General features: G+C 43.4%; 1 protein-coding gene and 1 pseudogene across 2 annotated transcripts; both read right to left on the bottom strand.

Annotated features, from left to right (window-relative positions):
- Positions 1-19,556: 19,556 nt before the first annotated feature.
- LOC126355197 (probable pyruvate dehydrogenase E1 component subunit alpha, mitochondrial) lies at positions 19,557-120,616 on the bottom strand. Of its 2 annotated transcripts, XM_050005425.1 has the most exons (8): positions 120,395-120,616; positions 114,667-114,816; positions 67,408-67,470; positions 61,448-61,621; positions 54,842-55,060; positions 38,403-38,651; positions 33,991-34,239; positions 19,557-20,000 (listed from the first exon to the last, which is right to left on the bottom strand). In XM_050005425.1, exons 2-8 carry the CDS (start codon positions 114,706-114,708, stop codon positions 19,812-19,814), a joined length of 1,185 nt encoding a protein of 394 aa, XP_049861382.1. In that variant the 5' UTR covers positions 114,709-114,816; positions 120,395-120,616; the 3' UTR covers positions 19,557-19,811. The 2 variants fall into 2 exon arrangements, with proteins under 2 accessions (XP_049861382.1, XP_049861383.1); XM_050005426.1 differs by lacking the exons at positions 114,667-114,816; positions 120,395-120,616 and adding an exon at positions 114,469-114,643.
- Positions 107,256-107,373, bottom strand: LOC126356660 (5S ribosomal RNA; annotated as a pseudogene).
- Positions 120,617-121,437: the final 821 nt, after the last annotated feature.

Raw genomic sequence — 121,437 nt, 5'->3', positions numbered from 1 at the left:
TTTGCATTAAAGGTACTGTCGCTTGCATGTTACCATCGCACTATATTTGCAATAGTTTTGCCCTGCTTAGTAGCATCATTTCGTGGTCCGTAGAATCATTTCATTGTTCCTTCGGCGTAGAATACGGTAGCTATTGTTGCACTGCGGCGTAGAATTAGAGCTTATAGCTATCGCTAAGCCGCACCCCAGCTGCAAACAAATTTTCATGTGTTGTGTTAACGTTACCTTGTTACTCGGCCAGTTAGATAATTCATTGTTGTATATAGAAATTTTCGTTAGTTATTTAGGTTAGATCGAAGGAGGGTTCCATCTCTAGGCATAGTTGTTTGTGAAATGATCAAAACGGATAAATTCGCAAACATGGATTCTGTACAAGAAAACTTTCCGGTAATAATTCAACTTTCTATTATACACTCCTGGAAATTTATTTATTTATTTATTTATTTATTTATTTATTTAACCTGGCAAGATTAGGGCCATCAGGCCCTCTCTTACATCTAACCAGGCATTCTACTTATTTTACAGTCATATGTTTCAGTAGGCATGTTAAACTACATCTAATACAAAAAGTGAGATAAACAATTAGAAAGGTACACCTCGAAAAATACATTATTGAAGAGAAAGATTTAAGATAGGAGTGCTGGCAGCAGGGAGTATGAGGGAGACTCATGGTGAAGCGAGGAGAAGAATAGAGAGACATGATGAAACATAATTAAGGAAAATATAAAGGAAAAGGAGACTGCATGTCTAATAGAGATAGATGAAGAGGAAGGCATCTCAGGAGCAAGATAGGAGACACTAGCTTTGCTATTTGACAGATGAGAGGATTTGCCTTGCACATTAATTTTGTGGAGAATTTTATGCGGATGATAGTAGGAAATGCTTCAACTTCTTCTTAAAAGCAACAGGAGATTGAATTTTCCTCAAGGTAAGGGGCAGTTTGTTCCAGAGGCGGACAGCGGCAACTGAGAAGGAGTTTGCAAAAGTTTTTGTTTTGTGAGCGGGCACAGTTAGGATACCAGATAAGAGTGACCTCGTGTTTCGATTATGATGGTATGACAGGATTTTAATCTCTGAAGCTAGGTACTGGGGTGCTTGCGCGATGAGGAGTCGGTGAAGTAGACATAGAGTGTGGTAGTCACGCAGTTTGTCCGGCCGCAGCCACCCTAGCTCGGAGTATGAAGCACTAACATGATCATATCGGCGAATGTTGCAGGTGTAACGCACACAGGCATTCATGGTTAGCTCTAGCCGTCTTTTGTTTTCACTACTCATGCCTTGTTGAATCACATCACAATAGTGGAGGTTCGGTAGAACGAGTGCTTGCACGAGCTGGCGTTTCAAGTCCTGTGGGAATATGTTCCGAAACTTTTTGAGAGCATAGAGACAAGCAGACGTTTTTCGGCACACTGCGACTGTATTCTCCGCCCAGTTGAGATGCTCGTCCAAAGTTACACCCAAGTTCTTCACTGTTTTCTGATATGGTATTGGAGTACCTTCGAGCAGAATAGGAGGTAGCCGTTCGCGGAAATCTGAACTTATTAATTTCTGATGGGCTATTAAGATTACTTGCGTCTTTTTTGCATTTAATTTAAGCCCCAGGTTTTTCGCCCATGTCACTACTGAAGACAGATCATCATTCATCAGAGCGATTGCAGTGTTTACGTCTTCAGGTCTGACGCTGAGATAGAGCTGGAGGTCGTCGGCATAGAAATGATGTTTACAGGAGGACAAAACCGACGAAATATCGTTGACATATAAAGAAAACAAAAGTGGTCCTAAGACTGATCCTTGTGGCACTCCCGAAGAAACATGTTTCCAGGAAGATTTTTCATTTGCGCAGACAACACATTGCTGTCTGTCTTTTAAGTAGCTTTCAAACCATCTCATTGCACTATCAGAGAAATTAAGCTGTTGCATTTTTCTGAGTAATATGTCAAAGTTAACAGTGTCAAAAGCTTTGCTGAAGTCCAGTAGCGTCAATATTGTTGCCTTTCGATTGTCGATGGCATATTTCAGGTCATCAGTTACTTTAATTAGAGCAGTGTTTGTGCTGTGATGTTTACGGAAACCAGATTGAAATTTGTCATATAGACTGAATTCATGCAAGTGTTCAGTGATTTGGTCATGAACAATATATTCCAGTGCTTTGGAAACAGCAGGCAGTATGCTAATTGGTCGGTAATCACTAGGCAGTTGCGGGTTTTCGACCTTAGGGATGGGTCGAATTATGCTTCTTTTCCATGCAGTGGGGTATATTCCGTTCACGAGGGAAAAATTAAATATGTCAGTTAAGACAGGTACTAATATATCGGCAACATTCTTAATCATGGTTATACCGATACTGTCGTTGCCTATTGCATCAGAAGAGATTCTCATTATTGCTTTTCTTGCCGTATTTGTTGTTACATGTTTTAGATGAAAGGTATCGTTGTTAGTTATCCTGTTTGGGGATTCTTGTGGACGGAAATCATCAGCCGTGCTGGTATTCAGAGGTGCAGAGAAGAATTCATTTAATTCGTTAGCTGACACATGAAAAGTAGTTTCCGATTTTGCCTTTCCGACCCCCAAGCTACGGAGATTCTTCCATAGAGTCGTGGGTGTCAAATCGCTGCATACGAGGGAGCGAGCGTGCCTGATTTTGGCATTGCGAATGCATTGTTTCACTCTGTTCCGTAGCTTTCTATATTCTTCAAAACGTTCGGGTTTCGGATCTGCCTTGAAACGCCTGTGGGCAGCATCCCTATTAGTCATCATTTGACGTAATTCAGCTGTCAGCCATGGAGCAGGAGATTTTCTTACACGGACTGTGCGCACAGGTGCATGTTTGTCATAGAGGGCAGTGAGTTTATCACCAAGTTCATTAATTTTGCCGTCGATTGTAGGTTCTCTGATTATTTGATGCCATGAGATTTCTGAGCAATCGGCTGTTAGAGCGTCAAGGTCAATACGTTTCATGTTCCTACAAGTTATGTAACGCGATTTGATCCTTGGGGGCTGCACAGAGTAGGCCAGGAATATTACATCATGTGCTGAGAGGCCAGGGGCCGATGATTGACCAACATCTCTTACTTTGTCAGTCTGTTTCGTTGCGATCACGTCTATAAGAGTATGACTGTGCGCCGTATGGTGTGTAGGTTGTAATGGAAGAATGTTCATGCTATTGCAACTAAACAATCTTCTTAGGTTTATTGCGGAGGGAGTGTCTCTTAGCAGGTCTATGTTCAAGTCACCCATTACGATGACATGTTCGTATTGACACTGAAGTGAATGTAATTCCGACTGGAAGGAACTCATTGAGCTTATTTTTGGCGGCTTGTACACGACGCCAGTCAAGAATTTCCGACTTTGTATATTTATTTCAATGAACATGAATTCAGCCTCTTTTTCTTCAGCAGGATTTGACGTACATAAGACTTTCGCTTTGAGATCTGTTCGTATATATGCGCCGACCCCGCCACCTCGCTTTTTTGATCTGTCTGCCCTAAGAAATGTGTACCCTGGGAGATGAATAGATGCAGAGGATATGTGTGGTTTCAACCACGTTTCGGATAAGAGGATTACGTGGTAGTTTAGTTGGTGGAAGAGGAGGCTAAGTTCTTCGTAATGCGCAGGTAAAGACTGAATGTTGCAGTGAGCTGCTAAAAGCTCGGACGCGTTCCGCTGAGCAGCCTGGAGTAGGGTGGCAGACTGGTTTGTCCCTTTGTTAGGCACTACCTGCCGCGAGGGGCACTGACCGGTGTTTCCGCCAAGTGACATATTCCAGGGGTGTCCGAGATTTTGCGCGCCCTGTTTGTGACTCCGCGAGAGCCGAAAGAAAAGCGACTGCAAGAGATTTCCTGAGGTTGCGGGAGTATAGAAAATGGATTAGTGGTATTCGGTGCAGGGAGAATATGACCAAAATGGTGACAGCTGTGTGTCACTGAGTATCCTATGTCGTAAGAGGAAAAGTGTAATTAGAGTATTTGAAACAGCTTAGGGTGGAAATAAGGGAAAGAGGAGTGATTTAAGAGGCCAATGCTGCCAGCAGAGAGAAGAAAGCTTAATATTTAATAGAGTATCGTAGGAAGCTAGAATTAAATTGAAATTTGCTAAAGTGATACTGATAGTAATTTTTGTTATGCACAATTTAAACCGAAGAGATGGTTGACTAATGAACTAAAGGAGAGACAAATAATTGCAATAGAACTATTACAGAATGGAAGAGAATAAACTGAGAAAATGAAAAAAGTATTAGCAGTAACTAAAACTAAGCAATGGCTACAGCTAAAGACACAAAAATAGTAAAAAGTTAATACAGTTACAAAAACAATTAGTTGAAGGTACAAATAATTGAAAAGTTAATAAGTTACAAAAACAATTAGTTGAAGGTACAAATAATTAAAAAGTTAATACAATTACAAGACTATATCTGAGTATAGGACTGTTAAAATTTGAAAATGGTGTTAAGTTTGACTTTTGGCTCGAGTAGGTTCACTTAATACTATTTAGTTCTGTCATGTTTGTGACTGTCTTCTTTCCAGCTGCAGTCTTAATGATTACTCTGCCATCCTGAGTCCACACATTCTGAAGACCGAAATGGGATATGGCACTGTTTAAAATCTTTAGCCGCTCGTGTGTCAGATCTTCCCTTATTGTAATCCCTGTCCTTGCTAACTTCTTCTTCTGGGTAAAGATCTCAGCCCTTTTTCGGTACGACACAAATTTAATAATTATTGGACGAGGTTTGGTAGCACCTGGTAGTTTTCGTCCCACCCGGTGGCTCCTGTCAATGTCTGCCTTGGTCACTTCGACGCCTAATTTTTCACGCGCAACCTGTATAAGCAGGTTGTCCGTGTCTTCTTCTTTATTTTCTGCTACTCCAAACAGTCGTAGACTATTTCGCCTTTGGTACTGTTCTAGCTCGTCTGTGGCGGCAGATAGTTTCACTTCCAACTCTCGTGCCTTTTTCTCGTATTCAGACACAGACTTTTTTAGTGCTGTAATTTCGGCAGTATTGGCCTCAACAGTTTCACGCATTTTGGCCAATACTGCTGCCGTTACAGTATCTGATATGGTGCCTGCTATCAGATCGAGATTGTTTTTATCGCGAAGCGCAGCGTTTACCTCCGAGCGAACCAACTCCGCTATACCGGGAGCCGCGGCCGCACCTTCCGCCAGGAGCAGGCCCGCCGCACCTGCTGCTTCCCCGCTGCTGGACGCGCTGCTGTTGATTCTTCTGTTTACCATTTTCTCGCAGATATTGGCGGAGCACAGAAAAAAATATCACTACTGCACAGAACACTGTTGTTTACATGATTTCCACTTGTACTAGACAACACCACCTGCGAGAACACCTTCGAATTCGACTAAATTTCGCGAGCCGAACTTAACACGTGTTACACTGCAGCCGCCATGAGCAAATTGAAATAAGAACACCGTGAATTCATTGTCCCAGGAAGGAGAAACTTTATTGACACATTCCTGGGGTCAGATACATCACATGATCACACTGACAGAACCACAGGCACATAGACACAGGCAACAGAGCATGCACAATGTCGGCACTAGTACAGTGTATATCCACCTTTCGCAGCAATGCAGGCTGCTATTCTCCCATGGAGACGATCGTAGAGATGCTGGATGTAGTCCTGTGGAACGGCTTGCAATGCCATTTCCACCTGGCGCCTCAGTTGGACCAGCGTTCGTGCTGGACGTGCAGACCGCGTGAGACGACGCTTCATCCAGTCCCAAACATGCTCAATGGGGGACAGATCCGGAGATCTTATTGGCCAGGGTAGTTGACTTACACCTTCTAGAGCACGTTGGGTGGCACGGGATACATGCGGACGTGCATTGTCCTGTTGGAACAGCAAGTTCCCTTGCCGGTCTAGGAATGGTAGAACGATGGGTTCGATGACGGTTTGGATGTACCGTGCACTATTCAGTGTCCCCTCGACGATCACCAGAGGTGTACGGCCAGTGTAGGAGATCGCTCCCCACACCATGATGCCGGGTGTTGGCCCTGTGTGCCTCGGTCGTATGCAGTCCTGATTGTGGCGCTCACCTGCACGGCGCCAAACACGCATACGACCATCATTGGCACCAAGGCAGAAGCGACTCTCATCGCTGAAGACGACACGTCTCCATTCGTCCCTCCATTCACGCCTGTCGCGACACCACTGGAGGGGGGCTGCACGATGTTGGGGCGTGAGCGGAAGACGGCCTAACGGTGTGCGGGACCGTAGCCCAGCTTCATGGAGACGGTTGCGAATGGTCCTCGCCGATACCCCAGGAGCAACAGCGTCCCTAATTTGCTGGGAAGTGGCGGTGCGGTCCCCTACGGCACTGCGTAGGATCCTACGGTCTTGGCGTGCATCCGTGCGTCGCTGCGGTCCGGTCCCAGGTCGACGGGCACGTGCACCTTCCGCCGACCACTGGCGACAACATCGATGTACTGTGGACACCTCACGCCCCACTTGTTGAGCAATTCGGCGGTACGTTCACCCGGCCTCCCGCATGCCCACTATACGCCCTCGCTCAAAGTCCGTCAACTGCACATACGGTTCACGTCCACGCTGTCGCGGCATGCTACCAGTGTTAAAGACTGCGATGGAGCTCCGTATGCCACGGCAAACTGGCTGACACTGACGGCGGCGGTGCACAAATGCTGCGCAGCTAGCGCCATTCGACGGCCAACACCGCGGTTCCTGGTGTGTCCGCTGTGCCGTGCGTGTGATCATTGCTTGTACAGCCCTCTCGCAGTGTCCGGAGCAAGTATGGTGGGTCTGACACACCGGTGTCAATGTGTTCTTTTTTCCATTTCCAGGAGTGTATTTGGAAAGTAGAAGAGGAACTGGCAGATACGTAGCTGTGTGGGCGAGCCGAGGATCACCTCTGGATACACAGCAGGTAAGAGCACTGGCCGCTGAAGTTCGAATCTTGCTCAAGCACACACTTTTAATTTACTGTTCAGAAACCCCTCTAACTACAAAAGTGAAGTACTCAGAAGACATAATGGAATATAAACACAGGTTCGTACACTGACACACCACAAGCGGGTGAAAGATTATTAGAGTAGCAATTCTCTGTGACAGACAGAACGGCTACCAGGCTGCATTAATGTTTTACGTGTATAATGTTGTTACCAGATCTACTAGGTTATAGAAGGGGTGTGAGAAGGCTCAGATATTCAGCGCTCATTGGGAAGGAGACGGGGATGCCACGTAATCGTGTGGGACAGAGTTATCAGTGCCTGACTGACTTTGGAAACGACCTCAGTTGTCAGTCTCCGTTTGACCGGCTGCTCTAATCAAGCAATATCCAAATCTGTGAGGTATTCAGATAAGACAGAGGCCAGGTGTTGGACTATATGTGAACATGAGAGGAGGCATACTCAAGGTTCCAGGCGAATATGTCTGGCCACCACAAGGCAGGATTGTCGTACTGTCGACCAGGTACATCGTAACCCGTTCACATCTGCGCCTGCTGTGTCTGGAGGCGTGCTATGACCAGGAAGCGTGCACTATTGATCGATAGTATCCCACTGTGTTCGGCGACGAATCGCTGTTCTGCCAAACCCGGGTGGCCATCGATGACCAATATGGCGACGAACTGGGGGAGATGATATATTCTTTTATAATTATGGAGAGGCACAGCGTTGTTACTTCTGGAGTGTGACTGAGATCACGGCTGGTAATATTGTTGAAACTCTGACGGCAAAACGGTGTAAACAGCAACATCCTGTGCCCTCATGTATTGCCACTCACGTGATAGCATGGCGATGCCATTTGTCAACATGAGAGTGCTCGTCCACACACGACGTGTGTTTCTTCGAACTGTCTGCGTAATGTTGACGAACTCCTGTGGCCAGAAGATCCACAAATATGTCCCCAGAAGAACATGTGTGGGACCAGCTGTAACAACGAAAACGCAGGATGCATGGCACCTGCTACCAATGTATTTTTTTGCTGAATTGTATGTAAATACACTACTGGCAATTAAAATTGCTACAACGCGAAGATGGCGTGCTACAGACGCGAAATTTAACCGACTGGAAGAAGATGTTGTGATATGCAAATGATTAGCTTTTCAGAGCATTCGCACAAGGTTGGCGTCAGTGGCGACACCTTCAACGTGGTGACATGAGGAAAGTTTCCAACCGATTTCTCATACACAAACAGCAGTTGACCGGCGTTGCCTGGTGAAACGTTTATTTTTATGCCTCGTGTAAGAAGGAGAAATGCGTACCCTCACGTTTCCGACTCTGATAAAGGTCGGAAGGTAGCCCATCGCAATTGCGGTTTATCGTATCGCGACATTGCTGCTCGCGTTGGTCGAGATCCAATGACTGTTAACAGAATATGGAATCGGTGGGTTCAGGAGGGTAATACGGAACGCCGTGCTGGGTCCCAACGGCCTCGTATCACTAGCAGTCGAGATGACAGGCATCTTATCCGCATGGCTGTAACGGATCGTGCAGCCACGTGTCGATCCCTGAGTCAACAGATGGGGACGTTTGCAAGACAACAACCATCTGCACGAACAGTTCGATGACGTTTGCAGCAGCATGGACTCTCGGCTCGGAGACCATGGCTGCGGTTACCCTTGACGCTGCACCACAGACAGGAGCTCCTGTGATGGTGTACTCAACGACGAATGGCAATACGTTATTTTTTCGGATGAATCCAGGTTCTGTTTACAGCACCATGATGGTCGCATCCGTTTTTGGCGACATCGAGGTGAACACACATTGGAAGCGTACATTCGTCATCACCCGGCGTGTTGGTAAGGGGTGCCATTGGTTACACGTCTCGGTCACCTCTTGTTCGCATTGACGGCACTTTGAACAGTGGACGTTACATTTCAGATGTGTTACGACCCGTGGCTCTACCATTCATTCGATCCCTACGATACGCTACATTTTAGGACGATAATGCACGACCGCATGTTGCAGGTCCTGTACGGCCTTTCTGGATACAGAAAATGTTCGATTGCTGCCCTGGCCAGTACATTCTCCACATCTCTCACCAACTGAAAACGTCTGGTCAATGGTGGCTGAGCAACTGGTTCGTCACAATATGCCAATCACTACTCTTGATGAACTGTAGTATCGTGTTGAAGCTGCATGGACAGCTGTACCTATACACGCCATTCAAGCTCTGTTTGACTCAATGCCTAGGCGTATCAAGGCCGTTATTACGGTCTGAGGTTGTTGTTCTGGGTATTGATTTCTCAGGGTCTACGCACCCAAATTGCAAGAAAATGTGATCACATGTCAGTTATAGTATAATATATTTGTCCAATGAATATCCGTTTATCATCTGCATTTCTTCTTGGTGTAGCAATTGTAATGGACAGTAGTGTATCTGTAATTTAAATGCTTTTTTAATGAGTAACAATATTGGTTCATTGTATATGTAAATTTAGGTAGAAGTCTGTTGACATTTTGTTGTATTTATATATGTATTACTGTCAAACTTATAAGCTCAGAGGAAACGTCTGGACAATTGTTATTTGCATCGACTAGCAACGATAAAAACAGTGCTTGTGCGTTGTAAAATCTTTGGGTAGGGAGTTGTTGCGTGGAGAGAGATCCAGTTCTTGAAGTGTGCAGAAGTGTGATGTTAACGCTCTCGCAGTAGTGTACCATTCTGGTGGCATTATGCACACGCACCGGCCAGATGTTTAATAGCAGGAGTAAGGACAGTGGACTGTCGGAAGAGGCTGTATTAATTACGATTGCTCGTTCCTGTTATTAGCCGTGCTCCGCAACATGCTACCGTCTTCAACAACTGCAGCAGTTCCAGCAACACAGATTCGTCGTCGGCTCCGAGTTTTGTCGTATGCACAGCACTGAAGTATGGCTGTTCATTGGTAGAAACTATTAAGGGCTAACCCAGCAGCACAACTGAATGTGATTTGATTCACAAAATTTATTTACATAATAATCAGACAAACTCAAGGCGACTGTGTCCTAACTGTCCCCAGGCATTGTTACCAAGCAGGGTCCTTGTACCTTTTTTTTCCTTATATGCTAACTGACTGTCATAAGAAAACAATTGAATAGTTACAGCCAGTTTATGAATGAATAATTTCAATTTTAAGAATTTTAGCCTCAGTATACTTCTGATTGGATTGGATTGGATTGTTTGGGGGAGGAGACCAAACAGCGAGGTCATCGGTCTCATCGGATTAGGGAAGGACGGGGAGTGAAGTCGGCTGTGCCCTTCCAAAGGAACCATCCCGGCATGTGCCTGGAGCGAGTTAGGGAAATCACAGATAACCTAAATCAGGATGGGCGGATGCAGGATTGAACCGTCATCCTCCCGAATGCGAGTCCAGTGTGCTAACCACTGCGCCACCTCGCTCGGTCAGTCTACTTTCAAGTATAGCAGTAATGTAAAGCAATTTCAGTTTTCAAATTTGAGAATCAATCACTGGAAAAAAATCCAAATCTAAAGAAATGCACAAATTAAGAGTGCGGAAGTTTTATTTATTTTACATATAGCTTGAAGCACATTGGTGTTTGGTTTGGTACGTATTGTATTATTTATTTCTGTTCAAGTCACTAAAAAGGCTCAGCTGTTAAGACATTAGATATCCAATTTGCAAAATAACTAACTGAAAAGTAAAAAAAAATGTTTCAAATGGCTCTGGTCCGCAGCTTGTGGGGTCAGGGATTTTCTCAGCCTCGTGATGACTGGGTGTTGTGTGATGTCCTTAGGTTAGTTAGGTTTAAGTAATTCTAAGTTCTAGGGGACTGATGACCATAGATGTTAAGTCCCATAGTGCTCAGAGCCATTTGAACCAAATGGCTCTGAGCACTATGCGACTTAACTTCTGAGGTCATCAGTCGCCTAGAACTTACAACTACTTAAACCTAACTAACCTAAGGACATCACACACATCCATGCCCGAGGCTGGATTCGAACCTGCGACCGTAACGGTCGCATGGTTCCAGACTGTAGCGCCTAGCACCGCTCGGCCACTTTCGCCGGCTTTTATTATTAGTGGACTTTTCCATCAGAAGGGTCTGTTGTAGACTCTCCTCCTACTTACCGGCATTATTTCTTGAGGAAAGATAACCTTATCCAATTAGTAAAAATCCATTAGGCATACATGCGAGCCACGGTCATATTTTGTATCAGAAGCAGAATAGGCCGATCAGTAAGGGGGAGGTTACACAGCTCCCACGTCAACTCTGTCCCAGGGCCAGTAATCAAGGACCAGTTACAAAAGCTGTTTGTCTGCTAGCTTCATGAGAGGGCACAACAGCTTTACCAACCAAATCCCTGCATGAAATCAGGGCAATGGGTGCGCAACGTCATTTTGATTATCTTATAATAAAACTTTTCCTGAGACATGTCTCATCTTTTTCCATGATAATGATGGAAGCTGAAGAAATGATCTAAAATTTGTACCATGGTCAGGATTCGAATCAGGAGTCGTTGCTTACTAGGCAGCAATACTAACCAGTAAATCACCACAGCACTATGGTCAGCACGGCTACAGCGATTACTCAAATCCAGTGTCCTCCCCAACACAAACCTCAACTCGTATCTTGAGCTTATTTTACCCCAAATCGCCTTTATTGGCGAGACTCAACGGCATTCGAATAACGCCCCAGTGCGGGACGTCCTTTACCTCAGGTAATTATTTAATTTATATGATATAGTTTAATTATATGATCTATAAGATCACCTGAGTTACGGGACTTCCCCCTTACGTCCAACGCTGTGGTGCTATTCAAACCAAATCACTGCATAAAATCAGGGAAATGGGTGCCCAACGTCATTCGACTTAGGGGGAAATAAGCTGAAGATATGAATTGAGGTTCGTTGCGTAGGACACTGGACTAGGCTAGTCCATGCAGCAGCAGCAGCCCATAGTACTGTGTTGGTATAATGGCCAGCATCCTTGTGTTATAAGCAGGGACAACTGAATTCGAGTCCTGGCCGTGGCACAAGTTATAATTCATTTCTTCAGCTTCCATCATTATCATTTTGATAAGTCATAGAATAGAGTGGGGTAAGACTGCGCGGCGGGTAAGACTGGGCAAGGCTTGTATCTCAGTTTTATTAATGCAGCAGTTGGCTACTCTACAGGGCACGAAATAGCCTCTGTGGCTGACCCTTTATTGCCGTAGTTTGATTGTTGTCCTGGTGTTAACGGCTGCGCAATGCGGTAAGAACTGCTTTACGTTATTTTCATATAACATTTCATGTTCCGGAAATAAGCTATAACTCAGGCAATAATTGGATTATCAATTTTAACTTCATTCCATTGTGTACTACAATGCATTGTCAGTCTTGTAGTGTATTAACACATATGTATTCGTACAAAGCGTTTCCATGTGCAGTCAAAAGCTGCAGTGTCGTAGTGCGGGGCAAGTTTACTCGTTGCAGGTGTGGCAAACCTGCGCAGTGCGTAATCTTACCCCGTGCGTTATAATTATCAGCTTTTTCATAGACCTAGAAATATTTATGAACTTTGAGGTGGATATTATACACCGACAGTCGTCCTCAAAGAACCCTTTTTTATGTTTTAGCGTCGACAAAAGAAAAACCGGACGGAAGCCATGCATTCCAGAAATGCTGGAAGCTGCAAAAGAGGGCTTGAAAAATGGCAAGTCTAAACGACAAATAGAGAGGGAGCTTGGAATAAGTGATGCTGCGCTCAGAAATCGCCTTAAAGAGGTACGAGGCCCTTGCGAGTATACTTTTATCTCTATATTTTTTATTTTGGAAACTTTTGCCTACGTAGGTATAAGCTCAAAATTAATACTCTCACCCCCAGTTTTTTCAGGGTTTTGGGGTAAACAAACCGGGAAGATTTCGAAGAACTATTAATGATAAACAGGAACTGGAATTCTCCGAACAGTGCAGATCTTTGGACAAATGTTATTATGGTATGACTCTGAAATATTCCAGAAGATTAGTTCATGACTACTCTGAGAGGAGTAACATAAAAACAAAATTTGAGAAAAACACTAAGATGGCCGGAAAGGACTGGGCTTATTATTTCTTGTAGAGACGAAATCTTAGCCTTCGGATCCCACAGAAAACTAGTCTCGGACGTGTGATGGGATTCATCAAACAGCAAACGAGCATCTTCTTTGATAATCTTTCGTCGCCGATGCAGAGATATAAATTTGAACCTCATCGCATATATAACATAGATGAGTCAGGAATTATAACTGTTGCTAACAAAGTCCCGAAAGTGATTGCAACAGCGGCAGGAAGCACATACGTAAAATAGCATCTGCAGAAAGAGGTCAGCTGATAACGGTTATATGCTGTATGGGAGCTGGGGGAGTTACATCCCTCGAGGAACAATATTTCCTCGGAAAAGGATGAAGGATAGTTTGAAGAACGGTACCCCTCCTGGGTCACTAATTATGTGTTCGGACACTGGATACATCAACTCAGATTTTTATCTCACATGGCTCCAAAATTTTGAAAAACACACACAACCAACAGAAGATAATCCAGTCTTGTTAATTTTGGACAGTCACTCATCACATTTGAGTCTGAACGCTGTTCTATACTGCAGAGACCATAACATTCAAGTGGTTACCGTTCCTCCACACAGCAGCCACAAACTCGCTGCTTTTTCAAGCCACTGAAGGACTTTTATTCACAGGAATGCGACCAGTGGCTTATTAACCACCCTGGATACGTAATTACGGAAGAATGTATCGCTGAATTGTTTGGAAACGCTTATCAAAGGACGTTCACAACGACGAAGGCAACAAAGGCGTTCAAGATATGTGGCATTTATCCTATCGATCGTCACATATTCACCGACGAAGATTTCCTGCCTTCGACTGTTGCAAACCAAAGTGACATATTTAATGATGCCTCCACAGTTGAAACTGGATCTCTCCAGAGCCAAAGGTCAGTGACATCTACAAATCAGTTACAACCAGGACCAAGTACCTACGTTTCCCCAAAAGAAATAATTCCTTTGCCAAGAAGAAAAGATTGTCAAAAAAGACAGAAGAAAGGAAAGAAGTCAGAAATAGTATCTGGGACCCCATTCAAGAAGCAACTGGAATCCCAATAAACAGTACAAGAAATAAAGAAACCAAAGCGGAAACTGTTTGATTCTGATCAAGAAAACAAAAAGAAAGCAAAGCAAAACTTAAATACGTTTAGGGAAAATTCACAAACTTTTCACTGTCGAGGTTGTACTGAAAAATACAATAATCCACCAACAGAAGACTGGACTCAATGTCTCAAGTGCTAGGAGTGGTGGCATGAATCCTGCACTTGATATGAAAGTTCTGGACACTTCATTTGTGATCTCTGTTAAAAAGATTTTCGTCCGACAAGAATATTTTTGCATGTTTTTGATGACAGGCCCAGATTTGTTCATTATGTCAAATATTGTATCAACAGTAACTGTTCTATGCTGAGAAACGAGGTATATTATCCCACGTTCGGGTCAGACTGCGCATTTGCATTACTTTTTTTTTACTAAGTGCGAATTACAATTTAAATTGTTTCTATGACTTTCGGGCTCTGTCATATAACAGGCGAAATTCAGATGAAATGCCAGTTAAAATATAATTGTAATTTGTGACGTTTCCTTCAGTATATCGCTATTTAAACCTTAAAGTGCGCAATCTTGCCCCACTTTACTCTACTGGATTTGGTAAGCATTGAAATAACATTACGTAGCGTCTCAACCCATGAAATTTAGTTTTCCCCTCCCCGTCTAGATGCTACATCTACATCTACATCTACATGACTACTCTGCAATTCACATTTAAGTGCTTGGCAGAGGGTTCATCGAACCACAATCATACTATCTCTCTACTATTCCACTCCCGAACAGCGAGCGGGAAAAACGAACACCTAAACCTTTCTGTTCGAGCTCTGATTTCTCTTATTTTATTTTGATGATCATTCCTACCTATGTAGGTTGGGCTCAACAAAATATTTTCGCATTCGGAAGAGAAAGTTGGTGACTGAAATTTCGTAAAAAGGTCTCGCCGCGATGAAAAACGTCTATGCTGTAATGACTTCCATCCCAACTCGTGTATCATATCTGCCACACTCTCTCCCCTATAACGCGATAATACAAAACGAGCTGCCCTTCTTTGCATCCTCTCGATGTCCTCCGTCAATCCCACCTGGTAAGGATCCCACACCGCGCAGCAATATTCTAACAGAGGACGAACGAGTGTAGTGTAAGCTGTCTCTTTAGTGGACTTGTTGCATCTTCTAAGTGTCCTGCCAATGAAACGCAACCTTTGGCTCGCCTTCCCGACAATATTATCTATGTGGTCCTTCCAACTGAAGTTGTTTGTAATTTTAACACCCAGGTACTTAGTTGAATTGACAGCCTTGAGAATTGTACTATTTATCGAGTAATCGAATTCCAACGGATTTCTTTTGGAACTCATGTGGATCATCTCACACTTTTCGTTATTTAGCGTCAACTGCCACCTGACACACCATACAGCAATCTTTTCTAAATCGCTTTGCAGCTGATACTGGTCTTCGGATGACCTTACTAGACGGTAAATTACAGCATCATCTGCGAACAACCTAAGAGAACTGCTCAGATTGTCACCCAGGTCATTTATATAGATCAGGAACAGTAGAGGTCCCAGGACGCTTCCCTGGGGAACACCTGATATCACTTCAGTTTTACTCGATGATTTGCCGTCTATTACTACGAACTGCGACCTTCCTGACAGGAAATCACGAATCCAGTCGCACAACTGAGACGATACCCCATAGCTCCGCAGCTTGATTAGAAGTCGCTTGTGAGGAACGGTGTCAAAAGCTTTCCGGAAATCTAGAAATACGGAATCAACCTGAGATCCCCTGTCGATAGCGGCCATTACTTCGTGCGAATAAAGAGCTAGCTGCGTTGCACAAGAGCGATGTTTTCTGAAGCCATGTTGATTACGTGTCAATAGATCGTTCCCTTCGAGGTGATTCATAATGTTTGAATACAGTATATGCTCCAAAACCCTACTGCAAACCGACGTCAATGATATAGGTCTGTAGTTAAATGGATTACTCCTACTACCCTTCTTGAACACTGGTGCGACCTGCGCAATTTTCCAATCTTTAGGTACAGATCTATCGGTGAGCGAGCGGTTGTATATGAGTGCTAAGTAGGGAGCTATAGTATCAGCGTAATCTGAAAGGAACCTAATCGGTATACAATCTGGACCTGAAGACTTGCCTGTATCAAGCGATTTGAGTTGCTTCGCAACCCCTAAGGTATCTACTTCTAAGAAACTCATGCTAGCAGATGTTCGTGTTTCAAATTCTGGAATATTCCATTCGTCTTCCCTGGTGAAGGAATTTCGGAAAACTGCGTTCAATAACTCCGCTTTAGCGGCGCAGTCGTCGATAACAGTACCATCGGCACTGCGCAGCGAAGGTATTGACTGCGTCTTGCCGCTTGTGTACTTTACATACGACCAGAATTTCTTCGGATTTTCTACCAAATTTCGAGACAATGTTTCGTTGTGGAACCTATTAAAGGCATCTCGCATCGAAGTACGTGCCAAATTTCGCGCGTCTGTAAATTTTAGCCCATCTTCAGGATTTCGCGTTCTTCTGAACTTCGCATGCTTTTTCCGTTGCCTCTGCAACAGCGTTCGGACCTTTTTTGTGTACCACGGGGGATCCGTTCCATCTCTTACCAATTTATGAGGTATGAATATCTCAATTGCTGTTGCTACTATATCTTTGAATTTGAGCCACATCTCGTCTACATTCGCATAGTCAGTTCGGAAGGAATGGAAATTGTCTTTTAGGAAGGCTTCTAGTGGTACTTTATCCGCTTTTTTAAATAAAATTATTTTGCGTTTGTTTCTGATGGATTTGGAAGAAATGGTATTGAGCCTAGCTACAATGACCTTGTGATCACTAATCCCTGTATCAGTCATGATGCTCTCTATCAGCTCTGGATTGTTTGTGGCCAAGAGGTCAAGTGTGTTTTCGCAACCATTTACAATTCGCGTGGGTTCCTGGACTAACTGCTCTAAATAATTTTCGGAGAATGCATTTAGGACAATCTCGGAAGACGTTTTGTGCCTACCACCGGTTTTGAACAAGTATTTTTGCCAACATACCGAGGGTAGGTTGAAGTCCCCACCAACTATAACCGTATGAGTGGGGTATTTATTTGTTACGAGACTCAAACTTTCTCTGAACTGTTCCGCAACTGTATCATCGGAGTCTGGGGGTCGGTAGAAGGAGCCAATTATTAACTTAATTCGGCTGTTAAGTATAACCTCCACCCACACCAATTCGCACAGAGTATCTACTTCGACTTCACTACAAGATAAACCACTACTGACAGACACCAACACTCCACCACCAATTCTGCCTAATCTATCTTTCCTGAACACCGTCTGAGACTTCGTAAAAATTTCTGCAGAACTTATTTCTGGCTTTAGCCAGCTTTCTGTACCTATAACGATATCCGCTTCTGTGCTTTCTATTAGCGCTTGAAGCTCAGGGACTTTTCCAGCGCAACTACAACAGTTTACAACTATAATTCCGACTGTTCCTTGATCCAAGCACGTCCTGTAATTGCCAAGCACCCTTTGACATTGCAGCCCATCCCGCACTTTCCCGAGGCCTTCTAACCTAAAAAACCGCCCAGTCCACGCCACACAGCCTCCGCTACCCGTGTAGCCGCCAGCTGAGTGTAGTGAACTCCTGACCTATTCAGCGGAACCCGAAACCCCACCACCCTATGGCGCAAGTCAAGGAATCTGCAGCCAATACGGTCGCAAAACCGTCTGAGCCTCTGATTCAGACCCTCCACCCGGCTCTGCACCAAAGGTCCGCAGTCGGTTCTGTCAACGATGCTGCAGATGGTGAGCTCTGCCTTCATCTCATAAGCAAGACCGGCAGCCTTCACCAAATCAGATAGCCGCTGGAATCCAGAGAGAATTTCCTCAGATCCAAAGCGACACACGTCATTAGTGCCGACATGTGCCACCACCTGCAGCTGGCTGCACCCTGTGCTCTTCATGGCATCCGGAAGGACCCTTTCCACATCAGGAATGACTCCTCCCGGAATGCACACGGAGTGCACACTGGATTTCTTCCCCTCCTTAGCCGCCATATCCCTAAGGGGCCCCATTACGCGCCTAACATTGGAGCTCCCAACTACCAGTAAGCCCAACCTCTGCGATTGCCCGGACCTTGAAGGCTGAGAATGATCCTCTGAAACAGGGCAGGCAGCTGCATCTGGCTCAGCCAGAGACAGTGCCTGAAACCGGTTTGTCAGACGCACCGGGGAGGCTTTCTGGTCAGCTTCCGGGGACGCCTTTCGCTGCCTGCCACGCCTTGGAACGACCTCCCAATCAACCACAGGCGAGGGCTCAGCTCCACTGCGGGCAGCAACCGGGGCAACCACAGCGGCAGACCGATCTGGGGACAGACGGGATGAGGTTGACATCCCCGTGATACCCGAGTCCGGCTCCCCACAGTGGTGCCCATTGGCAACAGCCTCAAGCTGCGCGACCGAAGTCAGCGCCGATTGCAGCTGTGAGCGAAGGGATGCCAAGTCAGCCCTCATCCGAACACAGCAATCGCAGTCCCTGTCCATTCTAATCGATGTTTAACAACAGTTACTGAAACACGAGTCGGTGCCTAGATAACGCAAGCGGAACACGCAAAGAATGTATCAACTAACCTGTACAAATGCCTAACGACTGCGCTACAATCTGCTGAATTTACGATTACAGTAACTAAAACTCGAAACTGCACCTCCTATACGAAACTCACACGCAATTTAAATAAGAATCTACGAAGTAAACACTAAAGCGCGATGCTACAACTGTCAAATACTATAATACGCCCGAAATATATGAATTAAACAATGCAAGTACCCAAAAACACGCAAAGAAATTAATTAAACTATGTAACAAATAAGTAAGCTAGGGTTATACGACTTGCTGCTGCAGCTGCTTATCCAACGGCGGCAGGGAGCACAATGACTGTGACCAACCGAGACTGGCTGTTCAAAACAAAAACAGAAGACAGATGACTACGCGAATTTGCACTATTCAGGTACTAAGGCGCGATGCTACAACCCTCAAATACTATAATACGCCCGAAATATACGAATTAAACAATGCAAGTACCCAAAAACACGCAAAGAAATTAAACTATGTAACAAATAAGAAGCTAGGGTTATACGGCTTGCTGCTGCAGCTGCTTATCCAACGGCGGCAGGGAGCACACTGACTGGCCAACCGACTCTGGCCGTTCACAACAAAAACAGAAGACAGACGACTACGCGAATTTGCACTATTCAGGTACTAAGGCGCGATGCTACAACCCTCAAATACTATAATACGCCCGAAATATACGAATTAAACAATGCAAGTACCCAAAAACACGCAAAGAAATTAAACTATGTAACAAATAAGAAGCTAGGGTTATACGACTTGCTGCTGCAGCTGCTTATCCAACGGCGGCAGGGAGCACAGTTTATTTATTATTAAGTTTATTTATTAATAGGAAGCTTAAAGGTAGTGTGCCTACAAAGGTAGAAGAAATCAGGCTGACAGAAAGAAATAACTGATGTGTAAGACACAAAGATTCCATTTATTTACAAATTACAAGTTTTAAATAAGACACTGAACGGTAACGTGACGAAAAAGTGGACAGCTTTACTGGTGATGTACTAGCTCGTCAGCTGCACCGCAGGCAGTCCGTGGCGGTGGATAGCCGCCCACTCGGGCGATGTCTGGAGATGTCTGCGGAGCGGGGGCGGCGGCCGCCTCACTCGGAGGGGACGATGATGCGCCCGGCGGGCGGCCAGCCCCCGCCGCCCCCGCGTCACTTGATGTTGACGGCGGGCCCGACGCGCTTGTGCGCCACCGGCGACCAGGGCACGGTCCCGCGCACCATGGGCTCCAGCGGGCTGGCGTACACGTCGCTGGCCAGCTCGTCCAGGCCGATCTCGTGGTCCGCCTTCGCCTTCAGCGTCGCCTCGTCCACCGCCTTCTTCACCCTCGTCTCGATCTCCTGCCGACACAGAAAGGGGCCGTGCGAGGAACACGTCAAATCGTCCGACACAACACCTAGCCTTGAGAATGGCCTCAATTCGGCGAGAAAATTTCTTCATGCACGCCACATGCATGCGCTGCTGTTCCAAATAGCCTCCAGACATTTCCTATTGAAATAAGAGAGGATGACATAGAACGTCACTTGGAGATGCAACAGCAAAGTACGCGTACAGGCCTGAGAGCATGTTAGACGTCTCGGAAGATGAGAATATCAACAGCATATGTGTGATTCCTCCTGTTTTGATACGTATTTTTCTTTTCTAAACTTTACCTGTACCAGAACTCACAATATTAATAACATATTCCGTAGAAATATTGGGACACTTGAGGCAATACTGACCCTACGACTTATCTTAGAAGATAGATTAAGGAAAGGCAAACCTACGTTTCTAGCATTTATAGACTTAGAGAAAGCTTTTGACAATGTTGACTGGAATACTCTTTCAAAGTCTGAAGGTGGCAGGGGTAAAATACAGGGAGCGAAAGGCTATTTACAATTTGTACAGAAACCAGATGGCAATTATAAGAGTCTAATTTTTTAGTTACGTCAGTTCTAACATTCTGATGTTCTCATGTAAAAGTTTTTAACAGCTTTTTAAAAAAAAATCTTAAAATAATTTACTGTACCAGTGTATATGTCAGAGTTGTTATTCCTTCTGGATTTATTGTTATACAGACGTTCACCTTTTAGAGCCACGAAACCAATTGTGATCTAATAATAAAGGCCTAGATATAGCCGAAGCGGTTTATTAATACCCAAACTTTTAAGGGGGTTGTAACTTGTTTAAGTGTCCAATTCACGTGCTGGATCGCTTCTACTGTAGATACGTCGTAGCTAATGAGCCACTGGAACTTTTCAGGCGATCACAATACACCATGACCGGAGCAAGTGCGTGTGCAGTATATCGCCAACTTTCGGACTTTAATAAAAGCCAAAATGATCGGCTTGACGCACATGGGACCATTATACCGATTGATCGCACAGCACAGCAATGACCGCAGAACGAGTGGTGCCAACAGTGTGGCAAGAAGTGTCTGCCGAGTTCCTTCCAGAGAGACTGCACCACGAGAGAAGGGTATGTAAGTAGGCTGTTTAGGTTTTCATGTTGGTAACGATACACAGTGCTCTATATGAAAATCGCTGACAGCGCTGTGTGCACTCTGTGGCTGGTTGGACTCATTGTTGGAATATTCGCTAGTGTAGCGTTGGGCAGTGGTGGGTGGGGGAAAGAGATGCCAGAGAGGTTACTATGAGCGGACGATCTGGACGTGTGTCCGTCAGAAAAAGGAAATGTGTTTAATTTGATGTCACATATATATGACTTTTGAACACTATTAAGGTAAATACATTGTTTGTTCTCTATCAAAATCTTTCATCTGCTAACTATGCCTATCAGTAGTTAATGCCTTCAGTAGTCGAATCTTTTATTTAGCTGGCAGTATTGGCGCTCGCTGTATTGCAGTAGTTCGAGTAACGAAGATTTTTGTGAGGTAAGTGACTCACGAAAGGTAAAAGTTATTGTTAGTCAGGGCTATTCTTTTGTAGGGATTATTGAAAGTCAGATTGCGTTGCGCTAAAATATTGTATGTCAGTTTAGTGATGATCACAAATAAGAAAGAAAAAACTGTCTGAGTTCGTTGAGTTTTACTCAGCTGTTTTTGTATCAAATAACGTAAGATTTTTTCCAGCACTGTCATCCTTAATTTTCTAAGGGGATATTTCGGGTACCCTTGTTGGACTGGCTCTGATGAAGAAACGGCTCGGAACAGCCGGTATCTGGGCAGTCGGTACAGGCAGTGTGTCACTACAAACCGTCGGGAACACATCACTGGTATCTCGGTTGAGCTCTCGAGACGCCAACTGCCGTCTACCGCTAACATGGTGCGCTCTCAATACGGACTTGCTTGGTGTGGATACAGACTCAAGTGGTGCACTGATGATACTCTGTGGTGTTCAGCAATGAATATCGCATCTGTCTGCGGCATTCAAAATGACGCCAACGTGTGTGTAAGTGACCTGCTGGAAGGTCACAGGAAACCCACACACTACCAACTCCTGAAGTCATGGTGTGGGAAGCGATTGGTTATGGAAACAGTACGGGCTTGGAAAGTGTTCAAGGGAGGCTGAATGGTCCCCAGTATATACCAAGGAGGAGGAGAGCTTCTGTAAGGTTTGGAAGGTAGGAGACGAGGTACTGGCAGAAGTAAAGCTGTGAGGACGGGGCGTGAGTCGTGCTTGGGTAGCTCAGTTGGTAGAGCACTTGCTCGCGAAAGGCAAAGTTTTAATCTGCCAGGAAGTTTCATGATAAATTCTGCTGCGATACCATCCGTGACTAGTGTACAAAACGGTACATTCCAGCAGGATAATGCAAAATCCAACACTGAAGGTACCACCACAAAAAGTATAGCCTCCAGCCAGGAAACTTAATGAAAAGACATGGCAAGTGTTTCAGGCGTGGGAAAATTTTTTTTCCACTTGATATTCGGAAACTTTTTGATTCCTGTTCATGATGAAAACGAGAATCTGTCCATGTCTATGGGAAGTCACACATCATACTGATGCTGATTACGGGCGTCAGTTACATTTGGGGGTTTTGACAGGTGTGAATGTTGCCGAACCTTTAGTTTAATAAGTGATGGTCGCAAAATACTGGCACGAATTACTTACACAAGAATGGGAATCAGGTAGGGCTTGACGTCAGGGAAAATCAGTCTGGATTCCAGAGAGGTGTACGAACACGTGAGGCAATGCGTACCTCAAACAAGTCAAAATCGAAATGACTTGTTAAGAGGCATGTGTGGATTCTGACACTCAATCTGCAAGCATTTCATAAAGCAAGTGTTGAGACTTTGACGTTTTTGATTAAGATCGGGCACCGTTGGTGCAGCGTCAGTAGATTAGGCTTGAAAATAAACCTGTAATGTCTGAAACTTGTCACCAAAAAAAGTACTGCAACTTTTGACAGATTCGTTAATAAGCGCTTTATCAAGGAATTAAAGTGCGAGGAGAAGTAAATACTATGACATTTGCTCTGTCAGAGACAGCAAAGGACTCTTGCAGCAAGAGCAGTTGACGTAATGGTCAGATTCTTGAAAGGAGGATATAAGATGAACGCCAACCAAAGAAACAAGGATAATGGAATGTAGTCGAATTAAATCAGGTAATGGTGAGGGAAACGAACCACAATAAGTAGTAGATAAGTTTTGCTATTTGGGCAGCAAATAACTGATGATGGCCGAAGTAAACAGGTTATAAAATGTATACTGACAAGGGCAACAAAAAAAAATCGTTTCTGAAGAAGATGAATTTGTTAACATTGAATATAAATGTGTCAGGAAGTCTTTCCTGAAAGTAATGTGTGTGGAGTGTAAGTTACACTCCATGTATATCCATGCATGGAAGTGAAACATGGACGTTAAACACTTTAGACAAGAAGAAAATAGAAGCTTTTGAAATGCTGTGCTACAAAAAAAAGTTTATGTGGGTAGCTCAAGCAAATAATGAGGAAGCAATGAATATTAATTATTGAGGGGGGGGGGGGGGGAAGAGGCGAGAAATTTATGGGAGAACTTGGCGAAAGGAACGGGTCTGTTGCTTACACACATTACTTCAGTATTGGAGTAAGGGTTAAAAATTGTAGAAGGAGCCTAAGAGATTGCTGTGCCTTCCAAAGAAGACACAGCCAGGGAAAAAGAACCACAGGTGCAAAGATGCTAGCTGGTTCCAGTGCCATAGAGACTCGCCACTTACATGAATTCCACCACCGCCACGGGCGACGCTGAGGTTGGAGATATCGACCTAGCCTCGGCCAATTGCCGGCCGAGTACAATCCTCCAATAACCGGACGACAACAGACAGAAGCCTGTTGGGAAGGTAGAGGAGCAGCTCCGACCCAACTGGTTATAGGTCATGGTTCAGGGCTGACTTAGATAGGGAACGTCGTTTAGTGAACTCTTACAGGTGAACAGACAGTCATTGTAAATTGAATTTTCTATCTACTGTGAAGTTTACCTAAGATTACTTGCACTTAGCCATTGAGGACCTTCTTGTGTTATACATGTTGTGTTTCAGACTTAGTTATTTAACAAGTCACCAAGATAACTAAACCTTTTTAACTCATTTGTGTGACTTTGTCACTAATTTCGTTGGAGAGTTGTAGAACCTTCGTTCTATCCTGTTACCTGACCCTGGGGCATAGGTGTGTAATAGTGGCAGGGAGAAATTATCTTAGCGATGTACCGCACCAGAAGCCGTTTCACGAACTCTCAAACTCGGCCTCCCGTAACAACAGTGGCAATTCGGCCTCCACAGCAGTAGCGACGAGGCCATTACAAAACTGGCGACGACAGTTTACAAAACTGGCGACGATGGTTTAAAAAACAGATGACTGTAGTAATCAGATTCAAATGGATGTGGGTTGCAGTAGTTATTCAGAAATGAAAAGACTTGCACAAAATAGAATAGCGTGGAGAGCTATTTCAATACACACTTCCAACTAAGGACCAGAACACAAACATGCCATAGTCATATCCACAAAGTTTGATAAATATTGCATTTTAATTTATGAAAGCAGCTCCAGTTGCGGTTGCAAGGTTTATTGAGTCCACTGCTGGTTTCGTACTTTGCAATAGGCCATTCACGTTTTTGACCATCTCACTCCTGCTGGAAACAAGTATCATGGCTACGTGTCAATAAGCGTAGAGACTATCATGCCCTATGCTTGCTCTACCATGTTCTCAAACACTTAACCCCCTCTTCTTTATTGTCAACCTTCACACAATCTGAACAGCAAAGCAGAAAACCCACTCTCAACACAGTAAAATCCTCTCTGCACCACCACATAACACCGCCATATTCTCTAAATCATTCTCCATAACCCAAACCCGACTCTGTAACAATATTCTACATAATATCAGAGAAATCAGATCCCTTCCAAGTTTCAAAAGACAGCTAATGGCCCACCATCTATTATAATAGTCATCTATCCCATACTCAGATCCGCAGCTTCGGCTCACAAATTCCCTTAACCCCACACCTCCCCCCACCCTAAATCCCCCACCCGCTCTTGACAGAAGAGTTGTATATTTGAATTTGATTGTTTCCTATCTTCTACTGTCACTGTCATCTCAATTTTTTCCTTCATCTATATCCTTTTCGCTCCTGATAACTCTAATCATAGACTCAAATGTACTAAAATAATTTATATAATTCCTTATTCCATTCACTATTACTATTATTGTTATTATTGCTGTAAACTGTTACTATTATCATCGTTAATGTTATTATGACTATTATTTCTGTGAACTTTCTTATGAAATCTTTGGTATGTGTTGTTCCTGGTCAGATGAAAGAGAGTGCCTGAAGGCCCTAATCTGATCAGGTTATTTATAAGCAATAAATAAATAATTTTCAGGTGATTCTGAAACTGCCTTAGATATGGTGGATATATAAATATTGAGTAAAACAGAATACGTATGTGCAATATAAGTATACACAGAGTATAAAACTTGTGTTGTAGAGTAAGAATGTCAAATCATTAATTTTTTTCTTTATTGTTATTTCATCGTCCTCGTCCCATATGGGCGGGGTCTGGGCTGCCAGCGGTACAATACTCCGCTCTTCAGCCAAGAATATTGTTAAAATGTAACAAAGATGAGAAAAGATATGAGGGCTGGTTTCCGTTTGTAGATTAAAAAGATTAAAGACGGACAGCTAAAAGAAAGAAAAATATATAATATTTAAAAACCACAGTTGCAACGTGGTGAGATTCTTGTATGAAAAAGCATTGAAGCACTGCACTTTCACCTAAATTCTGAAGGACCTGCACTGGGTGATACGTACTGTGGGAGGAGAGAATATGCTCCACAGGGTTGAGGGATGTGGGTAAAAAGACAGTCGTCAATTAGGTGCGAAAACTATGGTGATTATAGGTAGGAGGAGTTGAGGTGGATAGTGAGAAATACAGTCGGTGGGAAAGACAGAGGGCGAGAAGCAGTGTGTTATGTGGATATGGTAGTGGTAGCAAGAAGAAAGGGGTAGGGATGGGTGAAAAGAGAAAGGAGAGAGGAGTCCTAATGTGAAGTGGGATAGCTGGGGAAGAGATAAAGTCGGTAGGAGGAGTAAATGTGGGGCCGAATCTCTTTGTCTAGGAAAGGGAATTGGTTGAAGTTGCGTTGACAGGATATGGAATATGGGTGGTGTAGGGATGGCGGGCTGTGTTTGTGAAGTTGCAGCAGCACACCAGGGTCGGTGATCAGAGGGGAGAAAATGGGGTTATTTGAATCTAGTTTGCTGACTGTATAGTAGATGCGGAGGTTTTCGATTTGGGTGAGGAGGGGGTGAGAATTTGATGAGAAGGCGGAGGATCCGCGTGGGGGAAGGTAAACGGGTGTGGAAAGGGAGCGCACGTCGTTCGATTATTTAGAGGTCCTTATAGAACTTTGCTGGGGCGGAGTTCCATTCTACATTTGCATAGCAGAGGATGGATCGATTAGAGTTTTGCAGGTACAGAGAATAGTGGAGGGTGTAATCCCCAAGTCCGTATCATTAGTAGTTTCAGTCTATTTTAGGCTTTCTTTTGGATAGTTAGTAGGTGAGGTTTTCTCGTTAGTTGCCCGTCGATGGTTAGTCCAAGATATTTCAGTCAATTACTTAACTGGGTAGGACGGTCGTAAATGTTAAGGTAAAGGTCGTGGAGATGGTAATTACGGGTAGTTCGTCCCACAATGATTGTCTGGATTTTGAAGGTGTTGAGTTTGAGGAACAAAAAAGTACAGGTCAGGAGGATTTAAAAAGCTACATGTCCAATGACACACGGAAAAAAATGGTCGTGTCAATATTATAAAAACACTGCAGGTTAATACGTTAATAGTAATGAAATGCTATAGCTTTAAGAGCACGAATTCAAAAATTCCAGATTGTATGTTTTACCAATAAAAGGTTAAAAATAAAAACGGTAAAATAGTTGCAGTGCACGGCGCACCCTAGTCGATTTTAAAGTTAAGTGCTCGAGGGTAAAAATGTTGAACCACAGGAAACTAAAAGGGTGTTAGTGTAACTTGCATGCATCGTTGACTACTTACAAAAGCATGTTTACAAAGATCTAGATACCGCTGGTCACTTTCGGAATAACTTTAAAAAAATTTATCAATGAAATGTTGGCCGATGTTCAAGAAACTGGTTTTTCTAGGCGTACATTGCTCGTTGAACGGTTTTTTTCTTGGATTTTTTTTCAGATGGTTATAGATTTCTAATTCTTTATGTATGTCCATAAGTATCCCTTTTTCTTTGAGGAACTAGGACGTTGTTTTCGGGACTGTGGACCGTTGACGTTGCTTCTCTATAGCACAGTGTGGGTTTTGTACTGTATATGTACTTACATTGTAAACATGTAAGCCTCATTTTTCATCTTCTGTTATACAGAGTGGTCAGAAAAAGCCTGAAAAGCTTGTAAGCGTGTTGCAGGATAGATTATACGGAGAAATAATTGTTCAGAAAAAATTCGAACCATTGCTATGTTTTCGAGTTAATTAGTACTGAAGTTAGCCAATCAGGCAGTCGCGCCCACCCGATACAAATAGCGTCCGTTGTTCTCATTCGTGAGAGTGACGGTTCAAACTCGCGTCTGGCCATCCTGATTTAGGTCTTCCGTGATTTCCCTAAATCGCTTCAGGCAAATGCCGGGATGATAAATTTGCAAAGGCACAGGTAATTTCCTTCCCCGTCCTTCCCTAATCCGAGCCTGTGCTCCGTCTCGAATGACCTCGTCGTCGACGGGACGTTAAACACTAATCTCCCCCTCCATACGTCGTTGTTCTTAGACCGTTGGTGAGAGCACACAAGGGTGCTCAGCCTTTAGAACAAGGTTTGATCCTTACTACCGACCCAAGTTCAATTTTTGTTGGTTGGTTGGTTGATTTGGGAGAATGGGTCAAACAGCGAGGTCATCGGTCCCATCGGATTAGGGGAGGGTAGGGAAGGAAGTCGGCCGTGCCCTTCCAAAGGAACCATCCCGGAATTTGCCTGAAGCGATTAAGGGAAATCACGGAAAGCCTAAATCAAGACGGCCTGACACGGGTTTGAACTGTCGTCCTCGCGAATGCGAATCCAGTGTGCCAACCACTGCTCCACGTCGCTCGGTCCCAATTTTTGTATCGATCTCTTGTTCGGTTTTAGGAAACCAAACGAAGAACACGTTTGGCAACACCATCCACGACGACCCTCTTGAATGTGCGCATGATATGGCCTGATCGGTTAACTTCAATACTAGCTGACTCCGAAACACAAGGTCATTGTAGCGAGGCTCAAAACCATATCAACCAAAACCACTAAAAATAAAGGCAAAATATATCTATTTAAAACAGCAGATAAAAAGTCGCTTGTTGCTTTCCTAAAAGAGAGTCTCCATTCCTTCCAAGCTAATTATGTAAGTGAAAACCAGATATGGCTCAAATTCAAAGATACAGAATCAACAGCAATAGATAGATTCATACTGCATAAGTTAATAAGAGACGGCACTGATTCAGCATGGTACACAAAACACGTCAGAACACTGTTGCAGAAGCAACAAAGAAAGCATGTCAAATTCAGAATAACGCAAAATTCCCAAGACTCCCTAAGTTTCACGGAAGCTCGAAATTTAGTGCGGAGGTCAATGCGAGATGCTTTTAATAGTTTCCACAACGAAACACTGTCTCAAAATATGGTAGATAAACCAAAGAGACTCTGGTCATATGTAAAGTACACCACTGGCAAAAAACAGTCAATACCGTCACTGTGAGGTAGCAATGGAAATGTTACCGATGATGGTGCCACTAAAGCGGAGTTACTAAATGCAGTTTTCCGTAATTCCTTCACGAAAGAAGACGAAGTAAATATTACAGAACTCGAAACCTGAACAGCTACTAGCATGACTGACATAAAAGTATATATCTTAGGTGTTGCGAAAGAACTCAAATCACTTAAGAAAGGCAAGTCTTCCGGTCCAGATGGTCTACCAATCAGGTTCCTTTCAGAGTATGCAGACACAATAGAGCCTTTTTTAACAGTCATACAACCGCTCACTTGACGAAAGGTCTGTTCCTAAAGACTGGAAAGAAGCACAGGTCACACGAATATTCAAGAAAGGAAATAGGAGTAACCCATTGAATGTAGACCCATATCACTGACCTCAATTTGTAGTAGGATTCTAGAGCATACACTGTACTCGAACATTATGAATCACCTTGAAGAAAATGAATTATTGATACATAACCAACATGAATTCAGAAGTAATGAGTGCTGTCGACAAGGGATCTCAGATTGATTCCATATTCCTAGATTTTCACAAGGCTTTTGATACCGTTCCTCACATGCGACTATTAATGAAATTGCTTACATATGGAGTATCGTCTCAGTTGTGTGACTGGATTCCTGATTTCCTCTCAGAGAGGTCACAGTTCGTAGTGATAGATGGTAAATCATCGAGTAGAACAGAAGTGATATCTGGCGGTCCGCAAGGTATTGTCATAGACCCTCTGCTGTTCCTAAGTTAAATAAATGAGCAGCCCCCTAAGATTATTTGCAGATAACGCTGTAATTTACCGTCTAGTAGAATCATCAGACGATCATTTCCAATTAGAAAATGATCTAGAGAGAATTTCTGTATGGTTCGAAACGTGACAATTGGCAAAGAACAGTGCGGGGTCATCCACATGGGTACTAAAAGAAATCCGATAAATTTTGGGTATACGACAAATCGCACAAATCTAAGGGCTGTCAATTCGACTAAATGCCTAGGAATTAGAATTACGAGCAATTGGAAAGACACATGGACAATATTGTGGGGAAGTCGAAACAAAGACTGCACTTTGTTGACAGAACACTTAGAAGATGCAACAAACCCACTGAAGATACAGCCTACATGACACTTGTCCGTCCTCTGCTGGAATATTGCTGCGCGGTATAGGATCCTTACCACGTAGGATTGACGGAGGACATCGAAAAAAGGCAAAGAAGGGCAGCTCGTTTCGTGTTATCGCGCAATAGAGGTGAGAGTGTCACTGATACGATACGCGAGTTGGGGTGGCAGTCACTGAAGCAAAGGCGGTTTTCTTTGCGGGGAGATCTATTTGCGAAATTTCAATCACCTTCTTTCTCTTCCGAATGCGAAAATATGTTGTTGACACCCACCTACGTAGGGAGAAATGATCATCATAATAAAATAAGAGAAATCAGAGCTCGAACGGAAAGGTTTAAGTTTTCCTTTTTCACACTTGTAATTCGAGAGTGGAATCTTAGAGAAGTAGTACGAATATGGTTCGTTGAACCCTCTGCCAGGCATTTAAGTGTGAATTTCGGAGTAACAATGTAGATGTAGATGTAGAAACGACGCAATGTGTCGGATTTCTTTCTTAACAATTATTTCCGAGCACAACCTACCCTTACAAGATTTTCAGATTGTTTCTGACCACCCTATATACAACATTTACAAAGGGTGCTTCACAGATGACGGAGAAGAGTAAAGGTATTAATTTGAGGTAAAGGACCGTGGTCGGGAAACGACCGATTCGGAAGTTACAAGCCAAAATCTTTTTGATACTTCAGACAGTGGAATACATGTACCGATGCTGTTGGTTGCTGTTGAGACCCAGGTTGTCGAACACATCCCCATTGTTATTTGTCAACGGATGCAGTTCCAACATGATGGAGTCCCACCTCACTTCGGGCTGGGTGAACACCTGTATCAGACGTTCCATGAAAAGTCAATAGGCACAGGAGGTACCGTTTCACACCAGCACGGTCGCCTGATTTCTTTATGTGGGGCCATGTGAAAAGTTTTGTGTACAAGACGCCTGTCGAGACTGAAGATCTCTTGGCAGTAATTTTCGCTGCCTGCGACACTGCTCTAACGACACCGGGGATATTAGAACTGATACGACAGAACTTTGTACGACGAATTCATGCCGGCGTTTACGATGGGGGGGGGGGGGGGGGGGGGAGCGAGGGCGCCATTTTGAACAACTGTTGTAGTAGTTTGTTCTGGAGAATGGAATTCATTATTACTGCACCGTAGACTTAGGATTTTCGGTCTCACTAACATCAAGTTAGTGCGACTTTACTAGTCCATCAACAGGGGGAATTATCTGAGGGTACAGGGCACTATTCAACTGTAATCAGTACGGCATGATTTCGGTTCGATGATAGGACTCTGAGTTTTAGCGTTGCGTGAGGCTAACGTGGAACTTGAGTAGATTTTCAAATTTACCTACATATACCTGTCGACTCGGTTGTTTCTGGACTGCGGTACCTTACCTCAAATTGATATACAAGGTGTATCAAAAAGAATCATCCGATTTTCCAGAAACTAATAAACATATACAATGAATTTTGTTTTTTGGTGAACGGTAAACTCAAAAAGTTATTTTTTTTCACACCATTTCATAGGTGTTCAATACGCCCCCCTTGAGATGCACAGCATACGCCAATGCGTTATTCAAATTGTTCCCGCGCTGCTGCGACCGTGTCTTGAGTTTCAGCTTCCACAGCTGCTGTTATGCGGTGTCTCAGTTCATTCATTGTTGTTGGTAATGGAGGCACATAAACCCCCACAATAAATAATCACATACAGTCAGGTCCGGTGACCTTGGAGGCCAATAGTGTGAGATTGAATCATTTGGTCCTGTGCGACCGATCCATCGTTCAGGAATCCTTTGATTTAAAAATTCCCGCATTTCCGGATGCCAGTGTGGCAGCGCACCATCCTGTTGATAAAAGAAGTCGTTCGAATCAGTCTCCTACTGTGGAATAAGAAATTTCTCAAGCATATCGAGATATGTGCTTCCTGTAACAATGTTCTCGGCAAAGATATATGGACCTATACCTGTGAAGCTTCACAAAACACATTAAATTAAGGAAAGTCCCTCTCATGTTCTACAACTTCATGTGGTTGTTCCGCATCCCGCATTCTCACCGTATGACGCTTCACCTTCACATTTAAATGGAATGTTGCCTCGCCACTAAACAGTAAGCATGGAAACACACCTGTCATCTCCGTCTTGCCAAGAACGAAATGACAGAACTCCACACGTTGTTTGTCACCTTCAAGAACAGTTCCAGTAGCTTAATTTTGAATGGTTTAATGTTCAGCTGTCGGGCTGCAAGGCGAACGGATTTCTGTGGACTCCTTGCGAAACTATGGCGGATGTGTTCGACGTCTGTGTCAGACACTCAGGGACGGCCCGGCGATTTGCCTTTACACAAATGACCTGTTTCTCGGAATTGTTCATGCCATCGTCTAATCTGTACGAAGGGACGCTGAGAAGCTATTATTGACCGCACTGTGCAAAACGTAAAACAAAAAACGCTTTCTGTTGTAACGACACCATTTTTATTAGGACCCCAGTGGGCGCACACTGCTGCTACCTAACGGGAATCATGTGAAACTCAGGAGTTTGCTCTTTCCAACAGTACATCGTTCACTCACATATCTCAAATAACATAATACTTATGATTTTTTTTAAATCGAATGATTTGTATTTACCATTCTCCATCATTCCTGAAAGACTGTAATATCATCATGGAATCACCTAGTACATACACCATATTTATGCCAGATTTAAGAATCACGTGAAAAGTGGTCTAATGTAAACGACGAAACTGGTAGTGAACTCAATTAAGTTCTCATCAGCAAGAGGCGCGGTTTTCGTTGAGTAAACAAATAGGATTTGTACACTTATAGAAAGGTTTTGACACTGTTGACTGGAATACTCTCCTTCAAATTCTGAACGTGGCAGGGGTAAAATGCAGGGAGCGAAAGGCTATTTACAGTTTGTACAGAAATCAGATGGCACTTATAAGAGTCGAGGGGCACGAAAGGGAAGCAGTGGTTGGGAAGGGAGTGAGACAGGGTTGTAGCCTCTCTCCGATGTTATACTGAACAAGCAGTAAAGAAAACAAAACAAAAATTCGGAGTAGGTATTAAAATCCATGGAGAAGAAATAAAAACTTTGAGGTTCGCCGATGACGTCATTCTATCAGACATCACAGGAACTGGAAGAGCAGTTGAATGGGATGGACAGTGTCTTGAAACAAGAATATAAGATGAACATTAACAAAAGCAAAACGAAGATAATGGAATGTTGTCGAGATAACTCGGGTGATGCAGAGGGAATTAGATTAGGAAATGAGACACTTAAAGTAGTAAAGGAGATTTGCTATTTGGGCAGCAAAATAACTGATGATGGTCGAAGTAGAGAAGATATAAAATGTAGACTGGCAGTGGCAAGGAAAGCGTTTCTGAAGAAGAGAAATTTGATAACATCGAGTATTGATTTAAGTGTCAGGAAGTCGTTTCTGAAAGTATTTGTATGGAGCGTAGCCATGTATGGAAGTGAAACGTGGACGATAAATAGTTTGGACAAGAAGAGAATAGAAGCTTTCGAAATGTGGTGCTACAGAAAAATGCTGAAGATTAGATGTGTAGATCACATAACTAATGAGGAGGCATTGAATAGAATTGGGGAGATGAGGTGTTTGTGGCACAACTTGACAAGAAGAAGGGATCGGTTGGTAGGACATGTTCTGAGGCATCAAGGGATCACAAATTTAGTACTGGAGGGCAGCGTGGAGGGTAAAAATCGTAGAGGGTAAAAATCGTAGAGGGAGACCAAGAGATGACTACACTAAGCAGATTCAGAAGGATGTAGGTCGCAGTAAGTACTGGGAGATGAAGAAGCTTGCACAGGATAGGCTACCATGGAGAGCTGCATCAAACCAGTGTCAGGACTGAAGACCACAACAACAAACAAATAGTCGAGGAATCAGCACTCGTGTCGAAACTAGTAAAATATCGAACTGATGCTTCATAGTGTAACATGTTCCATTTCCGCCAGTGTGAACAGACTGCTGATATTGTAAATGTGGTTGGTCATGGAGACAGATAGGACAGTGGACAGGTAGGTCTGCTCACCTTGAGTTCGTCGGGCTTGACGAGTTCCGAGTTGAGGATCTTCTCCTTGAAGGAGGAGATGGGGTCCCTGGTGGAGCGCACCTCCTGGATCTCCTCGCGCGTCCGGTAGCTGGTGCCCGGGTCGGACATGGAGTGCCCGGAGTAGCGGTAGGTGACCGCCTCCAGCAGCAGCGGGCCCTTGCCAGAGGAGCAGTACTCCACCGCGAACCGCGACGCCTCGCGCACCGCCAGGACGTCCATGCCGTCCACCTAGAGGCACCGTGCAACGCACTCAGTCACCTCAATAGTTGTATTTACTAACAAACTGTGTAACGACCACCAGCAAGAACTGGGGATGATTCTCTTTGTACAGTGTGATTCAACAACAAAGATGGTTCAGATGGCTCTAACAAGGAGACGGCACGACCGTGGGGTCGAGGATTTGTCCGAAATTTTGTGTGGTGAAAGAGGACCTCTATCTCCTCACGTGGTCAAAACATTGGGACGCACTACCACGAAAATCCAGGGAAAAATCCATCCAAAGTTTCTTAGGTGCGTTATGAGTATAAAATGTTGATACATTGCCGAGCCGTCGTCTGGCCCAGATGTTTAGGCCTCGCAGTCTTACGCCAGAGGTCTCGGGTTCGATTCCTCCTCCGGCACCTATTTTTCACCTGTTTCATTTTCTTTTGTTATTCCACCAGTTATTCAGAAAGTTTCCCAAACCTACATCATCTTTAACAAATTAGTTACGTTATTGAATAAAAATTATTTTCTTTTTGTCCGACAACACAATTCACGGCCGTGGGTTTTTCATTTTTAATTGTAAATTATATGAGGGGAAACATTGGGTTTTTAATCATAATAACAAAGTCGATTGGGAAACATTTAGTTTTTATACATATAATAATTATAAACAAGAACCGCAGTGGTAATTATCGTAAAAACAAACAAAGCAATAATTTTTGGCACATCTTGCGCAACATATAAAGGCGGATTTTTATTTCAATCACAGGGCGTTTGCAACAAATCTGTACAAAAACATGCCCCATTGACATTTACGAAAATGTTTTGAGTTTCTGATAATTTTGAGGCAAACCAGGCATATTGAATCATGTCTCGGAATATTGGTGACGATAATTGACGGTGAATTATAAAATGACATTGGACGTTTAGCAGGGACGGTAGCTATATGCCGTTCGATACGGCAGGGGTGCCCCCTCTCTACTCTCCTGTATGCCATTGCCCTTGAGCCCCTTATTGAGGGCCTGACGACCTAGCTCTCTGGCCTCATCCTCCGCCAACACACTTTTCGCTGTCGGGCATATGCTGATGACCTCCTCCTCCTCGTTCGCTCCGGCTCTGAGATTCGAGAAGTCCTCGAATTGATTACCCGTTATGGGGCTGCCGCTGGCAGTGCCATGAATGTCGCCAAATCTTCTGCAATGCACATCGGACGAGGCCTCCAGGAGGGTGAAGTGGCACCCCTGCCGCTTGTGCGGACTTTCCGGTACCTGGGCATTACCTTTACCCCCACGGTCACTCGCACAGCGGCAATGAATTTCCGTCGCCTATTACACGTCATCCGCAACGACGTCCGCCAGAACCTCTTGCGCCGCCAGGACACACTTCAACGGGTTGAGTTTCTTAATCTTTATGTGGCATCAAAATTGGTTCACATCGCGCAAGTTCTCCCTCTGCCAACAGCAATTGGGCGCAACCTTCAGGCGGCTTCTGGCTATTATCTCATGGCTGGTTCAATGTTCAAAGTCCGTTATGAGACACTTACCCTGCCCCCACGGTACGGTGGCGTCGGGCTCGTCAATGTCCGTATGCGAGCTGCAGCCTTGTACATGAGTACCATGAGAAAACAGTGGACGGGCCAGAGTACATCTCTAACACGCAGCTTGCTTGAGATCCTCCTATCTGCTTCCACCTCACCACCGGTGTCTGTCGGCCATATCGTGCCTCATTTGTCCCATATTTCGACCTTTTTCGTCGACTACAGTTACATACATACCAGTCTCCCAGATTCACGCCCACCCAGGACTCAGGGTTTTTACAGCCAGTTGCTGCGCTGTGTTCCCCGGAATGTGATGGAGACCAAACATCCCTCCATCCAGTGGCCCATAGTGTGGACTACCGTTCACCAGCCCTTCCTCCCTACGAACGTCCGGGCACTGTGGTATCACATAGTCAATAGGAAATTTGCCTCGAAGCAGCGCCTGCACAACATTGGCTTGTCAGAATCCCCTCTTTGTCTCCTTTGCCAGCAACGGGACACTGATGAACACCGTCTGACATGCGCCTCATTGCAAGATGTATACCGCTTCGTGCAGCAAATCATTGCCTGCTATATCCGGGTGCCACCAGATACAATCGAACCTCGAATGTTTCTATACCCTGAGGACAGACATTTTCCCGTCGCCAAATGTCATGCTATTACGTGGGTCAAAGGGTGGGCGGTTCTCTTTCATGAGGGACCTAAATCCCGCCTCGACTTCTGGACCTATTTACGAACAGCCCCTGCAGCTCTCGAAAACACGCCACGTTACCGAACATTATTTGCTAACTATCTTCGAGCGGTCTTTGTTAGACCTCCACTGAGTTGCGGGGTGCCTGGCTCAGAGGGCACCTACCCCTCCTCCCCCGGCGGTGTCTGAGTGTAAACCGCCTACGATCTATTCTGTTTATGACCTCCGCGGATGGGAGAGCGCGTCGCAGATTGCACGGATTTTATTTCTTTTTGCTTTTCCTTTTTCCTTTCTTTTTCTGTAACCAAAATTTATATTTCTTTTCTCTTTCGCCGATGTGTTCACATAATTTCATGACATAAGTGAATATTACAAAAACACATACAAATAAAAACAAAGATGTATAGGCCTCGCAGTCTTACGCCAGAGGTTTCGGGTTCGATTCCTCCTCCGGCACTTTTTTTTCATCTGTTTCATTTTCTTTTGTTATTTCACCAGTTATTCAGAAAGTTTCCCAAACCTACATTATCTTTAACAAATTAGTTACATTATTGAATAAAATTTTTTTTCTTTTTGTCCAACAATACAATTCATGCCCATGGGTTTTCCATTTTTAATTGTAAATTATATGAGGGGAAACATTGAGTTTTTAATCAGAATAACAAAGTCGATTGGGAAACATTTAGTTTTTATACATATAATAATTATAAACAAGAACCGCAGTGGTAATTATCGTAAAAACAAACAAAGCAATAATTTTTGCCACATCTTGCGCAACATATAAATGCGGATTTTTTTTTTTTTCAGTCACAGGGCGTTTGCAACAAATCTGTAAAAAAACATGCCCCATTGACATTTACGAAAATGTTTTGAGTTTCTGATAATTTTGAGGCAAACCAGGCATATTGAATCATGTCTCGGAATATTGGTGACGATAATTGGCGGTGAATTATAGAATGAATTTTTATACAACCTTCCCTGGAATTGATTTCACGTTTCTTCTGTAAAAATGCTATGAAATTTTGCAAGCAACAGAAGAAAAAAAGTGCCAGAGGAGGATTCGAGCCCGAGACCTCTGGCGTAAGGGTCCGAGCGCAAACCATGTAAGCCACACGGCGGGTCGGCAGTGGACTAACATTTTATACTCATAAGGCACCTAAGAAACTTTGGATTGATTTTTCCCGGGATTTTACGAGTAGTGCGTCCTAATATTTTAATCACTTGAGGTGTTAGGGGTCCACTTTCATCACACAAAATTTCGGACAAATCCCGGACCTCACGGTCGTGCCGTCTCATTGTAAGCACTACGGGACTTAACATCTGAGGTCCCCTAGACTTAGAACTACTTAAACCTAACTGACCTAAGGACAACACACTCATCCATGCCCGAGGCAGGATTCGAACCTGCGATCGTAGCGGTCGCGCGGTTCCAGACTGTAGCGCCTAGAACCGCTCGGCCACCCTGGCCGGCTTGCTCCGTTCAAAATCATCGCCTACCATCAAGGTACGAGGTCTGAAGTGGTCCAAAACAGACCGAAACCGGTAACCTCATTAAAGCAAAACACGTTTCTTGCGGTTGTTCATGCTCCCTTTTAAAGTAGTAAAAAAAACCGCTGTATTCCAAGAGAAATGTTCTCAGAAATTGCTATGAACCTTCTTGGCAGATTTAGACTGATAGGCAGGTTGGGTCTCGAACTGAGTACCTTGCTTTCGCGATCAATGCTTGTACCGTCTGAGATAACAAGGCACGTTTCACGATGCATCCTCACAACTTCTCTTTTGCCATTATCTACCTTATCCTTTCCATACTTCAGAGCAGAAAGTTTCCGGGTTCAGTCTCTGTCCACGGCAGACTTTTAATGTTCCGGAAAGTATTCTGCGCCGTAGTGAGATATCGTGGGTGGTGGTCCACGGTGTAGCAGAGTGGACTGGGATGTGGGAGAGGAGGCACGCACGCACCTTGATGCCGGGCACCACGTCTCCGCGCGTGTAGTAGTCGGTGTTGGCGGAGGCGCGCGCCGCGCTGGTACCCATGCCGTAGCCGTTGTTCTCGCAGACGAAGATGCAGGGCAGCGCCCACAGCTTGGCGATGTTGTACACCTCGAAGATCTGGCCCTGGTTGGCCGCGCCGTCGCCGTACAGCGCGAAGCACACGCCGCCCGTGCCCTGGTACTGCGCCGCCAACGCTACGCCCACTCCCAGAGGCACCTGTAGGAAGCACGGTCACACAACAGCCAGTACAGCAGAGAAAGAGGGAAGGTGGAGGGTGGGCCCGGAATGGGGAAAGGTTGGGAAAGGAAATCGGCTGCATCCTTCCTCGTATTTGAAAAACGTCATGGTTCACTGCCGAGAGCTGCTGACAAGATTTCTTTATTGAACAGTCAGTTTCGGTCTACGGACCATCATCAGGTATCATAAAATATTTACAACAGCTTGAACATTCATATAAAATCAGAGGCTTCAAAAAATACAAATGCATAATTCAGCACTATTTCGATGGATTTTATATTTTTTGACGGCAATGATTTTATATTGTCTTGTAAGCTGATATAAATATTTTGTTATACCTGATGATGGTCTGTGAACCTAAACTGATTACGTAATAAATAAATTTTTAGCACCAGCTCTCGGCGGTGAATCATTGGCTTTTTCAAATATTTTCGAACTATGAGACGCCACCTCCTTAAAATCCCGGTATTTACCTTAAGAGGACGTGGACAGCACCATCGTGAATATGTTTGACATCTTTTGCCAAAGGAATTTCAGTACATTGGAAATTATTTTTCAGATAATTTTTTATGGCTGGGAAACTGAAACAATTTTCTCACCATCTTAGGTTGATACTGATCTAGTTTTTGACGAATTATGACGGAGCTATATAAAATGTGCGAATTATTATTATCACTATTATTATAATCACTACTACTATTTGTTAAAGGACATCTTCTAAACACCATGAGCGGCATTCATAATGTTAATTTTTAGATAAACCGGTATTAAAGTGTATAAAAAAATTAAATGATCGTATAGTTGTCGGCCGGGAGGCCCCATCCGGGGAAGTTCGGCAGCCGAGTGAGCGTTTTATTTCAGTGGATGCCACTCTAGACGACTTATTTGCCGGTGCTGAGGATGAAGACAACACAACACCCAGTCCACGAGCGGAGAAAATCTCCAACCCGGCCTGGAATCGAACACGGGCCAGCTGCATGGGAGGTAAGCACGTTACCATTTTTTTTTTTTTTGAAGAGAGGAACTATATTAATCAACATGTGCACTTCATAAACAACCTCCTGACATGTTAGACCTATATGACGAACAGAGCTCAAATTCGTATCGTTGACAGTCGGTTTGAATCTTTTCAGGGACTATTTTACACTGAAGCACCTTGGCTTTTGCAAAGCAGGCATCCATGATATTAACATAATTTAGTTAGTCGAAATTGGACGAAGATTGATGTATAAAGGCATTCTTCAGATTTTGTATAAGGAATTTTTACTCGCAGTTTGCAACTCCATCAATTAAAATGGAAAATAAAAAGGTTGTATTCAGCGGCTTTCACCGAGATTGGAACCGCTATCTCATATAGTACTAGCACCGCAACGCACAAGTGAACCACTTTTTTTATCCTTTCACTCAGTTTCATTTATTGCAGAGGCCAACCAGTTCTCTGACCGAACACGATGGTACCGACGTTTTTTTTTTTTTTTTTTTTGAGCACTTTTTTCCATTCTGTCGCGCTGGCCACTTTGTTCTAAATATACCTTTATAATTTCGCACACCTTCCACTGTTTGTTGATATTATTTCAAATAAAATTGAAAAATTTGTCAAATTTCGAAGAAAAAAATGCGAGCAGGACTCGAACACGATACCTCCAGCGCGGTAGCTGTAAACCTTTTCTTTCTCTTTTTTGTTTTTTTGTTTTTTGTTTTTATTTTTTATTTTTTTAACTAATACTTTCTCCCTGCCAACTCTTTTTTTTTTAAAAAAAAAGATGTCCTTCAGTTACGACAAACAAAATTAGAACGTACATCCCCATTCAGCTAAGCAGGCGGACATTGAAGTGTATAATGCTTCGTCAATAGATCTCAGATGTCACTGAAGATGGGTGACACACCCGAATACCGGTATGCCTAATAAACGTTCTAAGTGCCACTCATGGTGTATAGAACTGTCCTTTAACAAATATCTAAAAGCTGCAGAGCACTAAGTATTCAACATTTTACATTATTATTATTATTATTATTATTATTATTATTATTATTATCATGTTAAGACCTTCTAGGGTCTAACTTCCAATTTCAGTTCCTAATCCTTCGTTGTTCTTTCCTTTTACTTCTAATATTCCTTTGTCGCTTCACTATGTTTCTTACTCTTGTCTATAGACCACTTAGAACCGGTTTTCATTTCCCTTTTGCGTTGGAATCCTCCCACTTTTAAAACTTTTCCCTAAAAATCTCTCTTTACAACATACCTTCTTCTTCTGTTATTTCTTTCAAAGTCTTTCCTAACGTCTTGAATCTAGGTGTTTCTTACTTTCTTTTCCTCAAGATATTTGAAGATCTGCTTGGAAAACCTATTATAATCTATTATTATTATTATTATCATTATTATTATTAATACTATCGTACAACACTCCAGAATATACACGTAATACAAACACAATGAAATTAGACAGATGTTTAAATTGGACAACGGCACTTCATGCAACTCTTCAATACTTCTATTAAAAACATGGAGTGGGCAATTCTTAAGGTGTAAATAGCTATGCTGTAAAAACATCGAAAATTTGTCTTATCTGAAAATATTCGTTTTATGACAAACAAGGACATTTGTAGGAAACAGTGTTTGAAGTTTCAATAGCATTTTGATGAAGTTCCACACCAAAGGATGAATTTTCTGAGTCACTACTAGCCTACAGCTTCCTTCTGTCTCGCTTGCCTCCTCAAATTTTTATATTTCCTCCAATTATCCTCTTCCTCTCATAGGACTCAAGCTATATTTTTCAGAGCACACAATAGTTAATAACATTTGCTATGTTGTACGTCTCACTGCACTGGGGGCCAAACCGCACATTAACCCCGGCTTCGGCGTGAGGCGGCGGCGGGGTGGGCGGACTGCTGGGACCTGTTGTGGGGTTGTGGACCACTGAGGGCTCTCCGCCGTTGCTAGGTCCCCGGCTGAATACACAGTGCACATAATGCCGCAGTTTTCATGCGAACGAAATTCCTATTTTCATTTATAATTTTGCTAACTTTACCATCGATAATTAAATCGATCCAATAAAACTACAGGGACTTTCTATTTTTTATATTGTCAAAAATTTGCAGCCTTTGTTATTAACAATTAGGCATAGAAATTTCACGTAAATAATATTCCCAGAAAAAATTGTTTAAATTAAATCTGAAAAACAATTTCGATAAAGATAATAATGTTGATACTGTTTTGGACTACACCCTGTTCTAGAAAATACCTGAAGCTTGGTTCATATTACTTATAGAGAATTTTGGCTCGAAGCGCGCAAGTGTGCGTTTAGCAGCTATTAACTTTGGTGCATGTTACTTTCTGATCGACCATGTTGTTTCTCTAGTTCAAGAACGTGGCACAACATTTTTTTACAGAAGTGATGTAAAAAGTGTATCGAGAACGTAGCAATAAATGAAGACAGTGTTTAAAAGAAAGATAATATTCCAGCGACTTGTTATTTGAAAAACGCAGGACCAAATATTATGAGAGTTTATATACTAAGAAAGAAGCCAGCCGAGTCACTGAGACCGACTTTGCGAAATAAATGATATTTATCTGCCGGTGTAATATATTTTCTATTACGTAGTAACTTAAACATTGTGAAAACTGCCATACAGTTAGAATAATGTATGCACACAAACATGAATTCTTCGTTGTAAATGAACGTTAAGTATCGGAATTGCGTTATAAGTAACACGCAGCCTAACGACTCAAACGACTTTGCCAACAGTAACTTGGGTGTGTTTGGTCGCCTGCTTTTCAACGAAAAGTGTAGTCCTTTATAAGAGCTGACCAGGAGGATTGTACTAACATGTTTGCGCACGGATTCCGGCGCCTATTCTCAGCAGAAAATAAACATGGCAGGAGTGTACTAGTCAACCACAGTATTACTGCCGCCCGGGGTAGCCAATGGGTCCAAGGCGTCTTGTCACGGTCTGGGCGGCTCCCCCGCCGAAGGTTCGAGTCGCCCTTAGGCATGGGTGTGTGTGTGTTATCCTTAGTGTAACTTACTTTTAAGTTAGAGTATATAGTGCGTAAGCTTAGGGACCGATGACCTCAGCAATTTGGTCCCATAAGACTTTACCACAAATTTCCAAAATTTCCGCAGTATTACTGCACTCGACAGTGAGAGCGCTTAACGTGGGTCAGCGCGTAATCGGGGTTGCTGAGCGAAGTCTGAGTGAAGGAAGGAAGGAAGCAAGGTACAACTACAGGTACGCAATGAAAACTGTGCTAACCTTCATGATTAGTTAAGAAGTGGATGGTCCATCACGAAAAGTACAGACGTCAAGTACGCCATCTGCTGCACCTACTTCACTGGAATACGTTCATGTTTTATCCGCCGTGTTTCCATATCATTGTCATCATGTGCTGCTTATTAATCTCACTCTCAAGACCAACATCTATTATTAAATTTGTAACCCCGGAAATGCATACCCTCCTATTTCCATCTATTGTACTATAAATTCTTTTCCTTTATTTGTTACCTGAAGACATGACATTTCTGTGTATTTACATATTGTAATTGCTTATACTGTTTGTATATATATATATATATATATATATATATATATATATATATATATATATATGTGTGTGTGTGTGTCGATGTATAATTGTTTTGTAAATATTATTTGTATTTTACGCTGAGTCTTGCCTAGGGAAAACTATGCTATCGAACGAATACATCGATAGGTCGTGTGGAGAACCAAAGTGTTTAGGATCTTTGGTAGTGTTAACTCTGCCGCGTGGAGCACGGGCAGAGGAGAGTCTGGCTGGAGTAGGGCGGTGGAGCAGGTGTGTTGTGTGACGCTCCCGCGAGTTGCCGCGCTTTCGGGGTTTGGCGGCATATACACTCCTGGAAATGGAAAAAAGAACACATTGACTCCGGTGTGTCAGACCCACCATATCTGCTCCGGACACACGCACAGCACAGCGGACACACCAGGAACCGCGGTGTTGGCCGTCGAATGGCGCTAGCTGCGCAGCATTTGTGCACCGCCGCCGTCAGTGTCAGCCAGTTTGCCGTGGCATCGCACTCTTTAACACTGGTAGCATGCCGCGACAGCGTGGACGTGAACCGTATGTGCAGTTGACGGACTTTGAGCGAGGGCGTATAGTGGGCATGCGGGAGGCCGGGTGGACGTACCGCCGAATTGCTCAACACGTGGGGCGTCAGGTCTCCACAGTACATCGATGTTGTCGCCAGTGGTCGGCGGAAGGTGCACGTGCCCGTCGACCTGGGACCGGACCGCAGCGACGCACGGATGCACGCCAAGACTGTAGGATCCTATGCAGTGCCGTAGGGGACCGCACCGCCACTTCCCAGCAAATTAGGGACACTGTTGCTCCTGGGGTATCGGCGAGGACCATTCGCAACCGTCTCCATGAAGCTGGGCTACGGTCCCGCACACCGTTAGGCCGTCTTCCGCTCACGCTCCAACATCGTGCAGCCCGCCTCCAGTGGTGTCGCGACAGGCGTGAATGGAGGGACGAATGGAGACGTGTCGTCTTCAGCGATGAGAGTCGCTCTGCCTTGGTTCCAATGATGGCCGTATGCGTGTTTGGCGCCGTGCAGGTGAGCGCCACAATCAGGACCGCAAACGACCGAGGCACACAGGGCCAACACCCGGCATCATGGTGTGGGGAGCGATCTCCTACACTGGCAGTACACCTCTGGTGATCGTCGAGGGGACACTGAATAGCGCACGGTATATCCAAACCGTCATCGAACCCATCGTTCTACCATTCCTAGACCGGCAAGGGAACTTGCTGTTCCAACAGGACAATGCACGTCCGCATGTATCCCGTGCCACCCAACGTGCTCTAGAAGGTGTAAGTCAACTACCCTGGCCAGCAAGATCTCCGGATCTGTCCCCCATTGAGCATGTTTGGGACTGGATGAAGCGTCGTCTCACGCGGTCTGCACGTCCAGCACGAACGCTGGTCCAACTGAGGCGCCAGGTGGAAATGGCACGGCAAGCCGTTCCACAGGACTACATCCAGCATCTCTACGATCGTCTCCATGGGAGAATAGCAGCCTGCATTGCTGCGAAAGGTGGATATACACTGTACTAGTGCCGGCATTGTGCATGCTCTGTTGCCTGTGTGAATGTGCCTGTGGTTCTGTCATTGTGATCATGTGATGTATCTGACCCCAGGAATGTGTCAATAAAGTTTCCCCTTCCTGGGACAATGAATTCACGGTGTTCTTATTTCAATTTCCAGGAGTGTAATTGCGCTCGACTCGCTATGATAGTTTCTGACACGGTGTCACGGACGGGAAGCATTAGCTGGCGCACATCAAGAGCCCGTTTCGCCTGGTGACAGTGTCGAGAAGAAGGCGCCCCAACATCCAGCTTCTGCAACAGCGACTGTCGCCACCTCCTCGACCGACGACTTCAAACCTTCAATCAACCAACAAGAAAGACTGGAAGCACGTAAAGTTTTAGAACTGTATGGCAGACCTCAGCTTTTAAAATTGTTGCATCACAAAATTACAGCAACTTAGCATGGACCTTTGTTGCTCATTGTCCCAATTGCATTACCAAGGAGGGTCGCTTCCTTTTCCGAAATGAACCCGAGTGTCGTTGAAATTCAGGCTCCAGCATTAAAGTAATATCATTCCATTTCACCGCTTTAATTTCAAAGTTCAGTTAAGGTATTCATATCTGGCTACAATATTTAGATTACACAAGCACAAATTAAGAGTGCGAGTTTTGTTAGCATGTTTTAGCTTACCTGTGACTAAATTTTACTATTGTTAATTGTTCAGAATCATTTACTTCAAGTTCAAAGTTAAATCTCTTATTTCTAAATTGCGTAGATTCAATTAGCTTTTGAAATGATTGTTGAGGTAGCTCAAGACTAACCTCATTTTATTGAATTTCGTAGTGCTTCATAAACAAAGCTCACTATTAATTTCAGTCACTAAATTAACTTTCAATTTTCTTTTGCTAAATTAAGTCAGAGTGTAGCGAAATTTATTACTTCTGAGAAACATTCAGTTTTCACACAATACGTGTCAACCTTCAGTTGCCACGCTTTTGGTGCTAATTACGTGTGCAATAACCTTTCTTTTTCAGTTATTATAGTAGTTGTGCATAGGACTGGTGTCCGTAATTTTCCCCAAATCTCAAATATCTAATTAACGCCAATTAATTGTTCACGTGACGACCGCACATTTACTTTCTTTATTAATTTTACCCTTTTCTCAAAATTAATTTCCACCAATTTTATTTGCATTTTTCCTTTCATTTAGATGTAACCCTTTCCTCCCTCTTTACCGACAGATTACTTCGGTGACGATTGCTTTTTCCCAAATTTCCATTAGGTACACGCGGTTTAATTTTTCACTGTCATTAAGGTCGGTAAGTGAGGGGGAGGTTACAAGTTCTGTGTTGCTTTTTCCATTAACCCACCAGTACGCTAATATTCATTTTCAGTTCCTTTTACACGTTCACAGGCTTTTAATCAGTCGTGTTTGGTAATCTTACATAAAGACTCTTTGGTTATTTGCTTTAGCGTAGTTAAATTACTGAAAGAAACTTTTTTGTCTGCAATTTTTTGTTTCATTGTATTCCAGATTACAGACAATCTATAGCATTCAAATTACAGTGGCATGGCGGGTGCCTCGGAACAGCTTTAAAATTGCGTCTGCTTTAAAAACAGGCTTCTGATTATTATGACACATAATTTGTAAGCACTTTAAATTTTGTTAAATGTTAAGCTTAGTTCAAAGCTGATTTTAATCTGAATGACCCACTCAGTTATGTCCTTTTTGCGAGTTGTAATAGTAGTGGCTTAAGTTGTCTAACGAGTATGATACAGTGCGCTATCAAAAACAATAATACTAGCAGCTGGGATGTTGGGATTCAGTTTCTCTTGTAACACTTGCGATAGTTACCTCATTGATTTCATCGTGACTATCTTGGGAATTCGGTATGTCTTCGTACAACCAGCACTTTTTCATGGCGTAACGCATATTCGCCCATTGGTTTATAGGGCCCCTTTTAATTATTATTTTTTTTAGTGCTCTCAAATATTTCCAAAGCTTTGGAACAATGTTGCAACATACTGCTAGAACAGTCTCTTATTTTTACATTTTTAGAAGCGAAATCTCATATCTTCCTAAATTTTCCGAAATGTTTCCCTTCCCCCTGAATTTCACTTCAGTTTTTGAAAATGTAATCAACTTCCTCAACGTTGGGATTTACTTCTTCTCCTGATAATACTCCAAAACTTTTCTTCGAATAAATGTTTAACGAAGTCATCTAGAAAAACAACTTTTTTTACAACGCCTTCGTTTTATACGATTTTAACTTTTTCTCCGGTTTCTTCTGCTTTCTTATAGTCTTTTAAAATGTATTATACTGTTCTTCCTGCCATTTTTACCACCGACAAGATTACTCTTTGTAGCGGTATTGATAGCTGATTCTGCTTTTTCTTATTCGTAACAAAACTGCAAAACTTTGAAAATAAGCTCTTTTTCACCTGAAAGTGTCCACTTACGCTACATCTTCCTTTGTTTTCCATTCTCAGGAGTGTTCATGGTTACGGATAACACCTTACTACACTACAGACGATATTTCACGAGGACATGCTAAACCACTTGACAGTATATGCACAACTGACCCAAAAGCATTGACAGTGCCATATGTTTTCCTAAGACACCACTGTACTTGCTTACTGTAACGTCAATGCCTGTTTCCGATAGGTGCCACGGGAGGCGAAGTGCAATAATATCGTGGTTGGGTAGTACCTGTCCAACACACGTCCCTAATGGAACAAGGACGCCCTCTTCTGCTAGCAGCTGCAATGTTGGGATGTTATCACAACCACAGGTGGAAGCACAAGCGGCCAAAGACACTGCTAGCTACGTCATAACCACCTATGGTAAACTAACATACGCAAACAGCGACAAACGTCGGTAAGCCCCTGCATATCAGCAACACTGACTGGCAACTACCAGCTGCTATTAGAGCCGACCAACAGGCCACAGCAGGGACACCGACGAGCTCGCCCACAGGTACACAAACAATCTGCCAACATCCCCCCACACTGTGCTTTCGGTATATGACCTATCGGACACAAGATCGATAACAAACCTTACTGTTGCAGGTTGCTGACGCTGAACGAGGACTCTGTACCAGCACCCAGCGCCAGCCGCCGAGCAGCACAAACGCACAACGTCAAGGTATCGACATGCATGATACCCACTACTAACAAAGGCTATCCTTGCCCGATCTATCGCAGGCAGCAAGACAACCGCTACTGCTCTTGCCACCCGACCTAACTATAGCAGAGGTTTTTTCCCCTTGGCTCTTGCCTTGGCACATTTTTCCTCTGCCCTTCAAACCGCTAACCTTCGTCCGATTTCGACCAATCTTTCTCCAGATGGGCGCGCATTAATGGTTAACCATAACCAGACGTACGCAAACTTCGCAGTACCCACATCCTGTGACACCTCACTTTAGTGAATACTAACCCTTATGCAGAGATGGCAGTAGACCTTTTGTGTTGTCCATCATGCCGGTGTGGGCGTGAAGGGGCTCCACCTCTATTAAATAACACTCTACTGCTACTGCACAGTCACGATAGTCGTTCGCCATTTGCCAGTGCTGATCAGAGAACACATGTCACAGCTTCAGTTTTACAATCGCAGGCAGATTTTAGTAGACCCTAGTTTTCTCAATTTCGGACGATGACGCCTGTTTTGTCTGCCTGGTAAGTCACCTCCACACTCATCCGGACCTCATCAGTGACATGCTTCTCTCACTGCCCGCCTCGCACAAGTATTAGGCGGTGAAAGCACTGCTCATTCAGCACCTTTCTCACTCTCCGGCAGAGGCTATATACCACATTATTCACGACGAGCATCTTGACAACCACACTCCTTTGCAGTTTTAGCGGCGCGTACATACATTAATTTATGATCAAGCATTACCTGATGCCACGCTTTGGAGATTGTGGATGGTCAAAATATTTTTGTATCTGCTACTTCACCTACTGTCTCTCACCGCAGACCCACTTGAGATTCGTTTATGCATGGCAGATGGGGCTTACGCTATCATTTGTCACTGACACCACCTGTCATGGACGACATCTCCATCACCCTCAGTTAGCACGCCTGCGCCATCAGTTCCGTGCCCTGCCGGCAGAGGCCAGGATGCTCGCCTCGGTGCCTCAGCTGCCAGTCAGCATCTTCCACCTAGCGACCTACAGGAGGTACTGCCTGCGGCCTCCCGAACAGCCACCGACCTCACCCGAGCAGCAGCCCGATGGGCTCCCAGCCCTGATGCAGTCAGCTGCCGCCCCCTCCCGCTCCGCACCGCCTCGCCTAGCAGCCTACCCACTGTGCTGGTTACATGCTACTTACAGGGACGACGCTAGCAACTACCGTCCACCTTGCACCTACCCAAACGATTCCAGCAGGCACATTTAGGCGCCATGTCCCGGTACATTCCTTCACCGTACCTACCATCCGACACTGCACCACTCACTTCAGCAGTATGTTGCCTCTATGCCACAGACATGTCACTGGGCATTTGCTTTCTCATCGACACTGGCGCCGACGTTAGCGTTATCACAGCCAAGCACGCTGGCAACACACTTTTACCTACTGCCTTCGCCTTGATCGAAGACAATCACTTTCCTGTTGCGGTCCATGGCTCCATCATGATGTCGCCTATCACCTTCCCTTGGACATTCCACGTTGTTGACATGGATGAACCTGTGATTGGGTTGGATTTTCTACATCAGTACGACCTTTCACCAGACCTGCAAGCTGCCATGCTCTGCCATGTGTCTGGCTCTACTGTTCTGTGCTCACACGAGTTCAGCACAACTTCACTCTTCACCTCCTTCGCTACACTTTCCCCATGTGCATTCCTGCTCAAGCGCTCTGACCTGTCGAATGTGCACTCACAAATTGACGAACTCACATCCAGAATGCCACCTTATGCACCCACATTGCCTCTACCTCCACTGAGTTGTCATGTGCACGGCGTACAATACATCGCCTATCTGCAGAACCACAACAAGGCAATCCAACACATGCCTCTACTACGTGTTTTTGCCACCCTGCTCCTGTGTCGAGCATTCCAGCACCTGCTGTCGTTTTCGCATCACTGCAGCTGAATCCCCAAGACATACCTTCATGCACTCCTCCTGATTCTCCACTCCGTGTGCCTCCTGCACCATGCCTTTCATTGTCAACTACAGCCGAGGCCCCACCTATGCTGGCTTAGTTCATCAAGGTCAGTGAATCACTATTGCCTGCGGATACCATCTTGACCTCTCTTTCCAAGCCCCCTTTGCGATTATCAGCCATCAGTAATGGCACTTGTCATTGGATTTGCACCAACAATGGCTCACCTGTATGTTATCAGGCCAGGGGCCTTAACGGTTCCAAACTTCTGTGTGCCAAGGAGATCGTTCAGGATCTGTTGGCTTCGGGCATCCTCCATCCCTCCGATAGAAACTAGCCTTCATCCATTCACCTTGTTACTAAAAAGGACAGCACCTTACGCATGTGTGGGGACTACAGGTCCCTTAACGCTTGCAGCATTATCGATAACTACCTCATTCCTCATATAAAGGATTTCACACAATTACTGCATGGTTCTAATTTTTTCTTTGTTTTACATTGTTCCAAGGTATACCATCTGATCCCTATGCATCCACCAGATATTCCTAAGATGGACATCATCACACCCTTTGGCCTATTTGAATTTTTTTACATGCCTTATGAGTTGAAAAATGCTGTGCAAACATGGCAGCAGTTCATTGACTCCATTTTGCTCCCTCTGATATTTGCTTATGCTTACTTAGATGATGCATTGATCTTTTCCTCCTCCACTTACGAGCATCAAGTTCATCTCGATGCAGTTTGTTTGGCCCACACTGCCAATGATGTGGTGATCAACCATGATAAATCTCAACCGTGTTCCACACCATACCATCTCCGCCGACGGCCTCGGACCAATGAGTTCTCGTGTCTAAATCAGTTGATCTCCCTCTCCCTGAATTGTAAGAGGCGATTAAATATTTCCATAGTGACCTCGAGGGGCGACTTTTCACGATCTATACCAATCACAAGCCACTCGTGAATTCTGTTCGTAATCCTACTACGGACCTGCCACCGAGACATTTCCGCCATATGGACTACATCTGTCAGCATTCTTCCAACACATGCTATATTCACAGTGTGGAGTGCGTTGTGGCAGCCTACCTTTTACGCATCTGCATGCTAACTGCACTGGTGAATATGGAAGAGCTCACCCTACTTCAGGCTGAAGACGATGATATACAGCAAATAATATCAGAAAACGAGTCATCGCTCTCTGTCCAACCCCTTATAGTACCGGTCGACGATCCCTGTCCTTTGTGAGATCACTGCGGCCACACTCCACCTCCTGGCTCTTACCACTCTTCATCACGGCGTCTTTACTGCCTTGCACATCTTGGCCCATCCTGGAATGAGCCCCGACATGGCTGTTTAAGGAGCGCATTGTCTGGCCCGGTGTGAAGCACGACTTCCGCACTTGGACCTGTGCGTGCATCCCGTGCCAGTGCAGTAAGATCGACCTCCTTGGGTTATGTTTGGCATTCCAAAGGGGCGTCTTCAGCACGTCCATGACCACGCCATAGGTCCCATCACCCCTTCCGAGTGTTACAGATACATCTTGTAGATCCTCAATCACGTGACTGGCTGGGTCGAGGTGGTCCCTATTTTTGGCATCACGGCCGAGACAATCACACGGTCTTTCATCTCAGCTTGGGTTCCTCATCTCGGCTGTTCCCTGTCTCTAATGACGGACCAGGGATTCCAGTTTGAGTCCATCCTCTTTGCACAACTCTGCGAACTTTGCGATCTCTGCGACGTAGCCAAATTTCACACCATGGCTTACCACCCACAGGCGAATGGCGTGGTCAAACTGTGGCACCACACACTGAAGGCTGTGCTTATGTGCCACGGTGGCCTTTGGTCCGAGGCCCTCCCGTGGGTCCTGCTGGGTATTCGCTCAGCCCATAAAGAAGACTGGAACGCATCACTTGCTGAGATTCTATACGGCGAACCCCTCCTCCTTCCTGACGCTGTGGGACAACACTGTGCGAGCAGCCTTTCAGCCGCCTTATTGGGGCCCTCACCGCATGCTACGTTGCGGTACGGACACATTCATCATCCACCTACACGGGTGCCCACAGACTGTGTGTGTTAATCGATTGAAACCAGCGTGGTCACTCACCTTCCCGCCGCCCGACCTTGCCGACCTGCCTTCAGCCGATGTCTCTCCACCTGCGTAGCCGTTGGAACCACAGGACCCTTGCACCGCAGATTCCGATGCGCATACTTCTCGCGCCTGCCGCCGCCTACAACCACCGCCCTGGCACGAAGATTATGAATTCGTGTGATGAAGCTTCCCTCTGCCGTGCTCCGAACTACCGGGTGAGGGGGGGGGGGGGGGAGGCTCTGTGGCTTCTGTGGCGCAGAGTACCTTATCTTTGACTGTTATTTCTTTGGATTGCTTTTGTTCTAGCTTCTTCTCGCCGTGTAACTTTTTCTTCTGCCATGTTTGTTCGTTTTGTCTCAGTGATTAATAAATGCAATTTCCATACTTTGTGTGTGTTATTACCGACCAACCATACGTGATAACCCCGAGTTCTAAATTTCCTTAGTTTTGAGCGAGTTTAACGATGTTGCAGGGAGCAGGGACAAGAATGTCCGTTGTTGCATATATCGCCCTTCTGAATGCGTGGACCATAAACGCATCAACTTTCTCAACTCTTCCACTATCAGCGTTCACAAAATTCCTTTCTATCGCTACTTAAAAGTTGTAATTGCATTTTCCATCAGTAAATAGCTAAACTGTTCACAAATAAGTACGCGAAAACCTCGCAATTTCGTCTAACGCTCCACAACACACGTACAGCATCGTCGTGCTCCTGGTCTGTGACGTCACCAGAACATCAGCCAATAACAGAGCGTTTTCGATTACGTAACCAAAGCTTGATATTTCATGATTTATAAGCTTTAATTACATGAAAATAACTATGTTTTGTGAGAATATTAACTGTAAATGTTATTCATATGTTATGATCAATCAGAATAACAACAGTCCAAACCGTACTTTTAAAATTAGGAAAACAGCCTATTTTTGCTAAATACGGGCCACAAACGGCTAGAATCTTCGAAACATTCGCTTTTGAGCAAAAGTTATTACATTTAGAAAAATATCCCTGTATTAGAAAGCCGAGCGAAGCATAAGAATGGGTGATTCATTAGAACCGATTAATTTTTTTTAGCATCAGTGAAAGTGCCTATGATAATAACAACAGACAACAACAGAAATATATGCTGCTCATATATGAAATATTCAGCTGAATAAGCTGCAAATCAACACATATTCGAAAGTATTTCCTTAGAAACAAGCTGTAGTTTATGTCATTGAATCATTGTCATTCAGCTCTTTTTATATGTATTTCGCTATAATTCATGTGTCTTGGTAATTTAATTACGCATGTAACGCAAAACTGTAAAACTGTTTCGTTCATTAAGTAGAAAATAAATGAAAACAATCATCATCCTTACGACGCATGTGACTGCTTTCTCACCACTTGGAGCGCTAGTATCACTGCATCTGTCAAATGGTAATAACTTTTGCACCAGTGAGTGTCGTGACTGTTTATGTCAGGCTGTGACTACTCGAAACATCTTGGCTTCTGCTCCACGTGAAATGGCATCCCATGAAATTCCAGCAAAAGCGGAAGAATACATATTGAAATGTTTACATCAGGTTTATTCTTACGATGAAGGCAGTGACATCAATTGCTGTTAGTTTGTGGCAGTGTGATGGAGGGGACAGAGTGAGTAGTGGGGAGAATGTTCAGCCGGTTGAGAATAGGACTGTCGATATTTTTAAAAATAGCAGGAATCTGATATATTGATATTTTTAAAAAAATATCATTATCGGCCCCCAATTTACCTGAAAAGTATCGATATATCGACGGAAAAAATATCGACATGCCGGCTTATGCAAACATCGGTTGCACATTGTAAATATACTGCCGGTTTTAGAGATGTATATTTAAGTATTGATTGGTTCTTAGACATTTTGGACATCATCAAGCTAGCAGCGTGCTTATCCCCGTTAGAGCAAGAATTGAAAGGAGAACGATCCACCTGAACGCTTGGCTACAACCACTTTGCTACCAATGGTAACTGCCTGTAGGTGGCACGATAAAAGGCGTCCGATGGCTCAGCCTTTCGATTCCGTCATATATGGGATTTATCTAAAACACTTCTTGTTCGCTGCCCTATTTTTTCATTTCTGAAAACGCTAGCAACCTAGCAGTTGTAGTGTCAAAACTGCGCGGTGAAGTTAAACGTTGCAGTTTGTGTTAGTAGCGCCGAACGCCGAGTACGTCAGCATTTCCCCTCACACGTCTCCGCCCACCGCAAAGACCAGTCTTGTCATTTAGATTTTTGTTCGTCATTTTCAGCAACTGTTTTTGAATAATGTCAGTGTGAAGAAGTAGCCCGCTAGTTGCGTTAAAAATTGGTTGTAACGCAACTGGTGTGCTATTTATCTTGTTATTCTATTCACACGGCCACCGCCAGGTGCAGTCGGACGTTCAAAAATGGCTCTGAGCACTATGGGACTCAACATCTTAGGTCATAAGTCCCCTAGAACTTAGAACAACTTAAACCTAACTAACCTAAGGACATCACACACACCAATGCCCGAGGTAGGATTAGAACCTGCGACCGTAGCAGCCCCGCGGTTCCGGACTGCAGCGCCAGAACCGCACGGCCACCGCGGCCGGCGCAGTCGGACGTCTTCTTTGTGCCACCTATACTGGCTTTACACAGTCAAAGAGAAAGACTGCTCAAAAAATGGTAAGACTCCTTCAAACAGTGAAACCAGAATTAAGTTTTACTACAGTTTCAAAAGAACTGCTATTTACCGAAAATTTGGTAGAAAATACAATATAAATTAAAAATATCGACACCCGATATTGCCATTCGACATCGATACACAGTGGAGTATCGACCAATATTTATCGATGTTATTTGGAAAAATATCGATATATCAGTATATCAATCTTTCATCAACAGCAGTAGTTGAGACGAGCGGCTGGAGCGACCGACCTGTGCGCCGACGATGCCGTTGCCGCCGTAGAAGTTGTGGGCGTACATGTGCATGGAGCCGCCCTTGCCGCGCGCGCAGCCCGACCGCCGGCCCGTCAGCTCGGCCAACACCCCCAGCGGCGTCACTCCCATCAGGTAGGTCCAGCCGTGCACGCGGTACGCCGAAATGATGGAGTCCTGCGGCCGCATCACACACCGCATGCCGACCGCCACCGCCTCCTGCAACAGTGCCGCCGAACGCATTGCAGTCGTTCTCAAAGTGGAGCCTCTCCAGAGGTCTAATCAAAAGCGTCCGGACACCTATTAGTGGACGTTTTTATGGGGTTCGTCCACCATTAGCTTTTACGACGGCTGGAACTCAGCTACCGACATTATAAATAAGGTCTCTCAATGCCTGTGGACGGATGGTAGCCCACTTTCCCTCAGGAGCCAAAACTAGCGAAGGTAGTGATGTTGGACGTTGGAATATGGAGCGAAGACGACGTTCTACTTATTCCCAAAGGGGTTCCACTGGTTTTAGGTCAGGACTCTGACCAGGGAAGTCTGTTTCAGGAATATCATTTGCCATAAACCGTTGTCTCACAGATACTAAAGCGAAGTCGACGTTCTGCTCCAGCCCAAAGGTGTTCTACTGGGTTAGGTCAGGAGTCGGAGAAGGGCTGACTACTTTAGGAATATTATATTATTGGTCATAAACCATTGTCTCGAAGATACTAGTGCGAAGTAGACATCCTGTATCATCCCACATATGTTTAGATCAGGACTCTGAAGAGGGCAGACTATTTCAAGAGAATTGTTGGACATAAACCATTGTCTCACGGATATTGGGCGAAATCGACGCCCTGTTTCATCCCAAAGTTGTTCCACAGAATTTAAGTAACGACTCTGAGCAGAGCAGTCCATTCAGGAATATTATTGCACATAAACCATTGCCTCACAAATACTGGAGCGAAAGAGAGTTCCGACAGAAGAGAACAGACACTTTTGCAATGAGGTACTACAAAAAAATGCTGAAGCTTAAATGTGTATATCGTATAACTAATGAGGAGTTGCTGGATCGAAGTGGGAAGAAAAGAAAATTTTGTGGCACAACTTGACTAAAAGAAGGGGTCGTTTGACAGGACACATTCTGAGCCATTAAGGAATCGACCATTTTATAATGTAGGGAAATGTGGTTGTGTGTGGGTGGATGTGGGTGAGGGGGAGAGGTAAAAATTGTAAAGGTAGGGCAAGGATTGACTACAGTAAGCACATTCAGATGGGTGTAGGGTGCAGTAATTACGGAAAGGTGGAGAGGCTTGCGCAGCTCGGAGAAGTGTGGAGAGCTGCATCGAAGGTCTCTTTGAACTGAAGACCACCACATTGACAACAACAACACCCATTATTCGTTTCAGGTTAGCCTAATTGTCAGATCTGAGAGAAAACAATGAGGTTTGTCAATTACTCAGAGACGCCAAAGAACGGCGAAGAGCAGTTAAACGCAATGCACAGTGTCTTCAAAACAGATTGTAAGATGAATATGAACAAAGGTAAAAAGTGGTAATGGAATATAGTCCAACTGTGGGAATTAGGTTAGAAAGTGTGACACTGCGAGTAGTAGATGAGAGGAAATACGTCAACATAGTCGTTATTATAGATCAGAAATAGCAAACGAGGAGACAGAAAAATATTAAAACAAAATTTGACGCTATACGTGTTCGCAATACCACCATGTGATCGCCTGCGATATTATAAGGAAAATAATTTTCGTCTCCAGGTGCTGTAAATGGAAGTTAAAAATCGGAGTACTACAAATGTTATACTGAAAGTAACCCAGAAAGTTATATTGATTCCTGCCTTAACATAAATTTTCTGGATATGGAGCTTGTAACGGGGCACCCTCCTCCAGCATTAGCTTTCCTCAACACTAGTTGTCGACACTAGTATTATTTTTCGAATTTTGGACAGGACAGTATAAACTCAGCTGCTTTTCTGGAAACTGTCATATAATTTTTATACACAATATGCTGTATTTCAAGCTGAAATTTATGAAAAGGAATTACTTTATTTTCGATGTTACAATCGAGAAGTACTAGCTCTGAAGGTACAGTTAAAATTTTTTTTGAAACATTTGAAATTATGAATTTTTGGCACACTTAAAATTTCTATTATTACGAGGGCTATCCACAAAGTACATTACGTTTTGGAATTAAAAATAAGTAAAGTATTGGAAATTTTTTATTATATACAGATGAAAGCCACACTTCAATACTACTTTTCTACATAGTTGCCATTTAAATTAAGGCACTTATCGTAGCGATGGAAGAGCTTGGAAATTCCTTCGTCGTAAAATTCGGCCGCCTGCGCCTTCAACCACGTGGTTACCTCTTCTTGAAGCTATGCGTCGTCATCAAAACGCTGCGTAGCCAACCACTTCTTCATTGCTGGGAATAAGTGGAAGTCGCTCGTTGCCAGGTCGGGACTGTACGGCGGATGAGGAAACAACTCCCCACTTAAAAGATTCGAGAACTTCACGAGTGGCATTTGCTGTGTGGGCCCGGGCGTTGCGGTGAATCAGCAAGATCTTTGAGCCCAACTTTCCCCTGCGCTTATTTTGTGTTGCTGTTCTGAGGTTGTGCAGAATATGGCAATACCTTTGAGAGTTTATTGCAGTTCCTCTTTCCAGGAAATCCACAAAAATCGTATTTCTAGCGGGTTATTTATTAACCACGTGATTGAAGGCGCAGACGGCCGAATTTTACGACGAATGAATTTCCAAGCTCGTCCATCGCTACGATAAGTGCCTTAATTTAAATGGCAACTATGTAGAAAAGTAGTATTTAAGTGTGGGTTTCATCTGTATATAATAAAAAAATTTCCAATACTTTATTTATTTTTAATTCCAAAACGTAATGTACTTTATGGATAGCCCTCGTAATTACGCCATCTAGTACTGTTTAATATCTTTATTTCTGGATTCATTTACGAAATAATTATCGAAATTAGTAGAAATTCATTTGTCAAGGAAACTTGTAAACCCTTTGGAATACTGTTATTTCGGCTGAGTGAGATAGTAGTAAGCATGCCTCTGATGTGATCGACGTAGTTTTGTATTTTGAGTGAACAATGTAATTTCGGCTTTGTGAATATTCAAAAGATTGTGTGATATACTAAAATGTGACAACATATATTTAAGTAACGGCAAAAATTCTACAACAAAAATCTTCAAATTTATTTAGATCATTTCAATCATGAGGACCTAAAATGTCAGAATTTCAGCTTCAAGAATCAGACCCCCTAGACAAGAAGAACTGGAGCCAATTCTACACGAAAAGCTATGTATACTAGAAAGTTTATCGTAATATTCGCTCCTCTCAAATTTTTCATGAAAGACTTTGCTTATTGAGGACAAGAGCTGGAATTAGGAAGGAGGGTTGAGATTACAAGCTGCGTCATATCGTAAAGTAAAAATCACTGGATGAAATCGACATTTCGGCAAGGATACAGTAGCCTTTGTCTGAGTCTATTCGGGTATTTTGTTGTCTAGGCGTATTTCGTCGTGTCTCAACTACCGAGCTGACAGGCATCAGAGCCCAACAGGCCTCATAAACAATGTGAAACGCTAAGGTTGCCATCGAGTTACTCCCATGCCTCACGAGAGCAAAGAGGCCACACCGCATTCGCCGATGATCACTTGTCATGGTTCATGTTCTAAGGAGCAGTTTACAGCAGCAGATCACCATTCCCTCCATGACAGGAAATCAGTTGCACCATGGTTTCCGTGGTGGGGGAAACATAATTTTCTGCCTGCTTTAATGCGTCTCGACATGTTTTCCTCTCCTGTGCCGACCTCTTCATTTAGAAGCAGGATTTGCTCTCTGCGCACTCAATTACTTCCTCGATATATCATTATCTCTGTCTTCCCGTACAGTTTTTGCTCTCTGCGGTCACCTCAAGTACCATGGAAGACATTCCTCGATGTTTTACCACATGCCCTGTCATCCTATTATCCCTTCTTGTAACTATTGTCTTCCATACGTTCGTTTCCTGGCCGATTCTGTAGAAAATCTCATTTCTGATTTTTTTTCAATTAGCTTAGTTTTCATCGTCCTCCTGTAGAACGATATCTCAAACGCTTCGACTGTCATCTTTTCCGGTTCTCTTAAACCAGGTCAGAATTGTCTAGTACCAGATAAAGAAGAATTGAAAAGAAAATTCAGGATCTGTTAGATGACATTCAGATCGGCTTTCAAAAAGGTAAGGGCAGCAGAGGGACTGTTCTGACGTTGCAACTGATGATGGAAGCAAGAGTGAGTGAAAAATCAAGATACATTTGTATGATGTGTTGGCTTGGAGAAAACGCTCGACAATGTGAAATTTTGCAAGCTGTTCAAAATTCTGAGAAGAATAGGAGTGAACTGTAGGTGAAGACGGGTAATATACAATATGTACACGAACCAGAAGGGAATATGTTCAAGAAAAGGAGCTACAGTTGTTGTACATTTTTTTTATTAAAAGCGCGACTGATTTCGTAAATCAATTTGCATCGTCGGGCGTAAATCTAAATAAAAAGAAGAAAAAGACCGTAAACAGTATTACTCAAAAACCGTATCACAGTGATAATAAGTTTACGCAAGACTGAATACTTACATTACAGTGTTCAAGCCACTTTTACAGGCCGATCCCAATTCTTTCTTTAAAATTTGGGAAATTTCACAAGAAAAAAGAGATAGTTGTGGAGTAAAATGCGGCAATGAAACTGGAACCTGTGAACAAATGGGATGAGAGAAAAGATCGGAAAGAGGGGGAAAGACGAAGTATAGAGCAAACAGTTGAAGCCGCGCCTAGACGGAACGCCTCACTCTGACAGGGTATCAAAACAAATAACTGAGGACGTAGGTTGCAAGTGCTCCTCTGAGATGAAGAGGTTGGCACAGGCGGCCAATTCGTGGCGGAGCGCACCAAATCATCCAGAAGACTGGCGACAAAAATAAAGAAAAGCATATTCGTCGTAACTCAAGTAACATACACAAGTAACGGGTGTCCGAGAAGGGCGAATTTGAATTTTGCGATATTTTGTCATATGACGGTTGGCAGGAGTGATTTTTTTTCGTGTTTGTTACATGCGATCATTCCCATTAGTAGCGTGATAGCTTTTGTATGGCGAGCATTGTTGCTTGATGTTTATCTGTATCATGGAACAGATGACAAATGAGCAACGTATCAAAGTGAGAAAAAATTATTACAAAAACAGTGCAAGTTCCAAGACAACCGTCCGTGAATTGCGTGTGACACTCGGACATAATGCTGCTCCAACCGAATCACCAGTTCGGAAGTTGATCCGGAAGTTTGAGACCATTTTTGCTTCAAACGTTAAGAAAACAGGACTACTGCTTTCCGTGCACAAGAAAACATTTCTGTCGTGCGTGATAATGAGGCCACGCCGCAAAAAAAGAGGTTCGCCGATGAACTCAACAATTGAATGTATCGCCAAGTTGACTGAATGAAATCCTTTCAAATGATCTGAAAATACATGTGTACAAGATTCACCTTACACGAGAGTTGGAGCCTGCAATTCATGGAAAGAGACATCGATTTGTTCAATGCGCCTTGAATCGACAAGCGGAGAATGCGAACCTCACAAAAGATTTTTTTTTTCAGATGAGGAGCACTTCCACGTCAGTGGGTACGTCAATAAGCAGAAAGGCCGCATTTGGGTAACGAAAATCCGCTAGTGACTATGGATGATGGATGATGTGGTGCGGATTCTGGGCAGGAGGAGTGGTCGGCTCGTACTTTTTTTTTTTTTTTAATGATGAGAGAGCTGCCGTCACTGTGAACGGCGACCGTTACCGAAACGTGCTTCCTGATTGGTTAAAAAAAAAAATGGCTCTGAGCACTACGGGACTTAACATCTATGGTCATCACTCCCCTAGAACTTAGAACTACTTAAACCTAGCTAAGCTAAGGACAGCACACAACACCCAGTCACCATGAGGCAGAGAAAATCCCTGACCCCTCCGGGAATCGAACTCGGGAACCCAGGCGCGGGAAGCGAGAACGCTACCGCATGACCACGAGCTGCGGACGCTTCTTGATTGTTTTTGCCCTCTTATTGATGAAAATGACGATTTTTGGTATCAAAATTATAGTGCGATATGTCACACATCCCGTGAAACATTTTCTCTACTGAATGTAAAATTTCCTCAAAAAATTATCTCTTTACGTGGCAACAAGAAATGGCCTGCCAGATCATGCGATCTTGCTTCTTGTGACATTTTTGTGGGGATTTGTGAAGTTTAAAGTGTATGTGAACAAACCACAAACGTTACACCAATTGAAGAATGAAATAATTAAAGGGGTTATTAACGGCATCCCACCAGATATTTCTGAACGTGTCATCAAGAACTTCAATTAACCAACCCACTGTTCGTGCCGCGCGGCCTTCCGTAGTCATAAGGAGGATATAATTTTTCATACATAAATGGGAGAAGTTACGTAATGTGTTTGTAAAAAAAACACGTTTTCAATAAATTTTGTATGTTCTATAGCACTTTATTATTCTTTCCTTCCTCCCGAACGCCCTCTACATTCTGGGAACGGCAGTCAGTGACGAGTAGGGCTGACCTGTCCAGAGTAGAGGTGGCAGAACCCCCGGATGATCTTCTCCTTGTAGAGGTTGCCGGCTGCGGTCTCGAGCCGTCGGATTGTCTGCATCTGCTCGAAGTACTGCAGCGCATCTTCCCTCGTCAGCTTCACATTGGTGGACGGGCCCTGGTCCAGGCGGTGCAGCCGGTATTCCTGTGACAAGAAGAGCTATGCGTCACTCACCGCGGAAGCACCGCGCACAGGAATATAAGCGACACTCTGGCTATAATCTGGAAGTCCAAGGAAACCGAAATGCTGTTCATTTACGTAATAGACCACTCAGTCAACCTGTTCAATGGTACTTCTTATCAGAAGGCGAAACGTTGGACAGTGCTGACCCTAAACAAGAAGGAAATTGTTTATTGTCATGCCTTTCCAGATTTAAGCAAATACCACCACCAATGGCAGCAAGTGTTGCTATTTCGTCTCTGTACACATGGACTTTCAGTTTTTAAAGTGAAGTATTCACAAAGTTCAACAGAAATTTTGAATAGCTTGTTAACACATGCTGTGGTTTTTGTAGTTTCTGTACTTTACAATATATCTGCTATCCTTCTACAATTTGTCGCCTGGAACCATAGTTTTCCCGATAACGAAAACTTATTTACTTCGAAAATCACTCCTGGGATGTTAAATTGTTGTGAATTATTTTACTCTGTGCGAAAGACTGTGTGTGTGTGTGTGTGTGTGTGTGTGTGTGTGTGTGTGTGTGTGTGTGTGTGTGTGTGTGTGTGTGTCATAAGTTTACACTTAACTTTCACAGACTTCCACATTGTATTCACTGCACAGGTACGTCACCATTTACGTCGCCATTTACAAGATACGAAAACGAGATGGTGTTCCCTTATTCGCTCACACACTCATACGCAACACACGCACACACAGCTCCCCCCCCCCCCCCCACACACACACATAGAGAGAGAGAGAAAGAGAGAGAGAGAGAGAGAGAGAGAGATGCAGCCTACTGTCAAAACTAGATTCTAAACTCCCACCCAGGGCACAATCAACTGTCCGCCATCTCATTTTCGTATCTTGTAAAAATGGAGACAGTGTAAGTTACGAGTACAGTTTCAAAGTGAAGACAATGTGCAAACCTGTAAAAGTAGGTATCACCAACTGCATACACCTAAAAAAAACACACATGGACATAGAGCCTTTCACGTAGTGTGATGTAATGTTAATGACAACCGTTTGACACTCTACAGACGTAGTTTTCAATGTAAATAAGTTTTCTGTGTTATTTTCTTTATTGTTGCAGATAAGAAACTCTCAAGGAGTTGTTTCAAAGTTTTACTTACCTTCAAAGTAGTCACCAGCATTGTGTATGATCCGTTGCCAGCGATGTGGAAGTCGTAGGATACTCTTAGCAGTGCCAGTTGTGTTGACAGTTCGAGCGGCGCGGTCTATTGCCCGACGAATTTATAGCCGTTCTGAAGGGAATGCCGTGAAGTGTTCCCTTCAGTTTAGAAATCGAGTTCAACTTACGAGAGCTTAAGTCAGGGGAGTGCAATAGTTGGCATACACATAGCAGCCCCATCAGTCAAAAAAATCAGTAACAGCTTGCACTGTACGTGCTTGAACATTGTGCTACAAAATGATGGTCAGGTCCTGCAGAAAGTGTTATCACTTCTGTCTCTAAGATGGTCGTTGGTTGTGTTCCAAAACTGAACAGCCGACAACAGACAGCATTATTTTAAGGGGACGACGATTTATAACATGTGAAAGAATTAGTACTGAGATTATTATGCACTAGTTGTCGAGAATGTGTGATGTATTTAACACAACATCTTTCGGAACGTCGAGGACTATTCGCAAAACAAGTCCCTATTTGTCACAAAATGGAAACCACTGTGAAAATAAAAAAAAAGTTTTATTTGCAAGAGTTAGCTACATCTTCCAGCCACTTCTCTACGTAGTCACAACTTCGACTTGGGCAACTGTCGTAGCGTTGTACCAACTTTCCAATACCTTCGTCGTAGAAGGCAACCGCCTGACCTTACCGCGAATTCTCTACGCTGATCTAAAGCTCGTTGTCTGTGGCAGAAGGTTGTCTTCATAGCCAGCGGTAGCCAATTACGGGCTGTGTTGTGGGTGATCAAACACTTCCCTTAGCAAAGGCTGCAGGAGCATCTTGATTGTCTTTGCAGACTGCGGCCGAGAATTGTCTTGAAAAAGGAACCGTATGGCAGTTATGTTATGTGGGCTGCACGACATCAAGCGAAGTCTCTCGCCAGGCCCTCATACCTGGCGGGCGACACGGCTTTCTAGGCTCCTCTACGTGCTCACTGTGCTTTCAGAACTGAAAAGAGCGACGTGACGCGATCGGCGGGCATACTAGACACTCTGCCCAACACATGCACTATGTGATCAAAAGCATCAGGACACCCCCAGAACATACGTTTTTCATATTAGGTGCATTGTGCTGCCACCTACTGCCAGGTACTCAATTTCAGCCACATCAGTAGTCATTAGACATTAGTCATTAGAGAGCAGAAGAGGCCGCTCTGCGGAACTCACGGACTTCGAACGTGGTCAGGTGACTGGGTGTCACTTGTATCATACTTCTGTATGCGAGATTTCCACACTCCTAAACATTCCTAGGTCCACTGTTTCCGATGTGATAGTGAAGTGGAAACGTGAAGGGACACGTACAGCACAAAAGCGTACAGGCCGACCTCGTCTGTTGACTGACAGTGACCGCCGACAGTCGAAGAGGTTCGTAAAGTGTAATAGGCAGACATCTATGCAGACCATCACACAGGAATTCCAGACTGCATCAGGATCCACTGCAAGTTCTATGACATTTAGGCAGGAAGTGAGAAAACTTGGATTTCATGGTCGAGCGGCTGCTCATAAGCCACACATCACGCTGCTAAATGCCAAACGACCCCTCGCTTGGTATAAAGAGCGTAAACATTGGACGATTGAACAGTGGAAAAACGTTGTGTGCAGTGACGAATAACGGTACACAGAGTGGCGATCCGATGCCAGGGTGTGGGTATTGCGAATGCCCAGTGAACGTCATCTGCCAGTGTGAGTATTGCCAACAGTAAAATTCGGAGGCTGTGGTGTTATGGTTTGGTCGTGTTTTTCGTGAAGGGGGCCTGCAGCCCTTGTTTTTTTGCGTGACACTAACACAACACAGGTCTACATTGATGTTTTAAGCACCTTCTTGCATTCCACTGTCGAAGAGCAATTCGGACATGGCGATGGCACCAAACAGGATCGAGCACCTGTTCATAATGCACGGCCTGTGGCGGTTACACGACGCTTCGTTACAGGATCATTTAGTAACCGCGAAAGCGTTATGGAGATGATAGATAAACTCCAGTGGAAGACTCTGCAGGAGAGAAGCTCAGTAGCTCGGTACGGGCTTTTGTTAAAGTTTGGAGAACATACCTTCACCGAAGAGTCAAGCAGTATGTTGCTCCCTCCTACGTATATCTCGCGAAGAGACCATGAGGATAAAATCAGAGACATTAGAGCCCACAAAGAGGCATACCGACAATCCTTCTTTCCACGAACAATACGAAACTGGAATAGAAGGGAGAACCGATAGAGGTACTCAGGGTACCCTCCGCCACACACCGTCAGGTGGCTTGCGGAGTATGGATGTAGATGTAGAATAACATCCCTGTAATGGACGGGCCTGTATAGAGTCCTGACCTGAATCCTATGAAACACTTTTGGGATGTTTTGATCGCCAACTTCGTGCCAGGCCTCACCGACCAATATCGATAACTCTTCTCAGTGCAGCAATCCGAGAAGAATGGGCCGCCATTCCCCAAGAAACCTTCCAGCACCTGATTGAACGTATGCCTGCAAGAGTGGAAGCTGTAATCAAGGCTAAGAGTTGGCCATCACCATATTAAATTCCAGCATTGCCGATGGAGGCCGCCACGAACTTGTAAGTAATTTTCAACCAGGTGTCCAGATACATTTGATCACATAGTACATGTGCAAAGCTTTATCGGACTGTCATAGTAGTTTCATTTCGTGACCAATTGGAACTCACGTTCCGAATAGCCCTCGTATACTATCACATTATCAAGCTACATAAAACAAATAAACACAAACCATTACTTCGCATTGCTACACACATTAACACACAAACACTTACAAAATAAATAAGTAAATAAAACCGCAACGCCAGGGAGTCGTGCGACATAAACGAAAGTTGGTAGGGGTGTTCCTACATCTGAAAGATGACGGCTATTCAGATTTCGCGGCAGTCGCATAAGACCGGCGCAAGTAGCGCCATTGTGACGTTAGGATTTGATGTGAGTTGACACACAATTGTTCAAACTGTAGCATCGTTGGGGCTTATGATATATACGTAGCAAGATAGGTCACCATTTGGTAGCCGAGGGAAGTTATCTTCAGTTAATGAATTGAGCTTTATGATAGTGTATTGCACAAGGAAAAGCCTTGTACGTTTAACAATGCTTGTTTAGTACTTGCTTCTTATTTTTTCTGTGCCTAATGGTAGATTAAACTTACTGTAGGTGATACTAGTGTACAGACAGTGTAGATAGGTTTACTGTCTGTTGTAATTCGAAAGAATGATTTGTGTTTGTTTCTTTTATATAGCTTGATAATGAGAGAATGTAGCCCGAAATATAATGGGTTAAACAAATCACACATCTTAGACAAGTGGTGCGTAGTAATTTTAGTACTGTTTCGCATGCAGTTGTAGGATGACTTCCCAAGAGATAAAGCATCGAAATGCTTCCGAAAAGTCATGATTATGATAAGAGATGTACATCACTCTATTACAAACAACCACTTTCGATCAGACGACAGGCCGTTCCTCACGTAGATACATAAAGTAAAGAAGACCATAATTAGACCTAGTGTTCACATACAAATATAACCGTCATATATCTATACGACATACGTCATATCAACTATACATACAAAACATCAGTTAATGGACGTGTGTCAGAGCAAGACAACTTGTATTTACACAAGTGATCACCAAATCGTCGATCACGATCTCCTAGTAAATCGTGGGGACATTTTTGGTAGATCGCGGTAACGCTCAGGTTGGCCCCGTTGAGCTCAGATCGCGCTCGCGACAGTTGCTTGTTTCTCCCGCGCACCCAGTACCTACTGCCCCAACATTAAATAAACTTGTTGATCACAAAAAAGAATGCCATCCTTCTCACTGAAGGTAATGTATGATAAAAATCTGTTCTTACATTTGCAATTTATTACTAACTACACTTCAGTTACTTTCTTATGTGCAATTGAAATTCAGTTTATTTTTTCTTATGCCGTACTCTTTAATAAACATTCATTTCATATTTGTTACAAATGTAAGAATATAGACGAAAAACAAATGCAAGATTTTTAAAAAGTTATTATTTCTGTCCTAGTATGTTTTGATAGTTAATATTAGGATTTAAAACCGATATGGTAGCTCTCAAGTTTCGCAAGTTTGGAGACTATTGATCTAGACCAATGCTAAAGAACCCCTGCATCAAAACCACAGATTACAGGAAAACATCCAACCCACACGTAAGGTAATATGTTAACGGGGGGGAAGTATAGAGTATGACCGAAGTGGCATACGTCCTTCTGTCACAAAAACTGTGTCAAAGATTGTAGGACTCATGCAGAGGCAGTTCTTTACAGATAAATTACTAGACATACAAAGCGTGTCTTTCGCACTAGCAAAAGGATCTAAATTATTAATGGCTATTTAACATATAATGATCTATCATCATAGCAGTTTTAAATTAACGTATCTATACAAATTACAAATATGAGCACACTTAAGTAAAGTAGCCATTTTGTCCCGCGAGTTATCGTTTGATGCAGTTCGATTTCGAAAATAAGTGTAGCACATAAAATTAAATGATTTCCAGTCGACATGCTCCAGTATTGGAAAAGTTCTAAGAGCAGTAAGTTCGTTATTTGTTGTGTGTGGAACGTACCTTCGTGTCAAATGTCGCCTCCGTTGCGTAGCCATTGCTGCTCACAGATAAGACCTGCGGTCTCTGGAAAGAGAATAAGACATAAATATTACCCTGTACCACACTAAAACAAAGCTATGTTATATTGTCAAATCCTACGGCAAAGTTTATAGTTTATGGTAGTTGATGGACGTTGAGACCAGCGTTTCCCTTGATTATGAAAATCGTCAAAATTACCAGCTACCGATCCTTGAATCCAGTAGCGCCACTACACCCAAATACTGTCCCTCACACTGATCTGTTCCTTATCCATATCTTCAAATCAGAGCTTGGCCCACATCTCAATTCCCAACGTTAATGTCCTTCACAGATCCTCAACATGAAAGCTGAGCAGCAGCCGTCTCAGGACCATTAGGAACCCCTCATCACTTCCCTTCTTCCTGGAGATTTTTCAAGTATCACTACGTCAACGAACCCTCTTTCATCATGGTAAGTACTACTTGCTTCAATATAACTAACCAAATTTTATGCAAAATTGTCATTTAATCCCTATTAATTTTTTGTTAAATTCTTCAATAAATTGACACATCTTAAAGTCAGGCAAAGCATTACTTGTAGCGAAAATCAAAGGAATTAGAGCTCATATAGACGTTTATCGACAGTCAATCTCCTTAAAGGCCACTCTCAAATAGAACAGGGAAGAGAGGAAAAGTTTGAGGTACCGCCTCCTGCCCTAGGTAAGGTGCTTGGGTTGCAAAGTATTGGTATAGATCTTATTGTAATTTCATTGATGTTGATCGTTTTACATCAGTACAAAGAGTGGTTGAAGATTCTACCGATCCATCTGACTGTGGATCTGATATAACAGAAATGGACAGAAAAGGAAGAGTGACTGCATAGGATGTCCTATGGCCACTACATTCGTTTCTGGCGCATTTTGTAACATTTTTTGTCTGCCAAAGGAAGTGCTGCAGTTTGTATATGAACGTGTGCAACCAGTACATGAAGCATCGAGATCCCAGCGCTCTCTTTCTTCACCTGAATTACTGTTTGCAGTGTTTGTTCAACTCTCTGTGGCTATTATAGGTAGGGGTATAGGTGCCCTTAAAAGACCCTGAAAAGTGCAAGTACTAGTGTAGGTTAGCTACATGCCAGAGGCAAATGCATAGCATTATCAAGGTCACAGTGGTAAGAAATTTAAAAATCCAAGATGGCAATGGCAGTAAATTTTAAAAATTGCAACAATGTGCTGATGGCTAATTTCAAAAAAATAGCATTATTTAAAACAAAACAGCTAATCACAGTGCAATATTTTACCGAGGGGGACAGTAAAACGAAACCGCTAATCAATTTATAGCCTATCATGTTCAAAAGTATCCAAATGATCTGGTTTTTTTCTTTCAAAAATTATGTAAGTGCACACACATACACATAAATACAGACGTACAAACATACATACACACAAACGCTCAAAATGGTTCAAATGTCTCCAAGCACCATGGGACCCTTGAGGTCACCAGTCCCCTAGACTTAGAACTACTTAAACCTCACTAACCTAAGGACATCACACACATCCATGCCCGAGGGAAGGATTCGAACCTGCGACTGTAGCAGCAGCGCGGTTCCGGACCGAAGCGCCTAGAACCGCTCGACCACATCGGCCGGCTCACTCAAACGCGCGCGCGCGCGCGTGCGCACACACACCTACACAAACACACACGCACTCACGCACACGCTCACACAAACTGTGTTATTCCAATGTTGGGGAGCTGCTGTAATACTGATAAGAGTTAAGAGGGGGAGCATGAAGATGGGCCGAGGTGGGACTCAATTTGTATTAGCATGGGAGACATACTAGCATAACCCATGCAGCTGTGTTTTTTGCAGTGCCAGGACCGTGAAGTGCTTAATGCATCTGCCTAGTGACCAGGTGTCACGGGCTCGAATCTCGGCCTTGATACAAATTTTATTAATTGTTTCAGCCTGTATTCATTGTCACAAGTTCAGGTTACTTATTGTAATATGTACAAGCTAGTATACTTACAAGTCTCTGATTGTAAACAAAATTTCGGTTTTGTACTACAACAACAGTTATTTATGAAAATACATAACAATTTGGAGTACAAAACAAATGTGGCACTGCTATCAAAACTCAATTATTGCATACGATTTTTTTCAAAAAAATACACATGGTTTGCAGAGCAGCAGTGCTGATAAGATTTACAGTTTAAGGCCCACTTGTCGACAACTGAAGTTCGCTAAGTGTACCTGCCGCTTTCTTGCGATTTTGTACAGACAACCTTCGCAATGATCGACATTCCCTCTTTGTCACTACATGATTCACACCTGGTCTCTTAAGCTGTGCCTGTTCCTTCGCGTTTCCACTTCACAAGCTATCACCAATGACCGACTTGGGCAGCTGTAGTGGAGTTGAAATGTCCCTGATGGATTTGTTACTCACACGAAATCCAATGAATCTAAGTCACTAAAACCTCCTGAACGACCCATTCAGGTGATTTTGCTTCTCTACAATACCCCCTGCATCCCTTGATAATAGCAGGTTTGCCTCTCGTGACATCTGATGGTCAGCTCTACATTACCTAGGCGTGTCCAGAGACTTTTATGAGATAGCGCAAGTACACTGCTGGAAATAAATAGTACACCCTTTAGAAGTTTCAAATTCACTCAAGATTTATTGTTGCAACATTGCATATGGAGTACATGAACTGATAACATTTACAGATCAACGGACAGGCGGTTCTAAGGTACCAAGTCATGAACTGATAACATTTACAGATCAACGGACAGGCGGTTCTAAGGTACCAAGTACCGACCTGTGTTGAAGCATCCATGATAGTATTTGGTGTAGCCTCCATGGTCGGCAATTCAGGCACTGACTCTGGCATCCATTCGATCATGTAGACGTCGAATACGGTCCTGGGATACGTTAATGCAAGCCTGCTTGACCTGTTTACGTAGTTTTGTAATAGTTATTGGTTGACGGATTGCAGGAGTCACTTCACGTGCCATCACAGCACACATGTGCTCGATTGGAGACAAATCCAGAGGTCGTGCTGGCCAGGGAAGTTTCTGCACATCTTACAGAACACATGAACTTTCCCGGGAGGTGTGTGGGGGAGCATTGTCCTGTAGGAACAACACATCACCTTCCTGTTGCAAACAACAGCAAAATAACGGTTCTGACAACATTCTGCACATACCAAGTGCTGGTTAGCGTCCTCTCCCAAACACTAATGGTGAAAGCTTGAGAGGTGGCATGAGCCCCCTCTCATATTTCTGTCAATACTCTCAGTAATTCGATCTTCCTCTCTAATAGCATGCGGTGAAAAGTCGCTATTCCTTCACACGTGGACTTCCCACGCAGCGTCTGCTGTCACCCGGGTGGTCCGGTGACAGGCGGGCTCTGCTGATCTTGAAAGGGTTAAGCCGACGGTTGTGAGGGAGTCGAGTGAATGCTTTCCAGACGCCGACATTGTCATAAGAGCGGCGGAGACACGCCCACAGGGGCCTGACAGAGAGGCTGGGCTAGAGATCAGTAACTTCGCAGAAACTTAGTGAAAACCATTTCTGGCGGGCTACCAGCGAGGCGTGGGAAAGACTTGTGTTCCCAGGCAGTCTTGGCGGGAAAATTCCCGCGTTTTCTGCAAAATCGTAACTGTGATTGGCTTGCTCACGGGATAGCTCCGTGACGTAGCAAAATCGGCGCAGAAATTGGCGGCAAGTATCTCCATTGGTGGAATAGTACTGCGTCAGCAATATAGTGGAACTTTCCGCCGGTTTTCGTGTTGACGATTGGAACGTTTAACCACGGCCACTGTCACGGGGGCGGGAATGTTCTGTGTTCGGTTTGTACGGGTTCTCTTGTGAGCGTCGGCTCTCGCCTTTCGGTCGGAGTAGGTTACAAGACTGCGCTCTCGCTGCTCTGGACAGCCTGCCTTCCTATGGCTGTATAATATACTTTTATTTGATTGTAACTGTTTAAGGAAGTTGCTGAAGTTTCGACTTCAACGTAACTTTCCAAGTACAGTTGGCAATTGAGCGTTCTGTGTACAAGCGGCCTACGTTGTTCTGGTTGGTTGGTTGTTTTGGGAAAGGAGACCAGACAGCGAGGTCATCGGTCTCATCGGACTAGGGAAGGACGGGGAAGGAAGTCGGCCATGCCCTTTGAAAGGAACCATCCCGGCATTTGCCTGGAGCGATTTAGGGAAATCACGGAAAACCTAAATCAGGATGGCCGGACACGGGATTGAACCGTCGTCCTCCCGAATGCGAGTCCAGTGTCTAACCACTGCGCCACCTCGCTCGGTCCTATGTTGTCTGTCTTGGGCAGTAAAGTTGACTGTATCGGAATTACTGTGTGACTTCGCTTGTTACACTCAATCACTGTACCATAAGTGATTGTGTGGCGGGCCTTCTTTGTCTCCCTCAGAGGCGTATTTGTATTGATAGGAAATCTTTAGTCTGGAACAACCAGACCAGGATAATTTGTTTCGGACTATACTCGTGATATTATCATCACCACGACAGGATGTCAAAGCAACCAGCCATCGCTTCTGGTACGCCAGATCGTGTCCTTGCAGTTAAGAAGACAGCTTGGTAATGTATGTCCGTAGCACCGGCAGAGTAGGGAATTTTGCTCGGTGATAATCAGAGCTCAGCAGAGCACGGCTGTTCCCATCTTTTCCTACGTGGTTCTGTCTTAGGTGTTCATTGTCTGAGTTCTCACTACTGTAACAGCAATTAATGTTGGGTTGGCTGGGTGTTTCCCTTAAGATTTGAGTTGCAAGAAATTGGCTCCACATACCACTTGGTCATAAAACTCACAAGCTAGTTTACGGACAACTTCACCTTCACAGCATTTATTTGAGTATCCAATTTGACGTATTGTAAATGTTTCATGTGCTGTGTTTATTATTTTGAGTTTAGTCATAATAAATCAAATTGTTATTTTGGACAGAACTTTCATTCTGTAGATCGGCAGAGCAACCCTTTCATTTCCCACCACGTTAATGAAACTTATTTATCAAATTAAATTATTGCAGGTGACAAACTCTTTTTCTACTCCACTTGCAGGGTGGATTAGAGTCAGTTCGCGTTTCTTTTTAATCCGTGTGCAACAGCAAAAGTAGGAGTTAGAAAAGGGGGGCTTAGAGCATCATTTCCTTATGAAGAATTTAGTGTTAGATACACTGCTAGCCCCGGCACCTCGCAAGCTGTGTCTCATCGCACCCCAGACAATAGGGACGTGGGGTGGGACCAGTGTTTCTTGGACGAATGCACTCTACGCGACAGTGCTCAACAGGTCTACATCGTAGGCGCAAACGACCATCACTTGATTGCAAACAGAATCTGCTTTCATCACTGAAGACCGCGGCGCGCCATTCAATCTTCCAGGTAATCCTCTGATGGCACCACTCGAGTCTTGCACGTCGAAGCAGTGGCGTGAGTGCAAGATCGGCTAGGGTGTGCGTGCCAGTAGTGCCACTGAGCTACACTCCTGGAAATGGAAGAAAGAACACATTGACACCGGTGTGTCAGACCCACCATACTTGCTCCGGACACTGCGAGAGGGCTGTACAAGCAATGATCACACGCACGGCACAGCGGACACACCAGGAACCGCGGTGTAGGCCGTCGAATGGCGCTAGCTGCGCAGCATTTGTGCACCGCCGCAGTCACTTTCAGCCACTTTGCCGTGGCATACGCAGCTCCATCGCACTCTTTAACACTGGTAGCATGCCGCGACAGCGTGGACGTGAACCGTATGTGCAGTTGACGGACTTTGAGCGAGGGCGTATAGTGGGCATGCGGGAGGCCGGGTGGACGTACCGCCGAATTGCTCAACACGTGGGGCGTCAGGTCTCCACAGTACATCGATGTTGTCGCCAGTGGTCGGCGGAAGGTGCACGTGCCCGTCGACCTGGGACCGGACCGCAGCGACGCACGGATGCACGCCAAGACCGTAGGATCCTACACAGTGCCGTAGGGGACCGCTCCGCCACGTCCCAGCAAATTAGGGACACTGTTGCTCCTAGGGTATCGGCGAGGACCATTCGCAACCGTCTCCATGAAGCTGGGCTACGGTCCCGCACACCGTTAGGCCGTCTTCCGCTCACGCTCCAACATCGTGCAGCCCGCCTCCAGTGGTGTCACGACAGGCGTGTTTGGAGGGACGAATGGAGACGTGTCGTCTTCAGCGTTGAGAGTCGCTTCTGCCTTGGTGCCAGTGATGGTCGTATGCGTGTTTGGCGCCTTGCAGGTGAGCGCCACAATCAGGACTGCATACGACCGAGGCACACAGGGCCAACACCCGGCATCATGGTGTGGGGAGCGATCTCCTACACTGGCCGTACACCTCTGGTGATCGTCGAGGGGACACTGAATAGTGCACGGTACATCCAAACCGTCATCGAACCCATCGTTCTACCATTCCTAGACCGGCAAGGGAACTTGCTGTTCCAACAGGACAATGCACGTCCGCATGTATCCCGTGCCACCCAACGTGCTCTAGAAGGTGTAAGTCAACTACCCTGGCCAGCAAGATCTCCGGATCTGTCCCCCATTGAGCAAGTTTGGGACTGGATGAAGCGTCGTCTCACGCGGTCTGCACGTCCAGCACGAACGCTGGTCAAACTGAGGCGCCAGGTGGAAATGGCATGGCAAGCCGTTCCACAGGACTACATCCAGCATCTCTACGATCGTCTCCATGGGAGAATAGCAGCCTGCATTGCTGCAAAAGGTGGATATACACTGTACTAGTGCCGACATTGTGCATGCTCTGTTGCCTGTGTCTATGTGCCTGTGGTTCTGTCAGTGTGATCATGTGATGTATCTGACCCCAGGAATGTATCAATAAAGTTTCCCCTTCCTGGGACAATGAATTCACGGTGTTCTTATTTCAATTTCCAGGAGTGTATTTGCCAATGTTGTCCTTACAGTACAACGATCCTGGCGAGGGTCTGTGCTGCGTGGACGTCCGTTACCTCATGTACAAGTGCGAGACTGTTCATGTGACCACTGATATTAGCATCGTCGCGCAACTGACGCAGCCCGCCCGACTTGTGTGCCAGTTCTCCAAAAGGATATCTCGTCACTCGGAAGGCCACAATTTTACCACTTTCAGACTCACTCACGATCAGTTGGCTGCAGGAAGCATGAGTGTGTCTCTGTGGCGTGGTTGCCAGCTTTCTTGTCACGTTTGCACAACACTGAGAGCCATCTGGCTGTGCGCTTTCCCTATTAAGAGGTAGACAGAGATGGCGCTATCTGTTGACGGATGACGTTGAAACTACGAGGGTAAGCCCAAAAGTAAGGTCTCCTATTTTTTTATAAGTACAGAACTCTGTTTATGTGGCAGTTGGTCACTCTGTTATGAAGAAAGCTTCACGCGCTGTGTGTAAACATGCGCACGCCGCGATGAGGTGCTGTCTTGGGCTTGGCAGTCGTTGAGAATGGAGCTCCCGTTGGATGTTACCACCGAGTGCGAATTGCGCGAAGTTATTCGGTTTTTGAACGCAAAGGGCACTGCGCCGATTAAAATTGATCGTCAATTGACGGAAGTATATGGTGAGTCGTGCAAGGATATCAAAAATGTTCATAAGTGGTGTAGAGAGTTCGCACCTGGTCGGACCGGAATTTACGACGAACAAAGAAGCGGGAGACCGTCAATTTCTGAGGAGACAGTGTTGAAGGTTGAGCAAAGCATGCGTGAAGATCGGCGGATCACCCTGAATGATCCTGCACGTTGGTTCCTGAGGTTTCCCGAAGCACCCACCGCTCAAGGTATTTTAACGGAAACATTCAACTACCGGAAGGTATGCGCAAGATGGTTACCACGGATGCTGACTGAGGACCACATGCAAAAAATAGCTCTGAGCACTATGCGACTTAACTTCTAAGGCTATCAGTCGCCTAGAACTTAGAACTAATTAAACCTAACTAACCTAAGAACAACACACACATCCATGCCCGAGGCAGGATTCGAACCTGCGACCGTAGCGGTCGCTCGGTTCCAGACTGTAGCGTCTAGAACACAGGGCCACTCCGGGCGGCCGGACCACATGAGTCAACGAGTTGATGCTACCCGCTCATTTCTTCACCGCCTTGCAGCCGAACAGGACAACTTCTGGACTCAATAGTCACGGGTGAAGAAACTTGGGCATACCACTTTACACCTGAGACCAAGCAACAATCACTCTAGTGGCGGCACCCTTCTTCGCCAAAGCCGCGGAAATTTCAACAAACACAGTCAGCCGGTAAAGTCATGACAATGGTTTTTTGGGATCGGAAAGGGCTATTTTTGGTCGACTTTATGCCCGCTGGGACCACAATTAACGCTGACAGGTACTGTGAGACTCTAAAAAAACTCAAACGGGCAATTCAGAACCGGAGAAGAGGAATGTTGAACAAGGGCGTACACATTCTCCATGACAATGCTCGCCCACCCATCGCTCGGCAAACCGTTGCTGTCCTGCAACAGTTTCAGTGGAACATAATCATCCACTCACCCTATAGTCCTGACTTGGCTCCAAGTGACTATCATTTGTTCCCTAGGTTAAAAGAACATTTGGCCGGAAAGCGATTCAGCTCCGACGACGAGGTGAAAGAAGAGGTTCATAACTTTCTGAACAGCATGGCGGCGAGCTGGTATGACATGGGCATACAAAAACTGCCACAGCGTTGTAACGGAACCTATTAAAGGCTGCACTTTACCGAAGTTTGCGATACCGTCCAAATTCAACCAGTTTAACGAGTATTTATGATTATAGAAAAGTTACTGTGTATGTTAACAATGATTGCATAACATGTCTCCACAAACAGACAACCCATTAAATTATACTGAATAACTGACCCACACAAAAGTTAATATCACTTGATCACTGGTACAGCTAGTGTTATCATGTAAAAACACTAAGTTCATCTTAAATAATTAATATGAAGTACGAAAAATAGTGGCCAACTTAGGTATTTTGGATCTCCTTAAATAAAAATCACCCAGTGAAACCTATTTGTTCACTAGGACCGTTTTCACTCAGTATTCACGTAAACACTCCTATTTTAGACGAAAACCAATGTAATTCTTAATAATTCATGTTATTTACTTATTTATGCAAATTAGAGAAGTCAACTGACAAACTTCTAAAAAACGACCTTTTTGTAACAAAGAATTATTCTGTCAAGTCAACAAATCTGTCTGTCATTTTAATAACCTGTTAAATTATGTCACTCAATATAAATTAATAACTTTTCTGCACAAATTACGATAACAGATGTACATGTGACTTATGAACTATATCTCTTTTTAGTAGTTCTTTGACAAGGTTATAAATACAAGCAACAGCAAGGGTCGGGAGCGGAGTCTGAATATCACTTTGGTAAAGTGTATGTGTGTTATTGTTTGAGGTGGATAAACATTGCAAAGAACATGTAAAAGAAGTGCTACTTTGTGTTGTGTCATTGTCTTTGGTGGACAGTGGAATTAAGATAGCCACTAGAGTAGTAAATATTTGAAGTTGAAATATTTGTTGGTTTCGCTCATTATTTATCATCAAAAGCACATCAAAAACACGGGACCTCATCTTTTTATCCCTAGACAACCAGATTTAGAGCCAGCATTAGCATCGAGACACAGCAGCGATCTGGCAAGCAGCAGCGATTACCACAATCATTTTAATGGCCCCAACCTAACATCAAGTACTAACAAGCTCCGTAAATGGGAGTGAAATAGCGCGATTATAGCAATATCTACGACTAGGCGACCATTATAGCGTATACAAAAATGCATCGACAGAAATGGTGATTATGTCGAAAAATAGCCTAATTTTTTGAGCTGTAAATTGATGTAAGCCATTGTAGAAATAAACAGGTCTATGTACTTATAAAAAAATATACCTTACTTCTGGTATTACCCTCGTATTATCAGTGCATCTATTATCCCCTAGGTGGCATAGGCCGTCATCAGATTAAAATCGAAGTCGTCTTTCCAGGTGTAGTAATTTTTTTCCGGCAGTGTGCGTATTGCAAGGCGTGCGAAAGATGAGCAAATTCGATGGCCCGTTAGGTGTGAACTTCGCTCGCGTGCGATGGGAGCGAGAACCGCGTGACACGCCTGAGATTCCGTGCCAAGTAGTGTGGCTACTGCGCATGCGTCACGCGGGGAGGCCCGGCAGGTCAGTTGTCTCACGCGTGGCCGGGAGCCAGCGAGCCTCGTCTGCCCCTCGTGTCTCGTTTTACACACGCGGGCTGGCCAACAGCAGCCACTGTGACGCAAAGGCGACATACACCTGCGTCTCCAGATGCTGCGTCACAGACAGGCACACTTTCTTATCGCTCCTGTAGACACACACACTTCTTACTTGTTAATTCCGTTACGTGACCAAAGATGCGCAGAAGCACAACAGTAGCTTCAATTGAAGTTTGCTCACTGTCCTGCCTCGCGCAATAGCGTTCCTTTCCGGTATAAGACACAGTTGTAAGATGCCTATATTTTGATGATGTTATTGTATGTGTTAATATTTATAAAGGAAAACAATATATTTGGAGAATTGTGGTCAGAGAAACAGTTGTTAGGCAACAGAATGTGTTTCTACTATGATAGCACTGTGGAGTCGTATAAAGTTTGACAGTCAATAGAGGAAAGCTGTGGTCTGCAGCGGGCGGGGGTTTGTAGAGTGTGCAGTGTAATGCATGGACGCGCTTTTGGAACTATGTGAGTTGCAGATTTATTACGAGGAGGAATGATGACTCAGAACAATGGTTGGGTAGCATACGAACATAAAAAAGTTTCAAAATGAAGGACAAGATATTATTTGATGAGGTAAAGAGTTTGATTTTATTATTGCGGACTTGTATTGTGGGTCCACTTCACTCGCGTCACAGTAGAATTTTTGATAATTAATTCGATTGATTGACCTTCTTACTTAAGTTACTGTACCATGGAAGTTATTAGATTAAATGAATTTTCATCGTAGAGTCTACTGTATTGTTAAATGATGATGTTCGTTTTCTTGGGTAAAATAGTCCCCCATTCGGATCTCCGGGCGGGGACTACTCAGGAGGGCGGTGTTATCGGGAGAAAGAAAACTGGCGTTCTACGGATCGGAGCGTGGAATATCAGATCCCTTAATCGGCAGGTAGGTTAGAAAATTTAAAAAGGGAATTGGATAGGTTAAAGTTAGATACAGTGGGAATTAGTGAAGTTCGGTGGCATGAGGAACAAGACTCCTGGTCAGGTGAATACAGGGTTATAAATACAAAATTAAATAGGGGTAATGCAGTAGTAGGTTTAATAATGAATAAAAATAAGAATGCGGGTAAGCTACTACAACCAGCATAGTGAACACATTATTGTGGCCAAGATAGATACGAAACCCACTCCTACCACAGTAGAACAAGTTTATATGCCATCTAGCTCCGCAGTTGCTGAAGAAATTGAAGAAATATATGATGTGATAAGATAAATTATTCAGATAGTTAAGGAACACGAAAACTTAATAGTCATGGGGGACTGCAATTCGAAAGTATGAAAAGGAAGAGAAGGAAATGTAGTAGGTGAATATGGATTTGGGGCTGGGGGTGGGGGGTGGGGGGGGGGGGGAGAAATGAAAGAGGAAGCCGCCTGTTAGAAATTTGCACAGACCATAACCAAATCATAGCTAACACTTTGTTCAAGAACCATGAAAGAAGGTTGTATACATGGAAGAGGCCTGAAGATACTAAAAGGTATCAGATAAATTACATAATGGTAAGACAGAGATTTAGGAACCAGATTTTAAATTGTAAGACATTTCCAGGGGCAGATGCAGACTCCAACCACAATCTGTTGGTTATAAACTGTAGATTAAAACTGAAGAAATTGCAAAAAGGTGGGAATTTAAGGAGATGGGATCTGGATAAGATGAAAGAACCAGAGGTTGTACAGAGTTTCAGGGAGAGCATAAGGGAGAAATTGACAGGAATGGGCGAAATAAATACAGTAGAATAAGAACGGGTAGCTTTGAGTAATTAAATAGTGAAGGGAGCAGAGGATCAAGTAGGTAAAAAGACGAGGGCTGGTAGAAATCCTTGGGTAACAGAAGATATATTGAATTTAACTGATGAAAAGAGAAAATACAAAAATACAGTAAATGAAGCATGCGAAAGGATTACAAATGTCTCCAATGCGAGATAGACAGGAAGTTAAAAATGGCTAAGTAGGGATGGCTAGACGACATATGTAAGAATGTCTAGGCATATATCGCTAGGGATAACAAAGATACTGCCTACAGAAAAATTAGAGAGACCTTTGGAGATAATAGAACCACTTGTATGAATATCAAGAGCTCAGATGGAAATCCAGTTCTAATCAAAGAAGGGAAAGCAGAAAGGTGGGAGGAGTATATAGACGGTCTACACAAGGGCAATGTTCTTGAGGACAATATCATGGAAATGGAAGAAGATATAGATGAAGATGAAATGAGAGATATCATACTAAGTGAAGAGTTTGACAGAGCACTGAAAGACCTAAGTCGAAACAAGATCCCAGGAGTTGACAACATTCCATTACAACTACTGACGGCTTTGGGAAAGCCAGCCCTGACAAAACTCTACCATCTAGCGAGCAAGATGTATGAGACAGGCGAAATACTCTCAGACTTCAAGAAGAATATAATAATTCCAATCCCAAAGAAAGCAGGTGTTGACAGATGTGAAAATTACCAACTATCAGTTTAATAAGTCACAGCTGCAAAATACTAACGCAAATTCCTTACAGACGAAAACTGACAGGAGCCGACCTCGGGGAAGGTCAGTTTGGATTCCGTAGAAACGTTGGAACACGATAGGCAATACTGACCTTACGACTTATCTTAGAAGATAGATTAAGAAAAGGCAAACCTACGTTTCTAGCATTTGTAGACTTAGAGAAAGCTTTTGACAACATTGACTGAAATACTCTCTTTCAAATTCTGACGACGGTAGGGGTAAAATACAGGGAGCGAAAGGCTATTTACAATTTGTACAGAAAACAGATGGCAGTTATAAGAGTCGAAGGGCACGAAAGGGAAGCAATGGTTGAGAAGGGAGTGGGACAGGGTTTTAGCCTCTCCCCAATGTTATTCAATCTGTATATTGAGAAAGCAGTTAACGAAACAAAAGAAAAGTTCGGAGAAGGAATTAAAATCCAAGGAGAAAAAATAAAAACTTTGAGGTTCGCCGATGACATTGTAATTCTGTCAGAGACAACAAAGGACCTGGAAGAGTAGTTGAATGGAGTGGACAGTCTTGAAAGAAGGATGTAAGATGAACATCAACAGAAGCAAAAGTCGGATAATGGAATGTAGTCGAATTAAATCGGGTGATACGGAGAAATTAGATTAGGAAATGAGACACTTAAAGTAGTAAAGGAGTTTTGCTATTTGGGGAGCAAAATAACTGATGATAGTCGAAGTAGAGAGAATATAAAATGTAGACTGGCAATGGCAAGGAAGGCGTTTCTGAAGAAGAGAAATGTGTTAACATCGAGTATAGATTTAAGTGTCTGGAAGTCGTTTCTGAAAGTATTTGTATGGAGTGTAGCCTTGTATGGAAGTGAAACGTAGACGATAAATAGCTTAGACAAGAAGAGAATAGAAGCTTTCGAAATGTGGTGCTACAGAAGAATGCTGAAGATTAGATGGGTAGATCAAAAACTAATGAGCAGGTATTGAATAGAATTGGCGAGAGGAGAAATTGGCGTTACAGCTTGACTAGAAGAAGAGATCGGTTGGTAGGATATGTTCTGGGGCATCAAGGGATCATCAGTTTAGTATTGGAGGGCAGCGTGGAGAGTAAAAATCGTAGAGGAATACCAAGAGATGAATACACTAAGGATGTAGGTTGCAGTAGGTACTGGGAGATGAAGAAGCTTGCAAAGGATGGAGTATCATGGAGAGCTGCACAAACCAGTCTCTGGACAGAAGACCACAACAACAACAATTGTTTTCTTTGATAAGTTCCTTCTTAATTGAAGTTTCAGTACTTAAAGGTTGAGTCATGTGTTTCATTGGGAGTCTGTATCAAGATTATGAAGTCGATCAATATCTTTTAGCTGCTGTGGAGCCTTGCTGTCTTGCTGTTTCTGCCAGTTCTTCATTTTGCAGGTGACATTCATAATACGTGATTGTTTCGTTTCCTTTGCGCATTTAGGTTCTGTCAGTGTCTTTATTTTACCAGAGCCATGAGTCAGTGCGGAAATTTTCATGTGTTTCATGTGGTGTCACCGCCAGACACCACACTTGTTGGGTGGTAGCCTTTAAATCGGCCGCGGTTCGGGAGTATACGTCGGACCCTCGTGTTGCCACTATCAGTGATTGCAGACAGAGCGCCGCCACACGGCAGGTCTAGAGAGACTTCCTAGCACTCGCCCCAGTGATACAGCCGACTTTGCTAGCGATGGTTCAGTGCCTACTTATGTTTTCATTTGCCGAGAAGATAGTTTAGCATAGCCTTCAGCTACGTCATTTGCTATGACCTAGCAAGGCGCCATTATCAGTTACTATTGATATTGTGAACTATGTACCGTCAAGAGCGACGTTCACCATTAATGGATTAAAGCTAAGTATTCCACCAGCTACGTCCGTTGTTTCTAAATTCTAGTTTCCTTGTCCTGTTCCAGACCTCACGCCAGCCTGCGTGAGCTAAATCGCGTGCCTTTCAGCCTCCTATAGTAACACGGTGTTGGCTCTCCTGCCAACCACAAAATTGGCGACGAGGCAAATCCGCGTTCTTATCGATATTTCCCTGATTTACTTGTGTAATGGCTTCGCCACAATCTCCAGATGTAATGTCCGAATTTTATCGCTTACAGAATCAGCAGACGCAGGCCTTACTGGATGCCCTTGGACAGCTCGTCCAGGGTCAACGTGCGATGCAAAACGATGCGGCAGCAGCCGCTTCACCGCTAACGCAGCCACAACACGCTGTTGCACCAACTTTTCGACCTTTTGATGCTGCACTGGAAAGCTGGACGGTGTGGTCACGCCAATTTGGATTCCATCTCGCCGCTTACAGAATTCAAGGTAACGAGCGGCAGCCTTTTTTGTTATCTAAGTCGGGGTGAACACGTACCATGTGATAGTCAAATTATTTCCCCGCCGCGACTTAGCAACTCTGTCCTACGAAGAAATTTTGTCTGCATTAGATGCACATTTCAAAGAATCAGTCAATGTAGTTACGAAAAGGTATACCTTCTTTCGTGCAAAACATACGGCAGGTCAGACTAATCGTGAGTGGGTTGCAACCTTGCAAGGCCTTACTAGGGATTGTGCTTTTGAGTGTCAATGTGGACTCCCTTATTCAAATGCTATGGTACGTGATGCAATTGCACAGAACGTTTCTGATGTTCGTATAAGGGAACAGATTTTGAAACTAGTAAATCCCTCCCTTCAACGAGTGATGGACATATTGGATCAGCAGGACACACTTGACTTTGCTCAGGAATCATTTGAAACTTCGCCAGCAGTGTGCCAGGTTAACCGGCCCGCCGGGCGAGCTGCACGGAGCAGTAAACAGCCCTCGCGCCCGGCCGCGGCGCTGCCGCCAGGCTCTCAGCCACGTGTACCGCGCCGGCACGCAAATTCAGTGATCAAATCATGCCCGCGGTGTGCTACTAAACATTTGCGTGAGAATTGCCTGTCACACCAAGCTATTTGCTTTTATTGTAATAAAAAAGGACATGTTCAGAGTGTTTGCCAGAAAAACTCAGATCGGAGGCTCAAAACCTTTCCAGGCCCTTTGCTTCGCGCCGGAATCGGAATCGAACCAAGGATACTCAGGCTCGCGAAACTTCGCCCATGAAAATTCATTTAGTTCATTCCACTCCGCGCAGTGCCACTCTCTCTAACAGTGACTGTGTTCGTCCCAAAAATAGTGTGCGTCGACATCGCCGGAACTCCCGTCAAGTCGCAAGTTCACGATGCACGAGACAGTCGCTCTTGTCGTCAGCAAGACAACAAACTTTTTGTGGACTTGGACATTAACGGCAAAGTGATGCCATTCCAGCTCGATACCTGGGCTACAGTTTCACTGATCAATCAAGACACTTACAAACTGCTGGGCACACCTCCGTTGCGTGCCGCAAATTTTAAGTTAACTAGCTATTCAGGTCAAGAGATCCCTGTGTTAGGACAGTGCAGCCTTCTTGCAACATACAAAGGACAAACAAAACTTGTGTCATTTTACGTCCTTCGTTCTTCTTCTGCAGTGAACTTGTTTGGTTTCGATTTATTTCAGTTGTTTAACTTGTCTATAGTTAATCAGGTCCTATCAGTGAACCAGACTGTGCCTTCAGACAGTGTTTCTCGTCTATGTGAAGAATTTGCAGACTTTTTGCACCGGGCCTCGGTTGCGCTAAGAACTATAAAGCACATTTGGAACTGAAAGTAAACGCGCAACCGAAATTTTTCGGAGCGCGCAATGTTCCCCACGCATTGCGTGATGAGGTCGCAAAAACATTACACGATTTGGAATCACAAGGTGTAATTGAACGTGTGCAGGCTTCTCTCTGGGAAGCACCCTTAGTAATTTTGCCAAAACCTTCCGGACAGTTGAGACTTTGTGTGGACTTCAAGGCAACAGTGAATCCACAACTAGTGATTGCAACTTTTCCTTTACCCCGGCCGGAAGATCTTTTTGACAAACTGTGCCCGGGTAAATATTTTTCGAATTTGGACCTCGCAGATGCGTTCTTGCAAATACCGGTGGACGAAGAATCCCAGCGCGGTTTGGTGGTTAACATGCATCTTTGGGTTGTATCAATTCAAACGACTGCCATTCGGGTGTGCATCCGCTCCTGCATTGTTTCAGCAATATCTACAAACTGTTTGTGCGTCGGTCCCTACTGCAGCAAATTATCTGGACGATATTGTGATCTCTGGAAAGACGGAAGAAGAACATTTGGCCAACCTCAGAACATTATTTCAGGTCTTGCGACAAAATGGTCTTCGCTTGCGGAAGGACAAATGTGTGTTTTTTGTTCGTGACTTGCCATACTTGGGACATGTACTCAATGCCCAAGGCATACATCCCAGTCCAACGCACCTCCGTGCCATACAAGACTTGCCGCAGAATTTGAAGCAGCTACAGAGTGTGCTGGAAAAAATCAACTATTATAATAAATATGTGCCGCACGCCTCTTCCATTTCTGCTCCGCTTCATCGCATACGCCATAAGGGTGTTCCGTTCCTCTGGACGACGTAATGCGAACGCGCCTTTCGCCGGTTGAAATCGGCGTTGCTTTCCAATACTTGCCTTACGCCATTCGATCCCCAGAAGCCCCTCTTGTTGATGGTGGATGCATCGTATTTCGGGATCGGTGCTGTGCTTGCGCACAAAGATGGATCGCACGATCGTCCTATTGCTTTTGCCTCCAAATTGCTCTCGTCTGCTCAAATAAATTATTCACAGATCGAGAAAGAAGCATTGGCTCTCGTATTTGGTGTTACAAAGTTTCATGATTTCTTGTATGGTCGTCACTTTACCATAATCACAGACCACAAACCTTTGACATCGCTTGTTCATCCGACCAAGCCTGTACCTCCACGTACAGCGTAGAAATTCATTCGCTGGTCTATTTTCATCTCGCAGTACCGCTACGATATCTTGTATCGGTCCACTGCTAAGCACGGAAACGCCGATGCGTTGTCCCGCTTGCCTGTTGCTGAGGATAGGGCATTCGATTCCTCCGACCTCGCTTGCATCTTCATTGATGCGGAAACCGATGACGTAGTCGAATCGTTTCCGACTGATTTTCGTCGTGTAGCTACAGCCACAGCTGCCGACCCTGTGCTTGCTCCCGTTCTGCGTTTTGTTGCGACGCAATGGCCCTTGTCAAAGTCACGGATCGGGGACCCGTTGGTTCGCCGATTTTTTGGCTCACAAGGAGAGACTTTTTGTACGACGTGGTGTTTTGCTGTTGCGTTCTGATAATGATCAGTCCAGGGTCGTGGTACCACGTTCGTTACAGTCCTCTGTCTTACAGCTTCTCCACCAAGGAAATTGGGGTATAGTGAGAACGAAACAAATTGCTCGTCAGCACTGTACTTGGTTCGGAATCGATGCCGCGATTACGAATATGTGCTCTTCTTGCATGGTGTGTGCCAACAACATCAGCACCACCGCGGAAATTCTTTGCATGGCCAAAAGCCACTTCCCCTTGGCAACGATTACACATCGATTTTGCTGGTCCATTCTGGAATGCTCGATGGTTGGTTATGGTAAATTAATTCAGTAATTTTCCTTTTGTTGTCCGGATGGTTCCACGACGTCATCTGCCACCATCCAAGCGTTATCCGCTATCTTTTGCATTGAAGGTCTTTCACAGACTATTGTTTCCGACAATGGCCCACAATTCATGTCCGCAGAATTTCAGTCATTTTGCAAGGCCAATGGTATTCAACATCTGGCGTCCGCGCCGTTTTCGCCAGTGAAACGGTGCCGTTGAACGATTGGTCAGGACGTTCACGTCACAGATGTTGAAGTTGAAAGAATCGCATTCTCGGGAGGACGCGTTATTGCTCTTTTTGTCCTCGTATCGCTCTCAGCCCCCGAGATGGTCGCTCGCCGGCTGAGTTGCTCCACGGTCGTCATCATCGAACCTTGATGTCTTTGCTACATCCGCCGCACCAGGTTCCTGTGCAGCGGCAGACACCTGCTTTTGCTTCAGGCGACGTTGTCTATCATCACACTATCGAGTCTCGCGGCGTTGGCTCGAAGGGCGCATTCTTCGCTGCCGCGGCAACGCTATGTATCTGGTTCTGGGGGCCTCTGGTGAGGTGCGTCGGCATCGCAATCAGCTGCGCCTCTGTCGTCGCACGGGATCTGCCGCTCGCCGTCTGCTTTCAGCGACGGTGCCGTCCGGATAGCGCCCTGGGGACCCGTCTACTGGCTCGCCTCAGCCCCAGGTGTTACCGACACTGCCTTCCATTTTGCTCCATGGCGACGCGCCGCCGCCTGTTCTCCCGCTGGCGACGCCCACAGTGGACGCATCGCTGCAGCCGCCGGGCGCCCCAATGGGTCACCCGCCGCCGATCGCTTCCCGTGACCAGTTGTCCTCCGACATGGAACTCTTGCCCGCTGCGGACCATATGTCGTCTTCGCCCGTCTGGTGCTCCGGCCCGATGGAGGTCGACCCTTCGGCCCCTCCTGTCTCTCTACGGGCGCATACACCGCATGTTGGCGTGCACCCTGGAGTAGGTTTACAGGCGTTCCGTAGCTCCCCGCGGTCCGAATGGAAGGGTGCGGGTGGCACAGCCTCGCCTGTTGTTAGGCTCCCCACCTCGTCGCACACGTCAACATAGGGTCCTCCCCACGGCGGACGGAGGCCATATACCACAACCGTACGCCGATTTGCGGGGACGAATGTGGTGTCACCGCCAGACACCACACTTGCTAGGTGGTAGCCTTTAAATCGGCCGCGGTCCAGTAGTATACGTCGGACCCGCGTGTCGCCACTATCAGTGATTGCAGACTGAGCGCCGCCACACGGCAGGTCTAGAGAGAATTCCTAGCACTCGCCCCAGTGATACAGCCGACTTTGCTAGCGATGGTTCACTGACTTCTACCCTCTCATTTGCCGAGACGATAGTTAGCATAGCCTTCAGCTACGTTATTTGCTACGACCTACCAAGGCTGCGTGCAGGTTTTTGTCCACTGAGCATGACAGACAGTACCATGCCAGACACTGACGCCATTTCTCACATTCTGTCACGAGTTACAAATAACAAATGAAAAGCACAGTATTGTACGAGGTGCATTCAAGTTATAAGGCCTCCGATTTTTTTTTCTAATTAACTACTCACCCGAAATCGATGAAACTGGCGTTACTTCTCGACGTAATCGCCCTGCAGACGTACGCATTTTTCACAACGTTGACGCCATGATTCCATGGCAGCGGCGAATGCTTCTTTAGGAGTCTGTTTTGATCACTGGAAAATCGCTGAGGCAATAGCAGCACGGCTGGTGAATGTGCGGCCACGGAGAGTGTCTTTCATTGTTGGAAAAAGCCAAAAGTGACTAGAAGCCAGGTCAGGTGAGTAGGGAGCATGAGGAATCACTTCAAAGTTATCACGAAGAAACTGTTGCGTAACGTTAGCTCGATGTGCGGGTGCGTTGTCTTGGTGAAACAGCACACGCGCAGCCCTTCCCGGACGTTTTTATTGCAGTGCAGGAAGGAATTTGTTCTTCAGAACATTTTCGTAGGATGCACCTGTTACCGTAGTGCCCTTTGGAACGCAATGGGTAAGGATTACGCCCTCGCTGTCCCATAACATGGACACCATCATTTTTTCAGCACTGGCGGTTACCCGAAATTTTTTTGGTGGCGGTGAATCTGTGTGCTTCCATTGAGCTGACTGGCGCTTTGTTTCTGGATTGAAAAATGGCATCCACGTCTCATCCATTGGCACAACCGACGAAAAGAAAGTCCCATTCATGCTGTCGTTGCACGTCAACATTGCTTGGCAACAAGCCACACGGGCAGCCATGTGGTCGTCCGTCAGCATTCGTGGCACCCACCTGGATGACACCTTTCTCATTTTCAGGTCTTCGTGCAGGATTGTGTGCACAGAACCCACAGAAATGCCAACTCTGGAGGCGATCTGTTCAACAGTCATTCGGCTATCCCCAAAACAATTCTCTCCACTTTCTCGATCATGTCGTCAGACCGGCTTGTGCGAGCCCGAGATTGTTTCGGTTAGTTGTCACACGATGTTCTGCCTTCATTAAACTGTAGCACTTTCGACACATCCATAACTCCATCACCACACGTCTCCTTCAACTGCCGGTGAATTTCAATTGGTTTCACACCACGCAAATTCAGAAAACGAATGACTGCATTCTGTTCAAGTAAGGAAAACGTCGCCATTTTAAGTTTTTAACACAGTTCTCATTCTCGCCGCTGGCGGTAAAATTCCATCTGCCGTACGGTGCTACCATCTCGGGGACGTATTGACAATGAACGCGGCCTCATTTTAAAACAATGCGCATGTTTCTATCTCTTTCCAGTCCGGAGAAAAAAAATCAGAGGACTTAGAACTTGAATGCACCTCGTATATGTTCTACAGTGTTAATTTACTGTAACTCCCTATCGTCGTCAAAGAAGGTATAAAGGGCAGTCAAATGAGAATCAGACAAATGGGAAAAAGTAACTGAACTGTTTATTATTTCAGAAATAACCGCCATAACGGTTAATGCATTTACCACTGTGTGAATCGAGACGGTCATTGCCTTCACAGAAAAACGATTTTGGTTACCTACGGAACCATTATTGTTCCCGGGCGCGCTCCTCTTTGGCTCAAGGAAATTGGCCAAAAATGTCTTTCTTTAGGGCTCCAAAAACATGGAAAGCGCATGGTGAGAAACCGGGACTAGAGGATGTGTAAGGGCTTCCCAGCGAAACTTCTGCAGCGTAGGCGAAATAAAAGGCACGCCAGCTCCGGAAGCATTATGAGCATCTTCTTCATTGACTGTAAGGGCTCCTTACTCATTGACTTTCTAGAACATGGCGCCACCATTAACACACAGCGGTGCGGGGGCACTTGGAAAAATTGAAAAGCACCGTCAAATCTAGACGCCCAGAATTGTTGGCGAATGGCATCATCCTGTTGCAGGACATTCCCAACCACCACGATGCCAACGTTGTTTAGACTACGTTGCAGATGTTTCGCCGGGTAACGCCTACGCGTGCCCCATGCAGTTCCTGTCTCTCCCCAAGCGATTTCCATATATTTGTAGCTCTGAAATAAGACAGCCGCGCACGTCGATTCCCTTTGGACGAAGAAGAGCACGCCTGGGTACAACCACAGGATCCTTAGGTAACAGCAAACAGTTTCCTATGAAGGCATTGATCGTCTTGTCTCACAGTTGGTTAAACGTATTAACAATTATGGCGATTACTGCTTTTAACTGTCTTGATTTCAACTGAGACCATCTTATACACTGTTCGTGAACAATGGAAAAAAGTTACACATCGGGACTGACATATGAGCACATACTAAATGTCATCTTTGACACTGGAGTGATAATTAAAAATTTTAAATAGTTAACAAATTTAAAGACGACCAACCAGAAAAACATTATCACTAAACACGAATAAACAGGTGCCTATATAACAGTTAAATTCAAATAAAAATCCAAATAAAATAAAATTAGTATGTGATAAGAGTTATGACGAATAGTTTGAAGAGTTCACGCGTATGGAAGGAGACACAGATCGAGAGAAAAAGATACAACTGGCCATTGTAACAACAGAATATATGAAGTACACAGGCATCACAATAAAATATTGTTGTTGTGGTCTTCAGTCCTGAGACTGGTTTGATGCAGCTCTCCATGCTACTCTATCCTGTGCAAGCCTCTTCATCTCCCAATACCTACTGCAACCTACATCCTTCTGAATCTGCTTAGTGTATTCATCTCTTGGTCTCCCACTACGGTTTTTACCCTCCACGCTGCCCACCAATACTAAATTGGTGATCCCTTGATGCCTCAGAACATGTCCTACCAACTGATCTCTTCTTCTAGTCAAGTTGTGCCACAAACTTCTCTTCTCCCCAATCCTATTCAATACTTCCTCATTAGTGATGTGATCTACCCATCTAATCTTCAGCATTCTTCTGTAGCACCACATTTCGAAAGCTTCTATTCTCTTCTTGTCCAAACTATTTATCGTCCATGATTCACTTCCATACATGGCTACACTCCATACAAATACTTACAGAAATGACTTCCTTACACTACAATCTATACTCGATGTTAACAAATTTCTCTTCTTCAGAAACGCTTTTCTTGCCATTCAAAGTCTACATTTTATATCCTCTCTACTTCGATCATCATCAATTATTTTGCTCCCCAGATAGCAAAACTCGTTTACTACTTTAAGCCTCTCATTTCCTAATCTAATTCCCACCGCATCACCCGATTTAATTAGACTACATTCCATTATCCTCGTTTTGCTTCTGTTGATGTTCATCTTACATCCTCATTTCAAGACACTGTCCATTTCGTTCAAATGCTATTCCAGGTCCTTTGCTGTCTCTGACAGAATTACAATGTCATCGGCGAACCTCAAAGTTTTTATTTCTTCTCCATGAATTTTAATACCTACTCCGAATTTTTCTTTTGTTTCCTTCACTGCTTGCTCAATATACAGATTGAATAACATCGGGGAGAGACTGCAACCCTGTCTCACTCCCTTCCCAACCACTGCTTCTCTTTCATGTCTCTCGACTCTTATAACTGCCATCTGGTTTCTGTACAAATTGTAAATAGCCTTTCGCTCCCTGTATTTTACCCCTGCCACCTTCAGAATTTGAAAGAGAGTATTCCAATCAACATTGTCAAAAGCTTTCTCTAAGTCTACAAATGCTAGATACGTAGGTTTGCCCTTCCTTAATCTAGCTTCTAAGATACGTCGTAGGGTCAGTATTGTCTCACGTGTGCCAACATTTCTACAGAATCCAAACTTATTTTCCCCGAGGTCGACTACTACTAGTTTTTCCATTCTTCTGTAAAGAATTCACGTTAGTATTTTGCAGCTGTGACTTATTAAACTGCTACTTCGGTAATTTTCACAACTGTCAACACCTGCCTTCTTTGGGATTGGAATTATTATATTCTTCTTGAAGTCTGAGGGTATTTCGTCTGTCACATACATCTTGCTCACCAGATGGTAGAGTTTTGTCAGGACTGGCTCTTCCAAGGCTGTCAGTACTTCTAATGGAATGTTGTCTACTCCTGGGGCCTTGTTTCGAGTGAGGTCTTTCAGTGCTCTGTCAAACTCCTTATGCAGTATCATAATAGATAAACACAGAAAAATGAAGGAATACAAGACGAACATCAGTAAAACTATAAACTGCGGGGACCGATTCCTGACTGGCAGTGGACGGTTCAAATGGCTCTGAGCACTTTGGGACTTAACTTCTGAGGTCATCAGTCCCCAGCAGTGGATGAAAGAAGGGCCTGTGAACATGTCTGGAAATGCACCGTTGCCACGATAGATGCCGCTGATGAATGGAAGTTCCTCTGACGACGTTCCATGCGTTCGTTGCGTGTTGCATGCTGTGTGATTGACGCAGCGTAAACAACAGAATGGTCAGTTATTCATGTCAGGAATAAGCTGAGATGATGTTTGTATACGGTCAAGCAGACGCCAGCAGAGGCAGTGCAGCTATACCAAAACACCTACCACCCCAGACACCAACCACATCACACAATGTTTCAAGCACTTTTTGCGCGTTTGTGTGAACATGGGTCTCAGACCGACGAACGTGCAGGGAGGCGGCGGAGAGTGCGTACACCGGATTTGGAGGTGCGGTTTCTGCTTCTCGACTGTTTCCATCTGCTTGACGGTACACAAACGCCATCTCGGATTGTTCCGGATATGAATACCTGATCATTCTGCTGCTTACAGTACGCTGCGTCAGTCACACAGCCTACAACACACAAGGAACACGCCGCACTTGGTCAGAGAAACTTTCATTCGTCAGAGCCATCTCCCGTAGTAGCAATGAATTTCCAGATACATGTTCATAGGGCCTTTCTTCTTCAATTTCTAGTCAGGAACCCGTCACCGGTCGCTGTGGCCGTGCGGTTCTAGGCGCTCCAGTCCGGAATCGCGCTGATGCTACGGTCGCAGGTTCGAATCCTGCCTCGGGCATGGATGTGTGTGGCGTCCTTAGGTTGGTTACGTTTAAGTAGTTCTAAGTCTAGTGTTTAGAGCCATTTGAACCATTTTTTTGAACCCGTCACTGCAGTTTGTCGGTTTTATTCATGTTCACCCTGTAGAATGGAGCAGACATGGTGGGAACATTGGAGAACTGTGAGCATTAAGTGAAATTTAGGTGAGGCTAATTATTGAGCTGTGTTTGTTCATTGAACGTTAAATCAGGATTGCGCCCCAAATGTTTGTTGATTTTCAAGGCTTCCAAGATATTACATTTTTGACTTCTGTTTGCTAAGAGGAGGACGTTTGACTGTTCCTGGTATTTGTGGCCCTCGCTCAGTACATGCTCGGCAGACGTGGGGTCATATTACAGCAACATCCGGCTGTGTTCTGTCAAGAGTTTCGGAGGGCAAAATGTTCATCAGGCACGTATATCCGTCACACTATCCAGAGAAGCCAAATCCATAAAATCCGGACTAATACGCGAAGAACTACAGCCTAATGTATACAGAATATCTTTCTTATGGCTCGTCAGACACATTTCCTTTGAATGAATTTTATCCATAGTGGATGCTGCCGAACTCCGTGATTGTTCCTTTATGGGGTTGTAGAAAAATATCCGTTACCAGTCACAATAAACGGTTGTTTATTCGTCACACGACCGGTTTAGGGCTTGCGCCCATCTTCAGGTGTTTATACATTCATTTACTTGTTTGTGGGGATCACTGTATAAATACAAAAAAATTATTTGCGGTGACTACACAAATACAAGTGGGACAATTGCAAGTGCTAAGGCAGCATTTGACGAAAATATATCTGTACTTACAAAAAGATGAAGCAAGCACCATTATTACAGTTATGCTGTGATGATAGTTTTTCCACTTAGTTACACACTTATGGTCATTTTCACGTCCATATATCAGGTATAGCTCCATATTACACCATTATGATGTGCACTCGTGAAATACACTGTATTTACATACGAACATGTGGGCTGTAGTCAAAGAACTTAGATGTAGCAGATGTAAAGATGTTGCTCACGCAGAGCTATACCTGATATACGGACGTGAAAATGACCATAAGTGTCTAAGTAAGGGCAAAACTATCATCACAACATAACTGTAATAATGGTGCTTCAATCTTTTTGTAAGTACAGATATATTTTCGTCAAATGCTGCCTTACCACTTACAATTGTCCCATTTGTATTTGTGTAGTCACCAGCAAATAATTTTTTGTATTTATACAGTGATCTCCAACAGTACAAACATGTAAATGAATGTATGAACACCTGAAGATGGGCGCAAGCCCGAAACCGGTCGTGTGACGAATAAACAACCTTTTATTGTGACTGGTAGCGGATATTTTTCTACAAACACATTTCCTCTGGTTTTCCAGCAAATATTTGCAATTTCGTTTTTTCAATCTGTAGCTGGAATCAGCCGAACAAATTCTACTCATCAGGTCTTTCATGCGCCACCCAGCGTCGATGGAAAGCGTTGGTTTGTTTCTCGTTACAAACAAAATGATTATAAAAGGGGAATTTGATGGTTGAAGTGGCCACTGTAGCAAATGTCTGCTAAGACCAGAATTGATGGCTACTGTTATCATAACCGTGGTAGATTCTTCCTACACTTCGGTCAGGGGCCTGAAGATGGCGTAGTAAAATGCTGAAACTGGTTGCCAAATAAAATAAGATTGGAAATTTGACGGCTGCAAGGTGTCTAATTTGACATCCTCTATCGAAAAGCCGAGTTCTGCAACTATCTCTGAAAGGATGGAGATCACATTTCACGTTAGCCGTCTTCATAAAGCTGTCTACACAAATATTTTTGATGATACTTCACTTTTGATGACTGCAACTTTTAATTTTCATAGTGGCCGTAGCTCTTGTCGCTTCGTAACTAATAACTATAGAACTAATAGTCAAGCCTGCAACGAATGAAGTGTTACGACCGACCTCACGAACCTACGTCTAGATACGACTCTGACAGGTGACACGTACGTAAGCATTCTGTCTGATCACCTGCAATTACAGAACAATGCGACATCCCACACGTCCAGAATTGCTACAGAGTGGCTCCAGGAACACACTTCTGAGTTTAAACACTTCCGCTGGCCACCACACTCCCCAGACGTGAACATTATTGAGCATATCTGGAATGCCTTGGAGCGTGCTGTTCAGAAGAGATCACCACGGCCTCGTACTACTACGACTTTATGGATAGTCCTGCAGCATTCATGTTGTCAATTCGCACCAGCAATTCCTTGTCACTTCAACAGAGATACCAGTCTTTCTATGTCACTATTACAATCAGATAACAAGGTTCTCAAGAGTGCAGTCAGCAGTACGTTTCGGCTATTTCTTTGCATGCTTCTTAGGCCAGTCGGTAAGACAGCAGCCTAACATGCGGGGTCATCACTTTATATACGACGTGTTTGCTTTGTGTCTTTAAATTTCAGATTTATAGATAGATTAGTGTAGATTAACAGACTGAACCAAGCAGGCTCACTGGACGTAACATGGCCACAAGCTGAATTACTACACGACCTGAAACGATGTTGTGAGCTTATCACAAAGTAGTGCAAACACAGAAACCCTTCACATGTTCATTTATTACGTTACGCAAAGTAAGCTGTATCCCTTATTCTCTTATCCCATTGCTCTAAAATTTTGTAGTCAAAGGCCGTTATCATATGACTTTTCTTAGGTCTAAACATTATGTTGTATAGGGCATTTGTTCAGCTCATACTTCAGGATACATATTTGCATACATTTCGAATGTAACAAAAGAACGGGTAGATTAAGGCTGCCAACGATTATGCTGGTAACTCTTATATTACAAATATAAGATTACAAACATTCACAATGTACAACTCATTGCAAGAGAAAGTCTTCACTAAGTGAAAACTGATAAACATTTACTGCAATTTTGTCAGATAACGACATGATTGGAGACTCTGGCTGTTATATGAGGTTAATTATTGATAGTGTACAGCAACCAGCCACAAATTGGTTTTAGGTTACTTTATTCAAAAAGTAGCGTTACCGGTTTCGAATTTATACAATTCATCATTAGAAGATTTTAATGATTTCGTCAAAACATGTGATGCTTTGGTTAACTGGTAAGCTGGTCTAGGATAAACAGTAATTCATTGTATTGCAGCATCTTTGACTTTGCAAACTCTGTAATTGGTTTCATTCGTTGTGAGTCATAACATAAGGTCCACATTGGAAATTCGTTTTGTGACTAAATGAAAGTGTTGACAATGACAATAAACGTATGTGATGGTGAAAATACAAACAATATTTCGAATATGATTCGCTGGAAGAAAACTGTGCAAACAAATGCTCCCGACGGATGTTTCACGTAAGTTGCACAAGTCAGTAGCGCAGCTATCTTTGTTGCGCGTTTGTAACTGTGAATTATTGTTTATCCTATGGCAATTCATCAGCAAACGAACGCATCTTACGTTTTGACGAAATCATGAAAGCTGTATGATGATGATGAACTTCACAAATTCTAAACCGCTAACGGAACTTTTTCAATAATGTAACCTGAAACCAATTTGTGGCTGGTTGTTGTACACCATCAATAATTTATTATATAAAAATTACTTAATTGTTGGTATAAATGAGGCAAACATGGACTAGAGGCAAGCTAGTGACCTCCTCTGTACACGTGATCGGAGAACGGCAGATCAGTAGCTGGCAGTGGCGAGTGTACGCTAAACAGCCAGTATGAACTAGCGTACGCCTGCGACCAGCACTCACTAATTTGCTACTCTCAGAACGCTTCTGCAGGCGAGCTTCATGTAGCCTGCTTCTGGTGCACATGTAGCTTATTTGCAACAGCAGTCATGTACTTTTATGACTAGTTTTCACTTTCAGAAGGCTCTATCTTTCAATTACTTTTACTGTGTGGATAATTTTAATCTTATATGATTTAAGTGTTATTATTACTGATTCAGTTGTAGTGTTTAGAATTGACAATTAGAGCCCAGATATGTTTAAGTTACGACTCGGCCTCTTCAGTTGACGAGTTACTATGTAAGGTATTAACTTATAGAAGTTAGTTGGGAATACTGAAGAATGGAGTGCAACTCGTCGACTTTGCCCATAGAGTAAATATCTCTGGAGTGAACATTCACATGCGCAGAACAGATTTTGTGTTGTCAACATACATTGCCGGCCTGGTCACGTGTTCTCAGAACGTTGTGTTTGTCCGTATACCGCCCTGTCTATTTAGAATGTCACTACACCCCTAGTACTGACGGATTCTTTTCGTACGTATCGTGAATTATTTGTATATATTTTATGCAGACATTTTAACAGTATCCATTTGATACCGGGAATAAACCAGCTACGAAACTTCTAAGAGTAAGTGATATTGCATTAACTTTTAAGGGTAAGTGATACTGCTTTCTGCTTTTTTGCGATAGGTGTCGCAGTTCAGATGCACTCGATTTTTGGTAGTTTTCGGTATGATACGGCACTTTACAGTATTACAGAGCCTTTCGTACATTTTTGCAGTGATAGTCTCGCAAAACGACTTGACAGAACGCTAGTACTTTTGCAAGTGTCCGAAAAACACCGAATTTTCCACAAATTAGCGATTATATCCCTGCTAATTCGTCCTTTCTTTCTGCTATTTCTGCGTATTTATTTTCTCGTTTTTGCGACCTAAAGCATAATTTTTCTTACTGGTGACACTTTGAAGCATTTATTTAACGTATTTTACGTACTTGCTCCCAGTTTGTTAAATAAATAGTAGACTGAGTAAGAAGGGGGGGGGGGGGGGGGGGGGAAGAGGCGATCGGAGAATAAATATATTGTACAGCAAAGACAGTTGGTCATGTAACAGTCAACCCATATAACACCATTAAGGGAAGTGGAAAGTGACACAAATGAGAGTTTGGGGACATGTTACTAATATTTTACACTCGCCTTGACATTTTGCACTATTGTCATCACAGTTTAAGGTTTTTGAGTGTAGAGATGAAACAGACATCTCTGTGTACAATCATATGCCAAATAATGCAGAATGAAACACATTTCTCAATGAAAGAAAGTAGCAAATTGATAACCACAAGTTATGTTTACGAAATTGACAAATTTCGTTTTACAGGTGGTTTTCGTGTGGATACTTTTGGTAGTAGGTGCTGTGGAAAATTAGAAATAGTTGGTATAGCTCCTACCTTCAGCCACACACATCCCAATTTTTCTCTGTCTAAACATTCCTCTTCAAAGTGTTTTGAACATACTTTGGAATATTTTGTGGGGACAAAATTACTCCTCCTTATCTTCTGGAGCCACACCTTTACTCGTTGTTCATCCTTCGGGAAACTAAAATATAAATCGCACATAATCATTCTCCATGCCCAAGGCACACTTAATGTGGTGTCCTACTGTAACTTTATAGTAAACATAAAGGTTTGGAAACACCTATTATACGAAGACAATTACAGACTCCCACTCTATTGAATTTGTCTCCCGTCTTTCAAATCTATATACATAATCGACAAGTCGGTGATAAATACATGGAGGATAGTATTTGCTGAAACAACTAACCATTCCCTTCCCTGTTCCACTAGAAAATTTACGAGAGGAAGCGATTGTTTGTAAGCTTTTGTACGAGGCGTAATATCTGCTGTATCCTCATAATATCGTAGAAAAATAGGTCTACAGAATCAAGTCTTAATTATAATACGTCTCGAAATTTTTAAACATATACAGTGTCTCTTACTAATATGATAACTATAGTTAAGAGCTCCCCTCCCATGAACCATTGATCTTGCCGTTGGTGGGGAGGCTTGCGTGCCTCAGCGATACAGATGGCCGTACCGTAGGTGCAACCACAACGGAGGGGTATCTGTTGAGAGGCCAGACAAACGTGTGGTTCCTGAAGAGGGGCAGCAGCCTTTTCAGTAGTTGCAGGGGCAACAGTCTGGATGATTGACTGATCTGGCCTTGCAACATTAACCAAAACGGCCTTGCTGTGCTGGTACTGCGAACGGCTGAAAGCAAGGGGAAACTACAGCCGTAATTTTTCCCGAGGACATGCAGCTTTACTGTATGATTAAATGATGGTATCCTCTTGGGTAAAATATTCCGGAGGTAAAATAGTCCCCCATTCGGATCTCCGGGCGGGGACTACTCAGGAGGATGTCGTTATCAGGAGGAAGAAAACTGGCGTTCTACGGATCGGAGCGTGGAATGTCAGATCCCTTAATCGGGCAGGTAGGTTAGAAAATTTAAAAAGGGAAATGGATAGGTTAAAGTTAGATATAGTGGGAATTAGTGAAGTTCGGTGGCAGGAGGAACAAGACTTCTGGTCAGGTGACTACAGGGTTATAAACACAAAATCAAATAGGGGTAATGCAGGAGTAGGTTTAATAATGAATAGGAAAATAGGAATGCGGGTAAGCTACTACAAACAGCATAGTGAACGCATTATTGTGGCCAAGATAGATACGAAGCCCACAGCTACTACAGTAGTACAAGTTTATATGCCAACTAGCTCTGCAGATGAAGAAGAAATTGAAGAAATGTACGATGAAATAAAAGAAATTGTTCAGATAGTGAAGGGAGACGAAAATTTAATAGTAATGGGTGACTGGAATTCGAGTGTAGGAAAAGGGAGAGAAGGAAACATAGTAGGTGAATATGGATTGGGGCTAAGAAATGAAAGAGGAAGCCGCCTAGTAGAATTTTGCACAGAGCACAACTTAATCATAGCTAACACTTGGTTTAAGAATCATGAAAGAAGGTTGTATACGTGGAAGAACCCTGGAGATACTAAAAGGTATCAAATAGATTATATAATGGTAAGACAGAGATTTAGGAACCAGGTTTTAAATTGTAAGACATTACCAGGGGCAGATGTGGACTCGGACCACAATCTATTGGTTATGACCTGTAGATTAAAACTGAAGAAACTGCAAAATGTTGGAAATTAAGGAGATGGGACCTGGATAAACTGAAAGAACCAGGGGTTGTACAGAGTTTCAGGGAGAGCATAAGGGGACAATTGACAGGAATAGGGGAAAGAAATACAGTAGAAGAAGAATGGGTAGCTCTGAGGGATGAAGTAGTGAAGGCAGCAGAGGATAAAGTAGGTAAAAAGACGAGGGCTGCTAGAAATCCTTGGGTAACAGAAGAAATATTGAATTTAATTGATGAAAGGAGAAAGCATAAAAATGCAGTAAATGAAGCAGGCAAAAAGGAATACAAACGTCTCAAAAATGAGATCGACAGGAAGTGCAAAATGGCTAAACAGGGATGGCTAGAGGACAAATGTAAGGATGTAGCAGCTTATCTCACTAGGGGTAAGATAGATACTGCCTACAGTAAAATTAAAGAGACCTTTGGAGAGAAGAGAACCACGTGTATGAATATCAAGAGCTCAGATGGCAACCCAGTTCTAAGCAAAGAAGGGAAGGCAGAAAGGTGGAAGGAGTATATAGAAGGTTTATACAAGGGTGATGTACTTGAGGACAATATTATGGAAATGGAAGAGGATGTAGATGAAGACGAAATGGGAGATACGATACTGCGTGAAGAGTTTGACAGAGCACTGAAATACCTGAGTCGAAACAAGGCCCCCGGAGTAGACAACATTCCATTAGAACTACTGACAGCCTTGGGAGAGCCAGTCATGACAAAACTCTACCAACTGGTGAGCAAGATGTATGAGACAGGCGAAATACCCTCAGACTTCAAGAAGAATATAATAATTCCAATCCCAAAGAAAGCAGGTGCTGACAGATGAGAAAATTACCGAACTATCAGTTTAATAAGTCACAGCTGCAAAATACTAACGCGAATTCTTTACAGACGAATGGAAAAACTGGTAGATGCGGACCTCGGGGAGGATTAGTTTGGATTCCGTCGAAATGTTGGAACACGTGAGGCAATACTGACCTTACGACTTATCTTAGAAGAAAGATTAAGAAAAGGCAAACCTACATTTCTAGCATTTGTAGACTTAGAGAAAGCTTTTGACAATGTTGACTGGAATACTCTTTTTCAAATTCTAAAGGTGGCAGGGGTAAAATACAGGGAGCGAAAGGCTATTTACAATTTGTACAGAAACCAGATGGCAGTCATAAAAGTCGAGGGGCATGAAAGGGAAGCAGTGGTTGGGAGAGGAGTGAGACAGGGTTGTAGCCTCTCCCCGATGTTATTCAATCTGTATATTGAGCAAGCAGTAAAGGAAACAAAAGAAAAATTCGGAGTAGGTATTAAAATTCATGGAGACGAAGTAAAAACTTTGAGGTTCGCCGATGACATTGTAATTCTGTCAGAGACGGCAAAGGACTTGGAAGAGCAGTTGAACGGAATGGACAGTGTCTTGAAAGGAGGATATAAGATGAACATCAACAAAAGCAAAACGAGGATAATGGAATGTAGTCGAATTAAATCGGGTGATGCTGAGGGAATTAGATTAGGAAATGACACTTCAAGTAGTAAAGGAGTTTTGCTATTTAGGAAGTAAAATAACTGATGATGGTCGAAGTAGAGAGGATATAAAATGTAGACTGGCAATGGCAAGGAAAGCGTTTCTGAAGAAGAGAAATTTGTTAACATCGAATATAGATTTATGTATCAGGAAGTCGTTTCTGAAAGTATTTGTTTGGAGTGTAGCCATGTATGGAAGTGAAACATGGACGATAACTAGTTTGGACAAGAAGAGAATAGAAGCTTTCGAAATGTGGTGCTACAGAAGAATACTGAAGATAAGATGGATAGATCACGTAACTAATGAGGAGGTATTGAATAGGATTGGGGAGAAGAGAAGTTTGTGGCACATCTTGACTAGAAGAAGGGATCGGTTGGTAGGACATGTTTTGAGGCATCAAGGGATCACAAATTTAGCGTTGGAGGGCAGCGTGGAGGGTAAAAATCGTAGAGGGAGACCGAGAGATGAGTACACTAAGCAGATTCAGTAGGATGTAGGTTGCAGTAGGTACTGGGAGATGAAGCAGCTTGCACAGGATAGAGTAGCATGGAGAGCTGCATCAAACCAGTCTCAGGACTGAAGACAGCAACAACAACAGTTAAGAGCTAGATGGTATGTATCCATGAAAAGTTACTATCTGTCCTTTCACATATTTTTCTTTGCATCCGTAGCAACAACAGTAATTCACCATCGCTATTACACTATCAACAAACGGTGAAAACACAACAAAACTCTTGATATTATAAACTTCAAACTCTGCGGAAAGCACACACGCACAGCGAAGTCCCGAAAACACGTGACAATCCTGGTTTAATGTTGACAACATGCGCAGAACGCAATGCTCACTCCAGAGAGATGTACTCTTGACTTTGCCCAATGACTTCATAGGTAAGCCACAGATGATAGCTGACAAACATCTGAAAGCATAAAAAAATGTTCAGAAACAAAGAAATGTTCAGAAACAAAGAAATGTTCAGAAACAAAGAAATGTTCAGAAACAAAGAAATGTTCAGAAACAAAGAAATGTTCAGAAACAAAGAAATGTAGCACTGAGTACAGAGATCCGAACATGTACATCACGTGAACCCATATTGTAAAAAAGAATGTTATGTAAAGAAAAAATAATGATGCGCGATTTATGAAAGTCATAAAATAAATCAAATTAAAGAAACATGTGTGGGAATCAGGGAGTTTCGGGCTGATACCACAAAATATGCTAACAAAAATATCAGAAAACGTATTACACTTCAAGAAAATTACGACAAACCGAACACTGATATCATGTACGACGGAGGAAGTGGATACCAGTGTTACCCTTGGAGGAAAAAGCACCCGCCAAATATTGGTATTACCAATGGCCAAAAGAACAGGATACCTAGCATCGGTATCCTGTCCATCAGATTAACTGTACTGGTCAACTGAAAAAGAATAGGGCGGGCCGTTGTGGCGGAGCGGCTGTAGGCGCTCCAGTCCGGAACCGCTGCTGCTGCGGTCGCAGGTTCGAATCCTGCCTCAGGCATGGATGTGGGTGATGTCCTTAAGTTAGTTAGATTTAAGTAGTTCTAAGTCTAGGGTATTGATGACCTCAGATGTTAAGTCCCATAGTGCGTAGAGCCATTTGAACCATTTTTTGAAAAACAAGATACTAGTATTACCTACATCCAAAAGAATAACATACCTAACATTAGTATTCCGTACTTAAGTTGACCTATGTAGCTTTATTTCAGCTGACATGTATATTACCTAATGCGTAGAAACCGGTACCTCTACATTAGTATCCTGAAGTAAACTGAAAAATAACACACTAGTGTTACCCAACACAGAAAGAACGATAAACGTGACATAGGTATCCTATTCTTTACCAATGGCGGATACAATGGCAAATTAAAACGATTACACAAATTCTTTAATACGACGACCAACAACAAAACGCGTGCACTGTTTCTTTGGTTTAATTCTGCATTCATTCATTTATTTAAATTTACCATTTGACGCTTCGTTTCCCAAGATTTACTATCTAGGACTCATAAATAAATTATCAGCTGTGACTTGAATATGACGTCATTTGTCAAAGAGAACGTGTTGTATCCCATTTTTCAGTTGACCCAGTTAATTTGACCTGTAATTCAGTTTTCTTGTACTTTATTCTCTTTTTCTTTCATTTTAAACGTATCATCTGACGATGACATGGTACTAACACATTTGTGTGCCTCAGTGGCCGAGTGCTACCACTTCTTAAACAGCACCAAATAAAAGAAAACCTAACAAACTTAACTGTATGTACAGATAATAGTAATAATAATACTCATAATAATGATAATTCATACGGTTCAACTGTCTGGTGCAAGTCTTTCTATTGGACGCCACTTCGGCGGCTTACGTGTCCCTAACCTACCCAGTTGTCCAACCGTGGTAAAGGGACCCACATTTTAACGTGAAATCCGAACCACATGTTGTTTTGGCGACTCCTCGCATCGTTAAGAGACGACGGCTGGGTTAAAACGAACACTGAAAAATCCGTAACCACTCATTTTCTGTGCACCCGGTTTGGCACTGGACCGATAAGTATATAAATGGTTCATCTACAGGTTAGGATGAGTTAGTTTACGAGTATCAAAATATGTGACTTATATGATAGTATCTTTTGATTGCATTGACTTAGAGACGTAAATTTTTTACACTGCCAAGTAACCGTAGGTCTTAATATCTGACATAAATTTTAACTTGACACGTCTTTCCGTTCCTGAGAAAAATGGGTGTTCACTGTCGGACGGATAGGCAACAAAATTCTGTTTTATCGATTGAGGTAGAAAGCCCTAAGAAATACCGACTTCTGAGCTGTGACACTTCTCGCAAACTAGCGGTATTCTAGTACGCTTACCTCTTTAAAGCTTTAGGCCAAGTAGATTCCATAGATCAAGGTCAAGTGGCTCTGAGCACTATTGGACTTAACAGCTATGGTCATCAGTCCCCCTAGAACTTAGTACTACTCAAACCTAACTAAGCTAAGGACATCACATAACACCCAGTCATCACGAGGGAGAGAAAATCCCTGACCCCGCCGGGAATCGAACCCGGGAACCCGGGCGCGGGAAGCGAGAACGCTACCGCACGACCGCGAGCTGCGGACAGAGTCCATAGATCGAATGATGATGCGAGATGCGGGCACAAAATCGCGGTACTTTTGGACAGCATCTGTCTATGATAGCGACGTAATGACGTTCAAAATCTGTAGGGTGCTTACGTGCAAATCTTACGCCAACCATAGTCATGTGGCTGTTGTAGTCGATGGTATGTTGCAGACCGAAATTCGGTTATGTGCATCTGATTGCTCGTTGCATAGGTATTCCTACTCAGTGGTTAGGCTAGCACGTGGCAAAAAAGGGAAAAGAGATGGAAGGAAGGAATATATAGGGTGTCTATACAGGGGGAGAAAAACTTGAGGGCAATATTATAGAAAGAGAAGATGAAACGGGAGGTAAGATACTGTGAGAAAAATTTGACAGGGCACTGAAAGACCTAAGTCGAAACAAGGCCCGCTGAGCATGCGATATTCACTGAGAATTAATGAGATTGCTGGAAGAACCGGCCATGTCAAGAGTATTCCACCTGCTGCGGAAGATGCATGAAACAGGGGAAACACACTCAGACTTAGCCAGAATGTAATAGTACCAGTTACAAGCGAGGTGGAATACTGCTCAACCATCAGTTTTGTGGTATGGTACAGAGGGCGCGTTGCCACACAAAAGCTGACAACGAGAATCGATACCACAGACATTAGCGAGGGTTCTATGCAATCTGTAATGATGTATAAGAGGCGCTCCTGAATATCAGCTCTGCAGCACCCTCAGGTTGCCAGTGTAGTGTCGGGCATGCCAATGTTCGCCCAGTTCAAGACCTCAGCCATAGCAGTCAACATCATCGCGTAGGACAATGACTGTTGAAGTTTCTGATGAGATGTACTTCGTGAATGTTCCTTTTTCTATTGCAAGAGAACAGTTTATTCATTAGTGCATCAAGTGATCCTTCGCTGGTCATGACAGTTTTAAAGTATCCAGATTATCCAATATTCCGTGGCAAAGATTTGAGTCAAAGTTAAGTAAACCTTTTATTCATTTATGTAATAAGCCCCATAAGATTTCACACACATTTGAACATTTTTGTAGAGCATGAGTGGTTTCCCTATTTAGGAAGCACCATAACAGATGACAGTCGAATTGGGGAAGATATAAAATGCAGACAGCCAATAGCAATAAAAAAAAATCTGAAAAAGAAGACTTTAACATCGAGTATAAATTTAAACGTCAGAATTACTTTTCCGAAGATATTTATGTGGGTCGTGGTCTTGTATTCGAGGGAAACGTGAACGATAGTTAATTCAGACAAAATGATAGTAGAAACATTTGAAATGCGGTGCTATAGAAGAATGCTGAAAATTGGATGAGCAGATTCACTAACATATTAGGAAGAACTGAATCGAACGGGGAAAAACTAATTTATGACACAACCTGAGCAAAATAAGGGATCGGTTGATAGGACACATCCTGAGGCATCAAGGAACTGTCAATTTTGTAATGGAAGGAAGCGTGGGAGCTGAAAATTGTAGATAGAGATCGAGGCTTGAATACACTAAGCGGGTTCAAATGAATGAAGGATGCAGTCATTGTTCGGGCATGAAGAGGCTCGCACGGGCTAGAGAAGTATACATTTCTATGGACTGAGCATTCGGATGCGTAGAACGAGAATTCCACCCGCAACCTCTGCTACAGATTTTGTGACCGCGCATTTTAGCCGGTATAGCGCTAAAGAGTATTTTGAGTTTTATTAGTTCGCTGCTACTGATACAGCACCTTCAGAAGTACCGTGAAACTTTGCATGTGTGTTTTACAGACTTCCTAACAATTTGATACCAGGCCTAAAGATGTGACGAGCAACAGTATTTTGCTTTTTCGGAACAGTGTCGTAGCTCAGCGTTCAGGTTTTTTCGGTAACGGGAAAAGAATTGACAACCAACAATATTTTTTACTCTTTCCGTCGCACTTATTCATATTGTCGAATCCTTCCTTGTTCTAATTAATTACGTTAGAATGCCACTGTAGACGGCGCCGAAGTGTCACGAAGAAAGAACGTATTGGAATTATGAAACTGTTACAGTAAATACGGTAACCGATTTGCACCATCTGCTTGCCCACTATTATTTTCAGTTTTCCTTTGTTTACGATTCTGCTTCTTGTAGACAAGTAAAATGCCTGTAACATTTTTCCGTCATTTCATCAGAGAACAAAAACCATACACTACTCACAAAAAATAAAAAAAATACAAGATCAGTGCTCGAAGTTTGGAGCAACAAAAGGACAGCTAACAATACTCTTTTAATGTTTTCTGTTGCATTGATTATACTGTGGAATGTGTTCTCATTAACTGCTTTGTAATGACATTATACAGGAAACTGTTTCATGAAGACATACTAAACACACACAGGTTTGAGAACTTGCATAACTCGGAGGAAATTAATCAGACTGTCATGTATAAATTTTATCTCCAAATAAACGTAGTACGAATATGGGAGTTTATACAAATACACTTGCAAATTTATCTAGCACTTGTCTCGTAAACACATACTATAAAACCGCAGAAATTATCTCTTCAATACAATACTGTGCCTCCCTTTATTATAATATAAAGTGCCTCATACCAATATGACATCTGCAATTACACATTTGTTGCACATCCCTATGAAAAGTAACAGGATCTCGTTTCACATACTTCTCATTAAATCCGCAGCAACGACAATACTGCACCGTAGCTCATACTAAAACTCAAACATGCAGAAGCATATATAAGACAAGGCGTACGTGTAATATTCAAGTTACAGTATTACCGGAAATTGTAGACATGCAGCGTTGCCCCAAAATCACCTGACTAGCCCGATTAGATGTTGAGAACAACAGTAGGCTATGCTGACTCCATTGATGCATATACTCGTATTCAGTGGGTTAGAGCGGCGATTATGCTATCAGGAAATGCCAACTTCGATACGAACGCGACGTCCTGTGTCCATTACTTATGCACACCCACCTGAGAATGTAATGCACGACCTGCTTATCTGTTGACGATACAATGAATTTAGTTTGTGGACAGCCGCCCGTTTTGGTACCGACGGACAACCGACTGGTTTTAACAGCCGATTGGCCAGTCTGTTGGCTTTTCGTTCAGTTGGTTTTTTCAGTCGAAACAACTGAACGAAACTAGTCTTTCGCGGTTGTCAGCTATATTAATGTTTTCATTCACCCACACTCCGGATTTCATTGGTTTCACTGAAAGTAAGACAACGTACTGACACAAGTCACTGACATTTACGATAGTTATATGAATATTTTCTCTCATTTTCCTGGTTTCTGTGACTTCGTTTACATTAAGCGTACCATTCGTCCCCTAAAAAACGTGAAGTTCCCTTTTTTTGCTCGCGTGTTCCGCGTACCCAGAATTTTTGTTGGGGGCGCGAATAATTCTCATATTTTCGTGATACTAAACTCACTCCGTCCGAACAGGCCGCCGTGTCATCCTTAGCCCACAGGCGTCACTGGATGCGGATATGGAGAGGCATGTGGTCACGCTCTCCCGGCCGTATGTCAGATCCGTGACCGGAGCCGCTACTTCTCCATTAAGTAGCTCCTCAGTTTTGCCTCACAAGAGCTGGGTGCACCCCGCTTGCCAACAGCGCTCGGCACGCAGGATGGTCACCCATCCAAGTGGTAGCCCAGTCCGACAGCGCTTAACTTCGGTGATCTGACGGGAACCGGTGTTACCACTGCGGCAATTCTGTTGGCATTTTCGTGATACCGTCTTCATAAATTAAAAACCGAATTATTACGTCATTTCTTGCTGAAAGAAATGATGCATCGACGCTTGTTTCACTGATTCTTATTGTTGAATGCGTTTTCTGAACAGATGAAGTTTGCTTAGGCTAGTGTTGTCAACTAATGCGGTATGTTGTCATCTGCGTAAACTAAGTTACTGTGCCCAAGCGCAGGTGCACCTTTTCTTTCAACTTGAATGGAGGAAAACCCTTTCTTCAAAGAGGCAAAGCTTAGTTGTGAAGTTACAGTAAAATTTGCAATGCTACATTTTCGATTGCACGTGTTGGGAACTCGGATATTGTTCAGCATGACAAATGTAACGAACATACGCTAGCTTCTTCTACTGCTGTTGCAACAACCGCTAAAATCAATTACTTCTTCACAAAAAATAACGGGTAAGTTTTTTTCACACATCCTAAGAAGTTCTGCTCACGTTGTTTGTATGTAACATGCATTAAGAAATGTAAAACATCACCTGGATAAAAATGCTTTATTAATGGGCTGTTATGAAATCATATTCTTGCTGTTCAGGATCAGAGTTTTTACGTTAATAATGAAAGATATATTATCGTTGAGAGATGACCTGGTACTTGATCGTAACTGCTACTAAGAGATTTCATTACAGTCGACTTTACGTAGTGAGTTATGTTGTTAGCTGTAATTAGCATCAAGATAGAATGGTCAAATAGTAAAAGCATAATTTGTGAAATTACATGAAATGAAGAGGCTACTTTGGCTTCAGTTGAGGAAATTTTAGCATACCATACCACGTGTCATAATCACAGCTACAGTTCTGTGTATTCCATAATCAATATCATTAAAAACTCTATGACGGCAATATTAGTTGTAAACTAACAAAACCTGAATCCATTGTTAATGGTGTATTAATTCCTTGGTGCAGACTACTTCTTAAAGGAGATCTTGACTGTGTAAGCCTTGTTTGCTTTAATATCATTACTCACAAGTCAACAAAGTTCCTTCCAGTACTAGTTACGTATTTCACTTCATTAAACGGAGTCCATAAAAATATTGGAATTATTTTTATTGAAAATGAAGCTTTTAACATCTAAAAATGGGATGTCCGTTCTGCATTATCACTGCCTAAAACCAAAGTTTGTTTATCTGCTGACAGCACAAACATTTTGTATGTAAACAGACATGGCAGAGAAAATATTTTTGCTAAATTAGATACAAGCCTTGGTAGGAATTATTTTATAGGTGTGGGTTGTGTGAATATATCATCCACAACAGTGTGGGAACACGCGTTCGAAAGTTGGCAGTTCATGTAGATAATATTATTTGTAAAATTTACTTATATTTTTAGGTTTATACTGTTAGGGTGGAAAGACTGGGAGAGTTCTGGTATTTTGGAAACATCAGTTACCATCAATTGCCAGGTTACAGAAGAACAAGATGAGCGACATTGGTTCCTGATTTTGAAAGAAATTTAAATTTGTCTTGCTCTAAATTCATTTTTCCACTTGGAATCGGGAATCGCGTCGTCTTTTATCTTTGCAATCAGTTTTCAATAATGAGGAATCTGAATTGTGGTTGTGGTTTACTAATAGTTGATCAATCTTTTTTAAACAACCAGAAGAGAAATCGAAAAGCAGCATGCCTTTCTTCTAGAGACACTGTCTTGTTGTGAATTATTCCTAACAAACATAAAAACAGGAAAAAAAATTTTGTGAGTTTCAAGATTAAATCTATGTTGAAGGGCCTGTATGACAGTAATCAAGCTGTTAACAGTAAGTTTTATTCCTATGTTCACTCATGGTATAATGTAGTACTTGAATACTTTGTTTCATGGGGGAAGCAGTTTTCTGATTATAGTCGACTTTGTTGCACCAATTTGAAAAATAAGCTGTAGTGGAGTTATATAGAATCAAGCGTACCATTGATTCAAAAAGTAAGCAGTGTAAAAATTGGTAGTGCATAATTGTTTGATGAATATTGTCTTGTCAAAACAACTGGAACAATTCAAAGAAAGAAGTGTGCATTATATGGGTTGTAATATTTAAAGTTTAAAAGAAAATTGCGTAAAAGTAGTAATCTTGCTTAAAATTCTAAAACCTGCTCTGTGCATCCCGGGGTTGAATCTGGGAAATAATTTTTGGTTTTCAAAAATGAATTATTATTGTGCATGTGATACTACAGATGTTTTAAGTAGTACAATTGCGAATACAATGTTTTTGAAGTGTAGTCTAACCATTTCATGTGCAGACCTGTATGACAGATTGTTATGCAGTAAGCAGTTACGTGAGCAAATTCACACAGGTGAAAAATACCAAGAAAATTCTAGTAATATGAAGGATTTGTAGGTATACTTAAAGTACAATATTAATAATCATTGTTCTGATGCAAAGTGCATTATTCAGTATCATGTTTCCGTCATCCTAATGTTCTGTTAGCCTATGCATCAACCACAGCTATGCTTGTCAACTTCTTTTTATACACAAATAGCAAATTCAAGGAGATGTGAATTAAAAAATATTTCTGAAAATTAAATATTTTCAAAATTCTAATTAAATACGAATTCCTGGCATAAAATATGGTTTTTTAGTTGGTTTTAAAATGTTGATACTGGTGCTACATTATAAACTTGTGTAAATCATTACCTTCTTACCTAAATTTATTGAAGATCTGTGTCTCTCTTCCCACTGCTCTGAGCCCTACACCGATCATTTTATTTAGGCAAATTGTAATGTTTCGTGAACAGAAAGCATATAAGATATATCTTTTCAAATTATTTACTGAAATTTTCACTTGCCTTTTAAGCATATACTGTCGCAATTATTTTTGATCATATGTTAATGTTCTTTGAATTTCTTTCATTTAGTTTTATAACATGAATCATCCATGACGATATTGTACATCACAGTGAATTTATCTTCAGGATCACTTTTCATCCAGTCATATGACTTCTTCCATTCCCACGCCATTGAGCATTTTGGCATTCTGACCAGACACGAAGTTCACTATTCAGTAAACGCCTACTCATAAAAATGGACAAAAACGGAACTAAATGCTACATATTAACACCCAATAAAAGCAGATATCGGAAAGACAGTAACAAAAGTTGTTAACAAAGTGCAGTAAACAATAATTATTCAAAAGTGCCAAAACAACCGAATGTATCCGCTGAGAATTGAATGCGCCAGGTTTTGTCGAATGTTTTCATTTGTTTGTACCCACAGACTGATTTTACTCGAAGGAAATGAATGAATGAATAATTATCCTATGCATACGTCAAACTACAACCGACTGCATCGACCGTTTCATTCGGTCGCTCCAGCACACTGGTTTCACGCAAAAGAGTGAATCAATAGTTCAACAAAAAACAATTCATTACGTTTCTTTGACAAAGATCTTTGGCGTGACGCAAAAGTGGTATTACGCTGTCGTCAAATACTCCGTCATAGTTCAGTTAGAATAACTAGCGTGTAATAACAGAAGAACCATGCGATATCAGTAATTTTTGAGAATATTTCTCGCTTTGAAACAGCGGTTTGGCTAAAAATAGTGACGTTCGTGGAGTTACAACACCCTCTCTATTCACCGCCTCCGGCTTCCCTCATGGTATGAGGGTCTGAGAACAGTCAAACACTGGCCGAAACCGGTTACCATCGAAATAAATGTTTTTCTGTCGACACTGCTTATAGTCCAGTTTTAAAGTATATATGATATCAGCTGATAAACTGCTGTTTTTAATTGTGTTAGTTCTATAGTTCTCATTCACGTATTTTTGCAATACGGAACGAAATGCGATCAAACCAATATCCCACCACCTACTAATGTTAAGATACATTAAATAAAATCGGAGTGCAATGTAATGTATACAGTTCACACTATGCGAGTCGTAATCTAATCATGAAAGAAATCATTTAACATGAGAAATGAATTGTAACTCGATGGGTTTTAAGTTCGAAAGGGGCTGATTGTGCGTACATCCGCGTGCATGCCAAGTACTTTCTGATGCTTTATGCCGACTGGAGCTCGCTTTCGCGAATTGCTTCGCGTATTTCAGACTCATTTTAGTACATTCAAAACTAGACACGATTTTTAGATTGTTGCACTTGAGCTGTTGTTTATTCTGATATAAGACCGTTTGACCTTGTCTTTGCTTTTTCTTTCCCGGCTGTAACATTTAGATCTCTATCATGTCCACTCGTGACGCAGTCTCCTTTATGTGCATATGTTATCTTACAGCTAGCGCGTGTTCCATTCCATTTCACACAAAATCGAATTCCTGTTCACTTTCAGCTAACACTGATGCATCATCAATGAATGGTGTTGTGCTAACTTTCTGTGCTGGACAAACAACAAAAGTACTTTAATTCCCTTTTCAGTGAACAAAAAAGCAACGGAGGTAACAATGATCTGCCTTAATTTTTTTTCTTGTTTGACTTCTTTTAAAAATGTCAGTACTGACCATTCTAATCCGCTTTGAAGAAAGAGAGTTGATTTCCATCTCCCTGCCTAAAAAAGACAATTCATTTTATTTCATCCCAGATTGTAAAACGCCTTTCCATATTTATTGCGCAATAACCTCCGAAATATGACCTCCTTTGCATTTTGAATGCGCTCCGTACACTCAACACACGATCGTTTTGCGTTGTGCTTATACATTCCAGCTGCTTGCAGCAAACAGAAGATGATCGCCTTCTTTGATAAAATCTAAGGTGAGACTCTAGATTTGATCCAATAAATCTGACGAAAGGTGACATGTGACTGAAGTTCATTACACTAAACCAAATATAAACTGACGTAAAAAAAATCGAAACACCAATAAGAGGCTGTGCGACATAACGAAAGTTGGTAGTCGCGTTTCAAAGTCAAAAAATATAACGTAAATTTGACACCAATCGCATAAGAGTGGCACTAATAGCTCCACATGTTTGCTTTAAATACACGCTGTAACTGTGGTAAGAGTTAAGTCCCACTTGCCATTGGACATGATGAGTTGATGTTAGTCAAGAATGCCTTTAAAGCGACACCTCACTAAGTTTCATCGAGGTCGTGTAGTGGGGCTACGAGAAACTGGATGTTCCTATTGCAGGGAGACTTCTAGGAATATAGCCACTCTACAGGATTACTGGGAGCAGTGCTCACGAGAATGTGCAATTGCAAGAACATGGGGCTGCGGACGGCTCTGGCTCATCGCACTGCATCTGCAGCAGCAATTTGAGCAGCAGTTGGCACCACAGTGACGCAATGAACTGTTACAAATCGGTTGCTTGAAGGATGGTCTGGATGCCTGGGAGTGTGCATTCCATTGACCCCAAACCACCGCCATTTCCCACAATAGTGGTGGCAAGGCAGAGGTCATTGGATGGCAGGGTGGAGGTCTGTCATGCTTTCTGGTGAAGTCGCGTTCTGCCTCGGTGTCAGTGATGACTATGTCTTGGTTAGGAGGAGGTGCATTGAACGTTCTGGCGGTAACACCGGTTATTAATGTTCCGTTATTCCACATTTGCGACGGCCTATCTCACACGTACATTAAACTGTGATCTAGCGATGTTAATCACTTAAATACGTTACCTAGAAAAGTGTATTTCCTAAATTTCATTACTCTACATTAATTACACTACTCGCCATTAAAATTGCTACAAAACGAAGATGACGTGCTATAGATGATGACGTGCTATATATGCGAAAGTTAATGTACAGGAAGAAGATGCTGTGTTAGCTTTTCAGAGCATTTACACGAGGTTGGCGCCGGTGGCGACACCTGCAACGTGCTGACATTAGGAAAGTTTCCAACCGATTTCTCACACACAAACAACAGTTTACCGGCGTTGTCTGGTGAAACGTTGTTGTGATGCCTCGTGTAAGGAGGAGAAATGCGTAGCATCACGTTTCTGACTTTGATAAAGGTCGGATTGTAGCCTATCGCGATTGCAGTTTATCGTATCGCGACATTGCTGCTCGCATTGGTCGAGATCCAATGACTGTTAGCAGAATATGGAATCGGTGGGTTCAGGAGGGTAATACGGAACGCCGTGTTGGATCCCAACGGCCTCGTATCACTAGCAGTCGAGATGACAGGCATCTTTTCCTCATGGCTGTAACGGATCGTGCAGCCACGTCTCGATCCCTGAGTCAACAGATGGCGACGTTTGCAAGACAACAACCATCTGCACGAACAGTTCGACGACGTTTGCAACAGCATGAGCTATCAGATCGGAGACCATGGCTGCGGTTACCCTTGACGCTGCATCACAGACAGGAGCGCCTGCGATGGAGTACTCAACGACGAACCTGGATGCACTAATAGCAAAACGTCATTATTTCGGATGAATCCAGGTTCTGTTTACAGCATCGTGATGGTCGGATCCGTGTTTGACGACATAACGGTGAACGCACATTGGAAGCGCGTATTCGTCATCGCCATGCTGGCGTGATGGTATGGGGTGCCATTGGTTACACGTCTCGGTCACCTCTTGTTCGCACTGACAGCACTTTGAACAGTGGACGTTACACTACAGATGTGTTACGACCCATGGCTCTGCCCTTCATTCGATCCCTGCGAAACCCTACATTTCAGCAGGATAATGCACGATCGCATGTTGCAGGTCCTGGACGGGCCTTTCTGGAGACAGAAAATGTTCGACTGCTGCCCTGGCCAGCACGTTCTCCAGATCTCTCACCAATTGAAAACATCTGGTCAATGGTGGCCAAGCAACTGACTCGTCACAATACTCCAGTCACTACTCTTGATGAACTGTGGTATCGTGTTGAAGCTGCATGGGCAGCTGTACCTGTACACTCCATCCTAGGTATGTTTGAGTCAATGCCCAGGCGTATCAAGGCCATTATTACGGCCTGAGGTGGTTGTTCTGAGTATTTATTTCTCAGGATCTAAGCACCCAAAATGCGTGAAAATGTAATCGCATGTCAGTTCTAGTATAATATATTTGTCCAATGAATAGCTGTTTATCATCTGCGTTTGTTGGTGTAACAATTTTAAGGGCCAGTAGTGTATGTTTTGGTGGTGCGATTTCCTTACTTTAGTGTACTTCACAACGCAACTTTATCAAAGAAATTTGATAGTGTAATATTGACCTAGGAATACCCATGATGAAATCGTATGTTTTGGTAAGGTTGGTCTCGTCACTATTTGTTGGACGAGGTGCCCGTTAAAGTTATCCACACTTCCCTGGAGTACTTTGTCTTCTGGGCCTGCGACGTCGCTGCTGAGAGTCGGGGAAGTCACACACGCACACACCGGCACACACGAGATGACACGACACGCAGACGCACCGTGGAGCCGCGTAGCGCGGCGCGCAGTCCTGCAGCCAGCATGGTGGGGGTGGACGCCGTTCTGCGCCCGGGCAGCGACTGGCGGCGCGGCCGTAAGACGGTGCCGCTGGCTGGGTCCGCTGCTTGCTTGTGCCGCGGCTATGTTTAAACCTGGCGAGACACGCCCACGGGACGGGATTAGCTCTGGCATTTCGCGGCCGCCTTGGCTCCTCCTCGACGCTGCACAAACACACGCGCGCACACACACTCGTAACTAGGCGTGAGGGTGGGGGCGGACGAAGCATTTCTGTAGATATTACAAGAAAATAAACACTGGTGGGGTACAGTGGTTTCACTAATCGAGAAAGAGCCAAAAAACCACTAAGAGTTCGTATGAGGGTGGTCCATTGATAGTGACCGGGCCAAATATCTCACGAAATAAGCGTCAAACGAAGAAACTTCAAAGAACGAAACTTGTCTAGCTTGAAGGGGAAAACCAGATGGTTCTATGGTTGACCCACTAGATGGCGATGCCATAGGCCAAACGGATTTCAACTGCGTATTTTTAAATAGGAACCCCCCATTTTTAACGCATATTCGTGTAGTACGTAAAGAAATATGAATGTTTTAGTTGGACCACTTTTTACCCTTTGCGATAGATGGCCCTGCAATAGTCACAAACGTATAGTTATGTGGTATCGCGTAACATTCCGCCAGTTCACACGATATTTGCTTCGTGTTGAAATGGACCGTTCACCAATTGCGGAAAAGGTCGATATTGTATTGATGTATGGATATTGTGATCAGAATACCCAACGGGCGTGTCTTATGTATGCAGCTCGGTATCCTGGACGACATCATCCAAGTGTCCGGACCGTTCGCCGGATAGTTACGTTATTTAAGGAAACAGGAAGTGTTCAGCCATTCGTGTAGTACGTAAAGAAATATGAATGTTTTAGCTGGACCACTTTTTTCCCTTTGCGATAGATGGCGCGGTAATAGTCACAAACATATGGCTCACAGTTTTAGACGAACAGTTGGTAACAGGTAGGTTTTTTAAATTAAAAAGCATTTGAACATTTTATTTCGGTTGTTCCAATGTAATACATGTACCTCTGAGAAATTATAATTTCTGAGAACGCATGCTGTTGCAGCGTGATTACCTGTAAATATCACATTAATGCAATAAATGCTCAAAATGATGTCCACCAACCTCAATGCATTTGGTAATACGTGTAACGACATTCCTCTCAACAGCGAGTAGTTCGCCTTCCCTAATGTTCGCACATGCATTGACAATGCGCTGACGCGTGTTCTCAGGCGTTGTTGGTGGATCACGATAGCAAATATCCTTCAAATTTCCCCACGGAAAGAAACCCTGGGACGTCAGATCCGGTGATAGTGCGCGCCATGGTATGGTGCGTCGGCGAAAAATCCACCTGTCATGAAATATGCTATTCAGTATCGCTTCAACAGCACGCGAGCTATGTGCCGGACATCCATCATGTTGGAAGGGCATCGCCATTCTGTCATGCAGTGAAACATCTTGTAGTAACATTGGTAGAACATTACGTAGGAAATCACCATACACTGCATCATTTACATTACCATCGATAAAATGGGGGCCAATTATCCTTCTTCCCATAGTGCTGCACCATACATTAACCCGCCAAGGTCACTGATGTTCGACTTGTCGCATCCATCGTGGATTTTCCGTTTCCCAATAGTGCATATTATGCCGGTTTATGTTACCGTTGTTGGTGAATGACGCTTCGCTCCTAAATAGAACGCGTGCAAAAAATCTGTCATCGTCCCGTAATTTCTCTTGTGTCCAGTGGCAGAACTGTACACGACGTTCAGAGTCGTTGCCATGCAATTCCTGGTGCATAGAAATATGGTACGCGTGCAATCGATGTTGATGTAGCATTCTCAACACCGACGTTTTTGAGATTCCCGATTCTCGCTCAATTTATCTGCTACTGATGTGCGGATTAGCGGCGACAGGGGCTAAAACACCTACTTGGGCATCATCATTTGTTGCAGATCGTGGTTGACGTTCCACATGTGGCTGAGCATTTCCTGTTTCGTTAAATAACGTTAACTATCCGGCGAAGGGTCCGGACACTTGGATGATGTCCAGGATACCGAGCTGCATACATAAGACACGCCCGTTGGGTATTCTGATCACAATATCCATACATCAATACAATATCGACCTTTTCCGCAATTGGTGAACGGTCCATTTCAACACGAAGCAAATATCGTGTGAACTGGCGGAATGTTACGCGATACCACATAACTATACGTTTGTGACTATTGCAGGGCCATCTATCGCAAAGGGAAAAAAGTGGTCCAACTAAGACATTCATATCTCTTTTCGTACTACACGAATATCTCATAAAAATGGGGGTTCCTATTTAAAAAACGCAGTTGATATCTGTTTGACCTATGGCATCGCCATCTAGCGGGCCAACCATAGCGCCATCTGGTTTCTCCCTGCAAGCTAGAAGAGTTTCGTTCTTTGTAGTTTTTTCGTTTGATGCTTATTTCGTGAGATATTTGGCCCGGTCACAATCAACTGACCACCCTGTATACACTGCAGGGGAAAAATAAATTGTGCACCTGGAAAGACGACGACGATTTTGATCCGATGATAGCATGTGCCACCTGGGGGATAGTACTGATAATGGTTCAACGTTGTCTGCCAACAGCGTAGTGGAATAGCTACCAAAGTACCATCTCTGTCTACCGTTAAATAGGGAATGCTCACAGCGGAAGGCTCAGTGTGGTGCAAACCTGTGAAGAAAGCAGGAAACCATGCCACAGATATGCGCTCGTGCTTCCTACAGCCAACTTAGGAAGTTTGAAAGGATTCAGAGTGTGCCCTTCCGATTGGCGGGGTGGTGCTTTCGGAGAACTGCCGCATTGCTTGGAAGTGCTGCATGCAGTGGTGCTGGCATCAGCGGTCATGTGGACTTTCTCACATCTGTAGAAGAGATTCTGGACGTCCACGCAGCACACATTCCCGGCAGAATTGTCGTGCTGTAAGGGCAGCAGTGGCAGATTGTGCAACTACCACAGCAGAGAAAAGACGGGTTGTGAGCCCAGACGTGTCAACGCAAACAGTTGCGAACTTTTATTAGCAGTAGGACCTCGGGCATGCACAACTCCAGCCTGCCTCCCACTCACGCCCCAGTATCGAAGTGCACGGTTCGACTGGTGCCATCGCAGGATCGCTTGGAAAATGGTTCAAAATGGCTCTGAGCACTATGGGACTTAACATCTGTGCTCATCAGTCCCCTAGAACTTAGAACTACTTAAACCTAACTAACCTAAGGACATCACACAACACCCATGCCAGAGGCCGGATTCGAACCTGCGACCGTAGCAGTCACGCGTTTCCGGACTGAGCGCCTTTACCGCGAGACCACGGCGGCCGGCTTGGAAAATGGTATTAGCCTATAGTGACGAAAAAGATACTGCCTGCACGCAAGTGAAGGCTGTTTGCGAGTGCGACGTAAACTGTTGAGTGCTGTCGCATAGAACGCATTCTTCCAAGACACACCTGCCCCATCCTAGGGATTATGGTCTGGGTGCGATAAGCTACAACTCTCGTTCGTTTCTGGACGGGATGCTAGCCAGTGCTCGGTACACGAAGAATGTTGCTTTTGTCGTTCTCGCAACAGGCAAGTGATGTGTTGTTCCAGCAGGACAATGTTCGCCCACGTAGTGCCTGTGAAACTCAACCGCTCTGCAAGACGTGCGGTATATTGCTCTCCTGGCCGTTGTCGGTTACCAGACCAGTTTTAACAGTGCCTCTGCTACTAGGTCAAGTATCTCCTCAGTTGGTACCACACTTTTTTGGTGCACCGCTTTCCAGTCTTCTCAGTGAGCAAAAGTTGCTGGCAGTACCGGGAACCGAAACTGGATCTGTCATGTAGCAGTCAGTAACTACAAAAAGGTATATAGGAGAGTAATTAATCTAGCAAACGTATTACGTAACGATAGACTAATAAGGAAGTCAGACAATAAATCAAGGACCAGATGGTAAATTGTTAAAAGAGAAATTGGAAAAAGCTCTAAAGAGCAGGATACTGTACTTAAATCTAGCGATAACATTGAAATAAAGGAGGATGTCTTGCCCAATTACATTAACAACTACTTTCTAAATGTACCTGATAAATTAAGCAAGAGCTTTACCAAAGAATAGAAAACAGCTCCAAAAGTAGTCAGTGGCATGTTAATAAGTCCCACTAATAAATATGAAATACTGAAAGTAATTAACAGTATGAAACCAAAAATTTTTGCAGGACTGGATGAAGTGCCAGTGACAATATTTAAAAAAGTCGCCACACAAATCTTGGAACCACTGGTACATATTGCCAATTTATCATTCAACAAAAGTGTGTTGACCCAGAGGCTGAAAATTCCTAAGGTTAAACCATTATTTAAAAATGAGGATATACATAAGGTAGAAAACTATAGACCTATGTCCCTCCTTCCATCTTTATCAAACATTTTTGAAAAACTGATGAAAATTAGACTCATAAGCTACCTTGTAATCAACACAATTTTCGTACAGGTTACAGCACAGAAACAGCTATACAGGCCTATCCGGAAGAAAGTATTAGAAATTTAGCCAATAAAAAATGTGTGGTAGGGATCAACCTAGATCTCTCAAAGGCCTTCGATACAGTAGATCATCAAATTCCATGAAATAAAGTCTGGTCTACAAAATTTTTGGGCATGTACATTGATCAGCAATTGAACTGGAAAGACCATATCACATACACAACCAAAAAACTCAGTTCAGCATGTTTTGCACCGAGAATAATTACTAGAGTTTGCAGTGCAGAGTATACAAGATTAGTGTATATGGCTTATTTCGATTCTATTATATCCTATGGAATAAAGTTCTGGGATGCAACCAAATGTCGCTTGAGAGAGGTTTTTAAATTACAAAAAAGAGCCATTAGAATTATTACACACAGCTCTCCACAAACACACTGCAAGCCCTTGTTCGTGCAGCTAAACGTACTTACTGTACCATCTTTGTACATATTAAAAAGCATACTGCATACAAGAACACATTTGAGTAGTTTACATGTAAATTCAGATCTTCATGACTACAATACACGTATCTGTGAGAATCTGCATGTAGAAAGAACAAGAAAAACAAAAACTCAAAAACATGTGAACCACTATAGAATAAAGCTTTATAATGCTCTGCTACTCTGCATCAGGGTAACAGAATATGATGGAAAATTTAAGTGATAATTTAAAAAGTTTATGATAAATAAATGTTTTTATAGCATAGAGGAATATTTTGAATCCTTAAATCACTAACTGATAGTTGTATTGTCAATATCATGTTGTTCTGATTGTCAGTTCTACGTCTCATTTATACTCTTTTAACTCTAAATTATGTGTAATATGTCTTCTCTAAAATGTACTAAATATATGTAAATCCATCATATACAGTACATGTTAAAAGAGCATACAAAAGAACAACACATTAATTCAATGTTTTAATTTTCAACATAATGATAATTTTGTGTGTTTGTTAGAAATTTGTAATATTCTATTCTGGACAGTATTATGACAATTCCTATATCATGTAAATGATGAAAAGGATGATAATAAATGAAATTAAATGTGCTGCCTATAGTTGTAAAACGACTGTAGACCACCATAAGTAAGCATGGTCTACTTAACTCTTCCAAGTAGCTTTGCTGAGTTTGGGTCATACCTGCATAAACTGCACGTTGGGTTTGTTGCACACCTATTGTGCATTACCTCACAATGATCACTTACTTTACGTATGCAATCAGTGTCTTACTGAATTCCTCTTAAAAATCGGAAGCGGTGAACCGTCTAGAAACTGAGTGAGGACTTAGAAAAGGCCGCGTAACCAACGGAACGTTTTTGTACTAAGAGTACATAGTTATATTCCTAGCTATTACTTAGGAACAAAGAGTATTTATAGCAAAACTGAAATTGTCGATGTTTAATTCATATTTTATTCTCATTTCTAAAATGAAACAGGTGTGTTGTAGTAAACGTAAAGACAACAACACAGATTTATCATCTAGCACTAGGAAACGCAATTTCCTCAACAGAAGGTAAAATAAAAAATATATCAAACGACGCTTCAACACTTCCTCGAACTTATATAAAACATGTGTAGAAAAATTACCGAACTGTGATTTTGATAGAGGGCAACTCTAGCGCTGGCCACACAGCTACAGTCGTAGTTGGGTCTCAATCTAAATAAATGTAGTGTATTGCACGTAAATAAGGTTCATTACTATTTCCTAGGTCACTTAACCAGATAACTTTTTGTCAACACATCCTCGATTTTGAAACCAGACCTTTGCGTGTAGCCCCTGACACAGTGCTCTACTGCAAACTGTTAAGTAAGGCCCGGGTACACGGAGTAGGTTCCCAGGTGTGTGACTGGATCGAAAATTTCTTACGCAACGGAACGCAGTACGTTGTCCTCAACGGCGAGTGTTCATGAGGGACACGGATATAGTCAGGAGTGCCCCAGAGAAGTGTGATAGGACCCTCTTGTTCTCTGTATACACTGGTGTGCAAAACTTTAGAACGAAAGTGAGTTTATCGTGATGTGCCACTGCCAAGTAACATAGATCGATAAAACTTGGTCCTTACATATGGACAAATTCTACAGTAAAGTACAGAAGCAAACTGAAAGAAAGAAGAATGTAGACAATTTTAGACCTATATTTCTATCCCATCACTGTTTGATAAAGTTATTGAAAAAGCTGCGTA

The sequence above is a fragment of the Schistocerca gregaria genome, chromosome 3 (assembly GCF_023897955.1).
Source record: "Schistocerca gregaria isolate iqSchGreg1 chromosome 3, iqSchGreg1.2, whole genome shotgun sequence".
NCBI lineage: Eukaryota > Metazoa > Arthropoda > Insecta > Orthoptera > Acrididae > Schistocerca > Schistocerca gregaria.
Note: the sequence above shows the minus strand (reverse complement) of the source record. Positions and strands in the feature narration are given on the sequence as shown.

Excerpts from the sequence above, each read along its gene's own strand:
- LOC126355197 (XM_050005425.1), bottom strand. The coding sequence starts at position 114,708 with ATGCTGGCTGCAGGACTGCGCGCCGCGCTACGCGGCTCCACG. Across the intron at positions 61,622-67,407 it reads AGGCGACATTTGACACGAAG|GAATACCGGCTGCACCGCCT; the intron begins GTACGTTCCACA and ends TTCTTGTCACAG. Across the intron at positions 55,061-61,447 it reads GCCACCTCTACTCTGGACAG|GAGGCGGTGGCGGTCGGCAT; the intron begins GTCAGCCCTACT and ends GCACTGTTGCAG.